The sequence below is a fragment of the Canis lupus genome, chromosome X (assembly GCF_048164855.1).
Source record: "Canis lupus baileyi chromosome X, mCanLup2.hap1, whole genome shotgun sequence".
Taxonomy (NCBI): domain Eukaryota; kingdom Metazoa; phylum Chordata; class Mammalia; order Carnivora; family Canidae; genus Canis; species Canis lupus.
Window position 1 is genome coordinate 39397297 of NC_132876.1, and position 121896 is coordinate 39519192.

Consider the following 121896-nt stretch of genomic DNA (forward strand, 5'->3'; position numbering starts at 1 on the left):
AAATGTAGTTCAGATGTAGTTTAGGGCAAAGAAAGACAGCCAGATTACAGAATCCTCAGGGAGAAAAAGAAACCTTAAATAAATAAATAAAATCTTAAAACAAAAAAAAAGGAAGGAAGGAAGGAAGGAAGGAAGGAAGAAAGAAAGAAAGAAAGAAAGAAAGAAAGAAAGAAAGAAAGAAAGAAAGAAAGAAAGAAAGAAAGAAAGAAACCCTAGACAGACAAAGAGCAGACTGGGGTCTGGGCACTGACTGCAGGGACTCAGTATGTATTGCCTCTTAAAATGAACAAGATTGAACTTTGTATGTGTTCTATTGATCTATAATTGTCTAAATGTTTTATAGCCATGGTTTATTATCTGGCACTACCTATAGAATTATAGAATTTTGCCATTAATTATAACTATTCTTTTTTGGTAATGTAAAAAATGTTAAATGAAGGGGATACCCTTAAAATCTTAGCCATTTCAACTATTAATAGATCAGCATGTCCCCTGAAAAAAATCATTAAATCCCTCTAGGACTTAATTTCTTTCTTTATAAAATGAAAGGTTATCTTAATGATTTATATAACTTTCAACTTATAAACCTTGCTGGGGGCACTTGGGTGGCTCAGTAGTTTGAGCGTCTGACTCTTGGTTTTGGCTCAGTCATGATCTAATGGGTTGTGAGACTAAGATTCCTTCCCTCTGCCCCTCCTCCATTCACCCACACGTGCACGTGCTCTCTCTCTCTCTCAAATAAATAAATCTTTAAAAAATCTTGCCTGTTTTTATTTTTTTTTATTTTTTATTTTTTTAATTTTTATTTATTTATGATAGTCACACAGAGAGAGAGAGTGAGAGGCAGAGACACAGGCAGAGGGAGGAGCAGGCTCCATGCACCGGGAGCCCCACGTGGGATTCGATCCCGGGTCTCCAGGATCACGCCCTGGGCCAAAGGCAGGCACCAAACCGCTGCGCCACCCAGGGATCCCAATCTTGCCTGTTTTTAATCTGCTAAGCACATAATAGCAAATAAATCAATGTGCATATTGAAAAACTCATAATGTAACTTAGAGAAAAATATAAATCCAAAGATGAAAAGAGGAAAGAATGGGAAGAGCATACACTTAACTGTACTATTCATTTGACAATTATCATGCACCATTTTGTGACTTTACCTCTACGATTACTTGAATCATGTATTAAGTAGCTTTATTATATTCGTTTAATTGATTGAACAAACAATTATCGAGCACCTACTAGTGCCAGGAGCTGTTCTAGACACCAGGTATACAGTAGTTAAAAGTTGAGCCCATTGGTTTTGCCAAAGAGATTAAGATTACTTTGAGGATAAAGAATGTCATAGGTATTTTATATTTGCATTCAATGATGCTTAGCACTTGGTACATCCTCAATTAATTGTTTTGATGCAGTTTTAGCTTTCTGCATAGACAAAAGCTAATATTTGTACTAGAGACTGACTTTTACTAAAAATAAGCACGACAGTATGGCTTTTTATTGGAAACACTGCAACAGATGTGGTGAAATTCTAGAGACATCCTACTCTGGCACTCTGCTCTTGTGGATCATAATAAGATTATCAGATTGTCAAAAATGTCTTGACCACCAAATATGCACAGGTGATGTAGGGAATGTAAAGAAGAATAAAATATCTTCATCTTTGATGCACTTATCATAAAATGAAACAGATGTTACAGAAGATCTAATTAAAAGTGGCTAAATAGTAAAGAAACAAATTTATTTCATATTACATAACAGGAAATCTGGAAGGTGGGGCAGTTTCAGGAGTGATTGCTTGACTCCATAATGTTATTAGGACTCAGGTTCATCATGTTTTTCCAATCTGCTATCCTTAGTAAATTGGTTACTTCCCACATAGTCACAAGATGCATGCAGCAGCCTCAGATATCTTCTATTCACCAAAAATACCTACAGGCTGGAAGAGAGCAAAAGAATGCTCTGTTCACGATGTCCTTTTATAAGCATAAATATAAAATAGATAACTTTTCTATATCTCATTGTCCAGGACTGCTTCACTAAACTATGCCTAGCTCTGGCAAGGGAAATGACTTTATCATGACTGGCTTATACCACTGAATTTTAAACTTTTAAAACCAGAACCCACAGTAAGAAAATAATTTACACATTATCACATAACACACACATGCACGAACATGCACATGCATGCACACACACATAAAGCTTTACAAAATAACTCTTACCCTTAAGGCACATAATGTGCTTTGATGTTATTTATGATATTCTATTTCTTTAATTTAAAAATGCTGATAGTAACCCTTCCAAAAAAGCTGAAGAAGAGGGAACAGTTACAAACTTAATTTTTTTAATAAATTTATTTTTTATTGGTGTTCAATTTGCCAACATATAGAATAACACCCAGTGCTCATCCCATCAAGTGCCTCCCTCAGTGCCTGTCACCCAGTCACCCCCCCCCGCCCACCTCCCTTTCTACCACCCCTAGTTAGTTTCCCAGAGTTAGGAGTCTCTCATGTTCTGTCTCTCTTTCTGATATTTCCCACTCATTTTTTCTCCTTTCTCCTTTATTCCCTTTCACTATTTTTTATATTCCCCAAATGAATGAGACCATATAATGACAAACTTAACTTTTGAGGCCAGCTTTAACCTGATGCCAAAGGCAGGCAAAGATACTAAAAGAAAACTATAGGGGATCCCTGGGTGGCACAGCGGTTTGGCACCTGCCTTTGGCCCAGGGCACGATCCTGGAGACCCGGGATCGAATCCCACGTCGGGCTCCCGTGCCTGGAGCCTGCTTCTCCCTCTGCCTGTGTCTCTGCCTCTCTCTCTCTCTCTGTGTGACTATCATAAATAAATAAAAATTAAAAAAAATAAATAAAAGAAAACTATAGATCAATATCCCTGATGAATATTGATGCAAAAATCTTCAACAAAATACTGGCTAAACAAATTCAAAAGCACATTAAAAGGATCATAGCTCATGATCAAGTGGGATTTATTCCTGTGATACAAAGGTGGTCCAATACATGAAAAGCAATCAATGTAATATACTACATTAACAGAACAAAAGATAAAAATCACATGTTAATCTCAAATGATGCAGAGAAAGCATTTGACAAAAGTCAGCACATTTTCATGATAAAAGTTCACCAAACCAGGAACAGAAGGAAACTACTTTATCACAAAAAAAGGCCCTAAGAAAACTTTAAGGCTAATATCTTACTCAAAGGTAAAGAACTGAATGCTTTTCTTTTTTAAAAATAAGGAACAAGGGAAGGATGCCCACTCTTGCCACTTCTATTAAAGTATTGAAAATCCTAACTAGAGCAATTAGGCAAGAAAAAGAAAAAGAAGCCATCCAAACTGGAAAGGAAGAAGTTAAAAAGATTTCTGTTCACAGATTATATGATCTTTTATGTAGAAATCCTAAAGACTACACAGACACACACAAACTGTTACAACTAATGAACAAATTCAGTAAAGCTGCAAGACACAAAATCAACACAGAAAAATCAGTTACATTTCTATGTACTAACAATGAACAGTCTGAATAGGAAATTAAGAAAACAATCCTATTTACAATACCATTAGAAAGATTAAAAGGGCAGCCTGGGTGGCTCAGCGGTTTAGCACCGCCTTCAGCCCAGGGCGTGATCCTGGAGATGGGGAATCCAGTCCCACATCGGGCTCCCTGCATGGAGCCTGCTTCTCCCTCTGCCTCTCTCTTTCTCTCTGTGTGTGTCTCTCATGAATAAATAAATAAAATCCTTTTTAAAAAACTTAAAAAAGAATAAAAGACTTAGGAGTAAACTTATCCAAGGAGACAAAACACTTGTATACTGAAAGCTGCAAAACGTTGCTGAAAGAAATTAATGAAGACACAAATAAATGGAAAGACATCTGTATTTATGGATTAGAAGACTTTATATTGTTAAAATGTCAATACTACCCAAAGTGATTTACAGATTCAGTGTCAACCTTATCAATCCCAATGTCATTTTTTTTGCAGAAATACAAAAAGTCTGCCTAAAATTCATATGTAATCTTAAAGGACCCTGACTAGCCCAAATAATCTTGAGAAAGAACAAAACTGGGGGTGCCTGGGTGGCTCAGCCTGTTAGGCATCTGCCATCAGCTTGGGTCATGATCTTGGGTTCCTAGGATAGAGCCCTGTGTGGGGCTCTTTGCTCAGTAGAGATTCTGCTTCTCCCTTTCCCTCTGCTCCTCTCCCCTGCTTGTGCTTACTCTTTCTTTCTCTCAAATAAATAAATAAAAGAAAAGAAAGAACAGAGCAGAACTGGAGGCCTTATACTTTCTGATTTCAAAACATATGACAAAGCCACGGTAATCAAAACACTATGGGACTGGCATAAAGACAGACATACTGACTGATGGAACAGAATAGAGTGCCCAGAAATAAACCTTCACATATATAGCTAAGTGAACTTTTATAAGAACACCAAGGATACACAATGGGAAAATAGTCTCTTCAATAAGTGGTCCTGGGCAAAGTTGATATCCACATGTAAATGAATGAAGTTAGACCCTTACCTTATGCCATATTCAAAAATTAATTCAAAATAGATTAAAGACCTAAATGTAAGACCTGAAACTATAAAACTTCCATAAGAAAACATAGTGGAAAAGCTTTATGGCATTGAATTTAGCAAAAATGTCTTTAAAAAATTTTTTTAAAAGATTTTTATTTATTCACTACAACTCAATAACCACAACAAAGCAAACACACTGACTTTGAAAATGGGCAAAAGATTTGAATAGACATTGCTCCAAAGAAGATATATACATTAGCCAACAAATATATTGGGAAGATGCACAACTTCAGTAATCATCAGGGAAATACAAACCAAAAACATGATGAGCTATCCCTTTCTACCCATTAGGGTGGCCACTATAAAAAATAAATCAATTAAAAAAATAGAAAATAACAAGTGTTGTAAGGATGCAGAAAAATTAGGACCTTTCCACACTATTGATGGGAATGTAAAATGGTGCAGCCACTGTGGAAAAGAGTGTGAAGTTTCTTCAAAAAATTTAAAAATAGAAGATTGACTTCTGGATATACATCCCAAAGAACTGAAAATTGGATCTCAAAGAGATATCTTTGCACTCATGACCATTGCATTACTCACAACAGCCAAGAAATAGAAGAAGCCTAAATGACCATTAAGGATGAATGAAAAAATGAAATATGGTATATACATAATGAAATATTGCTCAACCTTAAAATGAAGAGAATCCTCTCATATGCTACAACATTGAAGAACCTTGAAGGCATTATGCAAAATGAAAGAAACCAGTTACAAAAAGACAAATATGGGGTGCCTGCATGGCTCAGTCAGTTTGGTGACTGACTCTTGATTTCATCTCACATCATGATCTCGGGGTCTTGAGATCAAGCCCTGCATCAGGTTCTGTGCTCAGTGCATTCTCCTTGAGATTCCCTTTCTCTCTGCCCCTTCCCCCATGCTCTCTCTCTAAAATAAATAAATTAAACCTTTTTTTTTTTTGCTCCCTCTCCCCTCCCTCCTCCCCCTCCCCTCCGCCCGGGGCCTGCACCTCCCTCCCGCCGCTCCCCCTAAACCTTTTAAAAAGACAAATACTACATCATTTTACTGACATAAGGTATCTAAAGTAGTCAAGTTAATGGAAATAGAAGGTAGAATGGTGGTTGCAGGTGTGGGGAAAGGGGTAAAATGGAGAGTTATTGTTTAATAGGTACAGAGTTTCAGTTTTGCAAGATGAAAAAGTTCTAGAGATCTGTTACATATTGTTAACATGAAAGTGCTATTTACCTAAAAATGTCTAAAATGGCTAATTTTATATTATGTGTTTTTTTACAAAATAAGAAACATGTTGACTGAGACTTACTAAACTGGTTTTATGACTCAATGGGTCACAGCCTGGTTTTGAAAAATCCTAGATGGATTCATTAAGATTGACCATCTGTGATGTGACCTATCTTGAGGTACAAGCCTGTCCCATACATGATCAAAATCAGGGCTCTATTAGCAGGCAAAAGGGAAAGGGAAATGAAATATTATTTGGCAATAAAGAGGAATGAAGCACTAAGCCATACTATACCTTGGGTGGACCTTGACAACATGATGCCAGTCACAGAAGACTGCATATTGTATTATTCTATATGAAATGTCCAGAACTGGCAAATCTATAGAGACAAAAAGTAGAGTAGTGGTTGCATGAGGTTGGGGTGAGGAGTCGAGGGAAATGGGGAATGACTGCTAATGGGTACAGGTTTTATTTTTTATTTTTATTTTTTTTGGAGGGTACAGGTTTTTGGGAAAAGAAACATATTCTGAAATTAGGTTGTGGTGATGGTTGTACAACCTTCTAAATATACCAACAACATTGAATTAATTGAACCTTAAATGGCAAACACAAATGCTACTCATAGCTCAGTCACTAAGCATAAAGCTCATCTTCCTACCAAGTCCTTTTCTGATCTAACAGTCTAGTCTACTAGATGGGCTCTTACCTTACTCCTTGTGAATAGGTTTCTATTTTATAGTCCAGTTCCAGTAACAAAATTCTTCTGGGGAGTCCTCACAACTAGTTCTCTTTCTTCACAATAGTGGGTGAAGAAAGTTGCAACAGGTATATTCCTCTTTTCATATTGAGCTAAATTGCTTCAAGGATTTGCATCTAAGTGGCTGGCCATCCCCCTTTATGGACTTTTATTAGTGTTCAAACCTGGAAATTGGAATCAGGTAGACTTAGTTTGAACCCCTACTCTTCGACTAAACTACATTGGGTAAAACACTCTACCTAAGTGTCCTCATTCTGAAAATGGAAATGACAATGTTCATCTCACAGGGTTGTTTGAAGAGTGAGATGCTGTATGATAAGCTCAAGCAAAGTGCCTGAAGCATAAATGTTCAGGAATTGGTAACCGTCCCTTTTTTTCAATCCAGATGAAGTTCACATAGAATTAACCATTTGAAAGTGTACAATTCAGTGACATATAGTACATTTACAGTGTTGTGAAACCATCTCCTCTTTGTAGTTCCAAATCATTTTCATGGTGGCCAAAGGAGATCCAGAGTGATAACTCATTTATAGCTCAAAAATGCTTTGAACTCTGTGGGTGGTAAGGCAAATTCATCACAACGAGAACATTAAGATCACAATCTAGGGCTAAGTACAACACTCCATTCATTGTTCTCTCATCTCTGGTGTGATGCTATTGGGGGAAAGCTCAGCAAAATAGAGATATAATTCCTAGTCTACTTGCTTTGTGGTCACTTGCAGAATTTTTCAACTCACAAAAGGTCAACCTGCAGGGTTTTTATAGCATGGTTGCCCTTTCCACCCACCATCATACCATGAAGTTTCGCTAAAGCACATTATTCAGCCAGGTTCTATGCCAACTTCTTGTAACACGATTTATCATTGACCCAGACTAGGTGTTTGCTAATTCACTCAGAATTAATTGTGCACTTTAATCATTTTCATTGAATCAGTTCCCATGTCTGTAGCCTGTAGTATGTAGCTAGCTGCATACTAATTAAAAATTTCCCATCAGTTGTATATGAGGTATGACTATAAATTTTCTTTTTAATTTTCCTTCTATGACTCATAAACTGGCTCAGAAGCAATTTCAAAAAGGAGTAAAACGTTTGCAAGTGATATGGCATCCATGGAATAAATGGTCTTTTCTTTCCCCTGGGAGAATACATAGATGTATACATTCTTATTTGTTAAAATGGTGTTGTGATACTGCAGTCACAGTTGATATTCTCCCTTTCCACGTGGCTGTTAGACTCTTCATTTTCTGTGAGCATTTTTAGCACATTTGATTTTTAGAGTATGATAGGATATAGACCTTTTGTACATTCAGAGTTTTTTAAAACAATTTTTAAAAGATGTCATTTACTTATTTACTTACTTACTTATCAGAAAGAGCCCAAGTAGGCAGAGTGGCAGGCAGAGGGAGAGGGAGAAACAGGCTCTCTGCTGAGCAGAAAGCCTGATGCAGGGCTGGATGGCAGGACCCTAGGATCATGACCTGAGCCGAAGGCAGATGCTTAACTGACTGAACCAGCTGGGTGCCCCAAAAGAGCAATTTTTAAAGGGAATCATGTGCTGCAGCGGGGAAAATATGCTTTACAAATCGGTAGTGAGAAGAGCAGCTTAGTGTCATTCATAACCCGTGTCAGTTACTTGAATGAGAGAAAACAAGACTAGAAGTCTGTTGGAAGCGTGGATTCTAGTCTTCAGCCTTAAACTAGTAACTCTGTAATTTGGGACAAGTCACAACCTGACACAGGGACAATAGTTTTCTTAATCTGTCGCATCATCATATCTGTCCTATTTACATCATCAGGATGCTGTAAAGACAAACTCAATATGTTCCATGATTACTGATTACAGCCACCATCTCTTCACTCAACCCTCCTCCCCAAATCTTGTCCTTTATGCTCATAATTATCTCATGTCTTTTTTATTCCACTCTCATTATACCAGGTCAGATCCAATTCATCTCAGTTTTCTAAACAGTTACAATAACCTGGCCAGCCTGCCCTCCTCCAAACCATCCTGTCTTTTACAAGAGTTATATACTGAAAACACAGTTTGTGCCATTCCCTGGCTTACCACTTGAAATGGCTCCCTACTGCAAAGTGATAAAGTTTACTTATTAAGTCTTGTATACAAGGTTCATTAGATACAGCTTCATTATACCTTACCAACAATGAGCCCCCATATAAGATGACCAGTATCATTCAAATCTTCAGTAATCATACTGTGGCAGGTGCTTATGGTCCACCATGCCAGATTGCCCAATCCATCTGATTTTAGCTCAGCATGCTAAGAAGCTCAGTGTTTCACTGCCAATTTCCTGCACCAAGCATGAGTCATAGCATTTCTTTGCTATTGCTTTTTTGGAAGCTGCAGAAGGCTTCTCAACCATACAGGTGCAACCTAGAAGTATGTGGAGTTAATGTCCCAGGGATGGAGGACAACTCTGAAGCAAAGGAGGGCAAAAATCAATGGATGAACGTCCCAGCTTCTCTGTTCTCTGGTGAGACCATCTGAAGCCTGTTATATATAGCTGCTCAGAGAGTTGCTAGCAGGATTGAGCTCTAGTTGCTCACAGCAGTTGCACTCTGTTTCTTTGGAGGTGATTCTTGGGACCACTTGCCAAATAAACTACCCATACTAGTCCTTGCTTCAAAGACTGCTTTATGGGTAATCCAAATTAAGAGACCTTATTTTTGTCTGCTTGATTTTTTGATAATTAATATACACATGCTAAAGTCTCCTAGCATGATAGTGATTTCTCCTTACGTTTCTATTGCATTTTACTTCTTTATTTCAAACCTCTCTTATTAGATGCCTAAAGGCTCATGACTCTTATTTTCTTGGTGGATAAAACTACCATGATGTATTCCTCTTTGTCCCGTTAAATTTATTCACCTTGAATTCTATTTTATATGACATTAATATTGATATATCTACTTTATTTTCATAGCATTTGCCTTGTGTAACTTTTTTGATTTTTATTTTATTTCAGTGGTCTCTTATAAACAAAAAAATAAGTGTTTAGATGGATTAAAATCTCCAATCTGCTGGTGAAAATGAAAAGCATTCCAACACCTTCTATTAGTAAGGCTGTGGGGGAATAGTCACTATCATATACTGTTTGTGGTCCTACAAAGTAGTACAATCTTTTTGGTGAGATGTTTGGAAATACCTAAAACTACATATGCATTTGTCTTTCAACAAAACAATCCTGTCCCCAGGAATTTACCCTGAGAACAGATCTACAACAATACAAAATACACATACACAAGATTCATTATAACATTGTGATTTCAAATTGCTGGAAACAATGTAAATCCTCATGCAAGAGAGTGCTTGAATGAAGTAAGGTACATCACAGGATGAAATTCTATGCAGATGCAAAAAAGAATGAGGAAGACCTTTATGAACTGACAAGGAGTGACTTCCAGAATACAATGTTAAGTGAAAAAAAGAAAAGTGCAAAGCAGTATGCTACCTTTCACACAAGAAAAAAAGGGATAAATAAGAAAATATAAATGTACCAGCTTATTTATGCAAAAAAATTGTGAAAAGAAACTAGAAACAAATGAGCTGAGTTACCTACAGTGGTCGGGCAGTAACAAGGCAGAAAATAGGGGATATGGAAAAAGGGTAGAAGAAATATGAGTGATCCTTCTGTGAAGGATTTTCTGATTTTTGGAACCAGGTTAATGTTTCACATACCTAAAGATAAGTAAAATCAGCAAGGATGGGCAAGACAAGAAAAATGGAATAGAAATAGAAACAAATGAACCCAACTTTATTTCAAATGAATAACATGAGCACATCAAAGTGTTTGCATGTTTGTATGGGAGACGGGTCATCTAAGACTTAACGTAAGTAACTGAAATGACAAGATTTTGATGATATACTTCATGAAGAACACAGGAAAAAAAAACTGGGCTCCCAATGATGCATGATTTTGAGCCAGCACCCTCTAAGCTTTATTTTCTACCTGCATCTGTCACCTCCTGCAGCATTCTGATAAGGTTTGCCCCTTCACCCTCACACATCCCATAAGATCATGCATCCTCTGGCTGCCTCTTTAAAATCTCACATTGTACAGGATCCTCTTTTAAATCTTGTGCCAGGGGATCTGTGGGTGGCTCAGCGGTTTGGCGCCTGCCTTCAGCCCAGGGTGTGATCCTGGGGTCCCGGGATCGAGTCCCTCATCGGGCTTCCTGAGTGAAGCCTGCTTCTCCTCTGTGTCTCTGCCTGTGTGTGTGTGTGTGTGTGTGTGTCTGTGCCAGTGGGACTTTTTTTTTAAGATTTTATTTATTCATGACAGAGAGAGAGAGAGAGAGAGGGAGAGAGGCAGAGGGAGAAGCAGGCTCCATGCTGGGAGCTTGAAGTGGGACTCGATCCCAGGTCTCCAGGATCAGGCCCTGGGCTGAAGGCGGCACTAAACTGCTGAGCCACCTGGGTTGCCCCTGGGACTTTCTTTTTATAAATGCCTGTGCAATGCTATTCATTCTCTCTCAGTTCTGGATTTTCTCCTAAAGAGCCACCCACCCTACTTTTTGCCTTGAGGTCTTCCTTACCTTTTTAAATGAAACAGGTTTGTTTTATTCATACCTAAGGACTACCATAATAACCTTGGGAGGGAGCTTTCCCACAACATGGTGAGGTTACTATAATGTAACTTAAAGATAAAGTAGAATTGGAAACAAATATTGTACTCTTATTGGTTGATTTGATTTTTACAGGGGAATGGGGTAGCAATTCTGCAATTACTTTAAGTGAGTATATTGGCAATAATGAGAACTAATAAGTGGAAACAATCCAAATGTCCATAAACTAATGGAAGGGACAAAGGTGGTATAGCTATTAAAATAGAATATTATTTAGCTGTGAAAAAAGAATAATGTCCCTATGTAGTCTATGACAGTAATGGACCTTGAAAACAGTATCCTAAGTGAAAGAACCCAGACACAAAAGACCATATATATGATTCCATTAATATGAAATGTCCTTAATAGGCAAATCCATAAAAACAAAAAGTAGATCAGTAGTTGCTTAGAGTAGGGAGAGAGGTTTTGAAGAGAAATGGGGAGTGGCTACTAAATGACTATGGGGTTTTTATTAGAGTACACAAAACCATTCTGGAATTAGATGGTTGCACAATCTTGTGAATATCCTAAAAATTATTGAATTATACACTTTAAAAGGTGAACTTTATGGTATATGAATTACATTTCAAAGAATTGTTTAAAAAATTATGCCACTGAGGCACCTGGATGGCTCTACCAGTTAAGCAACTGAATCTTCCTTTCCGCTCAGGTCATGATTTCATGGTTGTGAGATGGAGCCCTGCATCGGGCTCCATGCTGGGTGTGAAGCCTGTTTAAGACTCTCTCTCTCTCTCTCCCTCTGCCCCTCCTCCCCTTTAAAAAAATATGCCACTTATTTAGGTTTGTGCTTCAATTAAAATAATTTATTTTTCATTTTTGGTTTTTAAAAAAACAGGTGCACTAATAAACTAACAAAATAATAATGTAAAGAGTGTCTTCTTTTTTTTAGATTTTATTTATTCATGATAGGCACAGAGAGAGAGAGAGGCAGAGACACAGGCAGAGGGAGAAGCAGGCTCCATGCAGGGAGCCCGACGTGGGACTTGATCCCGGGTCTCCAGGATCACAACCCGGGCCAAAGGCAGCGCTAAACCGCTGGGCCACCAGGGCTGCCCTGTGTCTTCTTTTTTAAAATATGAAACAGTGTAGTTGGTTCATAGCTTTGCAATAACTGTTCCTATATGAAAATGACTCCATTTTTGGTTGAAATGATTCTATTATCAGTGGTAGCTTTTAAGCAAGCCAGAAACATGGCCACGTTTACCATTCCTCCATTCTTCTTTCAGGGGACTTTTCTATCACACTGCACTACAATAATTGATAATCTCTCTCCTACGAGGCTGTGAGTTTCCTTTAGGAGACAAATGAAATCTTATTATTTTTGTTTCCTTAGGGTCTAGCTTAGTGCCTGAAGCATCACAGCAATTCATAAAACATCGGTTGAATGATTGAATGAATAAGTGATGAATTATAAGCTCTATCTCAAATAGTGAAAAATTTGCAAATCTATCAGTTCTCTTTTCTTCTTCAGGAATAGCAATGACTGATGCTTCCCGATTCAAAAGAGCTCTGCCAGTCATCCAAAAGTCAGAGCCACATAAAGGTAGGCAATTTTTGCAGAACATAGTCAATTGGAACATACATGAGGCTGCCTAAAATGCCTTGAAATTACAAATATGAAATATTAGTCCTCTAAACATCAAAAAGTAGAAGTTTCCTTTCTTTCCTCATTTTTCAAAATGCACAACTCATCTAGTGTAAAGTGTTAAGCTGTTAAAGTTACTGAATGAACAATTTGGAAGCTGAGAGTGGGAGGGAGTGATCATAGCACGTATATGATAAGAAAAGCTGCATCCTGTTGGGATTCTAATTTTAACCCATGGTGATTTAGTTTGTGGTGAGGCTATTTGGTTTTTAAAAATACGATCAGAGATAAGCCATGATCTATGCCCTGAGCGGGTTTACAACCTAGTCAATTGGGGAGAATCCCTTCTTTCAGTATTTATCGAAACCTACTATGTGCCAGGCTCTGTTCTAGGACCTGGGACTATAGTGGCAAACAGAAACAGCCAAAAAGTCTCTGCCTCACAGAGCTTTCATACCTGGCTGCATCTCCTGGTTTGCTTCCTCCACCTAACCTGCATTAAACATTTTTTTCTGTGTCTCTAGCCAGCCTGCTTCTCAGTAGGGCCCTATTAATCCCTTTGATGATCAGGAACTGGTAAGAAAAAGAAAAGACAAGAGTTGCCCTTTTGAAAACAAGCCCTCTTCTCTCGATGGTACAAACACAGTATTGGGTAATTTGTCAACTAAATACTAAGAGATAAGCTGTTGGTTAAGCAACCTTTTCTTTCTTCATTATCCTCTCCCTCCTAAGAAATATGGCCCATCTGTCATCCACACAGATGGTAAACTCTGCTATTGCTCTTCTTTGATGGACTGACAACAAGAACTCTGGATTTTCATAAAGATTGTTGATATAGAGCTTCTAGAACACACCCTTCTGATTGTTCTTGTGACTGCTCTTCTAACTCCAGGGAAGTGGGTATAAATAAAGATGGTAAAGGAATACCATCTCCACTATCTCTTCCAGTAGTCTAACATGCTAAATTAGAGCTATAATAGTGGAATATGTGGAAAATGTAGTACAGGTTTTGCAAGTTGGTTAGCATGTCAGGTAAAACACACACACACACATACACAGACACGTGTGTTTTATGGTCAGAGTGGGACTGTGATGCTGTTGTCATTTATTATACAGAACTGAGTATTTTTCTTAATTCCAATATTTTATGATGAAAATGTTTAAAGATACAGAAAAGATAGAAAAATTTGACAGTGAGCACCCATACTGCCACCTCCCATTTTCTATAATTAACATTTTCTTTTACTTGCTTTATCACATGTCTCTTCACCTATCCATCCCTCCCTCTATCCATCCATCAATCCAGAACTGAGGATTTAAAGTACTCTTCACAGGCTTATTCAAGGGATCAGATGCACAAATAGACCTCCCAATTGCTAGACCCTTGCTCTATCTTCTGCCTTGAATTTAATCTCTTTCATTTGTCCAATTGAATTTAGTTTTCAAATACTGATAGCTCTGTAAAGACTAATCTTTTCTATTAAGCTCTTGTCTAATTAAAGGGGATTAACCTAGGTGGAAGGTTCTGATGATTTATTTATTTAAACATTCTTGTAATTGCTCAGTGTGTGTTCAGAAACTCAGATAAAACACGAATTTCATTCATCTTAATAAGATATGCTTACAATTATTCTATTAAATGTCATTTCTAATCCCCGGACTCTCTTGATTTAATCCAGGAAGGTTCTATTGCTGTCAGCATCTCTTTGTGGACTGTACATGTTAAATTAATTATAAGATTTAAATTTAAATTATAAGATTTAAAATATGGTTATCTTTACTCATATTTGACTTAATCTTTGTCCTTTTCACCCTTTCAATTTGCTTTTGTACAGTCAGTTCTTATTCACCTCAGTGTTATCACTGAGTGTGAAAGGTGTAAGGGTGAGGATTAAACATGGGAAACTTGCAAAGATTATCAATTATATATCCTAAAACATACTTAGGATTTTTAACACACTGAACTTAGAATTTAAATAGAAAAGTAGTCATGGAAATCATATGGGCTTAGAGCATCTCTTACTCCCGTAAGTACTTAGTATGTTTTTTGTTTTTTTTTTTTGGAAAAAAAAATAAATAGGGGAGCAAATGCATTGAGCCAAAGACTTTCCCAGGGGAATTTAGACCTTCAATTGTGGGGTATTTTGTTTTGTTCCCTGTTGTAATAAAACTGTAATATCTCCATAGCAAAGGTAACTGTTCAATTGCATAAAAAAAAAGCCATTTCAGTCAAAATGTCTCAGACTTCCTAAAGTGCTCCTTGAGTGCAAGAACCCAATCTTGTTCACTATTATACACCCAGCACCTATCACACGGAGGTAATATAGTAGGGACTCAGTGAATATTGTTTGAGTATTTTTATTTATTTTATTTTTTAAAAGATTTTATTTACTCATGAGAGACACACAGAGAGAGGCAGAGACATAAGCAGAGGGAGAATCAGGCTCCCTGCAGGGAGCCTGATGTGGCACTCAATCCCAGGACCCTGGGATCATACCCTGAGCCAAAGGCAGACACTCAACCGCTGAGGCACCCAGGCATTCCTATTTGAGTATTTTTAAATAAACAAAAACGTGACCCCTCATATTTAACTTTTTGCATATGGATCATATTTAGTCACAATGACTCTATAGCTCTAGATAAAGGGTCTGGAAACTATGGACTATGAGTTAAAAATCTGGCCCACTTCCCATTTCTGTAAATAAAGTTCTATTGGAACATAGGCATGCTCATTTGTCTGCATATTGTCTATGGCTGCTTTCATGCTACAATAGCAGTATTGAGTAGTTGTGAAAGGGACTGTGGCCCACAAAGCCTGAAATATTTACTATCTGCCCTTTACAAAGAGATTTTCAAGTTTGCTCTAGGGGGTATGTTTCAGCAAAGGTAGAGGGGGATGTTAGGGGAATACGAATCAAAACCACAGTGAGATACTACCTTACAAATTCTAGAAGGGCTACAATTAAAAGAAAAAACGAAAATAACAAATGTTGGTCAGAATGTGGAGAAACTGGGACCTTAGTACATTGCTGGTAGGAATGTAAAATGGTACAAGTGCTGTGGAAAACAGTTTGGTAGTCCCTCAAAAACACTAAACGCAAAACAAAACAAAACAAAAAAACCAAAAAAAAAAACAAACAAACAAAGCCCAAAAACCTAAACGAAGAATTACCAATATAAACCAGCAATTCGGGATCCCTGGGTGGCGCAGCGGTTTGGCGCCTGCCTTTGGCCCAGGGCGCGATCCTGGAGACCCGGGATCGAGTCCCACGTCGGGCTCCCGGTGCATGGAGCCTGCTTCTCCCTCTGCCTGTGTCTCTGCCTCTCTCTCTCTCTCTGTGACTATCATAAATAAATAAAAAAAATTAAAAAAAAAAAAAATAAACCAGCAATTCAATTTTGAAGTATATACCCAAAGGAACTGAAAGCAGGGACCTCAGATATCTGTATGCAGCACTGTATTCAATAGCCAAAAGGTGGACACAACATGTGATGTTGTGATTTATTAGAAGCAGCATATATTTGGTCTTCTTCCAGGTTTCCAGAGGCACAGGGCTTCTAAAATCCTTAGAATTTCCTAAGCAATGAGAATCACAAAGGCATGTTTTGTTATGTTAATGACGTGACCTTTGGACTGCAACCTAAATTAGGGGCTGGTAGCCAAGAGAACCAAGCCAAGTGCTTGCAGGCTTGGAAATTTCAGTACTTGCCCCACCCCCCACCTCACCCCACCCCACCCCCCCCCACCCCACCCCCGCTCTGGGAGGGAGAGAAGCTGGAGGTTGAGTCAATTGTTATTGGCCAATGATTTAATCAATCATGCCTATATACTGATAGGATTGAGAGCTTCTAGGTTGGTGAATACTTGGACATGCCATGCCGGTAGAGTGGCCTTTACACATCCTTCTTATCTGGCTGTTCATCCTTAGGAAAGTAACAAATAGGGCAGCCCGGGTGGCTCAGCGGTTTAACGCTGCCTTCAGCCCAGGGTGTGATCCTGGAGACCGGGGATCGAGTCCCTCGTCAGGCTCCCTGCCTGGAGCCTGCTTCTCCCTCTGCCTGTTTCTCTCTCTCTCTCTCTCTCTCTCTCTCTCTCTCTCTCTCTCATGAATAAATAAATAAAAATAAGAAACTAACAAATATAAGTGTTTCCCTGAGGTCTGTGAGCTGCCATAGCCAATGAATCAAGCCTAAGGCAGGAATCCTGAGAACTCTCATCCGGAGCCAAGTCAGACAGAAGTTGTGGGTAAGGTGAAGACCTATCGTTTGTGATTGGCATCTGCAATAGGGAGGTAGCAATCTTGTGAGACAGCCCTTAGCCTGTGGGATCCCATACGATCTTCAGATAGTTAGCATTAGAATTGAGTTCAATTGTAGGACACCCAACCAGTATAGGAAACCTAGCTGTCATGGGTAGAAAATCCCACACACATTTGGTGACCTGAAGTGTCAGAAGTGAAGTATTCTGTGTGAGTAGTAAAGGAGACATACAGGACAGAAACACAGAAGATGGAAGACCGAGCTTTTTCCTTTACATAATCCAAGTGCTCATCCACAAATGAATGAAGAAACAAAATATGAAGTATTAATCATCCATTAATAAAAAAAACCCAACATTCTGACATATGCTACAACGTGGATAAATCTTGAAAACATTATGCCAAGTGAGAGAAGTCAGACACAAAAGACAAATGTGTGATCCCACTTTTATGAAATACCTGGATTAGGCAAATTCATAGAACCTGAAAGTAGATTAGACATTATGGTGGCTGGGCCAAAGGGAGATAGGGGAGCTATTACTTAATGGTTATAGAATTTCTTTTTGGGGTAATTTTAAAAAGTGAGAGGCAAGCCAAGAAACAAGACGTTTTTTTCTTGCCCCCCCCCCCACTTTTAAGAAACAGACTCTTAAAAAAAAAAAGATTTATTTTAGGTGCGCCTGGGCAGTTCAGTTGGTTAAGCATCTGCCTTCAGCTCAGGTCATGATCTCAGGTCCTTGGATTGAGCATTGAGTCCATTGTCCATCAGGCTCCCTGCTCAGGGGGGAGTCTGCTAGCTTGCATCTCCCTCTCCCTCTGCCCTTTCCCCTTGCTCATCCATGGACTCTCTCTCTCAATATAAATAAGTAATGGGGTACCTCGGTGGCTCAGTCAGTTAAGCATCTGCCTTGGGCTCAGGTCATGATCCTGGAGTCCTGGGGCTGGAGTTCCACGTTGGGCTCCCCAATGGGACATGGGAGTCTGCCTCTCCCTCTGCTTCTGCCTGTCCTCCAGATGATGCTCTCTTTTTCACATGCACACTCTCTCTCAAATAAATAAATAAAATCTTCAAAAATAAATAAATAAATAATATCTTTTAAAAAATAAATATTTCTTTATTTTAGAGAGGGGGGGGCAGAGGGAGAGAAAGTCACAAGCAGACTCCCTGCTGAGCACGGACCTTGAAGCAGGACTTGATTTCAGGACTCTGAGATCTTGACCTGAGCTAAAACCAAGAGTTGGATGCTTAACTAGCTGTGCCACCCAGGCACCCCAAGACTCTTAACTACAAACAACAAACTGAGGATTACCAGAGGGAATGGGTTAGGGAATGGGTTAAATAGGTGATGGGGATTAAGGAGGGCACTAGTTGTGATGAGCAATGGGTGATGTATGGAAGTACTGAATCACTATATTGTACACCTGAAACTAGTATTACACTGTATGTTAACTGGAATTTAAATTAAAATTTAAGAAAAGAAGTTTTGGAAACAGTGACGATGGCACAGCAGGTGAATGTAATTAATACTACTGACTTGTGCAATTAAAATGGTTAAAATGGCAAACTGCAGATTATGTATTTACCACAATTTTTAAAAACTTAATGGAGGGACTCCTTGGTGGCTCAGTGGTTGAGGGTCTGCCTTCGGCTCAGGGCATGATCGCAGGATCTGGGATTGAGTCCCTCATGGGGCTCCCTACAGGGAGCCTGCTTCTTCTTCAGCCTGTGTCTCTGCCTCTCTCTCTGGGTCTCTTATGAATAAATAATTTAAAAAACTTAATGGAGTATGCCAATAAATAATGAATTGTACACACTACATGTATGAATTGTAATGGTATGTGAATTATATCTCAACAAGGCTGTTAAAAACAAACTAAAGTATAGGGGAATAATGAGTGTTTGGGCTCCTGAAAACTCAGATAAGTCTCAGATCACTCATATCACATGATTTATTAAATCAACTTAACATTAACAGTAAGACGTTAGGGCAGAGCAATAGTTATTTAACACATTTAGGATAGGATGCCAGCAGTGGGACCACACTTAGGTTATGCAATGTTGATATGTCCTGTTTCTCTCATCCACATCAGCCTTGCCCACTGATAGTATAATTAGGAAGACCAATGGTGAGGTTTGAGCAAAGAGGCTTTGTGAACGAATGAAGCCCGAAGCCAATTATATACACATTCTCTGTTGGAGAATTGTCAGGGCAAGTGTGCCTGTCCACAGCTGAAACTTGCCATAGCCCAACGGGAAGCTAGGGATTTTTTATTTCTTGTTTCTCTCTCTCTCTCTCTCTTGCTCTCTCTCAAGCAAATTAAAAAAATCTTTAAAAAATATACTGCTTCTTGGGGTGCCTGGGTGGCTCAGTTCATTAAGCATCCAACTCTTGATACCAGCTCAGGTCTTGATCTCAGAGTTGTGAGTTCAAGCACCGCCCAGCATGGACCCTACCTTTAAAAAAATTGAGCACAAGGGTTAGGTTACTTGTGATTTAAAACATCTCAGCGGGGGACATCTGGGTGGCTCAGCCATTGAGCATCTGCTGTAGGCTCAGGACCCCGGGGTCGGGGTCCCTGCATGGAGGCCTGCTTGTGTCTCTGCCTGTCTCTCTGTGTGTCTCTCATTAATAAATAAATAAAAATCTTTAAAAAATTAAAACATTTCAGCATACTGGAGCACCTGAGTGGCTCAGGCCTTGATCTTGGGGTCCTGGGATTGAGTCCCACATCAGGCTCCCTGCATGGAGCCTGCTTCTCCCTCTGTCTATGTCTCTGCCTCTCTCTCTGTGTCTCTCATAAATAAATTTATTTTTAAAAAGAAAACATTTCAGCATACTTTAACAGTGTGACATTGTTTTTATTAGCTGAGTTACAACCAAGATGCAACTAGTATTCTAGTTAGGAGTTCACATTCCAGAGAGCCAGATCTTTTTAATGAGGTGTTATCTACCTGGAAAGTTGCTACTACAAGTGCTTCCTTTATTTATAGAAACACTATCTATAGCCACACCAGGTGCTTTACTAATTAGCAATTGTGATTTTTGGAGGCTGTTTTTTTTTTTATTTTTAAGATTTTATTTATTCATTCATGAGAGACACAGATTGAGAGAGAGAGAGGGAGAGAGACACAGGCAGAGGGAGAAGCAGGCTCCATGCAGGGAGCCCGATGTGGGACTCGATCTGGGGTCTCCAGGATTATACCCTGGGCTGACGGTGGCGCTAAACCGCTAAGCCACCGGGGCTGCTCTGGAGGCTGGTTTTTATTGGTGAAATTCGTGGCTTGTTTTTTTTTTTTTTTAATTTTTTATTTATTTATGATAGTCACAGAGAGAGAGAGAGAGAGAGAGAGAGAGAGAGAGGCAGAGACACAGGCAGAGGGAGAAGCAGGCTCCATGCACCGGGAGCCCGACGTGGGATTCGATTCCAGGTCTCCAGGATCGCGCCCTGGGCCAAAGGCAGGCGCCAAACCGCTGCGCCATCCAGGGATCCCCGTGGCTTGTTAATTACGGCATTTTTCTTTAAATAAATTTCAATCTTGTAACAAAAAGTATATTTTGTGGCTCATCAATTCAAATGGTTCATAGCATTTTTCTCTACATAAATTTCAATATTGTGTGGCTGGTTAATTAGCATATCAAACGATAGAAGTGAGTTTTCACTGTTGAAATTCAGGATATTCAAAATTCATGGATTGGCTAAAAGATTTTGAATACACACCTCATTCTTATATGAGTAGGATAAAAAAAAAATCCAGGGAGGTCGGTACCTTTATCATTAGGAAAACCAGAACTGAAATCTAAATGGGATTTAGTGTCCAGCATTTGGAGAATTTCTCATTGCCAGATGCAGACTATAAGGCAAGCAGAATTCTGCCTCTGGAATGCAATCACATCTTGTGTTTGTTGTAGATTTAGTCATTTGAGAAAACATTTATATGCATATGGATTCCAGAATCACTCCTCTAGTTGTGTCCTAGGATCCCAGAGGTCCAGAGTCTACAGCCTGGAAGCCGCTGTTTCACATCTTTGGAGCTTCATTTTAGAAAGATTAATCTGACCTTGGAATGTGTGATGAATTGAATGGGGGAGAAAATCCTCCAGGTGAAAAGTAGTTTAAAAGCATGTGAGGGGATCCCTGGGTGGCTCAGCGGTTTAGCACCTGCCTTTGGCCCAGGGCGTGATCCTGGAGTCCTGGGATCGAGTCCCACATCGGGCTCCCTGCATGGAGCCTGCTTCTCCGTCTGCCTGTGTCTCTGCTTCTCTCTCTCTCTCTCTCTCTATATATATATATATATATATATATATCATAAATAAATAAAAATATTTTTTAAAAAAAAGCATGTGAGAGGGCAGCCCCAGTGGCCCAGTGGTTTAGTGCCACTTTCGGCCCACGGCATGGCCTGCTTCTCCCTCTGCCTGTGTCTCTGCCTCTCTTTCTAGGTGTCTCTCATGGATAAATAAATAAAATGTTAAAAAAAAAAAGTGTGTGAGAACAGAGTGGAGACGTTGGGCTGGAGAGGGCATCCTAGAGAAAGCAGATGCATGCTCAACAACTAAATTAAGATAGGGAGCAAAGGGAGGAGGCAGGATATTTATAACAATCACCTCTTTAGGGTTTATTATGTGCCAGGCATCTTCTAGGTAGTTTGTGTATATTAATGCATTTATTCCTCACAGAAACCCTGCAAGTTAGATGTCTTGCAGATGAACAAAATGAGAGCACAAGTCTAAGTTCAGACTAAGGTCAGAGAGTTGGGATTTAAACCCAGGCAGGCACGCTACAAACTCCTAACTGTTCGACTATACCACTTCAAAGAATTAAATATAACACCTTGGGTTTGAGCCCCTGTGATTAGGAGAATGCTGCGGCTGCTAATCACAACAGAGAAATCAGCAGAAGTATTTGAGTGAAGGAGAAAAACCATATATATACATATGTACTGATCGGACATTCTGCTTTCTTTTTCTCTTTCTTTCCTTTTTAATCCTTTCAGTTTTATTGAGATATAATCAGTGTACAGCACTAAGTTTTTCTGTTTTTGGTTTTTTAAAATAAAAAGCCCTTATTTATTTGAGAGAGAGGGGGAGGGAGAGAAAGCATGAGCAAGGGGAGTGGCAGGCAGAGGGAGAGGGAGAAGCAGACTCCCTGGTGAGCAGAGAGCCCATCACATATCTCCATCTCAGGACCCTGAGATCATGACCTGAGCTAAAAGGCAGATGTTTAACCCACTGAGCCACCCAGGTGTCCCCAGACCTGTGTAAATTTAAGATGTATCTCATGACTTAACATACATATGTCATGAAATGATTACTAAAGTATGTGTAGTTAACACCCATGACCTCATATATTTTTTTCCTTGTGATGAAAACTGTTAATGTTCATTCTCTTAACCACTTTCAAATGTTCCATACAGCAGTGTAAACCATAGTCATCGTGTTGTGTGTTATACCTCCAGTATTTTATCCCCAACATTTATCTTATAGCTGAGAGTTTGTATCTTTTGACCACCTCCATCCAAGTCTTCCACCCTCGCTTCTGGTAACCCCAAATCTGACATCTTCTTCTGTGAGTTTGGGGTTTTTTCATGAAGGATTTGTCTTTCTCTGCCTGACTTCTTTCTTTCTTTTTTTTTTTTATAAATTTTTATTTATTTATCATAGTCACAGAGAGAGAGAGAGAGGCAGAGACATAAGCAGAGGGAGAAGCAGGCTCCATGCACCCGGAGCCCGACGTGGGACTCGATCCTGGGTCTCCAGGATCACGCCCTTGGCCAAAGGCAGGCGCTAAACCACTGCGCCACCCAGGGATCCCTGCCTGACTTCTTTCACTTAGCATAATGCCCTCAAGGTCTGTCCATTTTGTCACGAATGGCAGGATTTATTTCTTTTTCTCTGGCTGAATAGTATTCGTGTGTGTGTGTGTGTGTGTGTGTGTGTATTCACCACATTTTCTTTATTCAGTTCAAACATTCTAGATGTATGTTTCTTTATTCAGTTCAAACATTCTAGATAACTAAAAACTCTGGAATTCAAAAGTGCCACAAATAGGTAACTATTATTAATACTATTGACTCATACAAAGCATACATTAAAGGAGCCATTCTACTGTAAGCTAAGTGACAACACTCAGGGAATGCTAGAATGTGGAAGGAAATAAAAATGTTATCCTAAAGTATGCCCCTTTGACATAAGAAATTTTTTTTTTTAGCGGAATGCGATAAACACAAGTAGCAGTAAACATTTAACCAAAAAAGAAGCAGTAAACACTGTTTTTTCAACTCCCCCTTTTTAGAGTAAAGGCAAGAAGTACATTCTCCTTTTACTGGGAACAGATTCCAATGTGCCCAGAGATGGCAGCAGAGAAATCCATATAAACAAACCTTGTTAAACTGACCCTTATCTTCTTAGTTACTTCTTTACCATTAATTACCCTAGCCCAAACCACTTTGTCTGGTCTTCACAAACTCTTCACAAATTTGTTTCTTTGTTTAAAAGGTACCAAGAAAATAAATAAATAAAAGGTATCAAAGCTTCCTGTTCCAGTCACTTCTTAGGGTCTTCATTCTCTTGAGAGGGCTCCCATGTACATGTAAAAATTAATAAAACTTGAATGCTTTTCTGTCGATCTTTCCTTTTCTTCCTGTTAATCTTTCCCTGTAAGTTTAACTTCCAGACTCAGCCAGAGACCCTAAGCCAGTGGAGGAAAACTTTTACCTCCCTATCATGTCACCACAGAAGCAAGCCACTGAAGCTAAGACACGAAGGAAAAACAGACCCCACTGATTGCCTTTGACATATCTTATCACGATGTGTCTTAATCATGTTGGCTTTTTTTCTAGCTAAACCCCTTACCCCCAAACTAGCGTATGAGTTCCTTGAAGGCAAGAATCTCCTCTCACTCATTTCTGACCTCACAGCATACATTACATCTCATGGTGCTCATTGGTGCTCAAATATTTTTTGAACTGAAAAGTACTTGGATGCAAAGAAAATTATCTAAATTAATACATCAAGGCCTATTTCTCCCAGGCTAAACTTCTGCTACTATTTGAAAGGGTTTAGTTACAATATATTAATTTGATAATGATGGCACTCGAATCAGAGCCCACCCTATCCCACCCTGGTTATTTTCTAACTGTGATGATAAATTAATATGGAAAAGGAGGACTTTAATTCTTACCAGATCAGCACTTTCTCCCTCATAGATAGACATTTAAATAATTAGGTCAACCATAGTCACACAATTTCAGAAAGCAGCATTCATATGGATTAAGTTGGCAAAGTTTTTTGTAAAGTAAATATTTTTGGCTTTCCTGACTATAGGGTTTCTATTGCAACTAGTCAACTCTGGAACTGTAGGGGGGAAAGCAGCCACAGCTGGTATGTAAATGAATGAGCATGGCAGTGTTCCAATAAAATTTTATTTTCAAAAAAAATGGTTGTAATCTGTATTTGCCCCCCCCCCATAGATTTCCAAACCTTGACAGAGAATGCAGTGTAAATGGTACTTCCTGTAGTTATACAATGTGCTAGCTGTGGACACAATTTATATAGACTAAATCAACTCAGGAATTTTTAATTTTTCTAGAAAAGACCTTAGAGACTATCTACTTCCTACCCATTTTACAGATGTAACCCATTTTACAGGTTAAGAGAGGCATGTTTAAAGTAATATAGCTTATCTGTGTCCAAACTAGATAGGAAACCCAGGTATCCTGATTCCTAGTCCAATGCTGTATGTGGGAGAAATCCCTTACCCCAATGTTAAACTTTACAAAATATTAGCAGTAATTAAGACAGTATGGTACTGGCAGAAGAATACATATATAAATCAATGGAACAGAATAAAAACCCAGAAATAGCTAAACACAAGAATACCCAATTAATTGTTGACAAACGAGCAAAATCAGTTCAATGGAGGAAGGATCGCCCATTTAAGAAATGGTGCCAAAGCAACTGGATAGCTACAGGCAAAAAGAAAAAGATTTTTCACCTACATTTCACACCATATCCAAAAATCAGGTCAAAATGGATTACAGATTTAAATGTAAAATGTAAAACTTAAACCTTTTAGAAAAAACATGGTAGAAAATCTTTGGGGACCAGCACTAAGCAAAGAGATCTTAGACTTGAAACCAAAAGCATGATCCATAAAGGTATTTAAAAAATGAATAAATTGGCTCCTTAAAGTCGAAAACTTTTGCTCTGTAAAAGACCCTGTTGAGAGGGATAAAAAGATAAACTACAGCATGGTAGAAAATATTTGCAAACCACACATTTGACAAAGAGCTAGTACTTAGAATATACAAAGAACTTTCAGGGCAGCCCGGGTGGCGCAGCAGTTTAGCGCCGCCTGCAGCCTAGGGCGTGATCCTGGAGACCCTGGATCTAGTCCCATGCCGGGCTCCCTGCATGGAGCCTGCTTCACCCTCTGCCTGTGTCTCTGCCTCTCTCTCACTCTGTCTGTGTCTCGATGAATAAATAAATAAATAATCTTAAAAAAAAAGAACTTTCAAAACTCAACAGTTAAGGGGCATCTGGGTGGCTCAGTCAGTTAAGTGTCTGCCTTCTGATGAGGTCATGATCCCAGGGTCCTGGAATAGAGCGCCCTCCTCACCCTGTCAAGCTCCCTGCTCAGTTGGGAGTCTGCTTCTTCCTCTCCCTCTGCCCCTCCCACCCTCCCACCACTTGTGCTCTCTCAAATAAATAAATAAAATCTTTAGAAAAAACCTCAACAGTTAAAACATAGACAAAAGATAGGAAGAGACATTTCACTGGAGAAGAGATATACAGGTGGAAAATAAACTCATGAAAAGATGTTTCACCATCTTTTAGCTATCAGAGAATACAAATTAGAACCACAATGAAATATCACTACACAACTGTCAGAATGGCCAAATGAAAAAAAAAAATATAGTGATCACACCAAATGTTGGTGAGGACGCATAGAAAGTGGATCTCGTATATATTGTCAAAGGTAAGAGAAAATGGTGTAGCCATTTGAGAAAACACTATGACAGTTTCTAACAAAACTAAACATGCAACTTATAACCTAGTAATTACACTCCCGGGCATTTATCCCAGAGAAATGAAGACCTGTTCATACAAAAACCTTTGTGTGAATGCTTATTGCAGCTTTATGTAGGACTGCCCCAAACTCACAACAGCCCACATGTCCTTCCAAGGGTGAATAGTTAAACAAACTGTGGTATAGACATACCATGGAGTACTACTCAGCAATCTAGAAAAATAGATTATTGAAGCACACAATTTGAATGAACCCGAAGAAAATTATGCTGAGTGGAAAAAAGCTAGTCTCAAAAAAGTTAGATAGTGCATAATTGCACTTACTTAACATTTAAGAAATAGCATCATTATAGAGGTAGAAAACTTATCAGCGGTTGCCAGGTGCTGGGGACGGGGAGGAGGGGGAGTAGTGGAACTCTAAAGGGGTAACATGAGGGAGTCTTGTGGTGATGACACAGTTGAATATCTCAACTGTGGTGGTGGTTACACAAGGTTGTGTATGTGATCATATTTCACAGAGCTCCCTCACCCCCACACACACATACCAAATTAGTGCATATATAACTTAAAATTTGAATAAGCTCAATGGATTATGCCAAAGTCATTTTTCTGGGGTTTTGATCATATATTATCAAGGTATAAGATGTTGTTAGCATTGAAGGAGGCTAGGGAAAGTGTATGTGGAACTTCACTATGCATTTCTTTTGCAAACTCTTATGAATCTGTAATTATTTCCAAATAAAAGTGTAGATATTAAAATATGAAATATATTTTATTCAAAATCAAAAGCATATATATACACACATATACACACATATATATGACAGAGAGATGTGTGTGTGAGAGAGATGTAAATGAGTGATGCTATCTTCATTTTCATAGTCATTTATTCCATGTCTTCTATAGCCAAGATTGTGGTTAATGCAAAGTTGAATAAATACATTTTCAAAGACCATCCATTCCATTAAAGAGAGTCTTCTTGAAAGGTTCCAATCAAAATGCCCTTAATCTTTCAAAGGGAAACTTACCAGCCAATAACATAAAGTAATTGATATCTATTAGGTTTCCTTTGAAATAGATTAATTATGAGGACTGCATAATTTATTCATCCCTCCACCGCTCTACTAAATTGTTTTTTGTAGAACTACCATGATGTCCTAATTTGCCGAATGCAAGCCCTAGCTGACCTCTGGGCAACATTTGTCGTTGTTAACCAATTTCTCCTTTTTAAAAGTGTTCTACTTTTCCAGCTTTTGTGACATCACTTTTTTTCCTCATTCTTTTCCTATCTCTCAAGACATTTTTATTTAGTTTCCCCCCTCATTTTATGTTTTTCCATAGCTTCAGTAATAAACTCCATGCTAATGGTTCTAACATTTTTTCCAATATCAGTGTTGTCCTTGAATTTCAGAGCCATATTATCAACTACTCATTAATGGTATCCACTTGAATATCCTCCAGAAACCTCCCATTTAACATAATTCTCCCCTCCACTCTTGCATTCTTCTTTCTTACATGTGATATATATATATATATATATATATATATATATATATATAGTGGCTGCTCAATAAATATCTGAATTAAAATAGAAATATTCTTCATCATTTTTTGAAAGATTTTATTTTTTTTAAGATTCAATTTATTTATTCATGAGAGACACACACAGAGGCAGAGACACAGGCAGAGGGAGAAGCAGGCTCCATGCAAGGAGCCTGACGTGGGACTCTATCCCGGGTCTCCAGGATCATGCCCCAGGCCGAAGGCAGATGCTCAACTGCTGAGCCACCCAGGCTGCCCGAAAGATTTTATTTTTTAAAGTAATCTCTATACCCAATGTGCAGCTCAAACTTACAACTCCAAGATCAAGAGTAATATACTCTACCTACTGAGCCAGCCAGGTGCCCCAAGGTAATCTTGATCTTTTGAATGACATATGACTCTAGCATTCATGAAAATTAGAAAACTCAGTGTAATTATTGGCTTTTCCCCATCACTCTTAAATCTACTTAATTAAAAAATGCTATGGATTTTATCTTAATGTTTTTTAAACATTCCTTCCCTCTATTCTTAATAGCAACTACATTGGTCAAAGTCATCACCATCTCTTACCTAGATTATTGACATAGGTTCCAAACTGATCCTTTCAGATTCATGTCTACAAATGAATAACTAGAGATATGTGTGAGAGTGAGATATATGAAAAGCTAACCACAATGTGAAATCCTAGTCCCCAACTGTGTAGCTTGAGTTGCCAAAAACAACTTGAAAGGGCAATCCCTGGTTGCATAACCAAAGACTTCACGAGGAATATCAAGCTAAGGAAATTGAGCTTGTAAATGATTCATGACAGTTCTTGTGATAAACACTAGCTACCCAAATATCACCACACTGCCTGATGAGACAAAGCTGAACTTGCTTTCTTGGCAGTAAGGGAGAGCACCACCTCAATAGAGACTTTATATCTGTAAGTAGAGAGGGTGAAGTTAGGAGATTCATGAGCTTCTAAAAGTCTACTGTAAGGTGGGCCTTTCAGTTGGGGAAAGGGCTTGATTATGACTAAGAATCATGATACAATAGTTTTAAGATTTGTGGACCTAGCAGTCCACCATTGGACTTTTAGGTTTGAATATATACAAGTTGAAAACTATAGTTCTTCATGTGCCCAGCTTTGCTACTGCCCTGTATATGACAACCATGGATGTTTTAAACTAACTTATCTCACACATACATTTATTAGTAAACAAGCACAAGAAAGTCTTCCCAGCCATGACAATAAGCTTGGGAAAGTCACATCCCATCTTTTTGAGGACTTTATCAAGCATGGATGAATGTTTCAATCGAAAGTAAATGTTCTCACAGTAGGTTTAGCTAATCTATTTGGGTCACAAAACAAAATCCTTTTTTATTAGCACATGTGTGTGTCTGTGTGTGTGTGTGTGTGTGTGTGTGAGAGAGAGAGAGAGAGTATGTAAAGAAAAGGAGTTCCAGATGTAAGTTGTGAAAGACAAAATGCACCTGACAATGATAGAGGTTATTTAATTCAGTCTATGGCAATAGGGAGAATATTCATTCATGAGGAACATCTCAAAGGAAGGGAATGAGGACTGAAGTTTTACAGAGGCAGATGGACAAGGGAGTTACCCATGAGGCATGTGAATCACAAGGAAGGATGTAGATGGGTCCTACCTGAGAATACATGAGAACAGAGTGGTCCTTTGATGTTAACTGAAATATAAAGTAGTTTATTAACTGTTGCTAAAGACAGAGTTCAGAACATACGACCACAAAATATGGTGCCTTTGCATATTGAATATTTTAAGCTGAAAGAATTTGAGAAATGGCAGGTCAGGAAGGACTCTCTGACCTTTCCCTGAAGCAAGTCCTAGGACCATCATGTGAAAGGTTTGCCATATACCCAAAGGAAAAGTGAGATCCTTATCTCTGAAGATGGAGAGAATCTGACCAAATAGGCCTTGCTAAATATCCCCTAGCTTACTATCCTCAGCTCTGTGAAAATTAATAAGAGGAAACCTAATTTAAAATGGAGTCTGGAGGCTAGAAGGTGGAGCCCTCATGACCTATTTAGACCTGTCAATTACAGACCCCAACAGGAAGAGATGTACCTCCCATTCCCACAGGAGGAAGTCTATACTTCACTACCCCAGGAGGAGGAAGAGATTTTCTCCTTGCCCAGCAACAATGCATCCAATGAGAGATTGCCACAACTCAGCCAGTGAAAAGCCACTACACTTTGAACTCCCAGTTTTTCTGACAGGCTTTTTGTATATAACAGCTGCTCTCAACTCCCCCCTTTACTCTATAAAAGTCCTTCTTTGCTTTTTAATTCAGACTTGCCCATGGTTTTGCCATAGCTTGCTTGTCCTATATTGTAATTCTCTCCTAGTCCTGAATAAACCCATTTTGGCTGATAAAATAACTGACAGTTTTATTTTTTTTAATTACATTACATCAAATTTTTTAAAAAGATTTTATATTTTTATTTATGGGGGTGGGGTAGAAGGAGCAGGAGAGAGAGAATCTCCAGCAAATTCCCTGCTGAGAGAGGAGCCCAACATGGGCCTTGATCTCATAACACTGAGATCATGATCTGAGCCAAAATCAAGAGTTGGACACTTTGCCAACTGTGCCACCCAGGTGCCCTTTAATTTTATATTATTTTATTTAAAAAATATTTATTTGGGATCCCTGGGTGGCGCAGCTGTTTGGCGCCTGCTTTTGGCCCAGGGTGCGATCCTGGAGACCCTGGATCGAATCCCACATCGGGATCCCAGTGCATGGAGCCTGCTTCTCCCTCTGCCTATGTCTCTGCCTCTCTCTCTCTCTGTGTGTGACTATCATAAATAATAAATAAAAATTTAAAAAAATAAAAAAATAAAAAATATTTATTTATTCATGAGAGACACAGACTGAGAGAGAGAGAGGGAGAGAGAGGCAGGGACACAGGCAGAGGGAAAAGCAGGCTCCTTGAAGGGAGCCTGATGCAGAACTCGATCCCGGATCCTGGGATCACACCCTGAGCCGAAGGCAGGTGCCCAACTGCTGAGCAACCAAGGTGTCCCAACCCTAAAATTTATTTTTTAAGTAATCTCTACATCTAACATGGGGCTTGAACTTACAACCCTGAGATCAAGAGTCACATACTCCACTATCTGAGACAGCCATGCACCCCTGACAGCTGTAATTTTAAAGTCAATCCTTTTGTCCTATCATATTTTTCCATGATTTTCCATTCTTCATCAAGCCTAGTATAAAAACACCCAGGTTTAAGTGTTTTTGTTGGGGGAGGGCATCTTCATTTCCTTATGAAGTCTCTCATGTTTTCTAAAACAAATAAATGTGTATGCTTTTCTCTTATTAATCTGTCTTTTGTTACAGAGACCCAGCCATGAACCTGGAAGGGTTGAAGGAATTTTTTTCCCTACATTGCTTTCCAGGAGCACAGTGTTCAAATAAATTTCAGCATTGTCATAGGCACTCCTTAGGTGTCAGGTTGCTGGGTTCACATGGTATTTATATCCCTTTTTATGCAAGGGTAGACCTTCCTGTGGAATAATTCTAGTTTGTACATATTTTTTTGAACATCAGTGATCAGAATCAGTTGTTTTGAGAAGATTATCTTGTTTTATTTTTAATATTTTATTTTATTTATTTGAGAGAGAGAGCATAAGCAGAGGGGAGGGGCAGAGGGAAAGGGAAAAGCAGGGAGTCCAATGCAGGGTTTAATCTCGGGACCCTGGGATCATGACCTGAGCCAAAGACAGATGCTTAATTGATGGGGCCAACCAGGAGTCCCCAGAAGAGTATTTTAGATAGAACAACCAGGAGAGATCTCTTTGAGGGAAGTCATTTTGGAACCGAGACCTGAATTCATTAAGTGAACAACCCATGTAAAGTTGAAAAATATTTCAGGTAGAAGGTACAGAAAGTGCCAAGAAATTGAGGTAAAGATGAGCATGTGGACATAAATGAGATCACTCAAATGAGAACAAGCAAAGGACTGTTTATTCAAAGATTGCTATAGCAAGGGAGATAGCCACCATTACTTGTGTTTGACAGAGACTCAAAGACAGGTAAGGAGCAGGAAAGATTTATCATGGGAAAAAGGGCTAGCTTCAGGTATACTCTGATTGGAGACTATTGGCATGGGGGAGTTAGATGCGGATATTTGGCTTCCTCTTATTGGTCCTTAGTTGGATGCCAGGATAAAGTTAGGGAAGCTGTCAGTTATCAAGTCCTGGCTGTGTTGGGCTGATTGTTACAGAGTATGGCTTTGCTTCCTGGACTAGTTGCTAGAGCCAGTATTATAACTTCTTACGATTCTGACTTACAGAAAGTAAGTTGGTTTCTTGGGATGGTCTTTGCAGATTGTGGGTCAGATTTTTATTTTTAAAAAATTATTTATTATTGAAGTATAATTGACATACAATATTGTATTTATTTCAGGTATACAACATATTGATCCAACAATTCTATACATTACTTGATGCTCATCATGATGGGTATAGTCACCATCTGTAACCATAAAACATTATTACAATATTACTGACTGTATTTGCTATACTGTACTTTTCTTCTCTGTGACTTATTTATTTTATAAATAAAAGTTTGTACCTTTTAATCCCTCTTATCTATTTCATCTATCCTCCCACCCACTTGCCCTCTGGCAACCATCAGTTTGTTCACTGTACTTGAAAGTCTATTTTGGGGCACCTGGGTGGTTCAGTGGGTTAAGCATCCAATTCTTGGTTTTGACTTAGGTCATGATCTCAGAGTTGTGAGTTTGAGCCCTGCTCAGCACAGAGTCTGCATGAAGATTGTCTCCCTCTGCCCCTCCCCTCAACTCTCTCTTAATAAATAAATAAACAAACAAATAAATAAATCTTTTTAAAGTCTATTTTAAAAATTTTGTTCATTTGTGGGTTTTTTTTTAGATTCCACATATAAATTAATTACATGGCATTTGTCTTTCTTTGACTGACTTATTTCAGTTTAGTATAATATCCTCCGAGTCCATCCATATTATCACAAATACAAGATCTCCTTTTCTTTTCTTTTTTTTAAATTTTTTTTTTTATTTTTTTATTTATTTATGATAGTCACACAGAGAGAGAGAGAGTGGCAGAGACACAGGCAGAGGGAGAAGCAGGCTCCATGCACCAAGAGCCCGACGTGGGACTCGATCCCAGGTCTCCAGGATCGCGCCCTGGGCCAAAGGCAGGCGCCAAACCACTGCGCCACCCAGGGATCCCCAAGATCTCCTTTTCTTATGGCTAATATTCCTGTGTGTGTGTGTGTGTGTGTGTGTGAGACTTCCTTATCCATTCATCTATTGATGGACACAGGTTGCATCTGTATCTTTTCTATTGTAAATAATGCTGCAATAAATGTAGGGGTGCTTTTTGAATTAGTGTCTTTGTTTCCTTTCAGCAAATATCCAGGAGTGGAATTATTGGATAGTATGGTGTTTCCATTTTTAATTTTTTGAGGAAACTATATTGTTTTCCACAGTGGTTACACCAATTTACATTCTTACCAACAGTGCACAAGAGTTCCCTTTTCTCCAAAGCCTCACCAACACTTGTTATTTCTCGTCTTTTTGATACTAGCCATTCTGACCGGCATGATGTAGTATCTCATTGTGGTTTTGATTTGCATTTCCCTATGATTAGTGATGCTGAGTACCTTTTTATGCATCTGTTGACCATCTGTATGTCTTCTTGGAAAAATGTGTATTCAGGATCTCTGCCCATTTTTAAATCAGATTATTTGTGGTTTTAGTACTGTGTTGTATGTATTTTGGATATAGCCCCTTCTCAGGTATATGATTTGCAAATACCTTCTCCCATTCACTAGACTGCCTTTCTGTTTTGTTGATGGTTTCCTTTGCTGTGAAAAAACTTTTTATTTTAGTCTGCTCCCACCAGTTTATGTTTGCTTTTGTTTCCCTTGCCTTGGGAGATATATCCATAAATATGCTGCTAAGGTTGATGTCTAAGAGGTCACTGCCCATATTTTCTTTTAGGAGTTTTATGAGTTTAGGTATCCCATTTAGGTCTTTAATCCAACTGGAGTTTATTTTTTTTATATGTTGTAAGAAAGCGGTCCACTTTCTTTGTTTTACATGTGGTTGTCCAGTTTTTCCAACATCATTTATTGAAGAGACTATCTTTTCCCCATCATATATTCTTGCCTCATTTGGAATAGATTAATTGACCATATAGGTGTGGGTTTATTTCTGGGGTCTTTATCCTACTTTGTTGATCTATGTGTCTATTTTCATGCCAGTACCACAGTATTTTTTTTAAATTTTTTTATTTATTTATGATAGTCACACACAGAGAGAGAGAGAGAGAGAGGCAGAGACATAGGCAGAGGGAGAAGCAGGCTCCATGCACCGGGAGCCCGACGTGGGACTCGATCCCGGGTCTCCAGGATTGCGCCCTGGGCCAAAGGCAGGCGCTAAACCGCTGCGCCACCCAGGGTTCCCAGTACCACAGTATTTTAATTACTATAGCTTTGTAGTATATCTTGAAATCTGGGATTGTGATACCTCCAGCTTTGTTCTGCTTTCTGAAGATTGCTTTGTCTTTTTGAGGTCTCTTGTGCTTCCAAAGAAGTTGCTAATAAAGCCAATTAGACCTTTAAATGTACTTAGTTAACTTTGTTTTTTAACAAAACAAACCTTGTTGAACTAACTTGTAACTTCCTAGTTAGTTTTCCACCCAGTTAAATACCCCAGTCTAAGCTTCTTTGCCTTGTTACATTTTTGTAATTTACTACTCTTTGTCCAATTCACTATATAAGTGTTCAACTGAAACCATTTCTTTAGCTCCTCCTTTTTCTTGTGAGGACTCCCACCTACATTAAAAAAAATTAAAACTTGTATGCTTTTCTCCTGTTAATCTGTCTCATGTCAGTTTAATTCATAGCCCCAGCTGGAGACTCTATGTGGATGGAGAAGAAATTTTTCCTCCCCTGTGGATGATAGTGGCCTAAATCAGATAATAGCTATGGAAGTGGTGAGAAGTAGTGAATTCTGTACATGTTTGGAAGGTAGAACCATTGGGATTCATTGGTTAGGTTGAATGCAGGGTGAGAGAGATTGATCAAGAACATCTCCTTGGCTCATTCCTTTAGATGGCTGACTTCAGCTCAGGTCATGATCTCGGGGTCCTGAGATAGAGCCCTGCATCAGGCTCCCTGCTCAGTGGAGAGTCTGCTTGTCCCTGTCTGTCTGCCCTTTCCCCTATTCATGCTCTCTCAAATAAACAAATAAAATATTTAAAAAATAATAAAAAAGAACATCTCCAATTTTCTTGACTTGAGAAAATGATGATGCCATTTGCATCAAGATGAAGATTAAGATGAAGAAAAAGTCTGTGAATGCCTTAGGCTCCTTCATGAAATCTTGTCTATCCATGCAGATGACATATGCTACTTGAGGGTAAGGATGGTGCTTAGTCAAGTTTTCCTTCCACTGTGCTTACTAAAGGATTATATATTCAGGACAAACTTAAGGGGATATTTCTGACGGATTCTGCTAAATAAATTGAAAAAAAAAAAGACAGTTTTTGATGCTAGGTCACCAGGCAGTTTCTGATTGAGGTGTTTCTCTTCTATTCTTCCCCGCCTGCCCCCCCAATCCTGCTACTTGAATATAAGAAATGCAGAACAGTTAGCAAATCTACATTTTCCTTCAGGGGATAAATTGACCCGTTTATTGATGTCATTCTAGGCAAATTGGCTAGATGCTATCACCAGATCTCAAAGAATGCAAGTATTTACATTCAGTTGAATCTAGAGTTAAAAAAAATACATTGCAGGGCAGCCCAGGTGGTTCAGCCCTTTAGCACCGCCTTCGGCCTAGGGCCTGATCCTGGAGTCTCACATCAGGCTCACTGCATGGAGCCTGTTTCTCCCTCTGCCTGTGTCTCTACCTCTGTGTGTGTGTGTGTGTGTGTGTGTGTGTGTCATGAATAAATTTTTTTAAAATCTTAAAAAAAAATACATTGCACATTTTGCTCCTGGGGGAAAGGACAGAAATTAATAACCACCAGAGAATTATTGCTGAATTGTAGATTAGATACAAATCTGTTGGTTGTGGTCACATCCTAAACTATTTGTTAAGTACCTGAATAGGAAAGATCTGCTATAATTTAAATCTAGAGTTTATTGCTTCCTGTGAATTTGCAAATGCAACATAGGGACCTTTTCTCCCCTTATTCTATCATGATCCTCCTATTAACTACAATGTTATATAGAGATACAAGGGAACAGTAATGCTCTGGTAGTGTTGGGATTTACATATGAAAAGCAAGTGATGCATATTCAATTGTCCCTGATTCCAAATCTCATCATCACATTAGTCACTGCTGTGTAACTACCTTGTTCAGATTGATCATATACATGAATCCAATATAAATGAGCACAGCTGTCATGGAAAAATTTCTTTCCATTACATTCTGAAGAAACAGTCATTAGTATATTTAAACTTTGCTTTTTAAACATTTCCTATGGTTCTTTCCCTAATTATCACATGTATTTGAATGGAAGCAAGTTTTCCTTTGTTAAGTCCATTGTCATTTCTTTTATCTTCAAATTTGTGCTATAAGACTGCGTTTATGACATCACCAATATTTCCATCCCAACCTATTATGATCACAACAGCATGCATACCATTTGATAAATGATCAAGCAAAATTAAAAACCCTGATGTAAAATAAATAGAGGGGCACCTGGCTGGCTCAGTCAGTTGGGCATCCAACTCTTGATTTTGGCTCAGGTCATGATCTTACGGTTGTGGGATAGAGCCCTATATCACTCTCCTTGAGGCATAGACTCACTGGGAAGTCAGCTTGAGATTTTCTCTCCCTCTGTCCCTCCTCCCACCCATGTGTGCATGCGTACTCTCAATCAATCAATCAATCTTTAAAAAAAGAAATTGAGGTATTCACACCCAAATTCTTACTAGCAAATGAAAAAGATTGTAAAGTGGTCCAAAGACATATGCTAGAAGGAAGCACTTGCTTTATTCCAAAATTATTATAATTATCCCTATTTTCCTCAAGTAAAGTAAAATCTCACTAATTTAAGCTCTACCAAATCAGAAATTCTCAGAATTTTACGTGTGAAGAATAGTGAGGAACAGATTTGGTAAGTAAATTAATACATAAAGAACAATGTTACTATCATATTTAGGTGGTGGAGGTGAACAACTTGTTTACTAAAAGTTACCTCCCAATTGTTAAACTAGCATACACTCTCAGTAATGACAACTAAAATGTTTGCAGTACATGTAGGTCTTTCATGTCTTTCAGGATCCAGTTGAGGGTAACCAGGATGAATCGCATCTAGTAGGAGCAGAGTAGGTGAGCCAGGTTATGGAATCAGATCTGCTCCCTGAGCAAATTCAGCTAGATGCACCAGAGAAAATGCAGTATGAGAGTCAACATATGTTATTTAGCCATGTAGTTAGCCATCCAGTGTTATTGAACATCTACTAAGTTCCAGGTTCTGTATCAGTCACTGAAGATGTCAAGATGAATGTCTTTCATCAAGGAGCTCACCTTTTTGCAAACGAATACATCACAATGCAATGATTAAATGCAAGAATATAAGCAATTATATCCACCAAGTTACACAGAGGTGATAGTAATTAACTATGTTCTTGGGGGGGAGAATCAAGAAAAGTATAATACCTTGATATTAGGGATAAATAAAGCTACTTTTTAAAAGATTGTATTTATTTATTCATGAGACACACACACACACACACACACACACTCACACACACACAGAAGGCAGAGACAGAGGCAGAGGGAGAAGCAGGTTCCATACAGGGAGCCTGATGTGGGACAAGATCCTGGGACTCCAGGATCATGCACTGGGCTGAAGGCAGACACTTAACTGCTGAGGCACCCAGGCATCCTTAAATCAAGCTATTTTGATGCATGAATGGCAGTACATTAAAGGTACAGAGGTGGAAGGGGCTTTACAGGTAAAGGGAGCAGAATGTGATCTGGAAGGTATCATGAAAGAGAAAGTAATGGCTTGTTTTTCATTCTTTTACTGTTGTCTTTTGAAGAGCCAAAGTTTTTAATTTAGATGAAATCCAATTTATCATTCTCTTCTGTTTCAGGTTGTGCTTTTACTATTGAATCTAAGAAATCTTTACCTAATCCAAGATCACAAAGATTCTGTCCTATAGTTAATTCTGTTCAGAATTATTTTGGCTCTTCTAGGTCTTTTGCATTTCCATATTGTTGGGGCCCAGAACAGGCTACCCCTAAATACACCACCATGGCATACTGATTACTTTGAATTGAAGCTACTCAGGAAGGAGGCAGTGCAAAGACACTCAGACTCTCCTCTGTCTCCCTGAAAGTAGGAAACAAATCACCATATCAAAAATTCCCTCAGAGGTGCCTGGGTGGCTCACTTGGTTATTCAGCTTAGGTCATGATCCCAGGGTCCTGGGATCCAGCTCTACATCCCTGCTCAGCAAGGAGCCTGCTTCTCCCTCTCCCTCTGCCCCCAACTCATGCTCATTCTGTCTCTCTAGTGCTCTATATCTCTCAAATAATTAAATAAAATCTTTTAAAAAAGAAAAATAACCTCCCCATTTCAAGAAGGAAGAAGGTGGTTGCCTAGGTGGCTCAGGGTGTGGTCCTGGAGTACCCAGATCGAGTCCCACATCTGGCTCCTTGCATGGAGCCTGCTTCTCCTCCCTCTGCCTGTGTCTCTGCCTCTCTCTGTGTGTCTCTCATGAATAAATAAATAAGAACTTTTAAAAAAAAGAAGGAAGAAGGCATCCTTATCACAAGATATAGGGACTCTAAAGTTGAGAAAGCTATAGAAATAAACCTTGTTACTTTTTACTAATCTACTCCCTCAGCCCAAATTCTACTCAGAATTTCTTACTAATTAAAACTCCCAGGGTGCCTGACTGGCTTAGTTGGTAGAGTGTGCAACTCTTGATCTCAGGGCTGTGAGTTTAAGCCCCACCTTGGGTATAGAGATTAATTAAAAATAAAATCTTTAAGAACAAAAATTAAAAAAAAAAACTTCCCAAACACCTGTTTTCCTTACCCTGTAAATTCCTCACAAGTCTATTATCTCTTTGTCTAAAATCTATACAGACTGCCTGTTCTAGTCATTTCTTTAGGTCCCCATTTCATTATTAGGACTCCATGCATATGTAATAAAACTTTGATTTCTTTTCCTCTTAATCTGTCTCATGTCAATTGAATTCTTAGTACAGCTAGAAGACATTAAGGGGTTGAGAGTAGAGGAAGAATTCTCCAACAACATGAACTTTGGAATCTCCTCATCAATTTCTTAAAAAAAGGTTACCGAAATTTTGATTGGAATAGCTTTGAATTTATCAATAATTTTGGGGGAGGTCACATCTTAATAATATTGAGTTCTCCAAATCATGAACAGGAAGCATCTTTCTATTTACTTCGGTCTTCTATAATTTCTTTCAGCAATGTTAGTGTACAGGTCTTTCACATGATTGGTTATATTTTTAAAAAATATTTTATTTATTTATTCATGAGAGAGAGAGAGAGAGAGAGAGGCAGAGACACAGGCAGAGGGAGAAGCAGAATATATATATATATATATATATATATATATATATATATATTCCAGTTTATCTGCTTCATCTTGAGTAAACTTTGGTAGTTTGTGTCTTTTAGTGAATTTTTCCATTTTGCCTAATTCATCAAATTAATGGGAATAGGGTTATTTAAGTTATTCTCTTATCATTCTTTTGATATCTGTAGAATCATGATATCCCTTCTCTCATTCTAGCTATTTACAAGTTGTTATCTTTTCTCTTTTTTTCCTGATTAATCTTACTAGTGGTTTTCCAATTTTTTTTTTGGTTTTCCAATTTTTTAAAGATTCATTCATTCATTCATTCATAAGAGACACAGAGAATGGCAGAGACATAGGCAGAAGGAGAAGCAGGCTCCCTGCAGGAGCCTGATGTAGGACTTGATCCCAGAACTCTGGGATCACGACCTGAGTCAAAGGCAGATGCTCAACCACTGAGCCACCCAGGCCTCCCTCACTTTCCAATTTTATTGGTCTTCTCAAAGAACCAGCTTTTGGTTTCACTGATTTTTCTCTGTTGTTTATGTGTTCTAGTTCATAGATTTCTGCTTTGATTCTCATTATTTCCTTTCTTTTTCAATATAGGCATTTTGTGTTATAAATTTTCCCTAAGTATAGTTTTAGTAGGATCCTATAATTTCTGATAAGTTGTGTTTAAATTTCACTTTGTTATAATTATTATCTAATTTTCTTTTTGATTTGATATGTGCCTTATTTAGAAGCATTGTTTCATTTGCAAATGTTATGGGAATTTTCAAAGATCATTTTGTGGGATCCCTGGGTGGCGCAGCGGTTTGGCACCTGCCTTTGGTCCACGGCGTGATCCTGGAGATCCGGGATCGAATCCCATGTTGGGCTCCCGGTGCATGGAGCCTGCTTCTCCCTCTGCCTATGTCTCTGCCTCTCTCTCTCTCTGTGACTATCATAAATAAATAAAAATTTAAGAAAAAGATCATTTTGTTATTGATCTCTAATTTAATTCCATTGTGGTAAGAGGACAAGCTTTGCATGAATTGAATCCTTCTGAATTTACTGGCGTTTGTCTTATGGTCTAGAATATGATCTGTCTTAGTAAATATTCCCTGAGCATTTGAGAAGTACATTCTGGTGTTGTTGGGTGATGTGTTCTCTAAATGGCAATCGGGTCAAGTTAGTTGATAGTGGTGTTCAAGTCTACTATATCTTTGCTCATTTTCCATCCACTTGTTTTACTCATTATTTGTGGAGGAGCATAGAGATTCCTAGATTATAATTGTGGGTTTATCTGTTTTTCCTTTGCTGTTCTATCCATTTTTGCTTCATGAATTTTGAAGTCCTGTTATTTAGTACATAAACATTTATGATTGTTATATCTTCTTGATTAATTGACTCCATTATCATTACAAAAGAAAATACTTTATCTCTGACAATATTTTGCTCTGAAACTGACTTTGATATTAATATAGCCACTCCAACTTACTTTTGATTAATGTTCTCATGCTATATTTTCTATGTGTTGGTTGTAACCTATTTGCATTTTTTATACTTAGAGTGTGTTTCCTGCCAGTAGCAAATAATTGAGTCAATATTTTATTCTTTTTTTAAAGATGTATTTATATATTTGAGAGAGAATGAGAACATGAGCTGGAGGGGCAGAGGGAGAAGCAGAGAGAATCTCAAGCAGACTCCATGCTGAGCATGAACCCTGGTATGGGGTTGGATCTCATGACCATGAGATCATGACCTGAGCCCAAATCAAGATTTGGATGCTTAACTGACTGTGCCACCCAAGTGCCCCCTTAACTTTTTATTCTATGTGACAAATGCTGCCTCTTAATTTAGATGTTTAAATCATTTGCATTTATATTATTGCTATGGTTAGGTTTGAGTCTATCATCATCTTGTTTCTTTTTGTCCCATCTTGTGTTATGTTCACTTTTTCCTTTTTTTGTGAGTTCTTTTGCATTAACCAAATATTTTTTATGATCCCATTTTATCTTATTGGTTGGATACACTTGAGGGGAGATCTCTGAAGGTCTCTGGGGTTCCATTTCTTTCCTATTAACTTTTACTGCATTAGTCTCCCTAGACGCTCAGCTTTATATTTTCAATAGAGAAAGTCCACTGGCCTTTGCCTCAATACCTTTCCCTATGCTACAGCTTTGAAAATCTCTAAAGCTAAGGCCATTATAGGAGTCATTTCATTTGCTTCTCACATCTACAGACAAGTGTCCTTCACTCCCTAATGGCCAGTGGCTTACAAACCATTGTTTCAAGTATTTAACTTATAAAATCATTCACATATATAATTTTATTCATCATTTCATAATGTCCATTATCATGGACATAATGGTCATTAGACTTCTTGAACTCTTTCAACAATATTCTACTCTACAGAAAAAGAAGAAAGAAAGAAAACCAACCAACAAACAGAAATCTGCTGTATTTTGGGGAATCGTTACTAGAAACACAATAAACTAAAATTCTTTGCCAGTAAGCCTTGTTCCCTTTATTTTTTAATTTTATTTTACTTTTATTTTATTTTTTAATTTATTTATGATAGGCACACAGTGAGAGAGAGAGAGGCAGAGACACAGGCAGCGGGAGAAGCAGGCTCCATGCACCGGGAGCCCGACGTGGGACTCAATCCCAGGTCTCCAGGATCGCGCCCTGGGCCAAAGGCAGGCGCTAAACCGCTGCGCCACCCAGGGATCCCTAATTTTATTTTACTTTTAAACTCTACTCCCTTTAAATTCTATTTGTTGCTCCTATCAAACCATACAGATTAAGTCTCTACCACTTCAATGTGGAAATTCTTCAAAGGTTTGAAATCAATGTCTCTTATTCTCCAGAACAATCTCTACCCACAAATCAGAACTCTAGAGAATAAATAATGTTAAAATTAGCTAGCAGATTTCAGCATCACCTACCTATTGATTAGACTGGTGAACAAGTTATTGGATATTCTGGTAATTTGAAATTTTAATTTTTTAAATTGGAGTTCAATTTGCCAACATATAGCATAACACCCAGTGCTCATCCCATCAAGTGCCCCCCTCAGTGCTCGTCACCCAGTCACCCCCACCCTCCACCCACCTTCCTTTCCACCACCCCTTGCTCGTTTCCCAGAGTAAGGAGTCTCTTCTCATGTTCTGTCTCCCTCTCTGATATTTCCCACTCATTTTTTCTCCTTTCCCCTTTATTCCCTTTCACTATTTTTTATATTCCCCATATGAATGAGACCATATAATGTTTGTCCTTCTCCGATGGACTTATTTCACTCAGCATAATACCCTCCAGGTCCCTCCACGTCGAAGCAAATGGTGGGTACTTGTCATTTCTAATGGCTGAGTAATATTCCATTGTATACATAGACCACCTCTTCTTTATCCATTCATCTTTCGATGGACACCAAGGCTCCTTCCACAGTTTGGCTATTGTGGACATTGCTTAAAATGTTAAATTTTGAAGGGCTTGATATAGATGTGTGATTAGACTGTAGGCATCTAATGAGTTTTAGTATCTTAGGTTTGGGGGTAAAAGAAAGCCTTATATTTCTTTTTTTTTATATATATATTTCTTTTATTAACCTTTGTAACCAAGTTTTTTCTTTTACCAAATTCACCATTTTTGCTCTATGTTTTACTTTTGGTGTTTGTAGTCCATTTTCCGCCTTATGCCACCACATAAGTTGGCATGGTCCCTTCACTTACCAAAATGCTGATATTTCCAGGCAGCATGGGTTGCAGACTTCAATGAAGGTTTGGGGGTATGGAGGAGGGTTATATTTTAGGCCATCACATCAAAAGCCTTAAGATTGGATGTTAACCATTGCTGTTCTTCAAATTTCTTCTAAGGAAGAATCTTCACTGGTTCTCTCTCTCTTGCTTGGCCCCTAGCCCTCCTGCCATGTTGCTAGGTCCCCTGTCTACTTTGGACTTTCTTACCTATCGTGTCTAGTTCATGCCCAACAACCTTTCGAATACATATTCAGGGACTCCTGGGTGGCTCAGCAGTTGAGCATCTGCCTTTGGCTCAGGGCATGATCCTGGAGTCCCAGGATCAAGACCCACATCGGGCTCACTTCATGGAGCCTGCTTCTCCCCCTGCCTATGTCTCTGCCTCTCTCTCTCTCTCTCTCTCTCTGTGTGTCTCTCATGAATGGATAAATAAAATCTAAAAAAAAAAAACAACAAAAAACCCCCCAAATACATATTAACTTCTTGCTTCTAGCCCAAACCAGCTATACTCTGAGGATTATCTTTCCACAATTAAAATGGCCTATTATAGGTGTTTGACCAGATAAAGACAGTTTTCTTCCAAAGAGGAATTCTGCTCCCAGTCAGCTCCTACAGTAACACTCTACTCTCCATGCTATGCAAACATGGTATAAGGACATGTACATAATGAAAGATCTATGGCATGCATGTTTCCACTATCCTTTCTGCCATAAAACGCATTAATCAACCACAACATGCTTTTCCAAAAATGGCTCAAAATCTTTCTCATCTATGGTTGAAGCTCTTGCCAAAGAGCCCTTTCTGCTAAGGTCCCAGATTTTACCAGGTAGTGTCCTCTGCAGTCTCATGATTCTAGGGACCAAAGAGGGTCCCATCTTCAGAGTTCCCATTGTTTCTTAAACTTTAGAATTGGTGGAGGCTTTCTGCTCCTACTAATCTGTAGGCTCTTTCACTCTTCTCATTTTTCTTTTATCACGTGTCATCAAGCCCTTGCATTAAATTTCTTCCTTTGGAAAGCTTTCAAAATCTGTAGTATATTTTGTCTCTTGTCTGTGAAATCCTATGCTGTAAACATCAAGTCAGATCTTTAAGCCATCCCAACGTGGCTATTTCTGTGTTGGAGATTCCCTGCCTTCTCCACATCCACGTACAAAAGCCTTCTACATCCACTCTGCTCTTTGTTTAGGGGGCTCACTTCTACAAACTGCATTACCTGGGCTTGTGGCAGCCAGGTAGATTCTAACAGCAGAATGGAAGGTGGAGGACAAAGTGGGATATTTAACTCTCTAGCCCCCTACTGGCTTTCTCTTTATCTAAAACCATGGGTTGTTAGTTTCTTCCTCATGGCTACGTGGCATGCCAGATTCCAATCACAATTTCCTCCTCTTCCCTCTTCAAGCCTAGGAGTGGTCACAGTAGCTTTCTGCTGCTCTTTTCCTTGGGTCCTCTTCCATCTGTCATTGGCACTTAATCCAACCCACCTCTTTATAAATAGTCCCTTCTTTAAAGTTTCTTTACTCTTTCTTTTTGAGAATGCCATCTGCTTCCTGCCAGGACCATGACCAACACAATGGCATACTTGTGTCTGACAACCCACCCTTTGTCACCGCAAACTCTCAGGACCCTCTTTGTACTGTGCTAAGGCATAGAATAGGTACCCACACTGCTCCATTGGTTTCTGGCTTCTGATTATTGGCTCTATTTCCTTCTTATATATTGTCCTGCTCCTAACCTTTACACTTAATGTTTGATTTTGGTCTCCCCAGGTTGAAGACTTCCCTCTCCCTAAAGGACTTTGGCTCTGACTCACTCTCTACTTCTTCTGCTCCCAAGTATCCCTGGGCAATCTGTCCTAGTTTGAAAACCCTTAAGCCTAATCTTCTTTCCCAATCTGCTTGACCTAATCATCGCAAAGCAGGGAGGAGCATATTTGGGCCTACTCTGTGTTACATTATTGTCATTCTTTCTTTGGTCTACTCTACAGCCCCCTCCCTGGGCAATCTTAACCATTTACACCTCTGAAATTTGTCTTCAGCCCTAATCTCTCATGTGAGCTCCAGATCCATATATTCAATTGTCTACTCAATACTGCATATGGACATCTCCGTAGTACATTAAACTAAACATGTCCGAAAACAAATTCACATCGCCCTTGATCCAATTTCCCTCCAGTGTTCTGTATCTCAGTGGATAAAGCCACCAGACCCTTGTTCAAACCAGTCATTCTAGACTCTTCCTTTTTACTCATCCCACTCATCACTTATGCAATTAATCACCAAGTAATGCTGCTTTTATCCCTTAAATCTATCTCAAAGCTATCTGCTTCTGCTCTTCATCCCTACCTACTACCCTTCTCCCAAACCACTGCCATAGCCTCTCAAGTGGTCTCCCTGCATCCACTCTTGCCACTCTTCAATCTTCTCTGTGCTGAAAATGAAAGAAAAACCCTATAGCATTGTCTACAAGGTCCTGTATGTTGTCCCCGTAAACTATTTCAGCCTTCAGGAGACTTCTCCTCACTACCGTGCTTCTTTAGGTGTGACAGGTTTCTTTGATTTCAGAATCTTCTCATGTGATCTTCTCTCTATGGAAGGTTTGCCCTCTTCTTTCCTTTTACTCATCCATTAGATTTTAGTTTACATGGATGGTATCTCCTCAGTAAGCCTTTCCTGACACTCTGCCTGGCCAGGCAGCATCCCCACCATTTTATATATACCCAAGCACCCTGTACTTCTCCTTTTTTAAAAAATTTTTTATTTATTTATGATAGTCACACACACACAGAGAGAGAGAGAGAGAGAGAGAGGCAGAGACATAGGCAGAGGGAGAAGCAGGCTCCATGTACCGGGAGCCCGACATGGGATTCGATCCCGGGTCTCCAGGATCGCGCCCTGGGCCAAAGGCAGGCGCTAAACCGCTGCACCACCCAAGGATCCCTACTTCTCCTTTCTAATATTCTACAGTATTCTTTTTTTTTAATTTTTATTTATTTATGATAGTCACACAGAGAGAGAGAGAGGCAGAGACACAGGCAGAGGGAGAAGCAGGCTCCATGCACTGGGAGCCCGACATGGGACTCGATCCCGGGTCTCCAGGACCGTGCCCTGGGCCAAAGGCAGGTGCCAAACCGCTGCGCCACCCAGGGATCCCCCTACAGTATTCTTATAATGATCTGATTGGTGTTGTCTATCCCAGTAGTCTATAATCTTTACCAGGACATAGACTGCCTTGTATTCACTGCTGGCACACACAGGAGGTGCTGAGTAAATGCTGCACTTCCTTTTCTTACTGTATATATGTTCCATATTTTTGTCTCTTTTTCCTGAAGGTACAACAATTCATTTGTTGTTACTGGAGGGAGCTCCTTTAGCCAGTAATTCTCTCCATTTTAATACCATTGCATTTATTATAGAGCACAAATAGAACTGCTGCATACATTTAGAACATGATACAATATTTTAAAAGTACATTATTTTTTAAAAAGTACATTATTTTTACCTAAGAGGAAGTGTTCTCATTTCTATGGGTGAAGGGAGAGATAATCATGCATATGAGGGATTGGCATTGACTGTGGACATTAAGTCAAATGATCAGAGGATTGGGGTTTGTTTTGTGGGTGATAACACATCCATATTTCTGCCTCTTCCCTTCATTCATGTAAATTAAAGCAACAGGATCTGCCTTTGTGTAAAATTTCCTACAGCCTGTTAATAGGCATTGCTGCAACTATAAAAAATTGAAGAGACAGAGGAATTCTTATTTGTTTTGAACTTGGACACAGGGAGTTAATCATCTATAGAGCTCAATTATTGCTGGCAGAACTTGGAGTATTCTAAAATGAACAGCTTTGAAACATCTTTGCATCTTTGCTTTCTGAGCAAAGCATGGTGGGATGAGTACTAAACTAGGAGTCCAAAGACTGGCAGTGTAGTCTTGACTCGGCCTGTGTGTAACCATGAATGCCTCCCTCACCTCTGTGCTCACATAACACAGACTATAATACCTCCACTCAGATACTCACAGGGTCGCTGTAAGAATCAAATAAAGAAAGCACAAAAAGAAAGGTACATTAAAAAAAATATCCTATGAAGGGTGGGAAGTGTTGATAGATAGTGATACTTTAGATGCCTTATCTCACTTTTACCTCAGATCACCTTCACTGGAAGCTGGCATGCATTATCCATTTTTCACATCTTACTACTATAGAAACAAATGCATCAATAAGTTTGCAAGTCAGAAGACAATCAAGGCTGGGCAATCGGGGAATAAGAAGAAATAATGACACCTCAAAATTATGAATCCCACAGTGGTGCCTGGGTGGCTCAGTCAGTTATGCATCCGACTCTTGATTTCAGCTCAGGTCATGATCTCTGGGTTGTGAGATCGAGACCTACATTGGGCTCCATGCTGGGTGTGAAGCCTGCTTAAGATTTTCTCTCTTCTTCTCCTTCTGCCCCTCCCTCCCCAACTCACACACCTGTGTGCGCACTCCCTCTCTAAAAAAACAAAAAAATTAAAAAAATTATGAATACCACAAATTGGCAACTGTTCCAATTTATATCAAGATGAAGAGACTAATGTTCATTACATTCTATAGACAACAGATATGTGTTAACAGCAAACCAGTTTATTTTCCAGGGATCAAAATGACATGCTAAATAGTAATTGAAATATTAGATTTGTTTTTATACAATATGAATCTATTTCAAATATTGACAATTTCAAACAAAAGAAACCCATTTTTTTTTCTTTCACACAGGTCTTCATTTTGTTAGAAAAAAAAGATCCTTTTAGTACAAATGCAGGTGAATAAAATGTATGACTAAATCTAACCATTTAATTGCATTGAGTGGACCTCTTTGACCTACTTAGTAAGTATGGTGGGGTCTGCAGCAGTCCAAGTCAGTTATGAGTCCAAAGCTTCAGATTTGGCATGGATGGAAAGGTTAGGCTGGATGAACCCATCCTTACTTTATTAACCTTAATATTTCCTGCCCCATACATAATATATCAATCTTTTACAATATACCTTGTCTTATACAACCCATGTTTCTGAAGTGTATGCAAAGTATATTTTTAGAAATTGAATTATTTTTAAACATATTAGGTGGGTTTACCATTTAGAACATTCATGTGGTAAGTCCTTTTTCTTAGCTTAAATTACATGAAATTGCTGATAGTTGAGCACTTTTGACCTACAGAAATGGCAATTTCATATGGGTCAGCACAATAAAAAGTGAAGAATCATTCTTTCACCTTAAAACAGAGTACATCTACATATAAATAACCTATTTATATGCATTTAGGCTACTGTGCAACTTTTGGAGAATGGGGATGGGGGAAGGAATTGACAACTCAGCATTTGGATATATGGATAAATTCAAATTATGCCCACTGATTGCCCTAGCTGCCTCTTTGAGCAGTAATATATGTTAATTAATACATTGAGGGGCAGAATATAATTTAATACAAATGGAAACATTCTTGGCTTTACAGTAAGTTTGCTATGATGAAAACATTCCGTCTGTTTTCCTAACGATTAAATAGCATGTGGGTCACCATAATGACACAGCTGCTTAGATGCATCTCCATTTATGTTATCACTGGAAATTATGCATGTGTGTGTGAGGGGGGAGGGTTATGCTACTATTTTAGTGCAGCTGTGCTGTGGGTTTTGGTTAATGCTCAGTGAAGATCTGGCTCCCATGGGGCAGTTGTGATGAAAGAGGGTGGTTGTTTTCTAGGTAAGTAACCTAATCATAAACCAGGACCTTTCCTCCAAGTCAGTGATTAAAGAGCAGTTTTAAAATTCTGGAAATTTGGGTTGGGGAGGTCAGGTGGGCATGAAGAGATTTGTAGTCTGTCTGTTCATCACCGCTGGCAACAAAGCATTGAGTATCTTGCCATTCACTGCTGTTGAAAGTATAATCAGTTCCTTCATGCATCCAGCCACTGACTTCTTAACTGTAAAGTGCATTCAAATACTGTGAGCACAAACAGGAGAGCCTGGAGTGTGGGGATATGTGTGTCCTTAAGAAGTTGTAGGATACACCGCCAGCCTGTGATGAAGTCCATGTAAGGCTGCCAAGAACTAAAATTTTGAAGGGTGCACAGAGTCCGGTCATTGAATGAAGACACAACTTGAAACACCAAATGTAATAATATAAGAGTCACTATGCGTTTTGGAAAATGTAATGCCAAAAGGGAAGTACATGCCCTATCCCAGGCTTAGCCTACCTGCTGATCCCTTCTGAATGGCGCAGAATGCAGCTGACAAATCTTGAGGTCTGCTATTGTAACAGGTGCACCAGAGGCAGGCTTACTGCTAAGTTTAGCTCTGCATGTGGGGATTTCATACTTTGCAGCCCCTTGGAGAGAGGAGTATTGGCAAAAGACTGTGTATAAAAGTAGAAAGCTTTTGGGAATTTCACCACCAAGCTAGATTTAGATCAGAGTAAAGGGGACAGTCTAAATTGGTAACAGACTAGTGAGAGCTGCATGTCTGGTGGAGGTGGCATTAACCTGGCGTCCATACCACTTCTCTCTCACCACCACTGCAGTTCCTGAGGGAGCATCCTGTGAAATTTAATGGCCACCTTTTAGGTGCAAGAGAGAACAAATTCTTTTTTGATGCAGATAGAATTATTTTAAGCAGGTAGAATTGAACACATGTGTGTTAGTTCTTTGGTGGCAAGTAGATGACCAGCCTTCAAATTTCTAATTTGTAAACAATTCTCATCTGTTTTGGTTCCCTTTTGAAACGTTCATTTTTTAAAAACTCCAATTCTTTCTCCACTATTGGCATATAAGGTTCCTTCTGAGAATGGAATTTTTAAAAATATATTTCTCTTTTAGGTAATAAGCGAAACACTTCATCTTTTGGCAGGGATCAGGAAGGGAAACACATTTTCCGGGAAAGACAAATGTGACATTTGAGGACATTGATCTTAATAAGGATTTGTAGGAGGGTGGTGTTTAGTCCTTTCCTCCTTTGTCTTTTTCTCACACTCAGATCTAAAAGGAGCCCAGTGACTAAATAGCTCTCTGATCATTTTTCAGAAAGAAAAACCTGGCACCCAGAGACTTGAATGATTTGTCCAAAGCCACAATCATACAGTGACAGAATGCCAAGATCGTTTCATTTATGCTTTAAAGTATAGTTGTGCCTTTTCTGCCAGGGCCATCTTTAAACAAGATTCATATTTATGTTCAACTCAATCCTGGAGCATGACGGGGAGGAAGAAAAAGGTAAAGAAGCTGCACGTATAATGTAAGGTTCATTGTCATGAGCACATTTTGACTTAATTTTCCCTTGGTTTGGGGGAAGCTCATCATTCTGGATTTTTGCAATACATCTGCCATTCTGAATTTTTAAAAGTCCAGTAATAGTAATAACACAGATATAAAATGCACATTTTTTATCTTTTTCCCCCTCTCTAGATGAATTTGTTGACCAGAAACTTCATTCTGCAAATTTGCTCTTTAAACTGCAATAGTTTTTTTTTTTTTTTTAATCTCATCTTTGGTTTGGGACAAACCCAATGGCCTTAGATGATAAAATCACTGCTCCTTTGGAAAAGGGTTCGTGGTCCCTTCCATTAATCTTTGACATGATTTAGCTTCAGATCAGCAGAGGCAATTCTTTGGAGTCCAAGTGCTAAATTAAGACTTGTCCTTTTCTTGGGGGTACCCTCTTTGAACAACCAGCCCCTTCAAAAGCAGATTTTTCTTGTTCTTGAAGCTTCCAGGGATCCTATGTTTTTTATGATAGCTGCATATGAATTTCTGTGGTCTGAGGTTTGCTCAAGGCCCAGGCTCTCTTTGGTTACTATGGAAACCTGCCCTCCCAACCAGCTGCCATTTCCTTTATTCCTGGCAAAGAATGAGTCTTAAACCTTTTAGATATCCCACAAGCAGAATCAAGAACACACAAAAAAATCATGAATACCTTGTTAAATAGACAACTTGTTGATTCCCTACATGGGAAGCCACATGCAACAAAATAAGCTTTCCTGGACGTCAACATGCAAGGGTTTAATGAGATCCAAGAAAGCTTATATTCATCCTGGCTTTAAGGAGTGGGGATTCGACTCTGCATCTCTACATCTGTGAATTGAGGAACACTTTCCGTGCTCTCGGAAGTGATGGGTGAGATGACATGTTTAAGCCGAAGAAGCATCGTGAAGAGCAGGATGAGGAGAATGGCCAGGAGGCTCAGGAATAAGCCCACGTACATGTAGAGGTTGGAATACTTATCCGAAGTGTTGTCAACCTCTGTCGCCAGGGTAGGGAAATGGGCCCGGCCAGTGAGATTTCCATGGTACTTGAAATGCACCTCCGTCATCACTCAACACATCAGATGGTACCTGATTCTGTTTGCTTTCTATTGCCCTCGAGGCATTCCACAGTCACTTAGACTATCTCTAAATATACTGGAAGTATTCTAACAATCTCATGCAAAGCAATCACGACCCGAACAAAGTCAGTAGTGCACAAGCCAGAAAATGGTAATGTTCTAATTTGGCAATGGCCACACTCTGTCCTCCAACACAGCACCCCTGTCCTAAATAGATTTTATCAGAAACTCTTTATCATTAAAAAAATAATATATAGATAACTTATGTTCCACAGTTCTACTCTTATACTGATTAAAACAAATATGGTGAAACTGTTTTATAATACTGGTATGGGAACAACAATCTCTGAGTATTAAATCAGACTTTTTTACTCTGTTTTGATATAGGGAAAAAGGCTCTCTGTTCTACCTACAGCTCGTCTAAGTGTGCGAGCTAATTATGTGGATTTAACTGGGTTCTTCTGTGAGGAGACTTCCTAAAAACTTTTGTACATTTCAGGCTCAGCATATCTGAGTTTTCACCCTTCGTGTTGCTCGGAATTTCCCCTAAGGATGGAGGTGGTAAGGTTCCTGCCCAGCTGGCACAGCTTGAGGGCTGTAAGTCTAGAGGACGTGTGTTGATGTGCCTCGCCGTAGGCTGGAGCCAAAGTCAGACCTGGTAATTTTCAGAAGGAGGAAGTCTCAGAGATGCTGACAGCAGTATGTCTAGGCTCAGAAGATGTGACTCTTCAGATTCTTCAACAGATTTATATTCCTGAAAATCAAAAACAGAAATAGAAGATTCAGGTATCTTAGAGAAACAGATGGCAATTTCTTTTGAAATACAAATTAACTGACATATTGCAAAATGTTTGCTAAGGGCAAATTAGTTTTAAAATGATATCCTGGGGGATCCCTGGGTGGCTCAGTGGTTTAGTGCCTGCCTTTGGCCCAGGGCGTGATCCTGGAGTCCCGGGATCGAGTCCCGCGTCGGGCTCCTGGCTTGGAGCCTGCTTCTCCCTCCTCCTGTGTCTCTGCCTCTCTCTCTCTCTATGTCTATCATAAATAATAAATAAATAAATATTAAAAAAATAATATAAAATGATATCCTGAATGCTTTTTTCTATGTGGTAAATGGCTATTAAAGAAAAGAAAAATTCAGATCACTGAACAGCAACTAAGAACTAAGCTAGATTAGTTTTCCAGACTAATTGGTCATAAGATTTACCCAAGGTACTTCATAAAATATAGATCAAGGGTCCTGCAGTAGACTTTCTAAATCATAGTCTCCACAGTAGGGGCCTGGAAACCACTCTAGAGAGTTGGATTTTATTGGTCTAGGGTGGGGTCCAAACCCTGGTATTTTTTTTTAACCCTGGTATTTTTAAAAGCTCCCAAGTGACTCTCAAGTGTGGCCAGGATGAGAAACACTGCTCTGACTTACCCAGGAGATCTTAGTGCTTAAATAAAGAAGACCTAGGGGTGCCTGGCTGGCTCAGTTGATAGAGCATGTGACTGTTGATCTCAGGGTTGTGAGTTCAAGCCCCATGTTGGGCTTGGAGCCTACTTAGAAACAATAAAATAAGGAAGACCTAAATCTAAGGACTCATTTTTCAAATTCCAGGTCCCAGTGCCATGGGTCACTTTAACAAATCATAGAATTTTTAAGAATGCAGCCTTTCCCTAATTTTATTTTTGTGTTTTTCTTTCTCATTTAGGTCTGTGGAGGGAGAATATACTCCCCACCCCAGTATTTGTAGATCGAAAGGAATTAAGAAGGTACTCTGCTCTGAGCAAATAACTGTATATTGCAATAAAGACAGAAACCTTGTCTTTATTGGCAAAAACATTCCAGTGTGTGAATAGGGTCAACTATTTACTGTTGGCATCTTACAAAATGATTTAGCTTGTCATTCTGAACATGAATTTTGAATATTGGTGACTAAAATAAACAATATAAGCCTCCATCACCTGTCAAACTTCTATGTGCAATAGTAGCAGAGGTGTGACAATGTAGCCTAGTTCTGTCTCTTGTTTAACATACCTGAGGAAAGTTAATAGAAATAGCTCCAATGTTTAACATACCTGAGGAAAGAGAAATAGCTCCAATGTTTAACATACCTGAGGAAAGTTAAGAGAAATAGCTCCAATGTTTAACATACCTGAGGAAAGTTAAGAGAAATAGCTCCAATGATCACATTATTCTTCCAATAACCTGGAATCTTGCCCCCAGCCCTGGAGCACTTAAAGTTTATATTCACTCATCCACATTACTATACTTTCTGTACTTTCTGTAATCTGCATGATTCTTAGTCTACCTATCTACTGCTCTACTGCCCATGTAGAGCCACCTGGTTCACAAGAAACAAGGGCAAAGAGACAGGCTATCTTTTTACTGTCTTTGGAGGGATGGTCTAGGAAACATTTTTCCAAAACTTAAAGGTACATTTATTTTGATTTCTGATTCACTAAGTAGAAAAGACAATCACAGTAGATATCCTTTAGTTCCCTCGAAACACCATCTCACAAAGGCAATGGTTTATCAGAGCAGCTTGTTACAAATGCAGATTTCAGGGTCTGTTCTTGGGAGCTCCTCCTCCCCAAACCACTTGGTTCTTGACATTGCTTGTTCTCCTAAAACCAGGTTTTCTCAAGGACATGATGCATGGACCCCCTATGTCATTTGAAATGTAGATTCCTAGGCCCTACTTTGGATCTCCTGAATTCTAGTATCTTGGATCAAGGCCCAGGAATATGCATCCTAAGTCCAAGCTTTTCAAGTGGTTCTTTGTACACAGAGCTCTGAAAGGTAACTGTAGGTCTTTCTCTCTAGATATCCCAGCCAAAGAACATAGCTAATCAGCCTTATTGGGGGTTTGGGGCCCTACTTAAAAAATATTTAAAACAGGGGATCCCTGTTTTATTTTTTTTTTAAATTTTTTTTTAATTTATTTATGATAGTCACACAGAGAGAGGAGAGAGGCTGAGACACAGGCAGAGGGAGAAGCAGGCTCCATGCACCGGGAGCCCGACGTGGGATTCGATCCCTGGTCTCCAGGATCGCGCCCTGGGCCAAAGGCAGGCGCCAAACCGCTGCGCCACCCAGGGATCCCGGGATCCCTGTTTTAAAGTCAGTTATGGCTCAGTGGTTTGGCACCTGCCTTTGGCCCAGGGCGCGGTCCTGGAGTCCCAGGATCGAGTCCCGCATCAGGCTCCCGGCATGGAGCCTGCTTCTCCCTCTGCCTGTGTATCTCTGCCTCTCTCTCTCTCTCTCTCTCATTCTTTCTATCATGAATAAATAAATAAATAAATCTTTTAAAAATATATTTAAAACAGCATTATGGGTTGAATTGTATCTCTCCAAAACATATATTGAAGTCCTAACACCTTCTACCTGTGAATGTGACCTCACTTTGAAATAAAATCTTTGCAGATGTAATCAAGTTAAAATGAGGTCATTAGGTTAGTCCTCATCCAATATGAGTGGTATCCTTATCAAAGGGATGACAGAGACAGAGATTGGAGTGATCCAGCTACAAGCCGAGGAATGTCAAGGATCACCAGCAAACACCAGAAGTCAGAGGAGGCAAGGAAGGATTTTACCCTACAGACTGCAGAGAGAACATGGCCCTGCTGAAGCCTTGATTTCAGATTTCTAGCCTCCAGACCTAAGAGAATAAACTTCTGTTATTTTAAGCCACCCGGTATGTGGTACTTTGTTTACGGCAGCCCTAGGAAACGAATATACAGAATAATCACCCAGAGTCCCTAGTGTTTTGGAACCTTTGGGGCAATGTTTTTCAACGTGGTCCCAGGAAGTCCCTTCATCAGAATCACCTAGAGATGCTTATTACAAATACAGATTTCAGGGACGCCTGGGTGGCTCAGTGGTTGAGCATCTGCCTTTGGCTCAAGTCATGGTCCCAGGGTCCTGGGATTGAGTCCCACATCAGGCTTCCCGCAGGGATCCTGCTTCTCCCTCTGCTTATGTCTCTGCCTCTCTCTCTCTCTCTCTGTGTGTCTCTCTTTTTTTTTTTTTTTTTTTTTTTTTTTTTTATTTTCTGTGTGTCTCTCATGAAGAAATAAATAAAATCTTTAATAAAAAAAACAAACAAATGCAGATTTCAAAGTCCTGTCCCTTGTTTTTTAGATCAGAATCTCTAGGGATAGGACCCCGATATCTACATTTGTGTGACAAGTTAGTCACTTCGAATTTCTAAGCACGCTCTGCAAGGAATGGTTTCTAGTCCCTGCTGCCTTCAGGATCAGTTATGAAGCTGTCTGAAAATCTATGTACCCGGGTCCTTCCACCAGACGCTTCGATTCAGTAGGTCTGAGTGGGGCATGAACATCTGTAATCTTAAAGCTCCACAGATGATTTTGATATGCAGCTAGGCCTGAGCAACACCACTCTACAGATACAATAGGGCTCTTCAGATTCAGAACTCTGATAGTCTCAGGCAGCCCCCACAGAGGCAGCACTTCTTCACTTGCCCTCCAGTAGAGAGGTGAAGGAAAATAAACACTCACTGCTGGTGCAAGCCAAGTGGGAGACGCCTCTTTACCATTAGAGTATCTTTTTAGTCTACTATGGGCCTCACATGCACATATTTGGATAAGTCATACTCCTTGGGTTATGGGATATTGTCATCATGGGTGCATCCATGGTCCCTTTTATTTGTTTACTTAATAGCACTCATGGAAAAAAATTAACATGCACGGACAAACATCTGTGAACAAACACCCACCAACTTTAAGATTGAGAACAATTAATCACTTAGATGGACATCTACCTATGCTCCTCCCCATCTCGCCCTACTACCTACGGCTCCCCCAAAATAATCAATACTCCAAATTTTTTAATAATTACCTTGCTTTTATTTATAGGTGCATGTGCACACACACACACCTATGCCTGAACAATATGTTGTTTAGTTTTATTCATTTTTAACTTCATAAAAAAGTGTCAAGCTATATGTCATCTTCGACTTGCTCTTTTTACTTTATGGTTTATTACCATATGATTTCTTTACAACTATTCAAATAGGATGAAAAATGGAGTCAAAATTTGCAGGCCAACATATTGCCTGTGGACTTCTCTTCATTCTCCTTAGCTTGGCATTCAAGGCTGGCAATGCTCTGGTCCTGGCTGATCTATATCCTTCCACTACCCTCCATTCCCAGCAAGCTGGAATGTTCACTGTCACCAGTTCCTGGCCTCCATATTTTTATTTGACCAGTTCCTTTCCTCTTGACATACCTCTGTTTGGGGAAATGCTATCATTCTTTGAGGCTCGGCTCATGAAACTGAACTTAATTTCCCATCCAAGTCCTAATTCCTACATGCTCTGTAACATTCCCAGAGAAGTTACATTTGCCTAATATTATAAATATGTATTTCATGCATTTTCCCTCAAGTGGTAATTTATAAACCCTTGAGGATCTCTTCTCAACATTCTATCCCTTAACCTTGCCCACAGTAGCCGTTGGGTAATTGTTGAATAAAGGCATGGATATGAAGAAATGCACCTGGCAGTGACAATTTGAAGAGAAGCATAGTCTTATTTCTGTTCCAATTGCTAATATTCCTTGGGGAAGAGCCTGAAACTCCTTTTTCTTTTTATTCCTCTTCCCCATCTCTTACTGTGCAAAGGAAACTAGATTCCTTATTATAATCTGGAACTAAGGAGTAATCACTTTGTTAGAAACTTTGCTCTTGAAGGACAAACTACATTGGATGGGTTTACAGCCTTAAATTTTAGGAAGTTTCATTGTGTCTATAGATGCTTTTCAGTGACAATTGATAGTACATTGTCTGCCTCCTACACAATCGACCCTGAATCTTCCTCAGTTCTCAATACTTATTAAATATTTATTAGAGTTCTGTGAAGCTTAGAGAAGTTGTAGACAACAGTGACCTCATGTACAGTTGTCAATTTCTTTACACATTCTGTCTGAGGATTTGGAAAACTAATCACATATTTCTTAGAACCTCTATAGTCTGCAGGAGACCAAACACCCCTGTGAATTCAGAGATGTCTACTGATGTTATTTCTGAAATCCATTAAGGGCTTTGAAATGAGTAAATGAAGAGTTAGGTATTGGGGAATCCTCTTTGTTACTCTGGTCCTGTATCTGTGACAACTTCTCATAACAGCTTTCCAAAGAGGATTGCCACAGCTCTCATTGCTAACTAATTAATGGGTTGCACAGATAATGTGATTGCTCTGTGAAAAGCTCTGCAACATTTGGGCAGAAAAAACACCACGCAATTTCAAACAAAATTGAAATTCTATTGATTCTGAAGAATCTGATTTTCATGGAAAGACCCTGACACAATTTTAGTAGCCTGCAGTCCTTTCTGGGCAGCTCATAAAATAATAATCAGTCTCCAGTCTTTGTAAAAGTGATGGGAAGCTGTTGAGGGATAAGGAGGAGAGTGGAGGCTAGGAAAAAGAGTAAAGAATTAGAGGGAAAAGCAGGGGAGATAGAAAGTGGGAGGAAGGAAGGAAATGTGAGGAGTAAGATGATGAGGGATGTGTAATAAGAGGTGGGAGAGAATGGGTGAATAAAAAGCAGAGAAAGATAGGGACACAGGAAAACACTGGGAAAGGAGGGAGAAGAAAGAGGTGGAGGGAAGTTTGGGGAAACCACGGAAAGTGATTAATTTAATAATGGTCCAATTTCCACTATCAGCCTGAACATCTGGTTTTCTTCACTTTTAATGTAAATCAAAATACTCACAAGCGATGTGAGGGCATCTTTGGTTTTCTGATGGCATGTTTTGTCACTAACCTGGTAAATAAAACTCTTGGTAATTAAAGAAAAATTGTTGTGTTTTGGCATGAACGTCAAAATGCCAGGTCTTCGGTAATGTTCGACATCAGCACAGCATATGTAACCTCACAGAGGTAAAATAATAATGTACCCACCCAGATCATGAAAGGAATGTGGAGCTTTCTCCATCCATCAATCCTGAAAGGAAACACTTGGGCGAAACTTGTTCCTACTAAGAGCAACAAAGTTCTGCCTGGACCACCCAAATCAGATCGGTATTTATTCAGCAAATCTTTGAGTGCCCACCAACTACCAGGCACTCTGCTGAGTGCTCAGGATATACAGAGAAATGTACCCCAATCTCTGTGTTGGTCCTCAAGGAGTTACTTTTGCTTTTTTATTTAACATAATGTTCTGAAAACAATGCACTGGTAATTTTGCATTTTTCTGCACGACACTCGCAATTCCACCAGATAGGTAAGGATAACGATCAGTGGAATAATTCAGAGGATAGAGCCAGAATTATCCATTGCAACAGCTTGCAGGAGTGAAGGCAGGCTTTCTGTTTGTATTTATCTGCTCAGTGTGGGGGCGAGAAAACTAAGGGAGGTAGAAACTGTTAGAGTATCTAGTTTCACATCAGCCCCACGAAAAAACAATTCCAGCAGCAAGTGCTTCTTCAACGGCTAGAGCCATTAAGTAATAAGCTTTCTCAAGTGGGAGCTGCTGTATCTTCTGCTGCAGATGGTGCCTATTTGTCACACCTGCCGATAAATAAGATAATACCGCTCATTTCACCGTGAATAACATCATAATATTTCCAAATCTCTCTTACCTTTCCTGGCTTATGGGATGAATGGGGCTGGCCATTTAAGTATCCCTTTTGAAGCTTGCACCGTCAGCCAACTTGTTCAGGAACATCTCTGGCATATCTGGAAAAATAGAATGAAAGCCTCATTTTGCCAGAGAAGCAGGACTACATTCGCGCAAAGAATGCTTTCTCTTTCATCCTCCTAAAGAGTCAGACCTTTCCAGCGCAAATCTGGAAAGGCACCTTGTATTAGTTACTTAAAATGCTAGTTGCCACTTACAGCTTCAGAGTGCAGTTTCAGATGCCTGCTCCTTAAAAACTCCAAAGAGCCAAGAGGAGTGCCTGTTTGGATGTGCATATACCATCTGGAACACTTGAATGCAAGCGGTCTGAACACTTAAGTCCCCAGGTCCTCTTTCGCAGGCAACAGAGTATGCAGGAAAGGTAGTGATTCAGCTCAGCTCTGCCTTAGCGGTGTGCAGCCCAAGAGGGAGGAGATAAGAGAGAAGCTGAGAAGCAAAGTTTGTATAAGCCTCCACTTTAACCCCTTCGAGGCTCCCTCATGCAGCTGTAGGATTAGCGAAGACTCCCTGTCTTTGTAAATGCTGCTTCATGTGTCATTTAAGAGGATCCGATTGCTCAAATTAAGAGGTCTTAGAGTAATATATGCATGCCAGCATGCAGTGGTATTTAAATTATTTCACCTTCACAAACAGAATGGATGCATATTATGTGTTCCCAGGTTTGGGAAACTTTTTTTCCACCAACTGAATACCTTTATTTTTAATTTTTTTGTGGAAATTTAACATCAGTTTTGAAATCTAGGTCTGAGTTTCTGACTGGGGGAGTCTAAGCATGAGGCAGAATGTCTTTGAATAAAGTGTATGTATCCAGGGTACATGTTCCATTATAAATGGCATGTCCACCTGTACTTTCAACGCCCCTACTGTGTTATATATATTGTTATGTGTGGCAGGAGGAAGGGGATTGACATTTCTTGAGTTCCTATTCTGTTCAAATGATCAATATAGAGAACTTCATTTAACCCTCACAACGATCGTATGACATGGATATTCTTATCCTCATTGTACAAATTAGGAAACTGAGCCTCAAGGAGGAAGGATCTCATGCAATTTAGTAAGCTTGGAGCAAGTGTTTGAAAACAAGGCAGCTCGAGCCCCCAGTTCTCTGCTCTTTTCTCTGGAGCAGTGGTTCTTAATCTTTTATGGGTCTTGGATTCCTTTGAGAACCTAATAAAAGCTGTGGATCTTCCCCTCCTTCAAAAACAGGTGTAGAATTGCCATGCTCTGTGGCCGGCAGGTTAAGAACAGCTGGATGGCGTCACGTTGCTTTTCCAACATTATAACATCACTAGTCCATCATTCATTCAACAACTCATGGTCACAAGCAATTTTTATTACGGAATTGATAAATAATAGTATATGATGATAATAATAGTATAATAATGGTAGTATATAATAATAACCATGTAATGCCAATCTTTAATAAATGACTGTAGTGCTCTTCCCTCTATCCCCCATTTCTTCTTAACAAGCTTTGCATCTTCTATATTTTCCTCATTCTAGTGGTTACAATGGATGGAGGCTCTCCTTCAAATCCTTAACACTTTACTGGCATAGTTTAATACCTTCTGGAATAAGCTGGGGTTGCTCAAATTGGAGTGGTATGCTCAAGGCTCATGAAACTACAGAGTAAACATAATGCATTCTTCTATAGGATTAGTTTTACTTGAAAATTCAGGTAGGGAGGGGCTAGGTAGGGAGGGGCTAGGTAATTTGAGCGATACTTTTTTTTTTTGAGCGATACTTTTCGATATAGTTTCTATGACAATAAACACATATTGTAGAATAAAATGCAAATTTTGTATGAATTTTTACAATCAAGCGTGAGACTTAAAATTTGTACTCATGGCAGGACCTCTGCCGGCTACCCAGTCTTCTGCAGAAATATATGTTCACTCTATTCTGACATTTCGGATATTTTGGTGGAAAACATTGAAGGTTACAGTGTAACAAACACACCATGGATTTTGAGGTCAGATAGACCTGGGTTTCAGCCTTGACTTTGATCTATATTTTCCAGGCTACCTTAAGAAAGAAAGCTTCTTTGAGACTAAGTTTTCTCATCTGAAAAAGTGGGAAAGACTATCATCACAAGGGTGATATGAGAAAATGCCTCTGAAGCATACACTACATGATGCTCAGTAAAAGTTAATATTGCCATCTCAAATTTTTAGATGTCAGAAGAGAATAAGGCTACTTGAATACAAGGTTTTGCCAGGGGGAGTCTAATTTTTCTTACCTAATTAAAACAAAATAAGCCCTAGGTAACATGATATTATTAAAAGTCAAGTTTCCAGGGAGTCAAGTTTCCATCAATTGCCCCTGCAACGGATGGGAAATTCCGAAGTCAGATCATCATATACAGAATTTATAAAGGAAATGCTCCAGAACAGAGTCCAAGAAATAAAAGGAAGTCAGACTGGGGAGGGGAGTGGGAAGGAAAACTTGTGAAAACATTTCTTTAGAGAGATTTTTTGCCAGGCTTAGATTCCATGCCACCTTCCACAGCAGTGCTGCAGTAGGGGGGATATGTTACCTCCTTCATTTCAACCCTAGCAAGAGGGTGTTTCACTAGAACATGCAGAGAGCTTGACATTTGTTCCCTGCAGTAGAGGCAGAGGATTGGGGCTGTTCTCTATTCTGAGAAAGCTAATATGGCCCTTGGCAGGAGGACAGGGTTGACTATGTTGGGATTGGCTGGCATTCCCAGGTTTTGTCAGGGCAAGGGACGTTTGAATGTTTCCTGGGAATTAAATGGGGGCCATGCAAGAAAGAGAGAGAGCCAAGGTGGGGTCACCCTGGACCCTGTCTAATAGAAACACCTAGAGGGATGGAGAGACCCCAGCAAAAAATAGCTGGAGATAGCTGTCGGTTTCTTAGGGGCTGAGGAAAGAGTTGTAAACTGCCAACCCGAATATAAATGCATCAACCCAAGTCTCCCAAATTGTGCCAGAGGGGTCCCCAATGATGGGGGCCTTTAAAGAACCCAAAGAAGAGCCAGAGACCCAGAAAGTGGGAAGCCATTCATTCTACCAAGGAAGATTTGACTAATCCCTTTACTTGCTTTTCTAGTCCTGCTCTGTCCTGGTGAGGGTCCAAATAGGAGTTGGAAGTGGAGAGAAAAAGAAGAAAACCTATCACCCCTTCCTTCTCCAAAGGCCTTAGCATGGAGTGGGAGAGGGACCTTATCTCTGAGTAAGCCCGAAGAATTTCATTAATATCTTGGACTGAATATGCTCTGATTACTGAACCAAGTTCATGTTTTGTGACTTTGAGTGATCTGATGATTATTGATTCTTGAAGAAATGAACAGAAAAGTCATGTGGTCTGTCCAAATTCCTATCCACAGTCAGAAAAAAATGTACCCCAATGGAGTACGTTTTCTTTGCACATTCAAAACAAAATAAAGCTGTATTTTGATCCTATCATAAATTATACTTTAAAAAATATTGGTTAGACTAGTTAATTCATTCTTTAATTTGACAAACATCTGAATGCCTGTTATGTGGCAGGCATTGGGTTAGGAGTAGGAGACACAGTGAAATGAAAATCAGTCCTCACCTTCAAATTGCTAATTGTCTATGGCAAGGGTAAGCAAACTTTTTCTGTAAAGAACTAGATAGTGAGTATTTTAGGCTTTGTGGGACATGTAAGGTCTCTATTGCATATTCCTTTTTTTTTTTTTGAACCAATTCTGTAAAAATGCCAAAACCATTCTTGAGGGCTATACAAAAAGTGGTCATGGGTCAGAGTTAGCACATGGGCCCTAGTTTGCTGGTTCTTGCTGTGAGGAAGAAACAAATTCTTAAAAACTACTACTTACCATACATTTATTATAATGGAAGTTGTGTTTAGTGCACTTGGAGAGGAGACACAGAAGAGCATTGCATAACTCTGACTGGGGAACTGGGACTTCCAGAAAGCAGCGATGTTGATTTGGGACCTGAAGGATGAGTAGGAGTTAGGGTAAAAGGAGGTGAGTGGTATTCAAAGCAGAGGGAGCTGCCCATATAGAGACACCAAAGCTTGACAGAGTTTGGTTTGCTTTAGAAACTACAGAAGGGAATAATGAGTCTTTTTATAGGGATTTTATTTATTTATTAGAGACAGAGAGAAGGGCAGAGGGAGAAGCAGGGAGAAGCTCCCTGTAGGGAGCCCAATTCAGGACTCAATCCCAGGACCTCGGGATCATGCCCTTAGCCGAACGCAGATGCTCAACCACTGAGCCACCCAGGTACCCTAGGAGTAATGAGTCTTGCAGAGGTTAAACAGTTTGCTCCAGGTCACACAGCTGGTAAATGATGGAGCCTAATCTCTTAGCCCAGCTGTGTCTGACTTTAAACCCATGCCCTTAGCTCTAAACCCATGTATCATACTCCTGCCCTGTACTGAAGCTGTCTACAATCTCCTTCTTAGTATTTGGAAGTCAGCAGCTCTGTCTAGTTCACTCTTGATTCCCCTGGGGGTGAAAATGTCAAAGTTCCCAAAGGGCTTGAAGGCCTTAAAAAGACAGTGAATCAATAATGTCAGATTGTCTTGATTAGAACCCTAGTTCTCCCTTTTAAAAATAACACTTCCACCCAATAAAACCTAGTATACATTGCTTAAATTCAGAGTTTGCTTATTTCATTCTTACAGAAAGATGGTTATTGTGGGGTTTTTTTTGTTTGTTTGTTTTATTGGTTTTTGTTTTTTTTTTTGTTTGTTTTTTGCTGGTAGCTAAGCTCTAGCATAGTGATAATATAATTTCTTACCTTCCTATTACATATTTAGACACTTAGAAGGGATAATACCATCTGGCTTGGACTATGGATGGTGATTGGCCCAAGTATTGCTCCTATCTTCATTGCTCATGTTGATGACCTTGGACAAGTAAATTTACTCAGCACAGATTAAATCTGTCAATTTTGTATTAATTGCCTGATGGGTTTTTATTGAGGTAGCCATGCAGCAAATATTCTCTGAAAATACTCACCTTAAAGCCTCTCCTGTAATCTGAGAGTCAGCAATAATAGGGGTTTAAATGAGGAGGAATGATAATGGGAGTGGCTCCACCTTGCTGTTGCTAACCCTTCAGTGGTCAGTGTTCTTAACCAGGTCTGTGCTTTATTACCTACGGAGCTCTTTCAAAATACAGAATGTTGGCGCTATCCCAGATGTTCTGCAGGGCTAAGAACTGAGAATATGCATTTTTCTAAAATATTTATTTATTTATTTATTTATTTATTTATTTACTTTAAAGAGAGTGAGAATGCATGAACAGGGGGAGGGGCAAAAGGTGAGGGGGAGGGTAAGCAGACTCCCTACTGAGTGGGGAGCCCAATTTAGGGCTCAATCTTATGACCCCAAGATCATGACCTGAGTTGAAACCAAGAGTCAGATGCTTATCTGATGGAGCCACCCAGATACCCTGAGAATATGTATTTTTAACAAGCTCCTCAGGTTAAGAACCACTGCCCTGGGGGAAAAGACAAGTAGATGCCTGATGAACTGACTTTACCAAAACTTTATCAGATACCTTGGTCTATACATAGAAAATCTGCTTATTTTTTTTAAGCAAAAAAATAATAGCAAAAATAGCCAAAATCCTCCAATTAATATAGAACCACAAAATACCATGAATAGACCAAGCAGTCTTGAGAAAGAAGAACAAAGCTGGATGGATCACTCTTCCTGATTTCAAACTATATTACGAAGCTATAGTAATTAATTGGTACTGGCATAAAAGCAGGCACATAGACCAATGGAACATAATCAAGAGGCTAGAAATAAACCCATACCAGAAAAAAAAAGAAATAAACTCATACATATGTGGTCAACTTATATTTGACATGGGAGGTAAAATACTCAATGGAGAAAAGATACTCTCTTCAATAAATTGTGTTGGGAGAATGAAATTCACATGCCAAAGAATAAAACTGGACCGTTTTCATACACCATTCACAAAATTAACTTGAAATGGGCTAAACACTTATATGTAAAATCTGAAAACTCCTCGAAGGAAACATAGAGAAAAAGCTCTTTGACATTGGTCTTGGCAAAGACTTTTTGGGTATGACACAAAGTGCACAAACAATAAAATAAAAGCAGAAATGAACAAATGGGACTGCATCAAACTAAAAAGCTTCTGCACAGAAAAAGAAATGGCCAACAGAATGAAAGGGCAACCTACAGGATAGGAGAAAATATTTTTCAAACCATGTATCTGACAAAGGGTTAATATCCAGAATATATATGGAACTCACACAACTCGTTGGAAAAAACAAACGAGTAATCCAATCAAAAATGGGCAAAGGGCTGGAATAGACATTTTCCACAGAAGATATACAAATGACCAACAGGTACATGAAAACGTGCTCAAAGCACTCATTATCAGGGAAATGCAAATCAAAACGACAATGAGCTATCACCTCATACCTGTTCAAACAGCTATTATCAAAAAGACAAGAAAAAAGTGCTAATGAGGATGTGGAGAAAAGGAAACCCTCTTGCATTGTTGGTGGCAATCTAAACTGGTGCAGCCACCACAGAAACACTACAGCAGTTCCTCAAAAAATTAAAAATACACCTACCATATGATTCAGCCATTCCACTTCTGGGTATATATTTCAAATGAAAAGAAATAACTATATTCACTTGCACCCCCATGTTTATTGAAGCATTATTTACAATAATAAACATGTGGAAATGACCTCTGCTGACAGATGAATGCATAACTATATCTACATATGAAATAGAATACTGTTCAGCCATAAAAAGAAGAGAATCCTGCCATCTGCAAAAATATAATGGCCCTAAACATACATATATATATATAGGCCCTGAGGCCATTATACTAAGTGAAATAAATCAGAGAAAGACAGATACTGTATGATATCACTTATATGTAGAATCTAAACAAACTATGAACTCATATAAACATAACTTGGTGGTTGCCAGAGTGGGCCAGTGAGGAAAATGAATGAAAGTGTTCAAAGGGCACAAACTTCCAGTTATAAGATGAATTAGTCCTGAGGATGTAATGTGTAACATGGTGACTATAATTAACACTCTGTTTGTATACTTGAAAGTTGCTAAGAGTACCTCTTAAAAGTTCTCACCATAAAAATAAAAGTAACTATGTGAGGTGGTAACTATATAAAGTAATGGATATGTTAACTAACCTTAAAATAGTCATCATTTTGCAATATATATGCCTATCAAATCATCATGTTGTACACCTTAAACTTACACATGTTATATGGCAGTTATATTATAACAAAGCTGGAAAATATAAGGAAATTCTGCTTAAGAAGGGAGTATATGGAAGTTTATGGTTGTAATGTTTCATTATTCTGTATAATGGGCTTTTAGTACTAAATCAGGTGGATGCTATTGCAGTAATGAGTATGATATTCTTTAGTGCATGGTGAGAGCTCAGACTGTAATCAAAACAAGTTTATGTATTTCAATAAGTTAAAGATGGCAGACAGATTACATGTGTATATTGCCTGTACATCCCAAAGTGGCAAAGGAATAAAAAAGATATAATTTTGTAATGATGAAAAGAGAATGGGAAAGAGGCCATCAGTGGATAAAGGTTGGATGAATGCTGGAAAGCAGATGGAGGAGTGGTAACTGATAAAGCAGTATGGAAGAAGCCATGGTTTAGAATACTTACAAAGGGGTGAGACAGTGAGAAAGAGTCATTCTTGACTGCATAAATGCTAGGTTTGAAAAAGAGAATGAGTGAGATAGGCACAAGTGGGGAGAATAAATTAGTCCTATTTTTTATAGAGTTGATTCTCCCATGCCCTCCCCACTCTGGTGGACAGAATGCCCTGAAGTCAGATTTTATCTTTCATGAGCTCCAAAAAATGGAGTGTATTCTTTAAAGATATTGAGAGGTCCAAGAGAAAAGTATTTAACATTTTTGCACTTAGGAGTTCCCCCAACAAAATGGCTAGCTCACTAGTCATGTATATGAAACTCCCAATTGTTTTTTTATTGTCTCATTACTTCCATGTGAACAAAAACAACACAACAACAACAAAAAACAATGACCACCAGATATTTGAGGAAAGCTTTCAACATGAAATTTGATAAATAGAGAAAAAAAGAAATACATGATCCTTGAGAGAGGAAAAAAAGTAAAGTGAGGCAAACACTCTAATTAGTATACTCAGAGATATTCAAGAAAACATTGCATTTATATCAGAGGAATAGGATATTTGAAAATGAATGATCATAGAAAAGAAAGATCTCTTGAAATAAAAGTATCATTTCTGAGATAAAATTCAAGGGAAGAGCTGGAAGATAGAGTTGAGGAAATATCAAAGAAAGTAACATAAAAAAGACTAAAAGAAGCAAAACAAGATGGAAAAAAAAGATTCATAGAGGGTAAACCTGAGAGACCCAGCATTTGCCTAATAGGAATTCAAGAGAGAATGAAATAGAATGATCAGAGAAATAATACAGGAGATACTTTCAGAGTATATTTTTGTGGAATTTCAGAACACAAAGTATAGAGACATCCTCAAGCTTTGAGAAAGAAAAACAGATAACCTAGGAAGAAATGAGAATGATATTGACATAGGATTTCTTTTCTTTTTTTAAAAAATATTTTATTTAGTTATTCATGAGAGACACAGAGGCAGAGAAACATAGGCAGTGGGAGGAGAAGCAGGCTCCATGCAGGAAGCCCGATGTGGGACTCGAGACTCCAGGATCACGCCCTGAGCTGGAGGCAGATGCTCAACCGCTGAGCCACCCAGGTGTCCCTGGATTTCTTTTTAAAAAGTAATTAATTAATTTATTTTGGAGAGAAAGTGCGAGTGGGGGAGGAGCAGAGAGGGAGGGAGAAGGAGGGGGAAAGAATGCCAAGCAGACCCTGTGCTGACCACGGAGCTTGACACAGGGCTCAATCCTTTTACCTGGAGATCAGAGATTGTGACTTGAGCTGAAACCAACAAATCAAATGACTGAGACACCCAGGCATCCCAACCTAGGATTTCTTATCAGCAATCTCACACATGAGACATCAGAGCAATGCCTTCAAAGTTCTTTTTTTTTTTAAAAAAAGATTTTATTCATTTATTCATGGGAGACACAGAGAGAGAGGCAGAGACATAGGCAGAGGGAGAAGCAGGCTCCCTGCAGGGAGCCTGATGTGGGACTTGATCCCAGGACCCCCGGATCACAACCTGAGCAGAAGGCAGATGCTCAGCAACTAAGCCACCCAGGTGCCCCTGCCTTCAAAGTTCTAAAGGAAAATGACTTTCAGTACAACTTGAAATCTGGTACTGTGATGCCCCCAGCTCTGGTTTTCTTTTTTAATATTCCCCTGGCTATTCGAGTCTTTTCTGATTCCACACAAATCTTAAGATTATTTGCTCCAACTCTGTGAAGAAAGTCCATGGTATTTTGAAAGGGATTGCATTGAATGCGTAAATTGCCCTGGGTAGCACAGGCATCTTCACAATATTAATTCTTCTAATCCATGAGCATGGAATATTTTTCCATCTCTTTGTGTCTTCCTCAATTTCTTTCAGAAGTGTTCTATAGTTTTTAGGGTATAGATCCTTTACCTCTTTGGTTAGGTTTATTCCTAGGTATCTTATGTTTTTGGATGTCATTGTAAATGGGATTGACTCCTTAATTTCTCTTTCTTCAGTCTCACTGTTAGTATATAGAAATGCCATTGATTTCTGGGCATTGATTTTATATCTTGCCACATTGCCGAATTGCTGTATGAGTTCTAGCAATCTTGGGGTGGAGTCTTTTGGGTTTTCTACGTACAGTATCATGTCATCTGCAAAGAGGGAAAGTTTGACTTCCTTTTTGCCAATTTGAATGCCTTTTATTTCTTTTTGTTGTCTGATTGCTGAGGCTAGGACTTCTAGTACTATGTTGAAAAGCTCTAATCATCAAGGCAGTGTTGTAGTGGCACAAAAACAGGCACATAGATCAATGGAACAGAATAGAGAACCCAGAAATGGGCCTTCAACTCTATGGTCAACTAATATTTGGCAAAGAGGGAAAGACTATCCACTGGAAAAAAAGTCTCTTCAACAAATGGTGTTGGGAAAATTGGACAGCCACATGCAGAAGAATGAAATTGGACCATTCTCTTCCACCATACACAAAGATAAACTCAAAATGGATGAAAGATCTAAATGTGAGACAAGAATCCATCAAAATCCTAGAGGAGAACACAGGCAACACCCTTTTTGAACTTGGCCACAGCAACTTCTTGCAAGGTACATCTATGAAGGCAAGGGAAACAAAAGCAAAAATGAACTATTGGGACTTAGTCAAGATAAAAAGCTGCACAGCAAAAAAAATCAGTCAACAAAACTAAAAGACAACCTACAGAGTGGGAGAAGATATTTGCAAATGACATATCAGATAAAGGGCTAGTATCCAAGATCTATAAAGAACTTCTTAGGGGCAGCCCAGGTGGCTCAGCGGTTTAGCACCGCCTTTGGCCCAGGGCCTGATCCTGGAGACCCAGGATCGAGTCCAGAGTTGGGCTCCCTGCATGGAGCCTGCTTCTCCCTCTGCCTGTGTCTCTGCCTCTCTCTCTCTCTCTCTCTCTCTCTGCCATGAATAAATAAATAAAATCTTAAAAAAAGAACTTATTAAACTCAACAGCAAAGAAACAAACAATCCAATCATGAAATGGGCACAAGACATGAACAGAAATTTCACCAAAGAAGACATACACATGGCCAACAAGCACATGAGAAAGTGCTCCGTATCACTTGCCACCAGGGAAATACTAATCAAAACCAGAATGAAATACCACCTCACACCAGTGAGAATAGTGAAAATTAACAAGACAGGAAACAGGATTGGAGAGGATGTGAAGGAAGGGGAACCCTCTTGCACCGTTGATGGGAATGTGAACTGGTACAGCCACTCTGGAAAACTGTGTGTAGGTTCCTAAAAGAGTTAAAAATAGAGCTACCCTACAACCCAGCAATTGCACTACTGGGGATTTACACCAAAGATACAGATGCAGTGAAAAGTCAAGACACCTGCATGCTAATGTTTATAGCAGCAATGTCCACAGTAGCCAAACTGTGGAAGGAGCCTCGGTGTCCATCGAGAGATGAATGGATAAAGAAGCTGTGGTCTATATATACAATGGAATATTACTCAGCTATTAGAAATGATGAATGCCTACCACTTGCTTCAACGTGGATGGAACTGGAGGGTATTATGCTTAGTGAAGTAAGTCAATCAGAGAAGGACAATCATCATATGGTTTCACTCATATGGGGAATATAAAAAATAGTGAAAGAGATCATAGGGGAAAGGAGAGAAAATGAGTGGGAAAAATCAGAGAGGGTGACAAAATGTAAGGGACTCCTAACTATGGGAAATGAACTAGGGGTAGTGGAAGAGGAGGTGGGCATGGGAATGGGGTGACCAGGTGATGGGCACTGAGTAGGGCACTTGACAGGATGAGCACTGGGCGTTATACTATATGCTGGCAAATCGAACTCCAATGAAAAAATACAGAAAAAAAGAGAAAATGACTTTCAGGGCACTGGCTGGCTCAGTCTGCAGAGCATGTGACTCTTGATCTTGGGGTTGTGAATTTGAGCCCCACGTTGTGTGTAAAGATTACTTAAAAATAAAATCCTTTAAAAAAAGAAAATCACTTTCTTCAGCACAGCATGCTATAACCAGTTAAATTATCAGTCAAGTGTGAGTAGAATAAAAGCACTTTTAGATACAGATGTCTTCTGGAATTAATCTGTATCAAATACTTTCAAAGGAAACAGCCCAGCAAAAAAAGAGGAAATAATCTAAGAAAGAGGAAGACATCAATTCTTGAAAAGTGGCTCCAACTCAGGAAGCAATGACTTCATTGCTACCAGCTACCAGGATGGTAGCTGTGAAGTAAGTCTAGAAAGAAACTGGCTCACAGTGGAGTCTATAGTTGAAGGTCTGTGGGAGGGAAGTTTCCAGAAAAATTTTCCATTCATTGCTTGTGATGGAGACTTGGAAAAGAAATCAACAACCAAACTGAGAATGTGATACAGGCAAATAAAATAAGGTGGGGAAAAAAAAGCTATTAGAAACTACAGAAAAGGGGATCCCTGGGTGGCACAGCGGTTTGGCGCCTGCCTTTGGCCCAGGGCACGATCCTGGAGTCTCGGGGTCGAGTCCCGCATCGGGATCCCGGCATGGGACCTGCTTCTCCCTCTGCCTGTGTCTCTGCCTCTCTCTCTCTCTCTCTGTGTCTATCATAAATAAATAAATCCTTAAAAAAAGAAAGAAAGAAACTACAGAAAAGGGATTCCTGGATGGCTCAGCGGTTTAGTGCCTGCCTTCGGCCCAGGGGGTAGTCCTGGAGTCCCAGGATCGAGTTCCACATCAGGCTCCCTGCATGGAGCCTGCTTCTCTCTCCGCCTGGGTCTCTGCCTCTCTCTATCTCTGTGTCTCTCATGAATAAATAAATAAAATCTTAAAAAAAGAAACTACAGAAAAATGAAAAAGCTGGATATGAAAAGAAATATAACCCAATTCTTGGTCCTGAGGTAAATACTATGTATACAGTCACGATAATGTAAACACTGATAACTGGTTTTAACTTTCAGATTAGCCTCCAAAGTACAGAAGACTTAATTATGATTATAGAAAGAGTGCAGAAGAAACATACAGGCATACCTTGTTTTATTGTGCTTTGCAAATATTGCCTTTTTTTTTTTAACAAGTTGAAGGTTTGTGGCCACCCGGCGATGAACAATTCTATCAGCACCATTTTTCCAACAGCATTTGTTCACCTCTCATCTCTATATCACATTTTGGTAATTCACACAATATTTTTTAATATCAAAGAAAACTATATTTTAGTAAAATAATAACTTTAAACAAAATTTAGTTGATGACAATCATCAGAAAAACTTTAATCCAAACAAATATGCACAATTCAATTTAAATTATTTTTATTTTTCAGCCTTGGGATGATGGCTAAGTGAAGATTGCTAAAGCATGGGAAAAGAAGTGCAAATTTTTTTAAAAGATTTTTATTTATTTATTCATGAGAGACACGCACAGAGAGAGAGAGGCAGAGACACAGGCGGAGGGAGATGCAGGCTCCATGCAGGGAGCCTGATATGGGACTCGATCCCAGGACTCCAGGATCATACCCTGAGCCAAAGGCAGACGCTTTAACTGCTGAACCACCCAGGCATCCCACAAGTGCAAATTTGAGCACAACTCTTGCTTAGTAAAATCTTATGAATGCCATCCAACTTTTCAATATGCTGGATCTAGTTATGTGGATTTAGCATATTTACACTGTAATTCTCACAATACGTGGAGCCCAACATGGGACTTGAACTCACAACCCTGAGATCGTGACCTGAGCCAAGATCAAGAGTCAGGCACTTAACCAACTGAGCCACCCAGTCGCCCCTTGACAATATTTTAAATATTTTCATTATTATTATAGTTGTTATGGTGTTCTGTGATCAGTGATCTTTGATGTTACTAATATAGCTGGTTTGGGCCACCATGAACTGCACCCATTTAAGACAGGGAACTTAACTGATAAATGTGTGTGCATTCTGACTGCTCCACTGACCAGCTGGCTGTTCCCCAGTCTCTCTTTCCTTGGGCCCCCCTATTCCCTGAGACACAACAATATTAAAATTAAGCCAATTAATAACACTACAATGCCCTCTAAATATTCAACTGAAAGGAAGAGTCTATCGATGCAGAAAATTTCATTGTTGTCTTTTTTTAGGAAATTGCCATGGTTATCCCAACCTTCAGCAACCACCACTCTGATCAGTGGCAAGATCCTGATTTGAGGCAAGATCCTCCAACCAGCAAAATGACCATGACTCCCTGAAAGCTCCAATGATGCGGTGCCTGGGTGGCTCAGTCTGTTAAGTACCTGACTTGATTTCAGCTCAGGTTGTGATCGCAGGGTAGTGAGATGGAGTCCTACATGGGTTCTACACTGGGCACAGAGCCCGCTTAAGATTGTCCTTCTCCCTCTGTCCTCCCCGTCTCCCTCCTTCCCTTCTCTGGGGAAAAAAAAAGAGAAGAAAGCTCCAATGAAGGTTAGAATTTTTAAGCAACAAAGTATTTTTTAAATTAAGGTATGAACATTTTTCCTAGACCTAATGCTGTTGCACACTTACTAGACAATGGTATACCTTAAACATAACTTTTATATGCACTGGAAAGCCAAAAAATTTGACTTACTTTATTGTGGTATTTGCTTTATTGTCATGGCCTGGAACCCAACTTGCAATATCTCTGAGCAATGCCTGTAACAGATGAAAAAATTCGGGAGGTAAAAGGAAGAGAACTGAAGGCACATGAAATAAAAGCACTACACCCATAATATTTAAAATTCAAAGCAATTATGTAACTATGTTACACAAATGGGGGAGGGAAGAGAGAATGATATAAATGAGACGGAGGGGTATAGGCATTTTATGCAGAGGTAGGAGGAGGTAACTACAAGCAAAAACAGCAAAGTAGATGAAAGAAGTTATCCTGGAGAGCATAAATATGGGACATGGCGTGGTGGAGCAGAAGCAGCCTGTTGCTTTGTGTCAGAGACCCTCCTGTATTCTACTAGGTTTTAATCCTGTTTGTGTATTACCTTGATAAATACCTCTTAGTTATTTAAGAAATTACACTATCTTTTTCAGGTTTTTGTTCAGTGAAGATGGTCACCACGGCCAAGTGAGATTTATATCAGAAAAAAAAAAAATCAGGGCAGCCCAGGTGGCTCAGCCATTTAGCGCCCGTCTTCAGCCCAGGGCATGATCCTGGAGACCCGGAATCGAGTCCCATGTCAGGCTCCCTGCATGGAGCCTGCTTCTCCCTCTGCCTGTGTCTCTGCCTCTCTCTGTGTCTGTCTCTGTCTCTGTCTCTCTGTGTCTCTCATGAATAAATAAATAAAATCTTTAAAAAAATCAGTTAACAAGTACTTGTTGGGGGCACTTGGATGGCTTAGTGGTTGAGTGTCTGCCTTTGGCACAGGTCATGATCCTGGGGTCCTAAGATCGAGTTCTGAGTCCTGCATCAGGCTCGCCGCAGGGAGCCTGCTTCTTCCTCTGCCTATGTCTCTGCCTCTCTCTCTCTCTCTCATGAATAAATAAATAAAGAAAATCTTTTTTTTTAAAGCAAGCATTTGTTGAACAATTATTATGTGCCCAGCACCTGCTGAGAGTACTTATGACAGTCTCAATCCATAAGAAACTGACAATCTAGTTGGGTGAAACAAACCAGTCCACAAATCAGGGAGCGACATTGCATAGTAAAATGCTGAATCGTTTCGATGCTAATTTTTGCCCACTAGGAAATAATGGAAGCAGGAAGATGAAACCAGTGTAGACGGAAATTTGGGAAGGCTTCAGGTAGTCCTGGGGCTTGTTTCTGGCCATAAAGAATGAAAAAGATAGAAATCAGTTTAGAATAGAAAGGCCTTAGAGGAGACCACGTGAACAATGGCTGGGAGCAGATTTTTTTTTTGTCCTGCTTAGTTGGTTATGTATTATTAGGTAGAAATTTTTATCCTTTCTAAATGTCACTAAAAAGCTCTTTCTCTTTAAATCTCCCTAATACAACAACTTCCTCTGAGTGGATTATTTTTTTCTTGCTGACAATGCAGTATATTTTCTGTCGCTTTGCAGAATGGGAAGTGCCATTTACTAAATGAGCTCTTCTCTGTTCTGTCCTCCTTTGGTGCCAAGTCTTAATAAAGACAGATGGGTTTCCCCCACTGTGCTGCTGCTTCCCATCTCAGGCTGATGAATATGAGACTGAGAGCCTGACCCTGTCATTGTCAAGTAATATAAAAGGCTTTGTCCTTATTTATTGCCATACTTTAATTACTAGGGGAAAAGTATCAATTAAGAAACAAAGGATTTAAAATCATTTCCACAAAACCAGGATGTCTGAGCAAATGAAAACCCTTTTTTCTTTTCCTTTTTATCTTATTTGGTGGGGAAGAGTGAAAGTGATGGGGTGACTAGAGTTGTTTTGGTTAAATTTAATTAATAGGAACTCAGAGCAGAATGTTCCATGAAGAATAAATATGTCAAAAATCATGTTGTTCTAGGGCTATCAATTCAAATATTTGGGTTCCATTCAGTGACTATTTTAGTCAAGTTATTAGACTCCACTGGTCATTCTGGAAACCCTTCATAGACATGGCTGGCGTCAGTACATAAGACTTTAAAGAGGTTTCCCGGTATGAGCCCTGAAGATAAATTTTATAGTATAGTTGTTGACTCCCTGAACTCTTTGGGAGAAGATATTAATTGCTCCCCACGTGTTGTGATGTAATGTAGGAACACCAGGAATACTCCTCACCTCCAATGCACCCGAAACGATCCCCTCCTTCTTTCTACTGCCCCAAATCTATGCCATTCATTCGTTCCTTGGCGGTAGGATTTCAAGTCTCTAGAGACTGTCCGCTAAATTGCATCTGCCCCTCAGGTCAGACTTTTAAGGCTCCACTCAACTTCTAACCCTTCGATGTGAATGAGTTAATCCGATTGCATGTGTGTGTGTGTGTGTGTGTAATGATTTTTTTTAAGGATGCTATTGATGGGATTCCTGGGTGGCGCAGCGGTTTAGCGCCTGCCTTTGGCCCAGGGCGCGATCCTGGAGACCCGGGATCGAATCCCACGTCGGGCTCCCGGTCCGTGGAGCCTGCTTCTCCCTCTGCCTATGTCTCTGCCTCTCTCTCTCTCTCTCTGTGACTATCATAAATAAATAAAAAAAAATTAAAAAAAAGGATGCTATTGATGCTTTTTTTTCTGCTGCTTAAAATTTTAATTCTACATTTCTATTCTACATCTATACTGTAATTTATATGTATGAAATCTATCATGTATGTAGAAAAGTGTATATAACATATGTGTGGTATTTAAGTAATAAGAATAAAATAAGCACCTGTCTACTCACTACCCAGCCTAAGAAATAGGATATAACCAAAATCTTTGAAGTACCTTGGGTACTCCTTCATCCTCTCCAGCATTAACCATGGTTCTGAATTTTGCGTTTGCCACCTCCTTGCTTTTCTTTATGTATTTCTAAACAATATTATTTAGGTTGTATGCACGTTTTGGATCTTCACATACATAGACTCACCCTGGGTATATTTTTCTGAAACTTTTTTTTTTGCTCAGTATTATGTTTGTGAGATTCACCCACATTGATTAGTTTTTACCACCTAAGTATTTTTGTATAGATACATCAACATGTATCCATTCTCCTGTCAGATTGCTTACTTTGGGTGTAAAACCCTTTTTTTTTCAAGACTATACATATTTATTATTTAAAAAAGAACTCTAAGCAATATATAAAGTGAAAATTCTCTCCACTCTACCCCCTCACCTTTAACACTTTAGTTTCTGTATCTCCAGTTTTTCCATGCACTTGTGAGTACATGTCTATGTGTGTGTACACCTATAAGGAATGAGATTACACACATATTGTTCTGTAATTTGTTTTCATTTGACCATGGACTATGGGCAGCCTTCCATGTCATTAGTTACATATGCACCTTGTTTTTTTTTTTTTTTTTTTTGCACCTTGTTTTTTTTTTTAAAGATTTATTTATTTATTTGGGAGAGAGAGAGAAAGAGAGAGCGGTGGAGGGGTAGAGGAAGAGGGAGAGAAAGAATCTCAAGCAGCCTCCATGGAGCTGGATGTGGAGCTCAATCTCACAACGCATGAGATCATGACCTCAGGCAAAACCAAGAATTAGATGTTTAACCAACTGAGCTACCCAGGTGCCCCTCACCTTGTTCATTTAAAAGTCTTCCCTTCATTCCTTATTATGTAACTTAAATTATTATTTTTATTTTTTTATTGGAGTTCAATTTGCCAACATACAGCATAACACCCAGTGCTCATCCCGCCAAGTGCCCCCCTCAGTGCCCATCACCCGGTCACCCCATCCCCCTGCCCACCTCCCTTTCCACTACCCCTTGTTTGTTTCCCAGAGTTAGTTGTCTCTCATGTTTTGTCACCCTCACTGATATTTTCATTCATTTTCTAACCAATATCCTATTGATGAACATCAGGTTGTTTTGCTGTTATAACAACACTGCAATGATTGTCCTTACATGTACCTATCTCAGCACAGAAAAATGAATTGTTGGGTTACAAATATTCCAGCTTAAACATTTTATTGATACAGCTAATTGCCTTCCAAAAGGAGTCACCAGTTTATAGTCCCATCCATACTGTTTTGGTATAATCCTTCTCTACATGCTACCTCTAGTGATGGCTAGGTGGTGATAATGAATGTCTCTTGTTTCTAATTATAAAATACTGTATTTCATTTGTAGATAAAGATGTAAGAGAGAGAAAAGAATGTTAAGAAAAAGTAAAGACCTCTTGTATGCCTATAAATCAAGAAGAACCATAATTATCCACTTGGTGTAGTTAATTTCTACTCTTCTTTACTTTTGTACATTGATGACCTTTGCCATTCAAGGGAAATATGTCCTGAGACATTGACAACTTCCCTAAAGTCTTGAATTCCTCTATAACATATTTTACTCACAAAGCACAATTTATGCAGTGCTGTAGTCCACTTACTAGAACACCATCTAATCACATTTATTTTCATATACATCATACAGTGAACTAGTTCATTTCAGAGATCTACACCATTATCAAATTTGAACAGCTCTACTACACCGTGACTTACTTAAAATTTCTATTTACCAGCTCAGCACTATCTCACATGGTTTCACTCTTTCTCTTCACCTTCCATCACCACCATTAGGCTTTTCTTTTTAGGTTTAAAGAAACTGAAAGCAATGTCTGCTGGCTTTCATTCTGTTATTCTTTTTATTCTATTCATTTCTCTTTGAACACTCGTGTGTTCTGGTATAATAGGACCCTGTAATTCTACATCCTTCCAGATTGCTCTATTCTTTCATGTAGTCAGATACATTTTTCCAAATTCCTAGACCTGAGGTGGTAATGGCTATCAACAAGCTCTTCAAATGTATGGATCATCCTTGTGTGATCCAGTAAAAAACTGAATTTTTAAAAAGATTTTATATATTTATTTGAGAGAGAAAGAGAGAGAGTGCATGAGCAGGGGGAAAGGGCAGAGAGAGGAGGACCAGGCTCCCCACTGAGCAGGGAGCCCGATGTAGGATGTGGGGTTCGATCCGAGGATCCTGGTATCATGACCTGAGCTGAAGGCAGATGTTTAACTGACTGAGCCACCCAGGCACCCCACAAAGCTGAATTTTTAAAATATCAAGTAGTTTTCTCTTCTTTTTAAGGATTAGATCTAATATGCAAATCTGGTCATGTCACTTTTCTACTTTAGGAGTCTTTTTCTTAAACTTTCATAAAAATGGTACCTCATGAGACATATTAGTGCATACTTTGATTCTTAATTTAATAATTCCTTGTAGTAATGCTTCCTATTGAATACATACAGATTTACCTCCTTCTTTTTAATAGCTGGGGAATATTCTACAAGATAATGTCCCATACTTTACTCAACCATTATCCTATTGATGAACATTTATGTTTGTTTTTTTTTTTATTTTTATTTATTTATGATAGTCACAGAGAGAGAGAGAGGCAGAGACATAGGCAGAGGGAGAAGCAGGCTCCATGCACCGGGAGCCCGAAGTGGGATTCGATCCCGGGTCTCCAGGATCGTGCCCTGGGCCAAAGGCAGGTGCTAAACCGCTGCGCTACCCAGGGATCCCCATTTATGTTTTTTAACCCCAGTTTTTTGCTTACTATAATCAATATTCCTTGGATCACTAACTTTCGATTTACCTGGGATTTTTCTGGGTTTAGCCCTGAAAGTCCCACATCCTAGGAAATTTCAGTCCTGGCTAGCTGGGACAGTTGCTCACACCACCCCACATCTATTCTTACTTACTGGGACTTCTATTTCTGTCGCATACTTTCCCAGAACTGGGACTTCCAGGTCATCTGATTGCTTTTATACATGGCACTTTGTAGGAAACCGTATTGGAAGGGGGTCCAGGTAAATTCTTTAGTGAGGAATGTGGAGAGCAAGTCATGGGGTATAGTTCTGGTCCATATCAGGAGCCATAATAAAAGACTTTAAGCATTAGGCTATTTGAGTAGGAGAAGGGAGAATCAAGGATAGGGCATGAAGATTGCTGAGTGGATAAAGGAAAATGCAGAAGGTCACAAAAAACAAATCACATCGCCCCCCCCCCCCCCCCGCAATATTTTTGCCTAGAATGAGTGTTGCTAGGGTAGCACTTCTAGTTTAAACACACACACACAAAAACAAACAAACAAATAAATAAATAAATAAATAAATAAATAAATAAATAAATAAAAACATCACAGTGAATTACAAGTCTGGAGACCTGTCTTGTTTAGTATCTCTCTCTCTTTTTTTCCTATCAAATAGAAAGGACTAAACTTTCACCTCTTTCTTATATCCTAGTGGTATTAGAAAGCTAAATTCCAGCGTTTATAAAAGTACCTTGAGCTACTTAAGCTATTGAAAGGGTTATAAAAATATGAAGTACTTGTCCCAGCACTCCACAGATGTCTTCTTGGCTCATTCGCAGATGCTGGGTTGTATTAGCATCTCTTAATTAATATTGAGCAAACAAAGTTTCAGTAGGCCCATTTAATAGGTACATGTACAGCATCTCCTGCCATCTGAGGTAGTGCATTTCCGAGATAAGATTCTCAATATTGTTTGCCTCATGCTTTCAGTCAGGCAGCAATTAAGAAAGCAAGAACATGTGCCTTCCAGGACCTTGTGCTCATCTGTCACTACTAAAATAGTTTCAAGGCGATTTGTTAGATAGCACCGGCTGAATGATTGGTTTTCTTGTGATAATTGCCAATGTAGTTCCTGTAAGGCCTGAGGGAGAAGATTAGGGGGGAACATTCTAGTCTTATTTATTCTTTATGGTCTTCTTAGATCAGGTCTTCGGGACTTCTTAGCTTGAGAATACCACAAAACAACAGCAGCTAATCCACCAAACCTTTGTGGCATAACCAAAGCCTGAGAAGCTGCCTTTGAGCTACCTATTTGACAGAGGCAGGAACAGAGGCAGGAACTGGGGAAGGCTTGGCAGACTCAGTCCCAAGCCATAGGGGGGTCTCCGTGGAAAGTGGTCAGGTGGCCTGGTAGAAGCCAAGATTGAAGGACCCTAAATTGAGGTCCCGTTCCTGCTGAGTGGCTATGAGGCTTTAGCTTTTTCATCTGTTAGATGTGGTTAATGGTACCTCTTCTACCTGGCAGGCAATGTAAGACAGCTGCCAAGAGCACAGGCCACAGAACCAAAGTGCTTAGTTAGGTTCGAATCTTGGCTTATTTATCATTTATTTGCTATGTGGCCTTGGGCAAATAACTCTCTGAAGCATAATTTTTTTAAATTCTCATTTATTTATTTATTTGAGAGAGAGAGAGAGAAGGAGCAGGAGGAGGGGCAGAGGGAGAGGGAGAAGCAGGCTCCCCACTGAGCAGAGACCCCCCAACTGGGTGCTGGATCGCAGGACCCCTAGATCATGACCTGAGCTGAAGGCAGACACTTAACCAACTGAGCCACTCAGGCACCCTGAACCACAGTTTCTTAATTGGTCAAATGGGGTTAATGATGGCACTGGTGATCAAGGGTTGTTGGATTGTTATGAAGGAATTCATGTGAAGTGCTTAGAAAAATATCTCACACATTTTGGCCTTGGAAAACTCTACCAAATGTCAGCTGCTATCGTATATGATACAATGATAAAATCATGGGCTCAAGATCTCGTTGGCCTGCCTCCAAATTCTGGCTCTACAAATAAATAACTTTGCAAAATTACTTAGACTCTCTGTGCTTCAGTATTTCTGTCTTCAAAATAGGGATAGTAATGATATGACCTCAGATGATTCTTGCAAGCATTACATGAAACCCTGCATGCAAAGGCCTTCAAGCAGTGCCTGATGCATAGTTAGTGTTTAGTAATTACATATTATTTTTTCCAAGAGTCTTGATGTAGGCCATGCTTATATCCCCTAACCTCTGGTGTTAGCCATCTTCTAAAGTCTAGTATCTTTATCATTTTTTCATCTTTATCAAAAGCTGCTTTCAGGCCCTTTGAAAATGCTGCCTAAAAGTTTAGTTGTCCTTGAGGCCTTGCAACTTAGCCAGGCTGTAAACGGGAACTAAAGGAAATTTCAGATTTCAGATTGAAGCTGATAGGTCCTATTGAGTATTTAGTATTCCACAGTTATTGTGAGAAAAACATGAGCTGTGAATACATGAAAAAAATCCAAAAGTACTGTGCACCAATGGAAGAGACTGCCCGTTACCCTCCAGCTTTTTTTTTTTTTTTTCACCCTCCAGCTTTTGTTGACAACTCACAATCACAGATTGTGGGCATTATTAAATGAATGCTTTCTGGGTGCTGGGCCCTACACTATCTCAGTTATGCATTCCACTAATCCTATGCAGTAGGCATTAACTTCAGTTTACTGCTTAAAAAAGAGTATTTACTTCAAGAAATTTAAGTGGTTTATCCCAAAATCACAGTTCGTATGGATGGAGCCAGGATATAAGCCCAGGTTTATCTAATTTAAAATCCCCTGCTCTTTCTCATTATGCCATGTTTACAGAGTTTTTGTTCTCAGAACACAGTGTCACTGAGTGCAAATCACTTTGAGGATTCAGAGGTTGGTCTGGTAGCCTGGCTGAAGATGCAGGGAGACTTCTGAACATTTGTCTTATTACTGCACCTCCCTGGCCAATCTCTTGCCCTATCCAGCCAAGAGGACTGCAGTGACAAAAACCCTGATATTCATTTTGAAATGTTATGTTCTCAGAGTTCAGACTGGGTCCAGACTATAGATTAAACTGTGATTCAAAGTGCTGACGTTAAAGGTTTGGTATTTGCATGAATGTGTCTGCAATAAGGAAAGCAGAAAAGCCAACTGATGAGTGGATAGATGACTCCTCCCTTGAGTGTCCCACTAGACTAGAATAAGAGCCAGATCAGCATAGTGCTCCTCCCGACATCTGTGTGTTGGAAATATGTGGCTACTCAACTAACTTCACCTCTGGGATTGAGGCTAGACATCAATTGATTGTGAAGCTGGCTGATAAGATAGGGAAAGTTGTGCTTTGTACATTTCTTAAAAATTCTTTTCCATGGGGAAAGAACAGATGTCGAGGAATAGGTAATAGACACAGACATAGATTTTAGTGGTGACTGGCTCATGTTTGAAGGGTGCATCTTAAGGTGGATTTGCTGTGCTTGCCATACAAACACTCCACTGGATGGAGCACAAGATAGTTCTTTGTTAAGTATAATACTAGTTCATAGCAGATTATGTCTTGAGAGAACTTTTTTTCCTCTGATCAGATTTATTGAACATAAGAAAATTCTATGTACAAAGTGATCTGGACGTGCTGCTTCAAAACATGATCCTTTCTTACTAATATTCTGATAAGTCAGTCCATTGAGTGTGAAAAAGCAGCTTACTCTAAAATTAATAGAAAAGTGCCCAATGCACACTAAATAAATGGCCTAACTACTGGAACTTAAGTCGTTCTACAAGATAATTAACATAGGTAGGATGGAGTCCCTATGGCAGGCTGCTGGAGACTGATGAGACGTTAAGAGGCCATTTTGTGCATGGCCACTGTGATGCTGTCATGTTTCTGGATCATAATATTCCCATTATCTGATTCTAGACATACCACTGGAATATCAGTGGGGTCTGGGGTCAGCTTAGCTGCTTGCTGGGCTAGAACAGATATCACCCCAGCATGCTCATCAGACAGGATCCCATAACAGCCCAGATTAAGTCCTTGTGAATCTGTGCACAGGACTCCAGCAATGGGTGGATTCTTCATTGTATCCTTCAAGTGCTGCTGCAAGGTGGCCTCTATCCCACCGCTATCTGCCCAGCCCGGGATCCTGCAGAGTGTCGCCTTCTCTGCTTGAGAGAACTTAGTGGCTCTGGTCCAATGCATGCTTCATCAATGGGGAATAAAAAAAAGAATGACTGTTTATCTTTTCCCCAAGTAATACGATGGGATGACAACCGCTTTGAAAATGAAGAGTTGAAGAGCCACGGGGACCAGGAAATTTCATATCATGAGCAAAGATGAGCTCACATCAGCTCCCAGACCATAAGTTGCTCACAGTCTTGTGACAGAGACAAACAGGTCAATATGCTTTGCTTAATACGAGGCAGAATGAACTGCGTGCTAGGCAGAATTACCAATACTAACTAAAGAGTCTTGAAAGTATGGAGGAGGGTTAAATTAGTTTTGCCTAAGGAGATTAGGGATAGCTTCACAGAAGAGTTAGCCCTTGACCTGGGCCTTGAAAAATAAATTAAGATTTGATAAAGAAGGTGCAGGAAACGATATATCAGGCTAAGGAAATCCTATGATCAAAGGCACAAACCCATGAAAGCAAACAACATGTTTTCTTTCTTTCCTCTTGACAATAGTGAGTTGTATCACTGTGTAGTGCAAGCACATAGTGTGTACAGCCATCTATGGAAGCTGGTAATTCTGAGTCTGGAAGTGGGAGCCAAGTGATGAACTGCAGTGACATTCATCACTCTAATTCCTGGACCTGGCTTTGGAGGCTAGTGGGGGAAAATGTGATGGAAGAGTTGGAAGCCCTTCTATTATGGACTGAATGCTTCTTCCCCATCCTACCCCCAATTCATAGATTGAAATCCTCACCTCCGTAATGTGATGATATTAAGAGGTGGGGCCTTTGGGAGCTAATGAGGTCATGGGGGTAGAGCCCTCATGAATGTACCGACTCCCCTTATAAGAACATGAGAAAAGCTTCCTTCCTGTCTTTACTCTCCATCATGTGAAGGTACAATGAAATGTTGTATTCTGTTATAGCAGCTCGAACTAAGACACTTTCTGTTCCTAGAACTGGCTCTCACACTTGGAAAAGCTGAGGATTAGGGAGCCAGCAGGCCTTCTATAGAGCACAGTGGAGTTTTGCCATAAATAAACTCTTGATCATAAAGCAAATCATTAGTAAATAGCATATATATATAGCTCTATAATTATATTTTATCTCCTTATTTCATACTCTTTCCTTACCTGATCTTTTCTGTAGCTTCTTTTTTTTAAAAGATTTATTTATTTATTTATTTATGAGAGACACAGAGAGAAGGCAGAGACATAGGCAGAGGGAGAAGCAGACTCCCCCGGGGGAGCCCACTGTGGGACTTGATCTCAGAACCCCGGGGTCATGCCCTGAGCCTAAGGCAGACGCTCAACCACCGAGCCACCCAGGTGTCCCCACTTTTCTGTAACTTCTCAAAAAAATGCATTTGTTTCCCTTTTTTTTACACTACACCCTCTTATGCCTTTCAAATGGTGGTCCAGGGATCCCTGGGTGGCGCAGCGGTTTGGCGCCTGCCTTTGGCCCAGGGCGCGATCCTGGAGACCCGGGATCGAATCCCACATCAGGCTCCCGGTGCATGGAGCCTGCTTCTCCCTCTGCCTGTGTCTCTGCCTCTCTCTCTCTCTCTCTCTCTGTGACTATCATAAATAAATAAAAATTAAAAAAAAAAAAGATTCAAATGGTGGTCCAGAAGGGAAACAAGGACTCTGGAAACCCACAAACTGGATATGATTGTTTGCTGATACATTAAAGGGGAGAGGTGTAGCATCCAATACATACCTGTGCCAGACCAGAGCCACACACAGTAGTGTGTCTTTGATCACCCTCCAGAGCGTTTAGGAAACGTGATGATTCTCATTGTACATGACTTATTTGCAAGATCTTTTAAATGTGGATTATTGGTATAAAAATTGATGTTAGATTTGTTAATAAAGCTGGTGTTCCTTTAGAAGGATAGACTGTTTTCATTAGCACCAACTATTAATACTTAAGTGTTACAAAGTATATTGTTTATGAAGAATTTAAGTGAAGGGGCTTATTTATTTATAGCAGTGTAGTAGTAGTTTAGATGAAAGTTTATGGCAAATTTGTAGACAGATTTATACACTGTTTTTCTTTTTTTAAGATTTTATTTTTAATATCTACACCTAATGTGGAGCTCAAACTAAATAACCTTGATATCAGGAGCCTCAGGCTAGGGGCACCTGGGTGGCCCAGTTGGTTAAGCATCTGCCTTCCACTCAGGTCATGCTCTCAGGGTCCTGGGATCAAGCCCCACATCAGGCTCTTTGCTCAGCACTGAGTCTGCTTCTCCCTCTGCCTCTCACTCTGTGATCTCTCTGGCTCTCACTCTCTCTCAAATAAATAAAATCATTAAAAAAAAAGAGTCTCAGGCTGTATGGATTGAGCTAGCCAGGCACCACTATACATTGTTTTTCTTTTTTTTTATACATTGTTTTTCAAACATGCTAATATAATTGGAATGAATATGACCAAAATAGCAATGAATAAGAATTTAGACCATTTCCTCTGAAAATAGTCACAATGGAATCCTATTTTATTCAGGGATAGATTCTTAATTCAGTATACAGGAAAAATCAGTGACAAAGACTACTAATTGTCTACCCGATATCCACTTTCCCATTCCTCCTTAGTTATAGAGATTTTTCCTGGATGGTCATATGCTTCTCAAAAACTTGATTTCTTAGCTTCCAGTTTAGCTAGGGGTCGTTAATGAGATCAATGTGGAACTTATTAGGAGGAACTTCCAGGAAAGCTATTTAAGATTGGACAGACTGGGGATGCCTGGGTGGCTCAGCTGTTGAGTGTCTGCCTTTGGCTCAGGGAGTGATCCCAGGCCAGGGATCAAGTCCCACATCGGACTTCCTATGAGGAGCCTGCTTCTCCCTCTGTCCATGTCTCTGCATCTATGTTTATGAGAGATATTGGCCAGTAGTTCTCTTTTTCTGTAGTGTCTTTGTCTGGTTTTGGTATCAGGTGATGGTGGCCTCAGAATGATATAGAAGCTTTCTTTCCTCTTCTATTTTTTGAAATATTTTGAGAACAGATACTCATTCTTCTTTAAATGTGTGGTGGAATTCACATGTGAAGCCATCTGTTCCTGCACTTCCATTTATTGGGAGTTTATTTTTTTATTACTGATTTCATTTCATTGATAGTAAATGGGCTGTTCAAAGTTTTGTCTTTAAGTTTTGGAAGGAAAAGTTTCTAGGAATTTATCCATTTCTTTTAGGTCGTCCAATTTTTTGACATATAATTTTTTATAATATCTCATAATCCTTTGTATTTCAGTGGTGTCAGTGGTTATTTCTCCTCCTTCATTTCTGATTTTATTTGAATTATCTCTATTTTTTTCTTTGATGAGTCTGGCTAAAAGTTTATTATTTTTATTTAGCTTTTTCAAGAATCAGCACCTGGTTTCATTGATCTGTTCTATTGGGTTTTTTAAATTTCTGTTTCATTTATTTCTGCTGTAATCTTCATTATTTCCTTCCTTCCACTGGCTTTGGGCTTTGTTTGTTCTTCTTCTAGCTCCGTTATGTGTAACGTTAAGTTGTTTATTTGAAAATTTTCTTGTTTCTTGAGGTAGGCCTTATTGCTATAATCTCTTAGAACAGCTTTTGCTGCATCCCAAAGATTTTCGACCAGTGTATTTTCATTTTTCTCTATATTCTTAAAATGTTCTCTTTAATTTTGTGGTTGACCCATTCATTAGTTATTTTATTTTTTATTATTAATCTTTAAACAGTAGATGTGTCTAATCTATTTTGTGTGAATAACATATTTCACAATAAAAATGAAAAATAATGCTTTTATAACCCCACTTTAACTATGATAATAGTTTTTCCCTGTTTATAGACTATCTGCCCAAGTGCAGTCTTTGGCTAAGACACACTTTTTTCTAACTTAATGAAAATGATAGTTTTTAATTATTTTTATTGCCATTTAATGTTTAAATCACACTTTTCTTGTTTAGGTGTTTCTGCCAATTTGCCAATGGGCCAGTTTCTATAAATAAATGTTCTTGTTTTATATAAAGCAACAATATAAATCACCTAACTGTGCCTTTTATTTTAACACATAGTAGTGGCATGACTGACACCAACTGGATAGATGCCATTCTTTAAGTGGTTGTGATGTGTATCAGTCTCTGCTGCTAAATCACAGGTGGCCTATGAAAAATTGCATTTGTGCCATTCAACCTTGAAATTGGCCATAAGGCACAGACTCCTACGGAAGTAATATGTCAAACTTCAGAAATTACATGACATTTTGGGAAAAATATGAACAATGTCCAATAGACAGTCCTAGCAGATTAGGTCCTTGACTTGATTTTTTGGAGGATCAAGTACAATGCCCTTTGCTTTATGCTGAAACCTTAGGAAGTGTACTCTAGGAGCATTATAAAGATACCTTCTATGTGGGCAGATGGCTTGTCTGCCCTAAATCCCACTTTCCTCCTCTCTAAATATAAAGGGTTTAACTAAATGATAACTAAAGTCACTTTGATGCCAGCAAGTTTTTATTCCATAATTTGAATGACACTATTTGTCAAAGTGTCTTTGTATTATTCCATTTGATTTCCCAACAACTTTCTGAGGTAGTTAAGGTAAAATACTGTTATTCCCTGTTTAACGATGAGGAAGCCAATGCCCAGAGAGCCTGGTGACTCCAAGGCATGCAATTCAATTCAGACAAATTGACTAATGGGACAGAATAGAGATCCCAGACACAGACCAACACTTATCCTGAAAGTGTCACATAACCCTTGATATATAACAGAAATAGCATTACAAAATAGTGAGGCAAACTTGGACTATTTAATAAATGGTGCTGAAACAAATGATTATCCATATGGAAAAAAATGAAATTGGATCTCGACTTCACACTGTATACAACAATCAATTCCAGATGGTTTAGGGAATTAAGTGTAAAAGACAAAACTTCAGAATAAAATATAGGAGAATATTTTTGTGACTTTGTAGCAGGGAAGGATTTTTTTCAACAAGACAAATGATGTAAACCCTCAAAAGGAAAATATTAAATATGACTGCATTAAAATATAATAAAATAAAACCCAAGTGAATGGATTAAGAAATTAAGGCTTTCATGTATTATTTAAACTTTAAAATTCACTTATATAAAAGCTACAACTAAAGACTGTAACAGAAAGTTCAAGGGAGGGAAAAGGAGAGGTAGGATTAATGAGTTAGGCTCTTGGCTGCATCAAGAGAGAAGATGAGGGAGCCAAACGCATCATGTTTCTTAGTGGGTAGCCTCAATAGATACAGATTAAAGTTGGTAAATCAAGAACTAGAGTCATGGAATTAACATCAAAAGTACCAAATGCAGAAAAGGTCTGAAGGGATTTGCCTGGGAGCAAGGGACAGAGAGGGAACATTTTATTTTTCATTCATACTATTCAATGCTGCTTGAGTTTTTTGTTTGTTTTTTGCTGCTTGAGTTTTTAATTCACGTTCATGTATTTTCCTATATAATAAAAAACCCTTAATTAAATGAACAGGGCAAAGAAATATGACTAGGTTGGAGGCTTTGACCTCATTTTCTAACCAGAACTTTCTATGTTACACAAGAGGATCAAATTGGCAGGTCAAATCTTAAGCATTGCATCTGTTAAGTCTCTGGACAGTTGATTGCATTTTTGAAATAAGGCAGAACCAGGTTGGAAAGTGTTTAAATCCTTCTCTCAAGTCTTCTCTGTTTACATGATTCATAGCGAACAGATGGTCCAGCTGTCTGTACTTAGGAAAAGTGGGTGGTTCCCAGTTTGCAATCAATGAAGCAATAATTACAACAATTTTGAGTAAACTGGACCCCATAAAATGTTGTTTTAATTTGTGAATGAGATGGAGGCACAAAGAGAAGTTAGGTTGATTGGACTCTAATCTGCAACATATTCAGGAAAGGGTCTTTAAAGTTGAAGCAGCTACAAACCTCCCTAGCCCTCCCTCACCAATATACTGGGAAAACAAACTTTGTCCTTGAGTGCTCTTGGACATTAAACCAAACCAATGTATCAGTGTGGCTGCCATTTTGTTCAAAATCCACATATTCCCTTCTCATTGGGGTCCAGGAAACATTACTGCTGCTTAGAGTTGGCTGACCTTGAGAGGGAGAAGAGAGATCTTTATTTCTACCTCCCAATACCCTTAGCATGTTGAAATGCTTGTTCTTTGAATACTGTTAACCCACTTCCTCCTGAGAATGTTTCTTTGTGCCTTCTTTCAAATGAGTGTTGAATAAGTGTGGAGAATAAATGAGTTGCAAGGATTAAAAGCAATGATGAAAACAAATCATGGTCACTTTGTGGGGCTTTGGAACATAGGAATACATTTACACCATTCTTAAGGTGCCTTTTATTGATTGTTTAAGATGTCTTATCAATATGTTAATAGCAGTTTTAAAGGGAGGGATCCTGGTTGGTAATACTTGCCTAATGATCCAGTTTGTTCAATATGGAGCTGCATATTTTAGCTGTGTCTATGATTATAGATGATTTGTCCACTTCAGTTGACCATAGTTTGGTAGGATGATCAGCATTCTGCAGAATGAGCAATGTCAGGAGATGGAATTATGGAAGCCATCTAATTTTTCTGGACTTTCTGTCCCAGGCTGATCTTGGGATATTACAGAAAGGCCTTCTTTAGAAGGAGAGATCAGCTTTTTCCAAGGGAGAAATCTTAGTCTGTGAACTATACATGCAGAGGAGGATGACTGCCAGATAACATGAAAAATTCCTAGCCTGCCACTTCCTGCTGCCCTTCCCCGTACACCCTGTGCTCAAGCCACCCTGAGCTATCAGTGGCCCTCAGTGAGCCTGTTACAACCTTCTTAAGGATGTTTGGAAATGTATGGTAGTGATTTTGGTTGTCATAGAGCCTGGGAACCAGGGAGTTTAAACATCTTGTAATGCACAACACAGTACTGTCCTGCTCAATGGAGTGCTCCATTGAAACACACTGGACCAGTTCCCAAGAGGGTAATATGTTTAAAAGGATTTTTTTAGGGGCAGTCCCGGTGGCGCAGCGGTTTAGCACTGCCTGCAGCCCAGGGTTTGATCCTGGAGACCTGGGATCAAGTCCCATATCAGGCTCCCTGCATGGAGCCTGCTTCTCCCTCTGCCTGTGTCTCTGCCTCTCTCTGTGTCTCTATGAATAAATAAATAAAATCTTAAAAAAAGGATTTTTTTAAAAAAGATTTATTTATTTATTTGAGAGAGAAAGAGTGAGCACAAGGGGGGCTGGCAGAGGGAGAGAGAGAGAGAGAGAGAGAATACTCTAGCAGACTCTCCACTGAACAGAGAGCCTGACACGGGGCTCAATCCCAGGACCCTGAGATCACGACCTGAGCTGAAATCAAGAATAGGATGCTCAACTGACTGAGCCACCCAGGTGCCCAGAAGGTAATATGTTTTTTTAAAAAAGGCTTTATTCACATCTAATTCACATATTCTACAATTCACCCACTTAAAATATAGAATTTAAAAATATAGAGAATTATTTTTTTAAAGATTTTATTTATCTACCCATGAGAGACACACACACATACACACACACACACACACACACACACACACAGAGAGAGAGAGAGGCAGAGACACAGGCAGAGGGAGAAGCAGGCTTCATGCTGGGAGCCTGACGTGGGACTTGATCCCGGGACTCCAGGATCAGGCCCTGGGCTGAAGGCGGCGCTAAACTGCTGAGCCACCCGGGCTGCCCAAAAAATATAGAGAATTCAATGGTTTTTAGTAAAGGCCATGTTTTTTTTTTTTTTTTATACCTCCACACCTCTGCTCAACTTTTTTCTGCCTATGATTTTTCTGTCCATAATCTTTTCTCCTCTCTTGTCCACCTAAAAATGTAAGACAAATTCTAAAAGTTCCAACTTACATGCCACCTCTTTGATGCTTTTTTCCTTTATTCTAAACAGGCTTAGTTTCTCTAGGGTAGGAGTGGTCAAAATTTTTCTGTAAAGATAGAGGTGGTAAATGTTTTTGGCTTTGTAGGCATGGTCTCTATTGTGTCAACTCTGCCATTGTAGCACAAAAATAGCCATTCACAATAAGTAAATGAATGGGTGTGTCTGTGTGCCAATAACATTTTATTCCCAAAAACAGGTGGTGGGCAGTTTGCACACCTCTGCACTACATCACTTTGTTCATACTTTGATTATATCCCTCAACACACTGCAGTCCATTTAGTAGTATATGTATTTGCCTTCTCTGTGACACAGAGACATCTTTTTCATCACAGTAGTCATGATTATTAGTACAGTGTCTAAAACATAGTAGGCGATAAATCCATACTGGTTCATTGGATGAACATCGGTGCAGAAAACACTGGGAGCAGTACTTCTAGATTGCTATTAAAATAACCAAATTTTTTGGCTGTGTTAAATGCAATTGCCTTGTATAAAAACTTATTCATTAGAGCAAATCCTGGGATTTGGCATCAAGTCTAAAGTCCCTGGATTTGGCCAGTTCTGGAGGAATTTTATAATATTGGCTCATGGAAACAAATCACAATCAGGACACTGCTTGACACATAGAAGTCATTCAATAAAAGTGTGTGGAATTGTATTTCACTAATGGAAATTATCCTTGTTGAAACCTTTGCTTGGGACAAATAAAACATATAACAAGCTATGTTTAACTCTCTTCTTGTTATCTCCCTTCCACTGCTTCTTGAAGAAGAGAGAGAGAGAGACGAAGGAAGGAAGGAAGGAAGAAAAAGAGAGAAAGAAAGAAAGAAAGAAGAAAGAAAAAGAAAGAAAGAAAGAAAGAAAGAAAGAAAGAAAGAAAGAAAGAAAGAAAGAAAGAAAGAAAGATTGAGACTCTAGACTGGGAAATAGCAAAAGTTTTCTTAGCATAGGACAAGGGTACTAGTTCATAAGAAATGGAGTGCTAGTTATGTTAAAGAGGAAAGTGAATTTCTCATAACTAAGAAGTGTCTGTTTAATTACCAACATTTTGAGGGGTGAACAAGCCTACAGACCTGAGTAGAAAATCTCCTTTGTGACCAATACTTATCTCTAAGACAGCCTACCCTGGTCTCTGCAGACCAATAGGAAGTGAGAAAAGGAGAGAATATATTGACATCCAGTGCATCCTCTGAGGCCGCACCATTTGCAATTTGGAGAGAGGGTTGATGGGTCTTGAGGCTTGATTATTGCTGTTGGGAAAAGTGACTGAAAGAAGGGATAAGTGGGGTGGAGGAAGCTGGGACAAAGAGAGACTGGGCTGGGGACTGTGGGAAAGGAGAGGGAAGGAGGTGAGCTGGAGAATGAGGTAAGTTCATGTGGGAAACTCTCCAGAGTCCCAGGGATCATGTAGTTTGGACCAGCCTATCCCACTTCCCAGGCCTTGACAATAGGCTCATCCCCCTGTGATGTATGAGACACTGAAGTAGCCAGCCCGAGATCACAGTGTCCAATTTCAGACCCTGACACACCAACTTCAGATGGTTTTGGACCAAGAACTGCTTAAACCTTCCCTGGGGTCCATCAAATAGTTGCTCCAGGGAAAGGCAAAGAAGGTAGCATCTCTTTCTTTCTTGGCCAAATATGGTAATAGGAGCCTCCTTGTTGCAGACTACTAGACAGAGAAGATTATCTATACCCAGACAATAACTAGCTGGAGAACATTGGTAGCTGGTTACACATGCTCTGTGGGATAAGAAAACCAACAACCTACTACAAGAGTTTCACTGGGGTTTGATAGGTTTCTAAAAGGACAACACTGACTAGAACAATATCCTTGCCTTGGAGAGGCTCACAGTATGATAGCAGAGAGACCTGCACATAGGATATTTCACTGCAATGTGGTAGGCATGACAATAAAAGTATACTGCAAAGGGTACTGGAGCAGGTGACGTTCAGTTCAAGTGGGATCTTAAAGGATGGGGAAGTAACTCTCTAGAAGAGGACATTCTAAGCCATAAAGGCCTGAAGGTATGAATTTGGACCCTTCCAATAACATTACATGGCTGAAGCATGGAGTAGGAGTGAAAGGAAGGGAGGAGGAAGAAGAGAAACAGGAGAGGAACCTGGAAATATGACTGGGGTCAGGTAATGATAAAGAGCCTTGCTGAGTGGTTTGGCTTTTCTTCTATAGACCAGACATGGAGACAAGTCTGCAGCATGATCATTTATTATATGAGCAGAATGGTTTGTTGTTGTTATTTTTTTAATTCAATTTTGAATGCCTTTAAGCAGGGCTTGCACTCTCAATTGACCACTGAACTTACCACTGAAAATTGTCTTAGCATCTCACAACTTCACATTTTTGCGTGACCTGTCTTGCCCCCAGAGCCAGTAGGTTCATGAGTTCCTGCTTAGAATGGGGAACCACTGAGGTACTAACAGCAAATAGGTACTTTTCCAAAATATTTCTAATAGCAATAGGAAGATTGGAGGGGATAATGTAGATAAGAACACTGGTTAGAATCCTATTTCAGGGGCACCTGAGTGGCTCAGTTGGTTAGGTGTCTGCGTTTGGCTCAGGTCATGATCCCAGGGTCCTGGGATCAAGCTTCTTGTGGGGCTCCCTACTCGGTGGGGAGTCTACTTCTCCCTCTCCTTCTGGTCCTCCCCCTACTTGTTTGCTCTCTCTCTCTCTCTCTCTCTCTCTAGCTCTGTCAAGTAAATAAATAAAATCTTTAAAAAAGAAGAATGCTATTTCAGTGGTTCAAACAAGACATAAGGGGTCTATCAACTGATGAATGAATAAACAGATTGTGGTATATCCTTATAATGAAATACAATTCAGCTATAAAAAGGAATGAAAAGCTAATTCATGCTACAACATGAATGAGCCTCGAAAAACTCATGCCTAGTAAAAAAAAAATGTCTGTTACAGGGATGCCTGGGTAGCTCAGTGGTTGAGCAGCTGCCTTTAGCTCAGGTTGTGATCCCAGAGTACTGGGATCGAGTCCTGCATTGGGCTCCCTTTAGGGAGCCTGCTTCTCCCTCTACCTATGTCTCTGCCTCTCTCTCTCTCTCTCTGTCTCTCATGAATAAATAAATAAAATATAAAAACAAGTCTGTTACAAAAGTTCACGTATTGTATGATTCCCCTTATATGAAATGTCCAAAATAGGTTAATTCATAGAGACAGAAAGTAGATTAGTGGTGGCCAGGGCTTCAGGGAGGAGAGAATGGGGAGTGACTGCTAATGGGTGTGGGGCTTCTTTTTGGGGAAATAAAAATGTTCTAAGATTAAATTGTGGGGATGGTTGTATGATTCTTATGAATATACTAGAAACCATGGTGTTGTGTAATAATTAGTGGGTAAATTTTAGGACATGTGAATTATATCCTGATAAAGCTGTTTGTTTTTTAAACATAGATTATGTGGGCTGAATTAAGTCACTAGTGATGGGAATAGAGAGGATAAGACGGTTAAGATGGTGGATGTGTTCAAAAGATATTCAGAGACATGTAAATGAAGCAGGCACAGTACTATAATTCAGATGAAGGCACTCTAAAACAGAAGACAGCCAGAAATAAAGCAGTGTAAAGTGCTAGGCATATAATAAGTGCTCAAAATGCCTTAACCCTAATATTATTCTTCTCACCTATAACTGGAGTGCTCTTCAGAAATTTCTGGATATGGTGCTGGTTTTCATCTTTACTATATATCAAGTGTGTTATAAAGCGGACTTCAAATAGGAAATTTGATTTTTTAAATCTTGATTTATTACATGCTATGTGACCTTGGGAAAATTGAATTACTTCTCTGGGCCTTAATTTCCTCATCAGAGATGACTATAACTGCTTTTTTCATATTGTGCTATGTAGCCACTTCAAGGTCCAAAGAGATGGATCCTTTCTTGCTTTACCAGGTTCTACTGATATTTGTTTAAGACATTGGGATTCTGACTGAAGTTTTGCTTGGAGAAAGAGTTCTATGGTTAGAAAAATTTAAAAACTATTGGAACAAGTAAAATCTCTAAAATTCCTTCCAGGGGGCACCTGGGTGGCTCAGTTGGTTAAGCATCTGACTCTTGGTTGGACTCAGGTCATGGTCTCAGGGTTGTGAGATTGAGCCCCATGTTGGGCTCTACACTAAGCTTGGATCTTGCTTGGGATTCTCTCTTCCTCTCCCTCTTTCCTTCTCCCTTCTCTCTCTCTTTCTCTCTCTCTCTCTCATATAAAAAAATTCCTTCTAGAAAAAAGTATTTCATGATTCATGACATTGAAGTACCTATGCATACATGTACACATAACCCATACATGTGCAAATATTTATAATATACACCGAAAAAAGATGAATGAAGGGACACTGATCCAAACCCAAATATAAATGCGTGGAATGATCCTGCAATGACAGAGCCCAGAAAGCCAAAACCCATAATAACTCAATGATTTTAGAAACTATTAGGAACAACTTCTCCATACCGCCAAAGAAGAATATATGATTGTGGCTTGAGATCAATAATGTAATAGGATAATACTAAAAATATAAGGAAAATATAGAATTGCTCATTTTCCATCTTTTCTGTCAAGGAAAATGACTGTTAGATTTAAGAGTAGACAAACATCAATATGATACAATTAGAAACCAAGAAAGGGATAGAAACTACTAGAGAATGTAGCTACTCCAAAGGGCAAGACATCTGGTTTAAAAGAGGTCAATGTCAGAGTAGTGAGAAAAATTATGCACAGCTCATGAGTGTGATAGAGTGGAAAGAGCATGTCCTCTTCTGTCATGGGCCGGGCTTTGCATCTTAGCTTAGTGCATTTCTATTTCTGTTACTTTGGCCAATCATTAAACTTGCGTGAGCCTCAGTTTCCTTGTCTGCAAAGTGGGGATGATAATACATACCTCACAGAGTTGTTGTAAAGATAAAATTAGTCCAGGTGAGGCTAAGGCAGTGGTCTGCAACCTTGGCTGTGCCTCAAAACTCACCTAGAAAAGTTTCTTTTGAATGTGAATACTCTTATTCAGTAACTATGGGGTGGGGTTAACTCCTCTAGATTTTTTAAAAGATATTTATTTATTTATTTATTTATTTATTTATTTATTTATTTATTTTAGATTGAGAGAGAGAGAGAGAGAGCACAAGTGGAGAGAGGAGCAGAGAGAGGGACAAGCTGATACCACGCTGAGCTTGATCCTATAACCCTGAGATCATGACCAGAGCTGAAATCAAGAGTTGGACATTTAACCTAGTATACTACCCAGGCACCTGCACTGAGACTTAAAAAAATTTTTCTTTAGTAGTTCTGATTCACAATAATGTATTTTGGACAGGTGAAAGAGCAGGGTAGATGTCAATGAAGAAATTTAAGAAAGCAATTATTAATAATAAATATCACTGCTTCTATGAAAGATACTAAGCAGCTAAATCCATCAGCATTAAAGACCTTTACAATGTTTTCAGGCAGTGTGCTTTGGAAGTTTTGCAATCTTTCAGTTCATTAACTTTCCCTTTCTCTCTGGTCTTGTTTGGCTGTTCTGTCATACAGAGTGATGGTGATACTTACTTGTAGGTAGTTACCACCCCTGCAAACTACAGAGTGTGTCTCTGTATGGGGGGAAGAGAGTGGTACCAATGATTGGGTGGAAACTCCAAGGGGAAAAGCTTAGGGTAGAGTGTTTCCAAAGCTCAAGCCCAGCCAGGCACTTGCAAATCAGTTAGAGGCCAGCCAGATGGAGCCTCACTGCAGAATCTGTCACTTGTTGTCTGCAGCGAGTTGGCCTGTGAATAATCCTTGCCCATTTCATGACTGTGTGTGTCAATCCAAAGCTGAATTTCACCAACCGTCAGATTGAGAAGGTAAGACAGACACCATCTTCCCAGTTGGCTGAGGCTCACAGTATACACCCAGGGGCTTTCTCTCTTTCCCCCTAAGTTTAGAGCATCTCAAGTTCTAAACTCCACTTTGATGCTTATCTTCTCTTTCATCTCTTACCTACTGCCCTCCTCAAGGAAACTCCAAGACAGGGTAACCATTAGTCTTGGCCAGCTTGCTGTGTAGATATAAAACAGAGAGAGGAGGCTTCCTCCAGGCAGACAGCATCCGGAAAGTTTTACAGGACTCAATAAACAACTTCCAAAGCTCTGATTCTCACTTTCATTTTAAAATCTAATGCTTCAAGGCTTTATGGTTCTGAGTCTGTGGGCTTCTTAAGGTTGCAACCATATTCCCTGCCATGGATGAGTTTACAATTAGAATGTAGTGAACACAGTATGGGCAGAGTTGTGTGTGATCTGAAGGTCACCAAGAAACTCCTTTTTCTCTCCTTTAGAAAAATTCATCAAAAACAGTTTCAAATTTTTCTGCGATTAGAAATTAATTTGGATGAACCCGATCTTCTTTTAAAATGCAATCCTTGGGCAGCCCCGGTGGCGCAGCGGTTTAGCGCCACCTTCAGCCTGGGGTGTGATCCTGGAGACCCGGAATCGAGTTCTGCGTCAGGCTCCCTGCGTGGAGCCTGCTTCTCCCTCTGCCTGTGTTTCTGCCTCTCACTGTGTGTTTGTCTTGAATAAATGAATAAAATCATTAAAAAATATATAAAAATAAAATGCAGTCCTGAGATCATTCGAAAGTTTTCAATCATATCTACCTTAGATTGAATGAGTTCAATCAGATTTCTTTCTACCTTGTATTTAGTTATATTTGCACTATAAAGCCCAGGAATTTTAATGATGATCAGGGGGAAGGGAAGCCTAATTTGTAAACTTTGAGAATGGAAGAACTTTTTGGTGGAAAGATATTGAAACAGATAGAAAACAATTTGGGAGAAGAGAACAAGGAGGTTGAGAGCACAATCTTAGGTTTTAAAAGAAACAAATGCAACTCTTCTCAGGGCTCTCATTAAGTTCTCATCAGCACTTACCAGCCTTTCACTCCATAAAGTATTTTTAATTATTGTCAGCAGTCAACAGAGGAAATAATTTCATCAGAATGTCTCAAATATTTGTAAGAGCATCAGAGCCTCCCTCTAAAGTTGGATTACAAGGCTCCTGCTAGTTTTCCCTGCCTTTGGCTTACTCAAACTCTACTGCTTCCACATGGCTATACCCACATCCAATACCCAGGTTGCTCTGCTAGGCAACACTTGGCCGGCACAAGGGATATGTTGCTATTTGGCTTTTCCTCTCTTGTCCTTTTGTCTCTTAGGTTTTCCATGCTGGGGAATCGAGGGATTTGAGGAGGAAAGATTTCCTATGCAGGGCTTCATCCTTTCAATTTCATTTAAATGCTCAAGTGTCCTAAAGTTCATCCCTCCTCAGTTGAGAGATTGACTAAGTTGTAGAGAGTGTAGAGGTGGGGGCCATACATCAGTTTGTTCTAAGTGAGTTTACTATAGGCCTTCCTAGAAGCTAAGGAATGAACTAGGATACGGATAGCCTGTCGAGGGCCCCTGCAAGCCCCTCAGTCTTCTGGTTGTAAGAAAAATTTCTCTGATTCCTTTCCATGCTGTTATGGGATTGGATGCCTCGATTCCCAGTCTGCTCCCGACTATAGCAATTTCAGAAATTATTTCCCTGAGCTCAAGCTTCAAGAAGGGTAGCAGACAGAATGCTTTACCAGCAATCGATCCAATGCAACCTCCCTAGAACCAGATGCCACCGGGGATCAAATTGTGTCTGAGGACACAGAGACAGGCACAGCATGGATGTACAAATACAGCTCTGACTCTCTCCCCTAGCTGTTTCTAATAAGCTAAAACCTAGAATCAGAGAGAAATAGACTCCTAAGAAAGGAAATGATGCCATGTTGTCGCACTGGTTTTCTATGAAACCATTATCCCAAGCAATCTGCATGTTTCCTATTTAACTAAGAAAGACTTTACTTTGCACAATGTCAAATGCATTTTAGAAGCCATTATTTATCCATATACCCACTCAGGGAAATTGTAGTCTCCAGCTTGCTTTGTGAGAATTTCCATTCCAGTCTAGCTTACAAAGGGGAGTCACTCCAACTCCAAGCAAATGCTTGACTTACTCAAACCATGCAAACCAAGTGACTGGAGGCCATGTCATAAGTATCTGGTTGTAAATGCCAGTGGGTATAGGGCCTTTTTTTAAAAAAAATATTTTATTTATTTATTTATTCATGAGAGACAGAGACAGAGAGAGAGAGAGAGAGAGAGAGGCAAAGACACAGGCAAAGGGAGAAGCAGGCTACATGCAGGGAGCCTGATGTGGGACTTGATCCTGGGACTCCAGGATCATGTCCTCGGCTGAAGGCAGACACTAAACCACTGAGCCACCCAGGGATCCCCTAGGGTGTAGGGCCTTAAAGCACTTCTATATGATGTTGTAATGATGGTTGGTATTTATTGATGCTACGTGTCAGGCATGCTTCCAAGCATGAATTAATTCATGCAATACTTACAAGAACCCTAGGAAGTAGATACTATTATCATCCCCATTTTACAAAAGAGAAGACTGAGTGCCAGAAAAGCAGGTAACTTTACTAATGGGGTATACACTGGGAATTGAAAACAGGTTGTCTGGCTCTAGAGCCTGCTCCTACCATGGAGCCTATTAAGCACCAACCACACAGTAGGCACTTTATAAATAGGAAATGTTGCTGTTAAGAAATTAAACTGGTTTTGAGATGACCATGAACTGATGTTATTAGAGTTCCTCAGAGTTATCATGTCCAGAAGTTTATAATGCTATAATATAATGCTGTCATAAATAATCCCTTTAAGAAGAATTTTCTCATTTTCACAACAACCCTATGAAATAGAATAACTATTATTATTCCCACTTGAGAAATAAAGCAGATGAGGCCCAGGGAGGTTAAGTGACTTGCATCTCATGTTTATGGATCAGAAGACTTAATATGGTTAAGATGGTAATACTCCCTAAACTGATTTACAGATTTAACACAGTCCCTATCAAAATCCTAGTTGCCTTTTTTTCCTCAGAGGTTAACAAGTTGTAAAATTCATATGGAAATGTAAAGAACCAGAATAACCAAAATAGTCCTAAAAAAAAAGTTGGAGCACTCATACGTTTTGATTTTAAAACATACTACAAAGTAACAATAATCAGGACAGTGTGATCTGGCCTAGAATATAGATATAGACACATAAATCAATGAAACAGAATTAAAAATCTAGAAATAAAGCCTTACATTTGTGGCTAACTGGTTTTTGACAAAGTGCCAAGATAATTCATTGGGAAAGAATGGTCTTTTCAACAAATGTTTCTAGGACAATTGGATATCCACATGCAAAAGAATGAAGTTGGGCCCCTACCTCACACCATATCAAAACTAATTCAAAATTGCTCACATACTTAAATGTAAGGGCTAAAACTCTAAAATTCTTAGAATAAAACAGAGATGCAAGCCTTCATAATATTGGATTAGAAATTTCTTCGATATGACACCAAAAGCATAAGAAACTCAGGGGAAAAATAGATAAATTGGATTTTGTCAGAATTAAAAACATTTGTGCTTCAATGGATATCATCAAGAAAGTGAAAGACAACCCACGGAATGGGAGAAAATATTTGCAAATCATATATTTGATATGGAACTTGTATCCCGAATGTATAAATAACAATTACAATTCAACAATAAAAAGACAAATAACCTAATTTTAAAATGGGCAAAGAATGTGAATAGAAATTTCACCAAAGAAGCTGTACAAATAGCCAAGAAGCACGTGAAAAGATGCTCAACAACATTAATCATTAGGGAAATGCAAATCAAAACCACAAGATACCATTTCACAACCAGAAGGATACCTTTATAAGTGTCCTATACCTATACACCTATACCTATAGGTATAGGTTTTTTTTTTGTTTTGTTTGTTTTTTTTTTTTAACCAGAAAATGGCAAGTGCTGGAGGACTTGGAGAAATTTGAACCCTTGATGAAATTTGAACACATTGCTGGTGGGAATAGGTTCCTGAAAAACTTAAACATTATAGTTACCATGTGACTCAGTAATTGCACTTCTAGGGATATAGCCAAGATAATTGAAAACATATGTTCACAGGATACATGGGTGGCTCAGTTGGTTTAGCATCCGACTCTTGATCTTGGCTTGGGTCTTGGTCTCAGGGTCATGGGTTTGAGCTCCACATTGGGCTTCATGCTGGGTGTGAAGCCTACTTTTTGAAAAAGAAAACAGAGAGATCAGGACTGGCTGGGATTGTGAAAGGATCAACATACCTCTGGCTAGAGATTTGCTACATCCATCCTTGGAAGAGGAAAAGAAAAAAACAAAAAGAAATGGCTAATTCAATGCCCAAATTCCTATTTTATGGATGTAAAATGTCCAGGTTGCTACAAGATGACCACAGTTTTCAGCCATGCTCAGATGGTGGTTCTTTGTGTAGGCTGTTCAACTGTGTTGTGCCAGCTAACAGAAATAGAGTCCAGACTCACAGAGGGCTGTTCATTTAGAAGAAAGCAACACTAATGATCCACACAACCTCTTGAATTTGTGTTACATCGCAGAAAGCCTTATCAGTTCAGTAATTACAGTTAATCTACCAAGATAATGTAATTATGTTTAATTTTGTAAGGTTTATAGCAGTGATCTCCTATTTTGGTGTCAGTTTTTCAATAAAGTTTTGATTATGGGCAAAAAAAAAGAAAACATATGTTGACAAAAATACTTGTACATGAAAGTTCATGGCAATATAATTTATAATAGCTAAAAAATGGGAAAAACCCAAATATGCATCCATTGATGAATGGATAAAGAAAACGAGTATGTCTATATAGTGGAATATTATTCAGCAATAAAAAGGAATGATAGATGCTACAACATGGACAAACCTTCAAAACATGCCAACTGAAAAAAGCCAATCACAAAAAAACACATATTGTATGATTACATATATATGAAATGTCCAGAACATGCAAATACCTTAGTGGTTGCCAAGGGCTGGCAGGTTTGTGGGAACATGGGGGGCCATTGCTAATGGGCATGGGGCTTTTATTCAGAGTAATAAAAATATTCTGAAATTGGTGGTGATGGTTGCATAATGCTGTGAATATATGTTAAACATTGAATTTTGCACTTTATTTTTAAAAAGATTTTATTTATTTATTTGAGAGAGAGAGAGCATGTGTGTGAGAGAGGGCACGAGCAGGGGAGAGGGGCAGAAGGAGAGGGAGAGGCAGACAAACCCGTTGCAGGACTCGATCCCAGAACCTGGGATCGTGACCCGAGCCGAAGGCAGACGCTTAATCGACTGATCCACTCAGGTGCCCAGCCACCCAAAATTAAAAAAAAAAAATTGAATCTTGCACTTTAAATGGGAGATCTTTATGGCATGTAAATTATATTTCAATAAAGTGACTTGTCAAAAGTCACAGAGTTAATGCACAACAGAGTTGAGACTCATCCAGCACAGCTGTCTCTCACCTGTATTTTGAATCTTCATTAGTTATTCTAAAAATACAACTCTTGTGATGGCCTTGCTCTGATCAAAATCCTCTGGAGGCTTTCTTATCAAAGAGAAAATCCTCAGCATGACACTCAGCCCTGTTTTACCTGGCAATTTTAATTTCCAGTAATAATTCATACCTTAAACTTTGGCTGAATCCTTATCATGGATACTTCCACAACGGTGGAAAGTTTGTATACCTGTCCTCAAGGATTTAAAGTGGCAGTTGGGTTTATAAACCCCATTCAAATCACTGCCATTAGTTATGTAGGCTACAGTTAAAATGAGGCTACAATTAGTGTTGTGGTAAAGGAAGAGAACTTTCTCTTTTTTTAGATAAAAAAAAATATATTTATTTATTTATTCATGAGAGACAGAGAGAGAGAGAGATATGCAGAGACACAGGCAGAGGGAGAAGCAGGCTCCATGCAGGGAGCCTGACGTGAGACTAGATCCTGGGTCTCCAGGATCACGCCCTGGGCTGAAGGCGACGCTAAACCACTGAGTCACCCGGGCTGGCCAGAAGAGAACTTTCGGCTAGTATCCAAGAATATTTGTAGGTAGATGAGGTGGTAGAAGGGAAGGCTTTGTGGAGGAAATAGCATTTGCATTGGGCCTTACCAAGGAAAGTTCTCACTACCCAGCAAAAAGCATAGCCAAAGGCGGTCGATTCCAAGGCAGATTTGAAAAGCAGCAAGTTGTCTGGTTAGGAATAGAGTGGGTATAAAGAGGGGTGGCATGAGAGAAGATGGGAAGGTAAGGTGGAGCCATATCATGGAAGACCTGGATCGCCAACCTAAGGTATTTGGGCTATAGATGGCTGTGGAGTGGAGTGAAAAGACCATGGGTTTGGACACAAACCTGAGTTCAAATCTTGTCTGCATCACTGAGCAGGTCAGTGACTTTCAGTAAATTATTTTTCCTGATTTTATTTTTTTTTAAGATTTTATTTATTTGTTCATGAGAGACACAGAGAGAGGCAGAGACATAGGCAGAGGGAGAAGGAGGCTCCCCGTGGGGAGCCCAGGGTCCAGGACCCTGGAATCATGCCCTGAGCTGAAGGCTGATGCTCAACCACTAAGCCACCCAGGCATCCCTATTTTTCCTCATTTTCAAAGAAGGAATGAAAATAGCTACATCACCTGGGTTGTGAGTAGTGAGTGGAATAAGAGTATCTGTGATGTGTTAGGAGAACCAGTGGTAGATTTGGGGGGGAAGGATGGAGGATCTCTACTTTAGGAAGTCTCATCTGTCAGGAGAGGGAAGCCAAGCTTTAGTTCAAGTGAGAGATTACAGACACTGATGCCAAAACCGCAGCTGCCAAAGGATCCCTTACACTGATGAGATCCCAAAGAAGGGTGGTGATATCCAAAGACTTTTCAGAAGTTGAATCAACGAGACATTTGATGAGCTGCGTGAAGCAAGGGAAAAAGACACCAAAGAGGACCCTGGGCTTTTGAACTTAACTGTGTAAGAATTATGTTGCTGTTAACTGAGCCTGGGAAGTCAGGAGCAGAACAGGTCTGGCATAAGGGTGGAGGAGCTACATTTTGGACTTCTGTGAGGAAATAGTAATTTCATGGAGAGTTGGGGAGAAGAGGAGATTTGGTAGCCATGGGGGAACTGGAGAAGATGCTAAGGTGGTTTTAGGGAGCTGTCAAGTCAGGGGCTTAGGGTAGCCTCAAAGGCACTAGAGCCCTGCCTTGAGAAGGTGCAGAAAGGAAGGTGAGGGTTTTTCAGAAACAATTTGGCATATTGGAAAATGTGCCTCAAGCGGGCAGGACTGTTCCCAAGACAGAAGCAGAAGTTTGAAGAGAAAAACTTCTTCTGGAACTCTTTATTTCCCTATATTACATGGCCCCCAGCAACTAATACAGAATTATAATACAGAACTCCAACTACTAGTGGAGTATCATAGCTCAGCTACATTGCAGGATTTAATACGGTTTTTATGGGCTGGATGGGAACCTGAGAATTAGCGTATAACATTCATTCTACAGGAAAAATGTGTTTTGAGTTCCAAACCACTAAGCCTTTGGAACACATTTCATTTGTGGGACTGCTTGCATTAAAATAATAGTAAGAATCCTGATCCACTGGATTCAGCCTTTCTGAAAAGCTATATGGTATTTAAAGCATATAGGAACCCATCTGTTCTCCATGTGGAGGCTCCAGGATCAGCTTCATCAGCTGGTTGGTGGCTGGTCCAACTGCTCTTGATTAACCCTTGAAGGGATCGTGATTCAGTCTGTTACAGGTGTCAGCTACTTCAGTCATTGCCTCTAGGCTCCCATCTAGGCGGAGGCCCATGGGTCAGTATTTACCTCTCTTACCCTTCTCCAAAGAAAAGTCAGTTGGTAGAAGGGTGCTTTGGTTTAGTTGCCATTCAGCAGGCCTGGGGGCATCATGGGCATTTAGTACCCCTTTCAAGACCCCTCTATACCTCGATGTACAGAATGGCTCTGTAATGTTTTCTGATTGGCAACCCACCATTTTCTACAGTCCTGCCTTGTCAATTAGTCAATTGGCAAGCACCCCTGGTCTCTCAAGGCCCTTCCTCTTCAACATTAGCTTTCTTGCCACCCAGGAGCTAATCTTAGGCAGTTAACTGATGTTGGGGATCACACTACTCCTGAAGGAAGAAGCAACATCAGTCCATACGGCTTATGTCTTGTAGAGAAGCCATTTGCCTTCTGGTGGGGGTGAGTCAGAAGAAAAACACGGGATGTAGAGTATTTCTCAGAAACATTAAAGTAACTCCTTCTGTCTGGACATACTTGTGTCCAGTTTCCCTTTTTCTTCTGCTAGTTTTACCCTCCAAAGTATATTTCCAGAGAGGTGAAATGGTGCCAGATTGGGCTGACTATAGGTACGAAAATTTCAAGGATGGGGTGCCTGGGTGGCTCCAGTGGTTAAGCATCTGACTATTGATTTCAGCTCAGGTCATGATCTCACAGTCATGAGATCGACCCCAGTTTCAGGCTCTGCACTCAGAGAATCTGCTTGAGATTCTCTCTCTCCTTCTCTATCTGCCCCTCCTCCACTGGCTCCTGTGCACACACTCTCTCTCCCAAATAAATAAATCTTATAAAATTTTTCAAGGACAACAGTAGACATCACATTAAAATTAAAATGATATTGTATTTAAGGAGACACATATCAACTGATCAAGCATCATGGGGATCCTTTGAGATTCCTTATTCTGAAACTAATCTCCTCTACTAGATTATGATTTTGATATTTCATTCATTAATTCCTCTGGAGTTACCAGGCACAAAAGGTACTCAATTCTGTTCAGCAGAACTGGTATATATAACTATATATTATATACTCAACTAAGCACCAGGGGATGAATTAGACATGGCCTCTGTCCTCAGGATGTTCATGGTTTAGTGGCAAAAGTAGAAATGAAAATGGATTTCAATATAATGTGTTAGCAACACACACGAGGTACCATATAGGTGCAGGTTAGAGGTGCTTAGCCCAACCTGGAAATTCAAGGAAGACTGCCTGAAGGAGATGACATATGAACTGATTCTTGAAGGAATATTTAGGACTAGGGAAAGAAAAGAAGATGGGAGAAGGTGCCTATGCAGAGTAAATGATGTAATCAAAGGTAGTAAGCGGGGATCCCTGGGTGGCTCAGCAGTTTAGTGCCTGCCTTTGACCCAAGGCATGATCTTGGAGTCTCAGGATCAAGTCCCACGTCGGGCTCCCTGCATGGAGCCTGCTTCTCCCTCTCCCTGTGTCTCTGCCTCTCTCTCCCTGTGTCTCTCATGAATAAATAAATAAAATCTTTTTTTTAAAAAAAAGGTAGTAAGCATCATGAAGTGTGCAAGCAACTAGAAGTCTGAATTATTGAAGTATACTATAGAGGTGCAGGCACAAATGGCAAAAGGTAGAGCTTAGAAGGTCTGTTAAAGAATTGGAGCTTTCTCCTATAATTATGATGGAGATATTTAAGAATTGAAAGCCACAGGGGTGCCTGGGTGGCTCTGTCAGTTGAGCATCTGCCTTTGGCTCAGGTTATGATCTCGGGGTCCTGAGGTGGAGTCCCAAGTCAGGCTCCCTGCTTAGTGAGGAGTCTGCTTCTCCCTCTCCCTCTGCCCCTTCCCATTGCTTGTGTTCTCTCTGTCTCTCTCTCTCTCAAATAAATAAATAAATAGTATTTTAAAAAACACAAAACAAAAAAGAATAGAAAGCCATGGATTATTTGTTATTCAGAGTCTACATATGAATTTGATGGAAAATTATTCAGAGATCTGATCTGCAAGTCTGAGTGACAGTTTATGGGGGTCAGGAAATCAAGTATATTTACACATACACAGACACATCAGTGCTGTCTGTTGGAAAGATCAGGAACATGGACAGAGACTTATGTAGGATATTGATACAGCATTATTTATAAATGGTGAAAAACTAGAAACCATTTCGATGCCCAGGGATAGGGGAATGATTAAATGAACCAAGATACAGCTACGAGGCAATGAATTAGGCTGCCATTAAAAAGTCATACTTTGGATGGGAGCATTTGAGTGGCTCAGTTGGTTAAATGTCCAACTCTTAGCTCAGGTCTTGATCTCAGGGTTGTGAGTTCAAGCCCTGCATTAGGTTCCACATTGGATGTGGAGCCTACTTTAAAAAAAAGTCATACTATGGAAGAATGGGTAGTGATATAGAAAATGCCAGTGAAATACAACCTGAAGAAAGCAAGATACAGAGCAGCAAATATGGTCTGATCTCAATTTGAGGAAACACACACATACGTATGCACATATATGAAATCCGTGGGACTTGGTCTGATAATAGGAGATTGTTTTTCCTTCTTTTTATTCTTCTATTTTTTGTAGCATGTTCTACTGTGGACATGTACTACATGCTCTCTATAAAAATAGCACTAAATAATATTATTCAGAAGATCAGAGATATAAACAGTGGAAATGGGGGAAAGCTTCCTGTAGACTCATCTTTTCTCATTTTCCTTCTTTTTTATTGTTGGTCATATTCACTCGATCCATGAGAGACATGGATGATTTGGAGAGGCTTTTATGAAGATTAACAGAGTCGATTAAAGGGCTGGCACACAGAGCTTGTTTAGGGATATTTCAAAGGACTGTGGGGAAGAAAACCCACAGAAATGGCATATGACCAGTCACAACTGGAAGAATTTCAATGGGAAGTTGAAAACTAAAGAACAGAAGATTAAATTGCAGCTGGAGGGATTTAGGCTAGAGCTATTGCAAACAGTCTTGGAGGGCAATTTGTTAAACCAGGAAGTGGGTCACCAAGAAAGGATTAGATACTCAGCGGTGTAGGGTGATTTTCAGTGTAGATTTATTTAAAGGTAGGGGGATAGATGAAATGACCTCACACAATCTTTTTTAGCCCAAAACTCCTAACATGTTGGAGCAGGAGATAATGATGGTGACATATTTTTAAAGGGAGAATGGGCAATTAGAAGTGAATGGGAATGTGAGCCGGTTATGTTTTCATTCCAATCTTCTGCCATGTACATTAGTAAAAGATCTGGGTATCACCAGGGCACCATCGAGTATTATCTATCATCAGCATGTAATGATGATAAATGGAGATTCCTTTTTTCACCTTGGTGCAACGAATGAACCTCCAAAGTGTCTTTTCAGATGAGTCCTTTACTAGCTCTTAAAATATACCATCCCCAAGGACTTCTAAGTGACAGAATCCTGCAAATGGTGAGTCTTGGAACTGGAGCGCTGGGAGATTGGCTCAGGCCCAGGGACCCATTTAGCTGATGCTATGTTCCGAAATCACCCTGATTATAAAGCAGAGCTTCTCAGTATTGGATCTCATGCCAACTCAATGACTGGACTCTGCAAAGTTAATAGGAACTCAGAAAGCCTGTTGCAGCCACTGTAAGTTATTGCTGTCGTTCAGCTGGGGAATTGTTACTGTGAGGTACGGGGCTCTGTGCCCCAGATGAAAACACTGAGCCCAAAGGGAGTGGTGATCTTTCAGCAGGGGAAAAAGACCAAGTACCCCAAGAGCACTTGCGGGTGAGGACCTTCAGTAGTGTAAACTCAGGAGCAGTGAGAAAGCCCCCCTTACTTCTGATGGATTTCTGGGAAAGATGAATGGAGACCTGAAGTCTCTCTAACATGGAAAAGGGAATTCTTTAATTCTTTAATTCTCTAACCGAGGCTAGAAATTGTTTGCAAACACTCTTGGGAGGAGGACTAGAGTGATGGCATAACTCAGCTGCACCAAGGTGAACATGTAGGCAGGGGGCTCTAATGGGTAGGCATTTGTGGTGGAAGCTCTACTGTCTCTTCAGGGATGGTTGTTCAACATGGAAGCAGGGAGAGGCACTGGGAGGGTCTGGGGGACCTATTTTCCTTCCAACATTGGCCCCAGGGCAGCACATTGGTGCAAGTGCATGGGTGCTCCTGTTTGAGTGCACATGGGCACAAACTCATTATATTGCAAGATGATGAAAAAATCATAACACTTGCTGACCACCCAAGTACGCCAGACACTGGACACATGTTCTCCCACCCAGTCCTTATAGAGTCATTATTTATCCCCGTAGTGAGAAAATTGTGGCTCAGAGAGATTAAATTGCTTGTTCATGGTTTTAGAATATAAAGGAGTCTGCAAGTAAGGCCAGGTGGGGGCTGGGAGGTGGCCTGGGCTTCCAGCTTCGATTCACAACATCTCCAGATGAGATTATGGAAATAGCAGTCCAGTTCGTGTGTGCATTAAAGGCATTAATTGGTTAAATATAATCATCTAGAATAATTTACACATTTGGTGACTTCTACTGTAATTTCTGTTGGTTTTATTACAACAAGAGTCTTAATAAAATGAACCTGAGCCTCCCTGGCCCTCTGAGAGGCTCTTCCTCTACTGTGTCGGAGGAGAATCACCACCTGGCTGATACATGATTTCTCTGGAATGCTGATCTGATCTTGTCAATTGCTTAAACTCCTTTGATGGCTTCTAATTTCTTCTATTTAAAGACTGCATTCTTTATCCTTGTCTTTAATAATCTCAACTCACCTGACCTGCCTGATCACATCTCCTGCTACTTTACTTCACACATCTTCTGCGAGCCTGGCCGAAACTTGGACTGGCTGTCCCCCCCCCAGTGTGTTATGCTCTTTGGTAACTCTGCTGACAGTTTTGGTCCCTCTGCCTGGGATGTCTCCCCCTACTTCCCCACCTGGATAACTGCCATTCCTCCTCTAAAATAGCTATTTAAAGTGCTGGAAGAAAACCATATCTGAGGGCATCACAATGCCAGATTTCAGGTTGTACTACAAAGCTGTGGTCATCAAGACAGTGTGGTACTGGCACAAAAACAGACACATAGATCAATGGAACAGAATAGAGAACCCAGAAGTGGACCCTGAACTTTATGGTCAACTAATATTTAATAAAGGAGGAAAGACTATCTATTGGAAGAAAGACAGTCTCTTCAATAAATGGTGCTGGGAAAATTGGACATCCACATGCAGAAGAATGAAACTAGACCACTCTCTTGCATCTTACACAAAGATAAACTCAAAATGGATGAAAGATCTAAATGTGAGACAAGATTCCATCAAAATCCTAGAGGAGAACACAGGCAGCACCCTTTTTGAACTCGGCCACAGTAACTTCTTGCAAGATACATCCACGAAGGCAAAAGAAACAAAAGCAAAAATGAACTATTGGGACTTCATCAAGATAAGAAGCTTTTGCACAGCAAAGGATACAGTCAACAAAACTCAAAGACAACCTACAGAATGGGAGAAGATATTTGCAAATGACATATCAGATAAAGGGCTAGTTTCCAAGATCTATAAAGAACTTATTAAACTCAACACCAAAGAAACAAACAATCCAATCATGAAATGGGCAAAAGACATGAACAGAAATCTCACAGAGGAAGACATAGACATGGCCAACATGCACATGAGAAAATGCTCTGCATCACTTGCCATCAGGGAAATACAAATCAAAACCACAATGAGATACCACCTCACACCAGTGAGAATGGGGAAAATTAACAAGGCAGGAAACCACAAATGATGGAGAGGATGCGGAGAAAAGGGAACCCTCTTACACTGTTGGTGGGAATGTGAACTGGTGCAGCCACTCTGGAAAACTGTGTGGAGGTTCCTCAAACAGTTAAAAATAGACCTGCCCTACGACCCAGCAATTGCACTGCTGGGGATTTACCCCAAAGATACAGATGCAATGAAATGCCGGGACACCTGCACCCCGATGTTTCTAGCAGCAATGTCCACAATAGCCAAACTGTGGAAGGAGCCTCGGTGTCCATCGAAAGATGAATGGATAAAGAAGATGTAGTTTATGTATACAATGGAATATTACTCAGCCATTAGAAACAACAAATACCCACCATTTGCTTCAACGTGGATGGAACTGGAGGGTATTATGCTGAGTGAAATAAGTCAATCGGAGAAGGACAAACATTATATGTTCTCATTCATTTGGGGAATATAAATATTAGTGAAAGGGAATATAAGGGAAGGGAGAAGAAATGTGTGGGAAATATCAGAAAGGGAGACAGAACATAAAGACTCCTAACTGGGAAACGAACTAGGGGTGGTGGAAGGGGAGGAGGGCGGGGGGTGGGGGTGAGTGGGTGGCAGGCACTGAGGGGGGCACTTGATGGGATGAGCACTGGGTGTTATTCTGTATGTTGGTAAATTGAACACCAATAAAAAATAAATTTATTAAAAAAATAAATAAATAAAGTGCTGGGATAGAATGTGGATGGAGATGGGAAATTCAGTTTAAAGGAACAATATCAGGTTTAACTGCATATAGTCAAAACTGCCCTCGAAATTTACTGAACCATCCCAAAGCACATGTTGCATGGTTTTGTTTATACAGTCTAGTACATAAATATGTATGTGAAAACTATGTATCATTAAACACCAGAATCACATTCAGAGCAGTGCAGTAAAATGCTAAAGCTGTGAGAAGTGGGGAAGGGAGATCCCATGAGGAAACCACAAATATATTTCTGTCTTCTCATGATCACCTAACTCTGGGACTCACTGAATCTTCCTGGTAGCCTGAATGATCAAATTCTCTCTCTCTGCCTCTCTTCCTTCAATGTAGACTCACCATTGTAATGCTATCTCACTATAGCCAAATATTCTGTGAATCTTTTCCTGACTTCCTTAGACAGTATCAGCCTCATAGAATTCTTTTTAAATCCCAGTGTAATTAACATACAGCATCATATTAGTTTCAGGTGTACAATATAGTGATTCAGCTTCATGGGATTCTGTTCCTATCTCTACCAAAGTACCTATCAGGTCTTGTCATAATTATTGAAGTATCTATTCTCCCCAGTGGACTGAGAACTCCTCCAAACATGACCCATATCATCTTTATTTCTCTACTCATAACACCCAGAATGTTTCTTAGCAAAGACAGGACCAGTGAGTGTTTCTCAAAGCATATTCCATTTTGAGCATCACACTCACCTAGGGCACCTCTTAAAATGCTAATTTGTGAAAGAGAAATAACAATTTAAATTTAATTTTTATTTAAGGTTCTGATTCAGCATTCCTTGGGCTGGATCCCAGAATCCCTAGTTTCAAGGCACTTCCCAGGAGATATTGATACAAATGGCCTTTTTTTTCCTATGCATTCTCCATCTATGCCCCTGTGTCCATAGGTGTGATCTCCCCTATTGCCCATAAAGTAAGACATGGGGGAGGTGGGCATCAGAACCGTGATGTAGGGGAGTGTTGATGGCACTGGGAGAGGACAGCTGGGGAGGAATTGGAAGGATGGCTTGAATTTTGCACAGAGATTCTGCATCCTGATCTGTGCACTTGAGTCAGGGTCACTGCAAACATTATATAGTGGCAGTAGTCATCATTCTGGCTCATTCTTTGGTACTCATTTCATCTTTTTCCTATCAAATTGCAGCAAGGCAAGTTGGGAAATTGCTCTCAGCTTAATGTGTAAACCCTATTGGTCTGAGTACAAACCTCTCCCTTTTGCCAGTTATGGTTCAGACACTTTTACCTGCCTGAAATTCAAGTAAAGATTTGTTGGGAATCTTTTAGGAAACATTGTCCTTGCTTTCAAGAGATACGTTGTGGGCACCTGGGTGGCTCAGTGGTTGAGTGTCTGTCTTTGGCCTGGGTCGTGGTCCCAAGGTCCTGGGATTGAGTCCCGCATCAGGCTCCCTGTGGGGAGTCTGCTTCTTCCTCTGCCTATGTCTCTGCCTCTCTCTGTGTCTCTTATGAGTAAATAAATAAAATCTTTTCAAAAAGAGAGAGAGAGATAGGTTGTAAGCCAGAAAATACATGGCTCTGATTGCTTTTGACAATTTTCTCATGACTGTGGGGGAGAATGTAGCCTTATGATAAGAGCAGAAGATCTCTGGATAACAGACTACAGTGATTCAAAGAATCTGGGTCGTTGGTAACATTTTGAAAATTTGTGGTAAAACACACAGAACATAAGATTTACCATCTTCACACCATTTCTTCCTCTTCCTCAACTGAAACTGTATCCATTATCCATAACTCCCCTTTCTCCCTCCCCACCAGCCCTTGACAACCACCATTCTGCTTTCTGTACCTACGAATTCGACTGCTCTAGGAACCTCATATGAGAGAAATCATAAATATTTGTCCTTTTGTGACTGGCTTATTTCACTTAGCGTAATGTTTTCAAGGTTCAACAATGTTGTAGCAGATGTAAAAACGTCCTCCATTGCTAATTCTGAATAAAATTCCATTGTATGTTGATACCACTTATGGTTTATGCATTTATCTGTCTATGGACACTTGGGTTGTTTCCAACTTCTGGCTATTGTGAATAATGTTGCTATGAACACAGGTGTACAAATATCTGAGTCCTTACTTTCAATTCCCTTTGGGTATATACCCAGACGTGGAATTGCTGGATCATATGGTAATTCTACGTTTAATTTTTTGAGGGATCACCATACCAATTTTTATAGCCTTTGCACCATTTTACATTCCCACCAGCAAAAGATGAGGGTTCCATTTTCTCCACTTCCTCACCAACACTGGTTATTTTGTTTGTTTTTCTTTTCAATAATAGCCATCCTTATGGATGTAAAGTGGTATCTCACTATGGTTTGAATTTGCATTTCCCTACTGACTAGCGATTTGAGCATCTTCTCATGTACTTATTGGCCATTTGTATACCTTCTTTGAAAAAATGTCTATTCGAGTCCTTTGTCCCTTTTTAAATCAGGTGGTTTGGTTTTTTATTGTTGAATTGTACTTGATGATATTTTAAACTGCTGACTCAACCAACCTTGAAGCCTGCTCTGACATTTTGCTCCTACTTATGCAATCTTGTAAACCAACTTGTGGTCAACAGAATAATGGCCCATTGTGTTCATGGTAATTTGTTGTAGCAGCTATGAGAAACTAATACACTACCTGATTGGGTAATTTGTTATAGCAGCTATGAGAAACTAATACACTACCTGATTGGGCTTTTTATTTTTACTTTTAAAATTTAATTTTATTTATTTATTCATGAGAGACAGAAAGGTAGAGACATAGGCAGAGGGAGAAGTAGGCTTCCTGCAGGGAACCTGATGTGGGATTCGATCCTAGGACCCTGGAATCACACCTTGAGCCAAAGGCAGATGCTCAATCACTGAGCCACCCAGGTGCCCCACTACCTGATTGTTTAAGTCAGAGCAGCCCTTGGGGTTGGTTGATTCAGCAGTTGAAAGGTATCATCAAGTACAACTCAACAGTGGCAGCTGGATGGCTCGGTCGGTTAAGTGTCCACCTTTGGCTCAGGTCATGATCCAGGGGTCCTAAGATCAAGCCCCATGTTGGGCTTCCTGCTCAGCAAGGAGTCTACTTCTCCCTCTCCTGCCCCTGTTCATGCTCACTCTCTCAAATAAATAAAATCTTTTTTTAAGTCCAATTCAACAATAAAAAAAATTGCCTGATTTAAAAAGGGGCAAAGTTTTTCTGTTATTTATAGTCAGGAGCATCTTAACTGGTACATCAGGTAAATCAACCATAGAATAGCTGATCCCAGGATTTCAGTGAGTTCTAACTGCACAGCAACCATGTTTAGGGAGTTTGATAATAGGCAGTCATTGCATAATAGGGGACTGGTAAGGAAAAGAAATTCTGATGTACATTATGGTTAGAGAACAACTGGAATCACACTCTAACATTTGGTTAATGAACGAATGATTTTTTTTTGTTTAATTTGATTATTGGTATTTATAATTTCCTCCCCAGTTTAATGATTCTGTCATACTGACCTTCGGGGGCTGTATATTCTTCACTAGACTCTAGGTTGACGTGTGTTTGAGAGTGAATATGCATAGAACTTGATTATTCCCCCAGAGGCTTATCTTATAAACTTAGACTTTTTTTCCAAACGCTCTCTTGCTTCCCTAAGGGACCTTCTCCTTCCCTGTTATTTGTTGTTCAATCACTAGGCTGAGCTTAGTGCCCAAACAACAGATCTTTCTCATCAGGTCCCAGAGGAAAGAAGCCAAGTCCATTCATCTTGGACCCCCAAGTCCCCAGATCATTAATAAAATATACACTGTGTAAGCTCCCCGGGTCCAGGTTCTGATTCCATATTGGATGGGTAGAAGTCCTTGCCTTAAAACAAACCAAAAAACCAAAACAGACAGGCTTGTTTCCCTTGCTCTCTTCATGTCTAGAATTCATGTTAAAATAGGGCTTCCTGTCTTTATTCTCAGATGAGAGTGTGGGAAATTACAGAGGAGTGCTGAAAAGATTATAAAAGACCCTGCAGCTTACTTTGAAGGGAGAAGAACAACCTTCTGGAAAACCTATAAGCCATCCCTGTGCCTAGAAATAAAGCTGTTTCCTGGAATAAGATTTTCCATTAATCAGGTATCTGTCTTCCCATGATGAGCTCTGGTCAACTGGAGATGCAATCATTTTTCTTTCCAGGATAGCTAATGATCCAAGTTGTGAAGCCTTCACACCCCTTGTGTCTCCCCAGTCACCCCAGGCTGCTGGGCTTGTGGACTCCTCACAGCAGGTCAATCACTAAAGCGAAAATATTGTCCTTGACAACTGCCACTCAAAAATCATAAGAAATTGTGTATTTCTGTGAAAACAAGTCTCCTATGACCTGCTTAACTCCAAACTCCAGGGCTCAAGAGGTAAAGCAGGCCTGTGCATGTGGGTCTGCCCCATCACATGTCCTTCAAAATGAACTTCAGATGCAGAACTTAACTATAAGTTTGTGTTTTGAAGGAAGACAGGTGTGGGTTCAAGGTTTGACTCTCGTCCAATACTAGCTGAAAGTCATTTTGAGGTTGTGTAACCATTCCAGGCCTTGATGTCATTATCCATTAAATGGGAATAACAGGATTTACTTCACAGGGTTGTTGTGAGCATTCAATGAGATCACATGTATACAAATACTCAGTAAAGGTGAAGGGAATTGGGAAAATGTTTGTTGTGGTTGCTTGGGGGAAATCATAATTTCTGACTGCAATTTTACTATAAACTCTTGATGAACAGCTCTGGAACTCCAACTCAAATTCTATAAGCAGAGAGCACAGATCTTGCTCTTATAGTATTTTACCAACTCACTGTTTTTCAGTTTTGTTAACTCTGAGTTAACAGATTATTTTAGGGAGAAAGCAGCTTGTCTGCAGCGAAGTAAGTATTAACTCTACCAGGTATCAGGTTACTATTTAATGTAGAGGATCCTACTTCTCATTTGGCCAGTCATTCCATTCCAATTGTGTCATCTCTCATCCCAGTGAACCCCAGGGCTAGCTTGACCAGGCTGGCTGAACAGGTGGCCCCTTCCTCTCCCATTGCTTCATGTGTTATTTTATATCACCTTCATCTTGTGGGAATGTTAAGGTTCAAGGGGAATATGAATCTGTCCCTGCTTGAACTACAGACTATAGAAAGATCAAGGTCTATTCCATTCTACTTCCCAGATAGTCCACTAATATCAGTTTCCTAATCCAAAAGAGGCATATGGGATCATCTAAATGATCACAACAACCTCTAAGAGTGCCTAACGTACACCCCAGAAGTGAGTGAAAAAGAGCTTGGTCTTATCATTCAATAGGAGGTATAATAGACCTTAAATCAATATCAGATCTCAGCACCTGTGCCTTTCTAGCATCACTTCGCCTTAACCTGGTAGTTAGAAAGGAATACATATACATATATATGGCTCAGATGAATAAAAAAGTAGCAAAGACATAAACCCACAAACCCCTCCTACTTGGGATGTTATTTCAGCTACTTGTAACAGAGACCCAAACTGACAGTGGCTTCAAGCAAATAGATGTTTCCTCCTCACGTTATAGTTTGGAGTGGCATTCCAGGCTGCATGGCAACTCTGCCACATGAGGTTGTCTTGGGATCCAGACTCTTACTATCCTGTGGTTCAACCGATCCTAGAGTATTCCCCTGGTCCACATGGCTCACCAAGGCTTGTCAGTCCCCATGAGACTCTTCCAATTGTGAAATCCTTAAAATCCTTTAATAGTGTTTGGTAAGTAGCTACTGTTCTGAAACTCCTACTTATACCCTGGCTGGCCCATCCCCTCCTGTCCTTCACTATACTCCCCATCATCTAGCAACTAAAGGGTTAAGGCCTGACCCTGCTCCAGGGCTAAGCCATGGTTCATCCTAATGGGTTAGAGCAGGCCAATACAGATGGTAACCTATTTTGAGTCTCACTCCTGTGCTAAAGATAAGGGATGCGCCAGCAGGAAGTGGACTCAGGATTTTTCAATTACTTGATCATATATACCTGAGACCTAGGATTAGCAAGCATCCCACAAACCTGGTCATGCCTGACATTTTCATTTCTCTCTAAAATGTGAGAGGTTTTCTTGTAATTAAGTCAGGAAGCAAAAAAAAAAAAAAAAAAGTCAGGAAGCTGGCAAGAAAGGGAACCAGTAACGTCATTAATCAGGTATAAAGATACAATGACAAGGAATGACATCCTGATCCACGTCAAAGGGAAATTTAAGAGAGACTGTTCTAAAAAGGGAACTTGGAGAAGCCATTGAATGATTTTTTAAGAGTTTTATTTATTTATTCATGAGAGACATAGAAAGAGAGGCAGAGACATAGGCAGAGGGACCAGCAGGCTCCCTGAGGGAGCCTGATGTGGGATTTGCTCCCAGGACCCTGGGATCATGACCTGAGCCAAACGCAGATGCTCAACCACTGAGCCACCCAGGTGAATGAGATTTTTAAAGAGAGGATCTAGGGTGCCTGGGTGGTTCAGTCAGTTAAGTATCTGCCTTCCACTCAGGTCTTGAACCTGGAGTCCTAGGGATTTGCTTCTCCATCACCTCTCTTTATGTCTGTCTGTCTGTCTCTCTCAAATAAATAAATAAAATGTTAAGAAATATATAATAAAAAGATAATGGCAGGGTCTGGGGCTAGGGCTGGCAAAAGAGAGAGAGAGACAGTCTTCTGCAAGAAAATGTAATGAGAGAATCCAGATGGAGTCTCTAAGTGAAGATATTGGTAAACTTAAAAGACAGAATTATAAATGAGCACATTCCCTCCTCATCCAGGCACAAAGAGGCCTGCTGATTGGCCTCCTCTCTGTTATTTCCCAGAGGAATACCAAACATGCAGTGTGTGTGGAGACTCAAAATAATGTCATAAAGCTAATCACGCCCTGATGCACCCTTTGCCCCATCAATATTCTGTCCTGCCTTCATGTTCCCAAGGAAGCACAAGAAAACCGGGCTCAGGCAAGTTCCTTAGCCTCCCTGAGCTTTGACGATATTCATCTGTACAACCAGGATGATGTTAGCTACCTTTCAAGGTGGTTTTGAGATTTAAATGAGAAAATGCACCGAAGTATCCTGTGGCCCTGGTGAATGGTAGGGACTCAGAAATCTTTAGTTGCCTCTTCCTCACTTCCTGGACATTTCTAGGTCACTGGCTATTCCCAAAAATAAGAATTCAAGCTCAGCACAGACCTCCTACCCAACTTTTCATTCTCAGTCTTTTTTTTTTTTAACTTTTTTTTTAACTTAAAAAAAAAAAACACAGCAGTCACTTTACTTTTAGCTTTGCACTTTACAAAACCAAAAGGGAGAAGCCCTTGAGGGAGAGAGGAGTGGGGGTGGGGGATAGTGAAGAGGGGGAAGCCCAGTGTGGGCCCCAGCCCAGCCCAGCAGGGCCTCCCATGTCCTGGCTGTACAGAGCTAGGCCAAAAGACCTCAGGGAACGGCCACAGTCCTCTAGAGACTGTCACGATTTGACATTTAACAGGCACCCACAGGCCTGAGGTTCAGGCAGCCCAAAGAAGGAGGTGGGCTTCCCACCCCTCCTTCCCCCAGGCCAGGGGAAGGCGGCTTGCGACAGGGGTGATGGCTACCCATCCAGCAGCTTTAGGATGCTCTCACGCTCCTTCCGAGTCTTCCAGGCCTGGTCCTTCTCCTTCTTGGTTGGGGTCCGCTTCTTCTGCCGGGCAGCCATGATCTTCCAGAAGGTGTCCATGACCTTGCTGTCTGCCATGCGGACCCTCTGCCTCAGCTCCTGCTGGCTTACCTCCCTTTTCCCAGCCTCAGCATGTCGTGCTTCTCCACACGGTTATGGGCACTGAGTGCCTTCAGCTCGGCCTGCCGTTTGCCAGCTCAGCAAGGATATCATCTTCTGAGTCCTCTGCAGGGCGGTCCTCAGACTCCAGCAGGCCCTGGGCAATCAGCTCCTCCTTGATGCGGCTCTCCAGGGACTTGGTATGTGGCACACTGAAGGGCTTGTTCTGATTGTGGGGAGAGGTGCTTGCCCCATCGGCTCCTGATTCCTTCCCAGACATGTCAGGAATAGGAGAGTCCTCCATAGGGGAAGTGATATTTTCCTTTACTAGGGCCTGTAGGAGGCGCTGCATCAGAGCACCAAAGGGGCACCCATCTTCAGGCTGCTCATGCTGGGCCTCAGACTTCTTCAGCAGGGCATCCAGATCTTTAGTGTGCAGTTGGCTCAATGGCCCCATAAGGCCTTTTTTCTTGTCAGTCACGGCTGCTGCCCAGGCCCCATCCTTCTGTTCCTCCAGCAGGTCCTGCTGTGCCCAGCGTTGGGAGTAGTGCTTCCTCAGGGGTGGGAGCTTGTAATGTTCAGCCTCATCTTCTGGGGGTTTCAGTAGTTTCTCTAGTGTGCATACTTTCTCACTGGTGATATCAGCACAGTAGGGCTCTACAGAAGCCCAGAACCTGATCATTCTTGGGGGTCCGTGGCACGTTGTGGGACCCAGGAAATCTAACAAAAATCCCCTACCCCTGGACAAGCAGAGCAGGACTAACTCCGTGTTGTGCTACATCCGCCATCTCCTGTATGACCCCCACATGACTTGCTTATTGCTTAGGGCGCTGCCCCACCCTAGTCAAGCCGCTGGGCACACCCTTACCAGAAATCCGCTCATAACAATGTAACCCCGCCTTGTGCCCGCCAAAACTGCATGTCAATTCTGACCAAAGTCATAGGCCAGTTCAACTGGATACTATAGGGTAAAATGTTATTCAGTTGGCCACCTGCGTGTGGACCTACATGACTGTGCAACTTTCTGCGTAAGTTACAATCCCATTGGCCACTGGCTCCTATAAAGCTGCTACACCTCTTAGCCTTGGGGTCCAAGTCCCTGTTCCGCTGTGTCGGGTGCACTTGGACCCAAGCTCGAGCTTGTAAATAAACCCTCGTGTGTTTGCATCGGTGTCGGCTCCTTGGTGGTTTCTCGGATTCGCAATCTTGGGCACAACGTCAGTTCGGTCATCAGTGAATTCATATTCCTGGATCTTGGGTTGAAGGGTTTTGGATTTGGGCTACCTGGGACCAGGGCCCGGCCCATGTCCCACCTTCCCTTCCAGTTTCTGCTTCTTCAGCTTTTCATATTTGGGGGGAGCTCCGAGCTCATGGTCTCCACCCAGCTTCAGGAATCGTCGATCACCTTTCTTATCCTGCTAGTCAGTGAGGATCTGGGTTTCAGCCTAGAGAACCTGCAGCCGCTGGCTGGCAGAGGAAAGCAGGGTCTCAAGCTCCAGCTGCAGAGTGTCCAGCTCTTCAATGCTGATGCCATCATCCTCAGAGTGGGCTAGCACAGCCTTGTAGTGTGGATGGACCTTCAGGTGGTCCACAGCCTTAAAGTCATGGAACTGCAAGGGGCAGTCCTTCAGTTCACTCATGGCCCAGGATATGGACCCTGTGGAACTCTGAGGATGTTCTGAGGATTATGAAAGGATGCTTGTCAAGAGCCCAGTTCAGTGCCTGGCACTGAAGTGCACCTGTTTAATGACTGGCCCTGCCTGTGGGTCACCCCAGTGACTTGCCTTCAGGGTCCCCTTCCTCTAGGGCCTCAATCTTTCTAAAAGGCTGCATCAAAATTAGCCAAATGTCTGCCTTATAAAACCCAAGCCTGGATCAGGCCACCCCATCTGCCATCCCTGCTCTTTTCCCCAGAGGGGAGAGCTCTGCTGGATTGAACCACACCAGCAAGTCCTTTGGTGCTGCAAGATCTACAAATGATTCCCCAACCTGGGACCACCCTTTGATCTGTCAGCCTCCACAGTCTTTCAACCCCTTAGTCTCTGCCTTACTGCCAGCCTCTCTCCATCACAGAGCACCTCTTCTCTGAGTCACTAAGAAAACAGATACTGCCTACAAGTTAATTGGTATCTGGACTCCACTTTTATCTCTTTGCAACCAGATTTGGCAGAAGAGGAGTCCTGCTTCTTATCCAAACTTGACCATCCCCCTTGTACGTGGATCCCATCCATTTCAAACCTGAGGACCATATCCCATCTTTTATCCTCTTTTTCTCTTGTTTCAAACACTCCCTTTCTACTAACTCCTTCTCATCAGCATTTTAAACATGTTCAAATAGCCACCCTCTTTTCAAAAATGGCAATGTCATTGACATATGAAGTTATATTAGTTTCATGCATACAACAGAACAATTTGGTATTTGTGTGTATTGCCAAATGATCGTCACGATGTCTAGTTAACATCTGTCACCACGCATAGTTAAAATATTTTTTTCTGGTGATGAGCACTTTTAATATCTACTCTCTTTGCAACTCTTGGATATGCAATATGGTATTATTGACTATGGTCTTCCTGTTGTACATTATGTCCCCATGACTTATTTATTTTATAACTAGAGCTTTGTACCTTTTGACACCCTTCCCCATTTCACCCAACCCCTGGCCACCAGTTCAGGCAACCACCAATCTGTTCTCTGTATCCATAAGCCTGTCTTGTTCTTTAGATCCTACATAGAAGTGAAATCATACTGTATTTGTCTTGCTCTGCCTGACTTACTTCACTTTAGCATAATGACTTCAAGATCCATCCATGTCTTTGCAAATGGCAGAATTTCCTTCTTTCCTACTATCTTTAAAAAAGCAAACAAACAAACCTTCACAGTTGATGCTTTGTTCCACTCTAGCCCCTACCTTTTCTTTACAGCTAAGCCTCCTGAAAGAAGCTTCATTTCGTCCCTCAGCCAATTTCTCTTCTCCCAATATTCCACTTTCCAAAGTCACCAATGGCTTCCTTGTGTTTGATCCAAAAGACAATTGTATTTACTTATTCTTTCTCTGCTTGTGATAAAGAAAAAGAATAGGAAAGTAGATAATATTCTTATCCTTATTTTATGGATGAAGAAA

The 121896-nt window shown here is 39.9% G+C and overlaps 2 protein-coding genes, 1 non-coding gene and 2 pseudogenes across 4 annotated transcripts; 2 read left to right on the top strand and 3 right to left on the bottom strand.

Moving 5' to 3' along the window:
* Positions 1–47585: 47585 nt before the first annotated feature.
* SERTM2 (serine rich and transmembrane domain containing 2) lies at positions 47586–64040 on the bottom strand. Of its 2 annotated transcripts, XM_072817999.1 has the most exons (4): positions 63927–64040; positions 62775–62894; positions 58893–58989; positions 47586–52055 (listed from the first exon to the last, which is right to left on the bottom strand). In XM_072817999.1, the coding sequence occupies exon 4, from the start codon at positions 51287–51289 to the stop codon at positions 51017–51019; it is 273 nt and encodes a 90-aa protein (XP_072674100.1). In that variant the 5' UTR covers positions 51290–52055; positions 58893–58989; positions 62775–62894; positions 63927–64040; the 3' UTR covers positions 47586–51016. The 2 variants fall into 2 exon arrangements, with proteins under 2 accessions (XP_072674100.1, XP_072674101.1); XM_072818000.1 differs by lacking the exons at positions 62775–62894; positions 63927–64040 and adding an exon at positions 59149–59316.
* TRNAN-GUU (transfer RNA asparagine (anticodon GUU)) lies at positions 52765–52837 on the top strand. The gene has a single exon. It is a non-coding gene; the product is annotated as a tRNA-Asn (tRNA).
* Positions 64041–82554: 18514 nt separating the features above from the next.
* On the bottom strand, positions 82555–82914 carry LOC140628447 (ragulator complex protein LAMTOR5 pseudogene; annotated as a pseudogene).
* An 18166-nt stretch (positions 82915–101080) lies between these two features.
* LOC140627758 (small ribosomal subunit protein eS27-like) lies at positions 101081–101440 on the top strand. Its single transcript, XM_072816340.1, has one exon. It carries the CDS (start codon positions 101102–101104, stop codon positions 101258–101260), a length of 159 nt encoding a protein of 52 aa, XP_072672441.1. The 5' UTR covers positions 101081–101101; the 3' UTR covers positions 101261–101440.
* Positions 101441–118603: 17163 nt separating this feature from the next.
* Positions 118604–120414, bottom strand: LOC140627491 (transcriptional adapter 3-like; annotated as a pseudogene).
* Between the last annotated feature and the right edge of the window lie 1482 nt (positions 120415–121896).

Bases quoted from the DNA above. Each gene is read 5' to 3' on its own strand.
- SERTM2 (XM_072817999.1), bottom strand. From the start codon at position 51,289: ATGACGGAGGTGCATTTCAAGTACCATGGAAATCTCACTGGCCGGGCC.
- LOC140627758 (XM_072816340.1), top strand. From the start codon at position 101,102: ATGGATGTAAAATGTCCAGGTTGCTACAAGATGACCACAGTTTTCAGC.